The sequence below is a fragment of the Homo sapiens genome, chromosome 7 (assembly GCF_000001405.40).
Source record: "Homo sapiens chromosome 7, GRCh38.p14 Primary Assembly".
Classification (NCBI taxonomy): domain Eukaryota; kingdom Metazoa; phylum Chordata; class Mammalia; order Primates; family Hominidae; genus Homo; species Homo sapiens.
This window is the reverse complement of record NC_000007.14, coordinates 74021628-74146704: the sequence shown is the minus strand read 5'-3', so window position 1 is coordinate 74146704 and position 125077 is coordinate 74021628. Positions and strand designations below refer to the sequence as shown.

Here is a 125077-nt window from a genome sequence, read left to right as displayed (position 1 = left end):
CTTGAAGTCGAGGGTTCCAGACCAGCCTGGCCAACATGGTGGTGAAACCCCATCTCTACTAAAATACAAAAATTAGTTGGGTGTGGTGGCGGGCGCCTGTAATCCCAGCTACTCGGGAGGCTGAGGCAGGAGAATCGCTTGAACCTGGGAGGTAGAGGTTGCAGTGAGCCAAGATCATGCTACTGCACTCCAGCCTGAGTAATAGAGACAGACTCCATCTCAAAAAAAAAAGAAAAAAGAAAGAAATGTCAACGCCCTTGAGGAAATAATTTAACCTGTGTCCCAACCCCCCTCACAGGTCCTCTTGACCAAGGAAGGCTTAGTGTGTCAAGGTGTTTACGGAAACCTTCTGACCAAACAGTGGCTGGGCACTAAGCAATGCTGATTCAGAGATGGACCCCTAGGAAGCCAGTCTTGAAAATAAAAGCAAGAATCACAAAACAAAACAGAGGCTTCCTTTAGTGGCTTCAAGTTATTAAACAACCAAACAGACAACCAGCAAACAACAACAATGTCAAAATCTACAACAGCTACCACCAGGACATCAGAATTTAGAATTACAATACATGATTTAAAATGTCCAGTTTTTGCTGGGTGCCATGGCTCACACCTGTAATGCCAGCACTTTGTGGGGCCGAGTCAGGAGAACCACTTGAGCCCAGGAGTTCCAGACCATCCTAGGCAACATAGTGAGACTCTGTCTCTACAAAAAATAAAAATAAAAATAAATTAGCCAAGTGTGGTGGCTGGAGCCTATAGTCCCAGCTGCTCAGGAGGCTGAGACAGGAGGATCACTTGAGCCCAGGAGGTTAAGCTTTCAGGGAGCCAAGATTGCACCACTGCACTCTAGCCTGAGTGACAGAGTGAGTGAGACCTTGTCTCAAAAATAAGTAAAATAAGATAAAATAAAATGTCCAGTTTTCAACAAAAATTTGAGACATATCTCATTTAATCCTCCCAACAGAGGAGTTTCTACCTCTCATTTGGGGAAAATAAGGCTCAGGGAGGTAAAGTAGTGTAAACCAAAGAAAATGACTGGCTGGGCATGGTGGCTCATGCCTGCAATCCCAGCACTTTGGGAGGCTGAGGCAGGAGGAACACTTGAGCCTGGGAGGTGGGAGGTTGCAGTGAGCTGTGATTGTGAAGCAGGATGTTGCCTAAGAACTAGCCAGCTGCTTTGGTGCTGGTAGGGGTGAACTCCACTCACTCACTACTCCACCCCTCACAGGAGAGGGAGCACAGGTGAGCAGGTGCAGGAGACGGGGCGAGAGTTTTTAGGCGCCAGCAAGAGCCATCTCCATACCAGCCCCATGATAGTGTCTAGCGGAGGGTGCCGGAGACTATTGAAGCCCCAGAGGCAGTGTTAGAGTACTCTTTTAGCTCTGCTGTCTGTGAATGGCTTAAGTGTTAACAGCTTAGTGGAGGATCGGTGTGACAGCCTTTTGCATCCACACTCGTGGCACCCAAGTTCTTTTTCAGTGTCCAGGAGGAATTAGGTCACACAAATGAATTGAAGATGGTAAATGCAGGAGACTTTATTGCTGATGAAAGTGGCTCTAAGCGGGAAGGGGAGCTGAAAAGGGGACAGAGCAGGAAGGTAATCTTTCTCTGAAGTCCAGCTGTCCCTGGCCATACTCCTCCAAAGCTACTCCAGCAAACTGTCCCTCTGAAGTCAAGCCACTTCTCTCCAATGTTCAACCATGGTCTTTGACGTCCAGCTGCTTCTCCTCTCTCTGCTAGCTGGGCCTGGGGTTTTTATGGGCACAGGATTGGGGGCAGGGCAGGTCAAGGGTGGTTTTGGAAAAGGCAACATTCAAGCAGGAAAGCAGCGATGTTGGCTGGGCACGGTGGCTCATGCCTGTAATCCCAGCACTTTGGGAGGCAAGGAGGGTGGATCACGAAATCAGGAGTTCAACACCAGCCTGGCCAAGATAGTGAAACCCCTTCTCTAATAAAAATACAAAAATTAGCCGGGTGTGGTGGTGTGTGCCTGTAATCCCGGCTCGGATTACTCGGGAGGCTGAGGCAGGAGAATCACTTGAACCCGGGAGGTGGAGGTTGCAGTGAGCCAAAATCGCACCATTGTACTCCAGCCTGGGTGACAGAAGGGGAGACTCCATCTCAAAAAAAAACCAAAAAACAAAAAACAGGGATGTCAGTTCTCACTTTGGGCTGCAGTTCCAGGTTTTTCAGCTTGAGGGCAATGCCCTCTCTGGGGACCCACCCTCTTCTGCCCAGAATTTCCCTGCCTCTTGTCCCTATCATTTGCACCACTGTACCCTGGCCTGGATGACAGAGTGAGACCCTGTCTCAAAGAAAGGGGAAGGGAAGGGAAGGGAAGAGGAGGGGAGGGGAGAGGAGGGGACTCAATGAATTTAGAGGTTTATTTTGCTAAGGTTGAGGACATGCCCAGGAAAAAGAGACCCAAGCCAAAGAAAAATCTGTGACCCATGGCTTTTCCAGAGAGTTTTGAGGACTTCAATATTTAAAGGAGAAAGAGTGGGCAGGAGGGGAAGGAGGAAAGAAATGAAAAAGGAGGGAAGGTGGCCGGGTGCGGTGGCTCACGCCTGTAATCCCAGCACATTGGGAGGCCGAGGTGGGCAGATCACGAGGTCAGGAGATCGAGACCATCCTGGCTAACACGGAGTGAAACCCCGTCTGTACTAAAAATACAAAAAAATTAGCCAGGCGTGGTCACGGACGCCTGTAGTCCCAGCTACTCAGGAGGCTGAGGCAGGAGAATGGCGTGAACCCGGGAGGCGGAGCTTGCAGTGAGCCAAGATCGCTTCACTGCACTCCAGCCTGGATGATATAGTGAGACTCCATCTCAAAAAACAAAACAAAACAAAACAAACAACAACAACAAAAACACTAGGGAAGGTAGTGAAATAAGTGGTCACTTTCTGTGAGGCTTTCATTCATGATCACTGAATCCACATCTTACATACGTTAATCAAGTTTAGCCTAAAGCTGCTTCTTTACATATTTCAATTTGGCCTAAAGGTTTTTCTGTACATTGTGAACTGTAACAAGCGGAGGTATAACTCGGCCATAGCCCACACCCTGTGCCAATCACTGAGTTTTGGCCAGTCAGATGTAGCCAACTGTTTGAGCCATATTCAAATAAGGCAAATGCCGACCTGTAGCCAATCCAGTTGTTTTTGTACCTCACTGACTTCTGTATGTCATTTCCCTTTGTCTATAAATCTTCTTCCATCACATGGCTGCACTGGAGTCTGTCTGAATCGGCTGTGATTCTGGGGGCTGCCCGATTCACAAATTGTTCATTGCTCAATTAAACTCCCTTAAATTTAATTTGGCTGAAGTTTTTCTTTTAACACATGTGAAAGGAGGGAAAAAGGAACAGTCAATTATGAATTCATCTTGTGCTAAATATATCTGTATTTTACACAAGATAAAGTAAACACAGAGTAGAGGAAGAAGTCAATTATGCTTTTGTCTTAGGGTGGGGGTAAGTATGATTTATTATTATTATTTTTTTCTGAGACAGAGTCTCACTTTGTCCCCCAGGCAGGAGTGCAGTAGTGTGATCTCAGCTCACTGCAACCTCCGCCTCCCGGGCTCAAGCAATTCTCCTGCCTCAGCCTCCTGAGTAGCTAGCATTACAGGTGTGTGCCACCACGCCCAGCTAATTTTTGTAGTTTTTAGTACAGACAGGGTTTCACCATGTTAGCCAGGCTGGTCTCGAACTCCTGACCTTGTGATCTGCCTACCTCAGCCTCCTAAAGTGCTGGGATTACAGGTGTGAGCCACCGCACCTGGCCTGGAAGTATGATTTAAAAAAAAGAAAAATATTGGCCGGACGCGGTGGCTCACACCTGTAATCCCAGCACTTTGGGAGGCCTAGGCGGACGGATGATGAGATCAGGAGATTGAGACCATCCTGGCTAACATGGTGAAACCCTGTCTCTACTAAAAATACAAAACATTTAGCCGGGCGTGGTGGCAGGCGCCTGTAGTCCCAGCTACTCGGGAGGCTGGGGCAGGAGAATGGCGTGAACCCGGGAGGCGGAGCTTGCAGTGAGCCAAGGTCGTGCCACTGCATTCCAGCCTGGGTGACAGGGCAAGACTCCACCTCAAAAAAAAAAAAAAATTATTGTTATTTTTTTGAGACAGAGTTTCACTCTTGTGGCCCAGGCTGGAATGCAATGGTGCAATCTTGGCTCACTGCAACCTCTGCCGCCTCAGCTCAAGTGATTCTCTTGCCTCAGCTTCCCAAGTAGCTGGAATTACAGGCATGTGCCACCATGCCTGTCTAATTTTTTGTCTATAGTAGAGACGGGGTTTCACCATGTTGGTCAGGCTGGTCACGAACTCGTGACCTCAGGTGATCCCTTGGCCTCTCAAAGTGTTGGGATTACAGCCGTAAGCCACCACGCCCGGCCATGATTTTTTTTTTTTTTTTTTTTTTTGAGACAGGGTCTTATTCTGTTGCTCAGGTTGGAGTGCAGCGGTGCGATCACACCTCACTAGAGCCTCGACCTCCTGAGCTTAAGCAATACTCCCAATGCAGCCTCCTGAGTAGCTGGTACTACAGGTGTGCACTACCACACCAGGCTAATTTAAAATCTTTTCCGTAGAGACAGCCTCTCACTGGGTTGCCCAGGGTGATCTCCAACCCCTGAGCTCCAGCAATTCTCTCACCCCAGCCTCCCAAAGTGTTGGAATTACAGGTGTGAGCCCCCATGCCTGGCCAGATTTCTATTTTTTTATTTGTCCTGTACCTGTGAAGGTAAGCTGAATTTACATGGTCAGGGTGAGGGAAGCCACCTGTGGAGATACGTGGCATTCAATCTTGCAGCTATCTGGTTAGGAACAAAAGAAAATGCAGTTTCCTGTATGACTCAGTTCCTAAGCTTAGCTTTTTGCCCTTTGACATAGTGAGTTTGGGGTCTGGTGATTTTATTTTTCTTTCACACTGTTACTGGAAAGGAGTCCCAATCAAGACCCCAAGAGAGGGTTCTTTTTTAATCTTTTTTTTTTTTTTTTTTTTTTGAGACAGGGTCTCACTCTATTGCCCAAGCTGGACTGCAGTGGCGCCCTCTGCCTCCCGGGTTCAAGTGATTCTCCTGCCTCAGCCTCCTGAGTAGCTGGGATTACAGGCACGTGCCACCACGCCCGGCTAATTTTCTTGTATTTTTAGTAGAGACAGGGTTTCCCCATGTTGGTCAGGCTGGTCTCAAACTCCTGACCTCATGATCCACCTGCCTCGGCCTCCCAAAGTGCTGGGATTACAGGCGTGAGCCACCACACCCAGCCAAGAGAGAGTTCTTGAATCTCACGCAAGAAACAATTCCAGGCGAGTCCATGGAGTAAAGTGGAAGCAAGTATATTAAGAAAGTAAAGGAATAGGCTGGGCACAGTGGCTCACACCTGTAATCCCAGCACTTTGATAGGCCAAGGTGGGCGGATCATTTGAGATTGGGAGTTCAAGACCAGACTAGCCAACATGGTGAAACCCTGTCTCCACTAAAAAATACAAAAACTAGCTGGGCGTGGTGACATACGCCTGTAATCCCAGCTACTTGGGAGGCTGAGGCAGGAGAATCGCTTGAGCTGGGGAGGTAGAGGTTGCAGTGAGCCAAGATTGCACCACTGCACTCCAGCCTGGATGACAAAGTGAGACTCCATCTCACAAAAAAAAAAAAAAAAAAGAAAGTAAAGGAACAAAGAATGTCTACTCCATAGGCAGAGCATCCCCTAAGGTTGCTGGCTGGATATTTTTTATAGTTATCTCTTGATTACATGCCCAACAAGGGTGGATTATTCATGAATTTTCTGGGAAAGGCACGGGCAATTCCTGGAACTGAGGGTTCCTCCCCACTTTTTTTTGAGACAGAGTCTTGCTCTGCCACCCAGGCTGGAGTGCAATGGTGCAATCTCAGCTCACTGCTACCTCTGCCTCCTGGGTCCAAGCAATTCTCCTGCCTCAGCCTCTGGAGTAGCTGGGATTACAGGCGCCCGCCACCATGCCCAGCTAATTTTTGTATTTTTAGTAGAGACAGGGTTTCACATCTTGGCCAGGCTGGTCTTGAACTCTTGACCTTGCAATCCACCTGCCTTGGCCTCCCAAAGTGCTGGGATTACAGGCATGAGCCACTGCGCCCGGCCGGTTCCTCCCCTTTTTAGACAATATAGGGTAACTTCCTGATGTTGCCACGGCATTTCTAAACTGTCATGGCACTGATGGGAGTGTCTTTAGCATGCTAATATATTATAATTAGCACATAATGAGCAGTGAGGACGACCAGAGGTCACTTTCTTTCTATTTTTTGAGATGGAGTTTCACTCTTGTCATCCAGGCTAGAATGCAATGGCACGATCTTGGCTCACTGCAACCTCCGCCTCCCGGGTTCAAGCAATTCTCCTGCCTCAGCCTCCTGAGTAGCTGGGATTACAAGCATGTGCCACCACGCCCAGCTAATTTTTTGTATTTTTAGTAGAGACGGAGTTTCTCCATGTTGGTCAGGCTGGTCTCAAACTCCTGGCCTCAGGTGATCCGCCCGCCTGGGCCTCCCAAAGTGCTGGGATTATAGGCGTTGAGCCACCGCACCCAGCCTACCAGAGGTCACTTTCATCGCCACCTTGGTTTTGGTGGGTTTTGGCCGGCTTCTTTGCTGCAACCTGTTTTATCAGCAAGGTTTTTTGTCACCTATGTCTTGTGCCACCCTCCTGTGTCATCCTGTGACTGGGAATGCCTCACCTCCTGGGAAAGTAGCTCAGTGGTGATGCAGGGTTTTTCTAGGCACCTTCGCTGGACTCATGGAAGGGATGCCCCATCTACTCAGCCCCCTGTGCTCAACCCCTTGCAGGAGGGAGCACACAAGTGACTAAGTGTGGGATCTGGCCAGCTGGCTTCTCCAGGCACCAACACAGGAGCAAGCTGTATGCAGGGCCCATGGCCAGAGCAGGCATGTCACCTTGAGGGGAAAGCAGCAGCACCTAGGTGAGGGTGCCCGTGTCCCCGAAGCTGCAGAGGGGGTGTTATTACAGTGCTCCTTTAGTTCTGCTGTCCACAGATGGTGACATGTCAGCAGATCAGCTGGCCCCTTGCCTCATCACATGGGGACAGCTGCCCTTCACAGGCGAGGGCAAAGGCCCAGTGTGACAGCCTTTCTGGGTATCCTCACTCACTGGGTCCCAAGCTCTTGTCCAGCATCCAGGAAGAATGAAGTTACACGGACGATTGAAGGATGATGAAGGTGGAGAATTTTATTGAGCAATGAAAGCGACTCTCAGTGGAGAGGGGAGCTGGAGAGGGGATGGGAAGTGCAGGCTGCCTTCCCCGAAGTCAGGTCGTCTTTTCCCCTGCTGACTGAGTCTGGAGCCTTTATAGGCACAGGGTGGGGAGTGTGTGCTGATTGGCTTGTGAGTATGCAAAAAGGAGTAGTCCCAGCTATTCAGGAGGCTGAGGCTTGCTTGAGGGATCCCTTAAGTCCAGGAGTTGGAGGAATGTCTTTTGTTATTTATAATGAGTCCTTTTGATCACACTGGAGTTTATGCTAATGAGGTGAGTTAAAGCAAAGACACTACTCAAAGGTGGTCATGAAAGAGTAGAAAACCGCCGGGCACGGTGGCTCATGCCTGTAATGCCAGCACTTTGGGAGGCCAAGGCGGGCAGATCACAAGGTCAGGAGATTGAGGCCATCCTGGCTAACACGGTGAAACCTCATCTCTACTAAAAAATACAAAAAATTAGCCGGGCGTGGTAGCAGGCGCCTGTAGTCCCAGCTACTGGGGAGGCTGAGGCAGGAGAATGACATGAACCCGGGGGGTGGAGATTGCAGTGAGCCGAGATTGCACCACTGCACTCCAGCCTGGGTGACAGAGCGAGACTCTGTCAAAAAAAAAAAGAAAGAGTAGAAAACCAATTAGGAAAGGGTGGGTATATGTAAAATAGGCGAAGGGTGGGGATCAATCAGAGGAAAGCGCGACAAACAGGAAGGTAAGCTCTCAATCCGGTCTAAGGTTTAAACTTGTACCTTCAGTTTCAGGCTTTAAACCGTCTTCGGGTTGGAGGTGGGGTTTCACCGCGGACCCGCCCCTATTGGCCTAGGCAATTGGCTGCCTCCTGTCAATATCAGCAGGTCTCAGCCTCATTTTACCCACCCCCTATTCAAGATGGAATCACTGTGGTTCAAACTCCTCTGACAACAGTAGCTTGCTCCAGATCACACAGCTAATACAAATTGACTCACAAACTCTGGTCTACCCATCATTCAAAGAGGCAGGAAGGTATAGGCCAAACACAGGAAAAGCAGCAGTAACGATAAACTGTGTCTAAAAGACCGTCTTTTCCCCCACAGCACAGGATGAAGTTGAAGTTACTTTCTCTGCCTAAGATCCAGACATCCCCCCTCAACAAGGAAAACAATTGTTTTTTTTTCTTCTCCTTTCTATAAAATCAAGAATGGAACCACACCTGAACAGACTCTTCCGCAAGATAATGTCTCCCTCAGGCTCATTGAAATTCCAAAGAGAATTATGTACAAGTTAATCTCTGTTCCTAAATCCATTCATTCTCCCCAGCAATGTTTATTTTTATTTTTATTTTTATTTTTATTGAGATGGAGTCTCACTCTGTCACCCAGGCTGGAGTGCAGTGATGCCATCTCAGCTCACTGCAACTTCCTCCTCCTGGGTTCAAGTGATTCTCCTGCCTCAGCCTCCTGAGTAGCTGGGATTTCAGCTATGTGCCACCATGACTGGCTAATTTTTGTGTTTTGAGTAGAGACAGGGTTTCGCCATGTTGGCCAGGCTGGTCTCGAACTCCTGACCTCAAGTGATCTGCCCACCTTGGCCTCCCAAAGTGCTAGGATTACAGGCATGAGCCACTCTGCCTAGCCCCCAGTAATCTTTTATGTCCCCTCAATAGAATTCCTCTTTCTTCCCCCTGCCATAACCTGTTTTACCAGGATCCAAACCCCTATTCTTTCTGTATCTGCAAGATAGTATATCTATATCTATAGATATCGATATCTATAGATATATATACACATGTCTATATATATAGATATGTATACATATAGATATAGATATATAGATATCTATAGATATAGATATGTATACATATCTATATATATGTATATAGTGCCAGGCACAGTGGCTCATGGCGGTAATCCCAGCGCCACTTTGGGAGGCCAAGAGGGGAAGATCACTTGAGTGCAGGAGTTCAAGACCAGCCTGGCAACATGGCGAAAACCCAGTCTCTACTTAAAAAAAAAAAGAAGATGGTATATAAGCGTCTGAACGCCTTTGGGGTGGTGGGTAATCACGCTGTGGTGTGGTTCTCCCCAGATACGTGTGAATGCAATTTGTATCCCCCTTTTTCTAATTAATCTGCCTTTTGTGAGCTGATTTATCAGCAAACCTTCAGAAGGTGAAGCAGAAGTTTTTTCCTTGGTTCCTACAATCTCACTTCTATGCACATAACAAAATTTCACATGCACCCTATAAATATGGACAGCTACGATGTATTAATAATATTAGGCTGGGCATGTTTGCTCACACCTGTAATCCCAGCACTTTGGGAAGCTGAGGCAGGAGGATGGATCACTTGAGCCCAGGAGTTCAAGACGAGCCTGGGCAACATAATGAGACCCTCATCTCTACAAAACATAAAAACATTAGCTGGGCATGGTGGTGCACTCCTGTAGTCCTAGCTACTCAGGAGGCTGAGGTGGGAGGATTTATTGAGGCCAAGAGTTTGAGACCAGCTTGGGTAATATTATGGGACTCCTCTCTATAGAAAATAAAATTAAAGGCTGGGTGTGGTGGCTCACACCTGTAATTCCAGCACTTTGGGAGGCCAAGGCGGGTGGATCACCTGAGGTCAGGAGCTGAAGACCAGCCTGACCAACATGGTGAAACCCTGTCTCTACTAAAATACAAAATTAACCAGGCGTGGTGGCAGGTGCCTGTAGTCCCAGCTACTCGGGAGGCTGAGGCAGGAGAATCGCTTGAACCCAGGAGGCAGAGATTGCAGTGAGCTGAGACCACGCCATTGCACTCCAGCCTGGGCGACAAGAGTGAAACTTCGTCTCAAAAAAAAAAAAAAAGGAAAATTAAAAACTTAGCTGCATGTGGTGGTGTGCACCTGTAGTTCGAGCTACTACAGAGGGTGAGGCTGAGGTGAGAGAATCACTTGAGCCCAGGAATTCAAGACCAGCCTGGGCAAGATAGCAAGATTCCATCCCTATTTTAAAAATTAAGTAAAAAAGGCCAGGTGTGGTGGCTCATGCCTGTAATCCCAGCACTTTGGGAGGCCCAGGTGGGCGGATCATGGAATTGGGAGATTGAGACCATCCTGGCTAACACAGTGAAACTCCGTCTCTACTGAAAATACAAAAAATTAGCCGGGCGTGGTGGCACGCGCCTGCAGTCCCAGCCACTCGGGAGGGTGAGGCAGGAGAATGGCATGAACCTTGGAGGCGGAGGTTGCAGTGAGCCGAGATTGTATCACTGTACTCCAGCCTGGGGGACGGAGCGAGACTCCGTCTCAAAAAAAAAAAAAAAAAAAAATTTAAGTAAAAAAATTTGAATATAATAAACTAGTTGCAGCGGGTGCAGTGGCTCATGCCTGTAATCAGTCCCAGCACTTTGAGAGGCTGAGGCGAGTGATCACAAGGTCAAGAGATCGAGACCATCCTGGCCAACACGGTGAAACCCTGTCTCTACTAAAAATACAAAAATTAGCTGGACGTGGTGGCCTGCGCCTGTAGTCCCAGCTACTCAGGAGGCTGAGGCAGGAGAATCGCTTGATCCCAGGAAGTGGAGGTTGCAGTGAGCTGGGATTGCGCCACTGTACTCCAGCCTGGCGACAGAGTGAGTCTCAAAAAATAAAAAATAAAAAAAAAATTACTTAACATAAGTAAAGTATTTCCCTGAGCTCTGTGAGCCATTCTAGAAAATTATCTAACTCCAGGAGAGGGTTTTTGGAAACCCCAGCTTTTAAAAAAATTATTTCTTGGGGCCGGGTGCAGTGGCTCACGCCTGTAATCCCAGCACTTTGGGAGGCCAAGGTGGGCGGATCACGAGGTCAGGAGATGGAAACTATCATGGTTAACACGGTGAAACCTTGTCTCCACTAAAAATACAAAAAATTAGCCGGGCGTGGTGGCGGGCGCCTGTAGTCCCAGCTGCTCGGGAGGCTGAGGCAGGAGAATAGTGTGAACCCGGGAGGCGGAGCTTGCAGTGAGCCAAGATCGCGCCATTGCACTCCAGCCTGGGCGACAGAGCGGGACTCCATCTCAAAATATAATAAAATAAATAAATAAAAATTATTTCTTTATATTTATTTATTTATTTTTGTTTCAACAGGTTTTTGGGGAACAGGTGAACAGGTGGTATTTGGTTACATAAATAAGTTCTTTTTTTTATTTTGTATTTTTTTTTTAGACAGAGTCTCGCTCTGTCACCCAGGCTCGAGTGCAGTGGCTTGATCTCAGCTCATTGCAAGCTCTGCCTCCCAGGTTCAAGTGACTGTCCTGCCTCAGCCTCCTGAGTAGCTGGGATTACAGGCATGTGTTACCATTCCTGGCTAATTTTTGTATTTTTTTAGTAGAGGCAGGTTTTCGTCATGTTGGCCAAGTTTTTTTTGTTTTTGTTTTTTTTTTAATAGAAATATGGTCTCACTATGTTGCGCTGGTTGGTCTTGAATTTCTGGGCTCAAGCAGTCCTGCCACTTAGGCCTCCCAAAGTGCTGGGATTACACATGTGAACCATCACACCCGACCTGAAAGCAAGCTTATCAGGAAAATAAAGGAATAGCCGGGCGCAGTGGCTCACGTCTGTAATTCCAGCACTTTGGGAGGCTGAGGCAGGTGGATCACCTGAGGTCAGGAGTTCGAGACCAGCCTGGCCAACCTGGTGAAACTCCATCTCTATTAAAAATACAAAAATTAGCTGGGTGTGGTGGTGCATACCTGTAATTCCAGCTACTCGGAAGGCTGAGGCAGGAGAATTGCTTGAACCTGGGAGGCAGAGGTTGCAGTGAGTCAAGATTGTGCCACTGCACTCCAGCCTGGGCAACAGAGCGGGACTCTGTCTCGAAAAAGAAAAAAAAAAAAAGAATAGGAAAGGAATAAAGAGTGACTCCTCCATAGGCAGAGCAGTGGCATGGGCTGCTTGACTGAGTATACTTACAGTTATTTCTTCATTCTATGCTAAACGAAGTATGGGTTATTCATGAGTTTTCCAGGAAAGGGCAGGGATTTCCCAGAACTGAGGGTTCTTCCTTCTTTTAGACCATATAGGGTAACTTCCGGGTGTTGCCGTGGCACTTGTAAACTGTCATAGTCCTGGTGGGAGTGTCTTTTAGCATGGTAATGTATTATAATTAGTGTATAATGAGCAGTGAGGATGACCAGAGGTCAGTTTCATCACTGTTGGTGGGTTTTGGGGCTGGCTTCTTTACTGCGTCCTGTTTTTGTTTTCTTTTTTTTTTTTTTTTTTGGGATGGAGTCTCGCTCTGTTGCCCCGTCTGGAGTGCAGTGGTGCGATCCTGGCTCACTGCAACTTCTGCCTCCCGAGTTCAAGCAATTCTCTTGCCTCAGCCTCCTGAGTAGCTGGGAGTACAGGTGCCTGCCACCATGTCTGGGTAATTTTTGTATTTTTGGTAGAGACAGGGTTTCACCATGTTGGCCAGGCTGGTCTTGATCTCCTGGCATCAAGTGATTTGCCCGCCTCAGCCTCCCAGAATGCTGGGATTACAGGAGTGAGCCACTGTGCCCTGTCAGCATCCTGTTTTATCAGCAGGGTCTTTGTGACCCGTATCTTGTGATACCAGTCCTGCCAACCTTCTGTCTCATCCTGTGAATAAGAATGTCTCACCTACTGGGAATGCAGCCCAGCAGGTCTCAGCCTCATCTTACCCAGCCCCTATTCAAGATAGAGTCACTCTTTTTCAAATGCTTCCTTCCAAAAACAAAGGATAACAGGCTGGGCGCAGTGGCTCATGTCTGTAATCCCAGCAGTTTGGGAGGCTGAGGTGGGCAGATCACTTGAGGTCAAGAGTTTGAAACCAGCCTGGCCAACATGGTGAAACCCCGTCTCTACTAAAAATACAAAAATTAGCTAGGGGTGGTGGCACATGCCGATAATCCCAGCTACTCGGGAGGCTGAAGCAGGAGAATCACTTGAGCCCAGGAGGCGGAGGTTGCAGCGAGCCGAGATGCCATCACTCTACTGCAGCCTGTCCAGCAGAGTGAGACTCTGTCTCAAACACACACACACACACACACACACACACACACACACACACACACACACACCACAAAGGATAACAGGAGACAGGAAAATTAGAGGACCATCTGAATCTTAATGTTTTCAAGGTGATTGCAAAAAAAAAGGGGAGAGACAAAGAAGATATGAAGTATTCTGTAAAATGTAAAAAAAAAAAGTCTAAGACCTCAGTAGAGAAAATTATGAAATATTTGTTCACAAAACTTATGCATTTTTTTTTTTGAGACGTAGTTTCGCTCTTGTTGCCCAGGCTGGAATGCAATGGCACAATCTCATCTCTCTGCAACTTTCGCCTCCCGGGTTCATTGATTCTCCTGCCTCAGCCTCCTGAGTAGCTGGGATTACAGGCATGCACTACCACACCCGTCTAATTTTGTATTTTTAGTAGAGATGGGGTTTCACCATGTTGGCCAGGCTGGTCTCGAACTTCTGACCTCAGGTGATCCACCAGCCTCGGCCTCTCAAAGTGCTGGGATTACAGGTGTGAGCCACTGTGCCTGGCCTTCCCGTCTCTCTTTTTTAGTATATCTGCTGCCAAAGGGAGCACCCGTCTCTCTTTTTAAAAAAAAAGAAGGAAGGGGCCGGGCGCGGTGGCTCACGCTCACGCCTGTAATCCCAGCACTTTGGGAGGCCGAGGTGGGCGGATCATGAGGTCAGGAGATCGAGACCATCCTGGCTAACACGGTGAAACCCTGTCTCTACTGAAAATACAAAAAATTAGCTGGGCGTGGTGGCGGGCGCCTGTAGTCCCAGCTACTCAGGAGGCTGAGGCCGGATAATCGATTTAACTTGGGAGGTGGAGCTTGTAGTGAGCTGAGGTCCCGCCACTGCACTCCAGCCTGGGCGACAGAGCAAGACTCCGTCTCAAAAAAAAAAAAAAAAAAAAAAAAAAGGAAGGGAGGGCGGGAAGGAGGAAGGGAGGAAGGGAGGGAGGAAGGGAGGGAGGAAGGCAGGCAGAAGATCTGAAGAAACATGAGTGGCCACTAAACACGTAAAGATGCTCAACTATAGAGGAAATCAGGGAAACTCAAATTAGTACCACAGTAAGATACTGTATTGTACCTGTTAGTCTGTAAAAAATTAAAAAGATCTGGACAACGAAGAATCTGATATACTGCAAGTGAGACCATAAATCACTAGAACTGCTTTGAGAAACAATTTGGCACTTTTCTTCCTTTCTTTTCTTTTCTTTTTTTTTTTTTTTTTTTTTTTTTTCATGAGACAGGGTCTGGCTCTGTCACCCAGGCTGCAGCACAGTGGTGCAATCATAGCTTACTAGCTTACTGTAGCCTTGAACTCCTGGGCTCAAGCAATCCTCCTGCCTCAGCTTCCCAAAGTACTGGGATTACAGATGTAAGTCACCTTACCTGGCCTTTTTCTTTTTTCTTTGTTTTTGAGCTGGAGTCTTGCTCTGTTGCCCAGGCTGGAGTGCAGTGGAGCAATCTTGGTTCACTGCAACCTCCGACTCCTGGGTTCAAGTGATCCTCCTGCCTCAGGCTCCTGAGTAGCTGGAATTACAGTGATCCGTCCCAAAGTGCTGGGATTACGGGCATGAACCTCCGCACCTGGCCTTTTTTTTTTTTTAAATTTATAGAGGAAAAGGCTGGTCGAGGTGGTGTGGTGGCTCACTCCTGTAATCCCAGTACTTTGGGAGGCCGAAGCAGGCAGATCACTTGAGGCCAGGAGTTTGAGACCAGCCTGGCCAACATGGTGAAACCCCGTCTCTACAAAAAATACAAAAATTAGCCAGGTGGTGGCTGGTGCCTGTAATCCTAGCTACTCGGGAGGCTGAGGCAGGAGAATCGCTTGAACTCAGGAGGTGGAGGTTGCAGTGAGCTAAGATTGTACCACTGCACTCCAGACTGGGTGACAGAGTGAAACTCTGTCTCAAAAAAATAAAAAATAGTATAATTTAAATCCCCAAATAGGATAATTGACTTTTTTTTTTCTGTGCCACCACGCCTGTCTAATTTTTGTATTTTTAGTACAGACGGGGGTTTCACTATGTTGGCCAGGCTGGTCTCGAACTTCTGACCTCAGGTGATCCACCTGCCTTGGCCTCCTAAAGTGCTGGGATTACAGGCGTGAAGCACCAAGCCCAGCTGAGTTTGGAGCTTTAAACAAAAGAGATCCACCAGCATAAGCCCTAGTCGAATGATCTATTGATCATTAAGTGTTGCCCTGTTTATGGAAGATTTACCAATACTTGAAAAACGACTTTAATTTGGTATTGGAGCTTCTTTTTTTTTTTTTTTTCCTGAGACAGAGTCTCGCTCTGTCGCCTGGGCTGGAGTGCAGTAGCGCGATCTTGGCTTACTGCAACCTCCGCCTCCCAGGTTCAAGTGACTCTCCTGCCTCAGCCTCCCGAGTACCTGGGATTACAGGCGCACGCCTCTATGCTGAGCTAATTTTTATTGTATTTTTAGTAGAGACGGGGTTTCACCATGTTGGCCAGGCTGGTCTCGAACTCCTGACCTTGTGATTCGCCTGCCTCGGCCTCCCAAAGTGCTGGGATTACAGGCGTGAGCCACCGTGCCCGGCCTGGAACTTCTTAAAGTAGAGTTTTGAAGTTTTTTGTGAGCAGTTTTGGACCAATCCCAGAAGGAAACGTAGCATATTTTATATGCACATGATTTCTCTACTGTGTTAACTCTGCAGCTTTTAAAACATTTTTATTTTTAGAGACAGGGTCTTGCCATGTTGTCCATGCTGGTCTCAAACTCCTGAGCTCAGCAATTTGCTGGTCTCAGCCCCACAAAGTGCTGGGATTACAGTCATGAGCCAGTGTGCCCGGCCAAGAAATTATATAATTTTTTAAAAGCCATATTAATTTGTGTAAAACAACTGACTCTGTTATAAACTGTCATGAAAAGCCTTCATAATTGATTTAGTATTTAGGTGGTGCTTTTGCAGTGGAAATTATGATTAAAGTCATATATGACTCCAACAAAAACATAGTTTTATTGTATTACAAAGTACTGTATTGATTTGCCAAAATTTTATAATTTGGAAAAGGTATTACCTTCTTTAGATCCGTATTTCTAAAACACTGTATGATTTACAATGCTATATTCTAGGCTGATTATATTAACTGAAAAATATTACCTAAATATTGCTGCACTCTAAATTTAAACAGAGGAACCATTGTTCACCTCTTTTATAGCGTTTTTTATTTGCTAACCTCATAAAATTTCTATGTGTCAAAATCACACTTCTATAATTGCCAAAGCATGAGCTATTAGATTATTTGAATGTAATTGGGTTTTGAAGTAATTGTGACCACAAAACATTCTTATAAAAGGAGCTTTGTACATTATGTAACTTATAAATCAACTACAGCATGAATTCCAGGTGCTTAATGCTTTTAATAATATGATGTCACAGCCAGGGGAAAAACTCTATGTACACTAATCACTAAAAGCACTGCAGTGGTTTTTATTTATAGGAAATCATTATTTCCGATTACTGAAGGTCAGGTGCTATCTTAAAAACAATGTAGTAAATGAATTTTGTTTCACATTTCAGGGCAAGTAATTGTCAGCCATTAAATGGTACTTTTGAAGCCGGGCGCAGTGGCTCACACGCCTGTAATTGCGGCACTTGGGAGGCTGAGGTGGGTTGATCACCTGAGGTCAGGGGTTCGAGACCAGCCTGGCCAACATGATGAAACCGCGTCTCTACTAAAAATATAAAAATTAGCTGGGCGTGGTGTGCACATCTCAATTCCAGCTACTCAGGAGGCTGAGGCATGAGAATCGCTTGAACCCAGGAGGTGGTTGTTGCAGTGAGCCAAGATTGTGCCACTGCACTCCAGCCTGGGAAACAGAGCAAGATCCTTTCTCAAAAAAAAAATTACCCAGTTTCAGGTATTTCTTCTTCTTCCTCCTTCCTCCTTCCTTCCCCTTCTCCTTCTCCCCCTCCTCCTCCTCCTTCTTCCTTTTTTTTTTTTTTTTTTTTGAGACAGAGCCTTGCTCTTTCACCCAGGCTGGAGTGCAGTGGTGCAATCTAGGCTCACTGCCACCTCTGCCTACCAGGTTCAAGTGATCCTCTTGCCTCGGCCTCCCAAGTAGCTGGAACTACAGGCACACACCACCACACCTGGCTAATTTTTGTATTTTTAGCAGAGGCGGGGTTTCGCCATGTTGGCCAGGCTGGTCTTGAACTCCTGACCTCAATTGATCCACCTGCCTCGAGCTCCCAAAGTGCTGGGATTACAGGTGTGAGCCACCATGCCTGGCCTGAGAGACTTAATATTATTACGATGTCAATATTCCAATACTCCCCAGTTCACATATAGACATAAACCAATCCCTGTCAAAATCCTCAGCTGGACCGGGAACAGTGACTCATGCCTGTAATTCCAGTGCTGTGGGAGGCTGAGGCAGGAGGATCACTTGAGGCCAGGAGTTCGAGACCAGCCTGGCCAACATGGTGAAACCCCATCTCTACTAAAAATATGAAAAATTAGCCGGGCATGGTGGCAGGCGCCCATGCCCACCAGCTACTCGGGAGGCTGAGGGAGGAGAATCGCTTGAACCCAGGAGGCAGAGGTTGCAGTGAGGCGAGGTTGCGCCACTGCACTCCAGCCTGGGCGACAGAGTGAGAGTCCATCTCAAAAAAAAAAAGAGATCAGCCTGGTTGGGCAGGAGTTTGAGACCATGTCGCTACAAAAATTAAAAAATTAGCAGGGCATGGTGGCATGTGTCTGTATTCCCTGGTACTCAGGAGGCTGAGATGAGAGGATCACTTGAGCCTAGGGGTTCCAGGCTGCAGTGAGCTAGGAGTTGTGCCACTGCACTCCAGTCTGGGTGACAGAATGACATCTTGTGTCTAAACAAACAAATCCCCAGCTGGCTTGTTTTCAGAAATTGACAAGCTCATCCTAAAAATTCATGTGGAGGCTGGGCATGGTGGCTCACATCTATAATCCCAGCACTTTGGGAGCCTGAGGTGGGTGGATCACTTGAGGCAAGGAGTTTGAGACCAGCCTGGACAACATGGTGAAACCCCATCTCTACTAAAAACACAAAAATTAGCATGGTGGTGCATGCCTCTAGTCCCAGCTACTTGGGAGGCTAAGTTGGGAGAATTGCTTGAACCTGGGAGGCAGAGGTTGCAGTGAGCTGAGATCTTGGCACTTAAAAAAAAAAAATTCTTGTGGAAATTCAAGGGACTTCAAATAGCCAAAACAGTCTAGAAAAAGAAAAACAAAGTTGGAAGGCTCACATTTCTCAACTTCAAAAGTTACAACAAAGCTACAATAATGAAGACAATTAGTACCGATACAGGCATATAGCTAAGCCCCCAAATTGTGGATTAGCCTGGGAGGGTTTTTGGTTTCACTCAAAGAATTCAAGGGTAAGCTGGTGGTGTTACACAGCAATCTTTTATTGAACCAGAGCTGCTCCTTGCAAAGCAGGAGTTAATTCATAAGCAATGCACCCAGAGCTGCGCTTGTGGTAATTTTTTTCTTTTTTTTTGAGACGGAGTCTCGCTCTGTCGCTCAGGCTGGAGTGCAATAGCGCAGTCTCGGCTCACTGTAACCTCTGCCTCCCAGGTTCAAGTGATTCTCCCGCCTCAGCCTCCCAAGTAGGTGGGATTACAGGAGTGGGCCACCACGCCCAGCTTATTTTTGTATTTTTTGGTAAAGACAGGGTTTTGCCAAGTTGGCCAGGCTGGTCTCAAACTCCTGGCCTCAAGGGATCCTGTCTTGGCCTCCCACAATGTTGGGATTACAGGTGTGATCCACTGCACCTGGCCTCTTTTCTTTTTTTGAGATGGCGTCTTACTCTGTTGCCCAGGCTGGAGTGCAATGGTACAATCTGGCTCATTGTAGCCTTGACCTTCTGGGCTCAACCAATCCTCCTGCCTTGGCCTCCCAAATAGCTGGGACCACAGGTGTGTGCCACCATACCCAGCTAATTTCTTTCTTTCTTTTTTTTTTTTTTTTTTTTGAGATGGAGTCTTGCTTTGTCACCCAGGCTGGAGTACAGTGGCACGATCTTGGCTCACTGCAACCTCCGCCTCCCAGGTTGAAGCAATTCTCCTGCCTCAGCCTCCTGAGTAGCTGGGATTACAGGCGCCCGCCACCGTGCCTGGCTAATTTTTGTATTTTTAGTAGAGACAGGGTTTCACCATCTTGGCCAGGCTGGTCTCGAACTCCTGACCTCGTGATCCGCCTGCCTCAGCCTCCCAAAGTGCTGGGATTACAGGCGTGAGCCACCACGCCCGGCCTAAATTCTTCTTCTTTTTTTTTTTTTTTTTTAGTAGAGATGGCGTCTCCCTACATTGCCCAGGCTGGCTTGAACTTCTGGGCTCAAGGGATCCTCCTGCCTCAGACTTCCAAAGTGCTGGGATTACAGGCGTGAGCCACCACACCCGGCCCCTAGTGGCACTTTTCTTTTCTTTCTTGGGATATTCATTCTGGAGGCTGCTGTGGGGACTCTGAAGTAGCCCTATGGAGAGGCCCATGGGATAAACTGAGGCCTCCTACCAGTGAAACCGTGCCCCAAAGAGTTAAAGAAACCAGTGACTAGCAGAAATTTTCCAGTTTGCAGGATGGCAGATAAAAAAAGAAACGACTTGCAGAAATGCTGAAATTCATCTGCTGGTGGGATTAACACGCTGGCTGAAATAGATTGGGACCAATATGGCCAACTGCAGTTTGCACAGAACAAGCTTGCTGATGTCACAGCCCGAATTTCCAGTGCATGTTACATACTAACCACCCCCGGAATTTGCACATGCCCCCCATGAGATAACATGAAGAGGGAACTGCGCATGCCTGAGCACTTTCCAGGCCTCCCCTTTGCTTCCGCCAATCACCTAATATCAGAATCCACCCCCTAAACCTTTCCTAATAAAATTACCGCCTTAAAGCCAGCACAGGGGGACAGATTTGAGCTAGACTTCTGTCTCCTTACTGGTTGACTTGCAATAAAGCTATTCTTTTCTGAAAAGCCTGGCGTCAGCTGGGCATGGTGGCTCATGACTGTAAGCCTAGCACTTTGGGAGGTCGAGGCAGGAGGATCACTTGAGCCTTGGAGTTCAAGACCAGCCGGGACAACATAGTGAGACCCCAACTTTAAAAACAAAAAAAACGGCCAGTCATGGTTGCCTGCACCTGTAATCCCAGCACTTTGAGAGGCTGAGGCAGGTGGATCACTTGAGGTCGGGAGTTTGAGACCAGTCTGGCCAACATAGTGAAACCCTGTCTCTACTAAAGGTACAAAAATTAGCCAGGCATGGTGGTGCACGCCTGTAGTCCCAGCTACTAGGGAGGCTGAGGCACGAGAATCCCTTTAACCTGGGAGGTGGAGCTTGCAGTGAGCCGAGATTGTGCCACTGCACTGCAGCCAGGGTGATAGAATGAGATTCTGTCTCAAAAAAAAAAAAAATACATACATAAATCATAAAAACAAAAAACCAAAAGCCTGGTGTCATAGTATTGGCTTGTAGCACATTGGCTCAAGCCCGTTTTTCTCTGTAGAATCAACTGCTAGCACCAAATTGCCCGCCATGTGAGTGAGCCACATATGAGGGTTCTTGGAAGGGAACTTCAGCCCCAGTTACACCCTCAAAGGACTGCAGCCCCAGGAGAGACCCCCACATACAAATTCCCCACCAAAATGACTCCCAAATTCTTGACAAACAGAAATCAAGCTGGGCGCGGTGGCTCACGCCTGTAATCTCAACACTTTGGGAGGCCAAGGCGGGCGGATCATGAGGTCAGGAGTTCGAGACCATCCTGGCTAACACGGTGAAACCCTGTATCTACTAAAAATACAAAAAATTAGCCAGGTGTGGTGGCGGGCGCCTGTAGTCCTAGCTACTTGGGAGGCTGAGGCAGGAGAATGGCTTGCAGTGAGCCAAGATTGTGCCACTGCACTCCAGCCTGGGCGACAGAGCGAGACTCCGTCTCAAAAAAAAAAAAAAAAAACAGAAATCATGAGCAATGAGTGATCCCTGTTACTTTAAGCAACCAAGTTGAGAGGTGACTTCCCTATGCAACATTAGATAACTCAAGTGATCACCTCTCCCCTTCAATCCCCCCACCGAGGGTGGTAGCTCTCTCCTGCAATCATCTCTGGGTTACCTAAGTGTCCACTTTTGGCCTTTCCTCTGTCTTTCAACAGCCATGTAAAAATTTCCTTGTATTGGCTGGGTGTAGTGGCTCACGCCTGTAATCCCAGCACTTTGGGAAGCCGAGATGGGTGGATCATGAGGTCAGGAGATCGAGACTATCCTGGTTCACATGGTGAAACCCCGTCTCTACTAAAAATAGAAAAAAATTAGCCGGTCATGGTGGCGGGCGCCTGTAGTCCCAGCTACTCGGGAGGCTGAGGCAGGAGAATGGTGTGAACCCGGAAGGCAGAGCTTACAGTGAGCGGAGATCGTGCCACTGAGCTCTAGCCTGGGTGACAGTGCGAGACTCCATCTCAAAAAAAAAAACCAAAAAAACAAAACAAAAAAATTCTCGTATTAAATGTGGCTGAGCATGGAGTCTCATGCCTGTAATCCCAGCACTTTGGGAGGCCCAGGAGACTGCTTGAGCCCAGGAGTTTGAGGCCAGCCTAGAGAAGAAAGTGAGACCTTGCCTCTAAACTTTTATTTGAGAGGCAGTTTCACTCTTGTCACCCAGGCTGGAGTGCAATGGCGTGATCTCGGCTAACTGCAACCTCCGCCTCCCAGGTTCAAATGATTCTTCTGTCACAGCCTCCCGAGTAGCTGGGATTACAGGTGCCTGCCACCACACCTGGCTAATTTTTGTATTTTTAGTAGAGATGGGGTTTCACCATGTTGGCCAGGCTGGTCTTGAACTCCTGACCTCAGGTGATCCGCCTGCCTCGGCCTCCCAAAGTGTCAGGATTACAGGCGTGAGCCACTGCGCCTGGCCTCTCACATTTTTTTTCTTTAAATTAACTTGGTGTAGTGGCGTGTATCTATAGTCAGCTACCTGAGAAGCTGAGGTGGGAGGATTACTCAACCCTGGGATGTTGAGGCTGCAGTGAGCCATGACTGTGCCACTGCTGTCCAGCCTGGGTGACAGAGTGAGACCTGTCTCAAAACAACAACAAAACAGAAACAAAAAACCAAATTAAATGCCCTGTATTTGCAATACCTAGTGTGTTTTTAAAATGTTTTATTTATTTTTGAGACAAGGTCTTGCTGTGTCACCCAGGCTGGAGTGCAGTGGCACGATCACAGCTCACTGCAGCCTTGACCTCCCAGGCTCAAGCGGTCCTCCTGCCTCAGCCTCTCAGTAGCTGGTACTACAGGCACACACCACAGCATCTGGGTAATTTTTTTATTTTTTGGGTAAAAACAGGGTCTTGCTATGTTGCCCAGGCAGATCTTGAACTCCTGGCCTCAAGTGATCCTTCCACCTCGGCCTCCTGAAGCGCTGGGAGTCTAGGTGTGAGCCATCACGTGCAGCCCATCTTCTCGATAGAACCCTTTAGTTTAGTTTAGTTTAGTTTTGTTTGAGATGGAGTTTTGCTCTTGTTGCCCAGGCTGAAGTGTAATGGCACGATCTCAGCTCACCACAACTTCCGCCTCCCAGGTTCAAGCAATTCTCCTACCTCAGCCTCCCGAGTAGCTGGGATTACAGGCATGTGTCACCACACCTGGCTAATTTTTTGTATTTTTAGTAGACGGGGTTTCTCCATGTTGGTCAGGTTGGTCTTGAACCCCCGACCTCAGATGATCCGCCCACCTTGGCCTCCCAAAGTGCTGGGATTACAGGTGTGAGTTTTACAAGAAAACATTTAAGTATGAAAGCAGTACCTCCGGAATATGCACGGCCCTCCAAACCCAGCCTCTGAAGACTCTTCACTTGTCCTGGCTGGGCCACCACCTCAGCTCCACCTAAAACTGGGCTGTGTTCTCTTCCCCCCTCCATCCCTGCCTTTTTTTTTTTTTTTTTTTTTTTGAGACAGAGTCTTGTTTTGTTGCCCAGGCTGGAGTGCAGTGGTGCAAACATGGCTCACTGCAGCCTTGATCTCTTGGGCTCAAAGGATCCTCCCACCTCAGCCTCCTGAGTAGCTGGGACTATAGGTGCATGCCACCATGCCCAACTAATTTTTTTTTTTTTTTTTGAGATGGAGTTTCGCTCTTGTTGCCCAGGCTGGGGTGCAATGGTGCAATCTCGGCTCACTGCAACCTCTGCCTCCTGGGTTCAAGCAATTCTCCTGCCTCAACCCCCCAAGTAGCTGGGATTTCAGGCATGTGCCATCACACCTGGCTAATTTTGTATTGTTAGTAGAGATGGGGTTTCACTATGTCAGTCAGGCTGTTCTCAAACTCCTGACCTCAGGAGATCCTCCTGCCTCGGCCTCCCAGAGGGCTGGGATTACAGGTGTGAGCCACTGTGCCTGGCCTGCCAATTTTTTTTTTTTTTTTTTTTGGAGACAAAGTCTCGCTCTTTCCCAGGCTGGAGTGGAATGGCACCACCTCGGCTCACTGCAACCTCTGCCTTTCGGGTTCAAGCGATTCTCCTGCCTCAGTCTCCCAAGTAGCTAGGACTACAGGCATGTGCCACCACGCCCGGCTAATTTTTGTATTTTTAGTAGAGACGAGTTTTCACCATGTTGGCCAGACTGGTCTTGAACTCCTAACTTCAGGTGATCCACCCGCCTCTGCCTCCCAAAGTGCTGGGATTACAGGCATGAGCCACCACACCTGGCCTCTGCCCAACTAATTAAAAAAAAATTTTTGTAGAGACAGGATCTCACTATGTTGTCCAGACTGGTCTTGAACTCCTGGGCTTAAGGGATCGTCCTGTCTCAGCCTCCCAGAGTGCTGGGATCACAGGCATGAGCCACCACACTCATCCTTGTCTTCTGGTCAGGGAAGACTAACTCCTCTTACCTTGACTATTTCCCCAGGGCCCCAGACACACATCGCCACGCAGGACCTGGGTGGGGAGTACGGAATTTATTTTATTGTTCTGCGTCTGGGTTTGGTTCCTTGGACGTCACGGTTCCTGGATGGGGGTGGGTGGGTCCCACCTCCCTAAGTCATGGTCCCACGGGCCTGTTGGGATTGTTTTCCAGGTTCAAAGTGCACTGAGAAAGCTTCACAGTTTTAATACTTCCTAGATGCTCAACTGAGGCAAAGTGACAAAATGGCCCTCCCACCCCCGCCCGCCACAAAAATAAAATCCCAAGCCCCTGGCAGCTGCTGCTGCAGCCGTATGAAAAAATAATACAAACTCTTCTTAAAAAATAGATTACACAGAAAAAACGCAGAGGACAGAGGGGCATGAGGAGGGGCAGGGAGCCTTGGGGGAGAGGCCCGGGAAGGGGCTCTGAGATGACTGCAGGGGCTGAGCTGCTGGTGGACACCTGCCCGGTCCACTGTGCCTATCCTCTCACTGCCGGAGCCGGCTCCTCCCCATCGCCGGCCAGGGCACCGCAGCTCCACGCTCCCTCAAGGGACCCCCTTCACCCTGAGGCTTGGTACCTGCTTCTCACTAAAGTGGCTTTAAGAAAGAAACAAAAAAAAGACCCAAAGCGAGAGAAGGGGCTGTTTGCTCAGCCACTGGGGACCTCCGCCCCATGGGATCAGCCCTCTCTCTGCTTTGGGGGTTTGGAGAGTCCTCGATACCTGTTGCTACCTAGACACCCCCTGGGGGGAAAACGGGCCCCAGACTCCCCATTTGGTTCCTGGGAACACAGACACCTGGAACTTGGCCTCTGCCCTGATGTGCGCCCTCCCACGCACCCAAGCGTTATATGGGGCATGGTTCGGAGGCTGCCTCCTGGCCCAGCCTCCAGGGAGCTATGGACCAGACAGGTGGAGCGTGAACAGGGTTGCTGGGGCAGCGGCGTGTGGAAAGGGGCGTAACTCACACAGGCCCTCCAGCTCATGCAAGGAGAAGCAAGAGGGGACAGCCCTGCCAAGACAGAGGTTACAGCAGGGCGAGAGCATGGTGTGTGTGTGCAGCTGGGCCGGCTCTGGGCCACGGCAGAGAGAAGGCAGGGGAAGCGGTCCACGGGGTGGGAGAAGGCAAGTCAGGGCCTGGCTCTGAGGAGAAGCCTGGGTCCCCACTGTCCCAGCTGAGGGCCACCTCCCGCGGAGGAATCTGGTGGGGGTGGATTCTCCAGAGGTGGGGACAGGGGCAGCTGAGTGGCCCTGGCTCAGTCGGGGACCTCAGGGTGGGCAGGCAGTCCGCTCTCGCCGCGCCGGTAGGTCTCCCAGAAACCTCTGTCCAGCTGCTCCAGCTGTGGGCCCAGTGGCAGGTGGCCGGCCAGGTGCATGCGGAGGGTCTCCAGCCAGTGTTCCAGCTTCACAAAGGATGGCCTGGGTGACAGGTGGGTGGGGAACGGTGGGTCTGGCTGTCCCGGGAATCGGCCCCACCGTCTCCCAGGCCAGGGCCCCACCCCACTCACCTCTTCTCGGGGTCCAGATCGCAACAGCGCACGGTGATGGGGAAGAAGCTCGGGGGGCAGTTTGGGGGGCAGTAGCGGTCCAGGAATCCTCGCACGTTGAGGCCAAAGTCCATGGTGCGGGGCAGGTAGTCAGGGTCTGCGTTCACCCGCCCGATGATCTGTCCAGTACAAGGCCCGGCAGTTACTCCAGGGGGCCCTCAGCCTGGGCATCTGGGTGCCATCCAGGTGGTTTGAGGGCAGGTGGCACTGGGCCTGGCTGCAGCCTGACTGCAGTACCCCATGGGGGCCAGCCCATGCCTTGCTGTGGGCAGGCTTCCTGGCATGAGGCCCCTGCAGATGCTGAGCCTGCAGCCTGGGTGAGTGGGGAGGAGCCCAGGCCTCAACACCGCTGCTACCCAACCCTGGACCTACCTCGCACAGGACGATCCCAAAGGAGAACACATCCACCTTCTCATCATAGCTGCGGCCTGGATAAAGAGACCGACTGTCAGCAGATGAACACATGGGGGTGCCAGGGATGCCAAAAGGCAGGGGACCAGGCCAGCTGGGAGGATGCCCCGGCCGGGAGGTCCAGGCCCAGGAGGCAGATGCCGGCAACCTCTATGGGAACCCAGGCTTAGGCTCTTTCCCCCAACCCCACCAGGTCTGAGCAAGCCTTTGGGAGCTCTGAGGAGCAAGGGGCAGAGCCCTGGACAAGGAGTTCGAGGCACCGATCAGCTGCGTGACTTTGCACAAGTCATGAACTCTGTGCTGGTCCCAAAAGGGAACCATGTCAGGTCTCTGGAATCTGTGAATGTTACTGGGTCAGAAAAAGGGTCTTTTGCAGATGGGATTAAGTTAAGGATCTGGAGATGAGATGATGCTGGATGATCTGGGTGGGCCCCAAATGCCACTGCAAATGCCCTCTTGAGAGAGACACAGAGAAGACACAGCAGAAGAGGAGGAGGTGGCCCTGTGAAGACAGGGGTGGAGACTGGAGTGATGCGGCCACAAGCCCAGGAATGCAAAACAACCAGAAGGTGGAAGAGGCAAGGAATGCATTCTCCCCTAGATCGCCCTGGAGGGAGCGCAGCCCTGTTGGATTTCAACCTTCTGGCTTCCAAAACTAAGAGGGAATAAATTTCTGCTGTTTATTTTATCTTGAGATGGAGTCTTGCTTTGTTGTCCAGGCAAGAGTGCAGTGGTACGATTGTGGCTCACTGCAACCTCTGCCTCCTGGGTTCAAGCGATTCTCCTGCCTCAATTTCCCGAGTAGCTGGGATTACAGGCGCCTGCCACCATGCCCAGCTAATTTTTGTACTTTTAGTAGAGATGGTGTTTCACCATGTTGGCCAGGCTGGTCTCGAACTCCTGACCTCCAGTGATCTGCCCGCCTCGGCCTCCCAAAGTGCTGGGATTACAGGTGTGAGCCACTGTGCCTGACCATTTTCTGCTGTTTTAAATAATCAAGTTTCTAACAATTTATTACAGCAACCTCAGGAAACTGACACAGACTCTCTGAGCCTCAGTTTCCTTATTGTAAAATGGGAATGATACCAGCTACTTAATGATGTTAAAAATAATCGGTACATGGCCGGGCACAGTGGTTCACACCTGTAATCCCAGCACTTTGGGAGGCCGAGGCGGGTGGATCACCTGAGGTCAGGAGTTCAAGATCAGCCTGGCCAACATGGTGAAACCCCATCTCTACTAAAAATAGAAAAATTAGCCAGGCATGGTGGCAGGTGCCTGTAATCCCAGCTACTAGGGAAACTGAGGCAGGAGAATCACTTGAACCCAGGAGGTGGAGGTTGCAGTGAGCCGAGATCACGCCACTGTACTCCAGCCTGGGTGACAATGCAAGACTCCATCTCAAAAACAAAAAACTGGCCGGGCACGGTGGCTCACACCTGTAATCCCAGCACTTTGGGAGGCTGAGGCGGGTGGATCACGAGGTCAGGAGATCGAGATCATGGTGAAACCCCGTCTCTACTAAAAATACAAAAAATTAGCCAGGCGTGGTGGCGGGCGCCTGTAGTCCCAGCTACGTGGGAGGCTGAGGCAGGAGAATGGTGTGAACCCGGGAGGCGGAGCTTGCAGTGAGCCGAGATCGCACCATGCATTCTAGCCTGGATGACAGAGCAAGACTCGGTCTCAGAAAAAACAAAAAACAAAAAACAAAAAACAAAATACCCGAAACAATTAGTACTAAATGTCAATTCTCATTTACTGAATGCCAACTAGGTGGAAATGAGTTTACAACCTTTAATCCTCACACTAATCCCTAAACATAGGAAACACTAAGACTTTTTTGTTTTTTGAGACAGAGTCTTGCTCTGTCGCCCACTGCAACCTCTGCCTCCTGGGTTCAAGCAACTCTCCTGCCTCTGCCTCCTGGGTTCAAGCAACTCTCCTGCCTCAGCCTCCTGAGTAGCTGGGATTACGGGCGCCCGAAACCATGTCCAGCTAATTTTTGTATTTTTAGTAGAGATGGGGTTTCACTGTGTTGGCCAGGCTGGTCTCAAACTCCTGACCTCATGATCCACCTGCCTCGGCCTCCCAAAGTGCTGGGATTACAAGCGTGAACCACTGCGCCCGGCCACTAAGACTGTTTTATAGTCTTCTTTGCGGGCTATGTTAACTCTGTGTGTGTGTGTGTGTGTGTGTGTGTGTGTGTGTGTGTGTGTGTGTGTTTGACACAGAGTCCCACTCTGTCGTCAGGCTGGAGTACAGTGGTGCGATCTCGGCTCACTGCAAGCTCCGCCTCCTGGGTTCACATCATTCTCCTGCCTCAGCCTCCCGGGTAGCTGGGACTACAGACGCGTGCAACCACGCCCAGCTAATTTTTTTGTATTTTTAGTAGAGATGGGGTTTCATCATGTTGACCAGGATGGTCTCAATCTCTTGACCTCGTGATCCGCCCACCTCAGCCTCCCAAAGTGCTGGGATTACAGGAAGGTTTTTTTTTTTTTCTTTTTGAGACACAGTCTTCCTCTGTTGCCCAGGCTGGAGTGCAGTGGTGCAATCTTGGCCCAATGTAACCTCTGCTCCTGGGTTCAAGTGATTCTCCTGCCTCAGCCTCCCTAGTAGCTGTGCCACCACACCCGGGTAATTTTTGTATTTTCAGTAGAGACAGCGTTTCACCATGTTGGCCAGGCTGGTCTCGAACTCCTGGCCTCAAGCAATCCGCCTGCTTCAGCCTCCCAAAGTGCTGGAATTACAGGTGTGAGCCACTGTGCCTGGCCTATTTTTTGTTTTCTTGAGACAGGGTCTCACTCCGTTGCCCAGGCTAGAAGGCAGTGGTATGATCATAGCTCACTGCAGCCTTGATCTCCTTGGCTCAAGTAAATCTCCCGCTTTGGCTTCCTGAGTAGCTGGGACCACAGGCATTAGGCACCACGCCACATGCCAGGCTAATTTAACTAGGTTAACTATGATGAGGTGATGGCTGGGGTCTGCCTGCCCTGAACCTGTGTTCATGTGTCACCTGCTTGTAGAAGGACTTTATAACCTATAATCTGGGCATATATAGGACCATTGACAGCAAAGAAATGGACTGAGGGAAGCAGACCCTGTGGGAGGCAGAACTATGATCCCCAAAGATGACTGCGTCCTGATCCCTGGGACTTGTATACGTCCCACCTTCCATCGGACTCTGCAGATGGGATTAAGTTGAGGGTCTTGAGATGGAGGGCTGCTTTTGGATTATCCAGGTGGGCCCAATGTCACCGTAAGGGTCCCTATCAGAAGGATGGAGGGCCATGGTGGCTCATGCCTGGAATCCCAGCACTTTGAAAGGTCAAGGCAGGAGGATCGCCTGAAGCCAGGAGTTTGAGACCAGCCTGGGCAACATAGTGATACCCCCGTCTCTATTAAAAATTTAAAAAATTGGCCAGGCGCGGTGGCTCACGCCTGTAATCCCAGCACTTTGGGAGGCCGAGACGGGCGGATCACGAGGTCAGGAGATCGACACCATCTTGGCTAACACGGTGAAACCCCGTTTCTACTAAAAATACAAAAAATTAGCCAGGCGTGTTGGCGGGCGCCTGTAGTCCCAGCTACTCGGGAGGCTGAGGCAGGAGAATGGCGTGAACCCAGGAGGCGGAGCTTGCAGTGAGCTGAGATCACGCCACTGCACTCTAGCCTGGGAGACACAGCGAGACTCTGTCTCAAAAAAAAATAAAAAATAAAAAATAAAAAAATTAGCTGGGTGTGGTGTTGCATGCCTGTGGTCCCAGCTATTCAGGAGGCTGGGGTGGGATGACAGTTTGAGCCCAGAAGGTTGAGGCTGCAGTGAGCTATGGTGGCACCACTGCACTCCAGCCTGAGTAACAGAGCGAGACCCTCTTTAAAAAAGAAAAAAAAAAGGAGGAAGGTTAGAGCCAGGGAAAGAGATGCGGGGATGGATGCAGAGATCAGAGAAGAGAAGATGCTTTGCAGCCAGCCCTGAAGACAGAGGAGGGGGCAGCAACAGGAGGAATGAGGAAGCCTCCACGAGCCAGAAAAGGTCAGGAAACAGGTGCCCCGGAGCCTGCAGAAGGAGCTCACCCTACCGGCGTCTTGATTTCAGCCCGGTGAGGCTGACGCTGGACTTCAGACTCCAGAACTGTATGATCATTTATTTAAGCCACTAAGTGTCTTCTATTTATTTATTTTTTGAGATGGAGTTTCGCTCGTCACCCAGGCTGGAGTGCAATGGCGCGATCTCGGCTCACTGCAACCTCTGCCTCCCAGGTTCAAGCGATTCTCCTGCCTCAGCTTCCCTAGTAGCTGGGATTACAGTACTACAGTACTGGGATTACACCCACCACCATGCCCAGCTAATTTTTGTATTTTTAGTAAAGAATGGGGGTTTCACCATGTTGGCTAGGCTGGTCTCCAACTACTGACCTCAGGTGATCCACTCACCTCAGCCTCCCAAAGTGCTGGGATTACAGGCGTGAGCCACCGTGCCTGGCTGCCACTAAGTGTGTTATAGGAGCAACAGGACCCACAGGGTAACTGAAGAGCCAAGGAGGCTGGGAGGGGCCAGGGGCTTGGGAGGTTACAGCTCTCCTGGGCTCCCCCATGGCTTCCCGTGAGGGCCATGATGGGCAGGGCTGAACCACTCACCGTTGATCATCTCAGGTGCCATCCAGTAGGGGTTGCCCACCACGGTGTAGCGCTTCTTGCGGTCTGGCTTCTTGAGGCTCCGCAGGCCCTCAGGCTGAGTCTTCTCGTCCACCATGAGACGCGCCAGCCCGAAGTCAGCCACCACCACATTCTTGTTCTGGGAAGGTGAAGCCGGGTCATGCTGGGACCCGATCCTAGTACTGCCCGCTTGGCCTGCCCCTCCCCAGGACCCCAAGCCAACCTGTAGACAGCCCAGAGAACATACCTCTGATACGCTGTATTGGCACAGGGTGGGGACCCCTTCCTTCCCCAAACCCATCCGCTCTTTGCAAATGGAGCTGCGGGAAGCACCTGAAGATAGCAGTGTGGCTTCCTCCCTCCCACCACACGCTGCACCCTCTGCCCCCTCCCCACCTGCTCCCCAGACCGTCGTGGCGGACCCACTGCTCCCTCCTGCAAGCGCTCCCTCCCACCTGCGGGGGCACTGATGCTGCTTTGTTTCGGAGAGAAGACAGGAATTCTTTTGTTTTTTTTTTCAGACGGAGTCTTGCTCTGTCACCCAGGCTGGAGCGCAGTGGCGCGATCTCGGCTCACTGCAACCTCCGCCTCCCAGGTTCAAGCGATTCTCCTGCCTCACCCTCCCGAGTAGCTGGGATTACAGGCGCCTGCCACCATGCCTGGCTAATTTTTGTATTTTTAGTAAAGACGGGTTTCACCATACTTGGCTAGGCAGGTTTCGAACTCCTGATCTCAGGTGATCCACCCACTGTGGCCTACCAAAGTGCTGGGATTACAGGTGTGAGCCACTGTGCCCATCAAGACAGGAATTTTGATTATAGACCCAGGTCCTGTGCTTGGCATGCCACCAGATTTACTATTTATTTAGGTTGATTGACTGATTGAGATAGGGTCTTGCTATGTTGCCCAGACTGGTCTTCAACTTCTGGCCTCAAGTGGTCCACCTGCCTCAGCCTTTCAAAGTGCTGGGATTACAGGAGTAAGCCACCATACCTGGCCCAATTTTATCTTTTTTTTTTTTTTTTTGAGTTGGAGTCTTGCTCTATTGCCCAGGTTGAAGTGCAGTGGCACGATCTCAGCTCACTGCAAGCTCTGCCTCCCAGGTTCACGCCATTCTCCTGCCTCAGCCTCCCAAGTAGCTGGGACTACAGGCGCCTGCCACCATGCCCAGCTAATTTTTTGTATTTTTAGTAGAGACGGGGTTTCACCGTGTTAGCCAGGATGGTCTCGATCTCCTGACCTCGTGATCCGCCCACGTCGGCCTCCCAAAGTGCTGGGATTACAGGCGTGAGCCACCGTGCCTGGCCTAATTTTATCTTGAATATTCCCAATAAGCAGGTGAGGTCTATGTTTTTTGCTTTTCGGGTTTGATTTTTTTTTTTTTTTTTTGAGGCAGAGTCTCCCTCCCGTGGCCCAGGCTGGAGTGCAGTGGCACGAACACAGCTCATTGCAGCCTCAACTTCCCAGGCTCAAGCGATCCTCCCACCTCCACCTCCTGAGTAGCTGGTACTATAGATACTCACCACCATGCCAGCTAATTTTTTAATTTTTTTGTAGAGACAAATTTTTTTATTTTTTTGCCATGTTGCCTGGCTGGTCTCAAACTCCTGGGCTCAAGCAATCTGCCCATCTTGGACTCCCAAAGTGCTGGGATTACAGGTGTAAGCCAACACAGATCTCTGTTATTTTTTATTTTTTTTGAGATGGAGTCCCACTCTGTTGCTGGAGTGCAGTGACGTGATCTCGGCTCACAGCAACCTCCACCTCCCGGGTTCAAGCAATTCTGCCTCAGTCTCATGAGTAGCTGAGACTACAGGCACCCACCACCACGCCCAGCTAATTTTTGTATTTTTAGTAGAGAGGGGTCTCACTGTGTTGGTGAGGCTGGTCTTGAACTCCTGACCTCAAGTGATCTGCCTGCCTCAGTCTCCCAAAGTGTTGGGATTACAGGCGTGAGCCACTGTGCCTGGCTTGTTGCTGTTTTAAAAACAGGGGCTCGCTCTGTTGCCCAGGCTGGAGTGCAGTGACACAATCAGAGCTCACTGTAACATTTACCTCCTGGACTCAAGGGATCCTCCCACCTAGCCTTCCAACTAGCTGGGACTACAGGCCCATGTCACCATGCCTGGCCTGACTCTAACGGTATTAAGAGGCAGGGCCTGTAAGAGGTGATTGGGTCATGAGGGCTCTGTATGAATTAACAGATTAATGGGTTATTGAGGGACCAGGTTAGTTATCACAAGAGTGGGTCTGTATAATGGTCAGTTTGGGGGTCTCTTGTCAGCCCCTCTTGCCATGTGATGCTTTTTTTTTTTTGAGACGGTGTCTGACTCTATCACCCAGGCTGGAGTGCAGTGGCATAATCTCAGCTCACTACAACCTCTGCCTCCTGGGTTCAAGCAATTCTCCTGCCTCAGCCTCCCGAGTAGCTGGGATTACAGGCATGCGCCACCATGCCTGCTAATTTTTGAATTTTTAGTAGAAACAGGGTTTTGCCATGTTGGCCAGGCTGGTCTTGAACTCCTGGCTTCAAGTGATCCACCCACTTCGGCCTCCCAAAGTGCTGGGATTACAGGCGTGAGCCACAGTGCCTGACCTTGTTTTGTTTTGTTTTTTTGAGACAGGGTCTGGCTCTGTCTCCCAGGCTGGAGTAGAGTAGCACAATCTTGGCTCACTGCAACCTCTACCTCCCAGGCTCAAGTGATCCTCCCACCTCAGCCTCCCAGGTAGTTGGGACCATAGGCTTATGCCACCACGGCTGGCTATTCCGTTTTGTATTTTTGGCAGAGATGGGCTTTCGTAATGTTGCCCAGGCTGGTCTCAAACTCCTGAGCTCAAGCAATCCACCTGCCTTGGCCTCCCAAATTGCTGGGATTTTAGGTGTGAGCCACTGTGCCCAGCACATTTCTGTTGTTTTGAGCCATCTGGTTCACAGTACTTCATGATGGCAGCCCCAGGACACGAATACACCACCTCTCCAGATGGGCATGGTTACTCGCTCCTGTGCTTTTGGTGGAGAACCGGGCTCTCCTCCCTTGACAATCCTTAGACACTGGGCTCTTTGCCTGCCCGTCCCCTGCTTAAATATCCACCTAAAGCCTCCTCTTTTTTTTTTTGAGATGGAGTCTCGCTCTGTCACCCAGGCTGGAGTGCGGTGGCGCGATCTTGGCTCACTGCAAGTTCCGCCTCCCGGGTTCACACCATTCTCCTGCTTCAGCCTCCCAAGTAGTTGGGACTACAGGCACCTGCCACCACGCCCGGCTAATTTTTTATATTTTTAGTAGAGATGGGGTTTCACCGTGTTAGCCATGTTGGCCAGGCTGGTCTTGAACTCCTGGCTTCAAGTGATCCACCCACCTCGGCCTCCCAAAGTGTTGGGATTGTAGGTGTGAGCCACAGTGCCCATGTTAGCCAGGACGGTCTCGATCTCCTGACCTCGTGATCCGCCTGCCTCGGCCTCCCAAAGTGCTGGGATTACAGGTGTGAGCCACTGTGTCTGGCCAAGCCTCCTCTTTCAGGAAGCCTGCCCTGACCACTCCAGCCCATACGCCTATGCCCCCACTCTGTGGCCCCCAGATGCTGGTGCTGTCTGGTGTAGCCCATGGCCACTCTGCCATGGGCTGTGCTCTATGAAGACCACGGTCCTGGTCCTTTGTAGCTTACATGTCACTTTCTCCTTCATTGATTTATGAGACCCTCCTACCAGCCTGGGACTCTGATGGTCCACCATGAGTCAGTGGCAGAGACAGGACTCAAACCCAGGTCTGTCTGCCTCCTGACCCTGCGCTCTTCCCCACGGGCTGCTGCCCCCCACCCCCACCTCAAATTGAAGTCATGGAGGCAACATGGAGGGGCCTCCAGTTCTGGGAAGGCCCTGAGGCTGGGGTTGGATGGGCTCCTGCTGTCTCCTGACACCCAGCCACGTGGGGCCCTGGTACTCACCTCGCGGACCAGGCAGTTGTGGGAGTTGAGGTCTCGGTGGATGATGTTCATGGAGTGGAGGTAGGCCTAGGGACGGGGACACGGGAGTCAGGGGGCAGCTGTGCAGAGGGACCCCAGCCCATCCTGGCTCCCCAGGAACTCCCTCTGCTCCCACCCCAATCAGGCCAGTCGGGACGATTCTTCCCACTCTCCCATCGACCCCCTCTGCCCTCTTTCAAAGCTTCTTTGTGGGTTCTGTTTGCAAATTCCTGGTGGGATTATGAATGGAGCTAGAGCACCCGGCTCACTCACCATCCCTGATGCGATGTCCTTGGCAAAGCTCACTCTCTGGCTCCATGGGTACTGGCTGTCCTGGGATGGAGAAAGAATGGCCAGGGTGGGGCCGGTGGGGGCCCCGATGGCAGGGATGGTTGCATGAGACAGAGGCAGGAAGAGGCAAGCGTCCTAGAGGGTCCCTGGGCTCCCCAACACCCCGATTTCTTCGGGCACCCACAACTGTCTGCTTCTAAGGAGTATGAGTCAACACAGCTCACAGACATTATTTCCTTTTTTTTTTTTCTTTAGATGGAGTCTCACTCTGTCACCCAGGGTGGAGTGCAGTGGTACCATCTCAGCTCCCTACAACCTTCGCCTCCGGGGCTCAAGTGATTCTTGTGTCTCAGCCTCCTGAGTAGCTGGGACTATGGGCATGCGCCACCACACCCAGCTAATTTTTTGTATTTTTAGTAGAGACGGGGTTTCACCATGTTGGTCAGGCTGGTCTTGAACTCCTTACCTCAGGTGATCTGCCCACCTTGGCCTCCCAGTGTTGGGATTACAGGCATGAGCCACTGCACCCGGCCTCAAGCAATTCTCTCGCCTCAGCCTCCCAAGTAGCTGGGATTACAGGTGTCCACCACCAAACCCAGCTAATTTTTGTAGTTTTAGTAGAGACAGGGTTTCACCATGTTGGCCAGGCTGTTCTCAAACTCCTAACCTCAAGTGATCCACCTGCCTCAGCCTCCCAAAGTGCTGGCATTACAGGCGTGAGCCACCGCACCCGGCCCCTACAAACATTATTTCCTAACAGAACTGATTTCAAACTCTAAGCAGGGATATTCCTCTATAGCTCCCAATCTGCCTCCTCTGAGAAAACAAGCTATATTTATTTTCTATAAAATCTCATCTTTCTGTCAGGTGTGGTGGCTCACGCCTGTAATCCCAACACTTTGGGAGGTCAGAGTGGTTGGATCACGAGGTCAGGAGTTTGAGACCAGCCTGACCAACATGGTGAAACCCTGTCTCTACTAAAAACGCAAAAATTAGCCGGGTGTGGTGGTGGGCTCCTGTAATCCCAGCTACTCGGGAGGCTGAGGCAGAATCGATTGAACCTGGGAGGTGGAGGTTGCAGTGAGCCGAGATCACGCCATTGCACTTCAGGCTGGACAATAAGAGCAAAACTCCATCTCGGGAAAAACAAAAACAAAAACAAAAAACTCATCTTTCTAGGTTTTTAAAAAATTAGAACCTACTTTCACAGACAGGTAAGAGGTAGAAGGGCCCAGCAAGGTCACCTGCGCAGTGGCAGCACTGAGCCATGCCAGGAGAACGGGGCTTTGGGCTCAAATCATTTGGGGGAGACGCCTCATTCTCAAACCTCATCCCCTTGGAGATCTTTATTTTTTATTGAGACAGGGTCTCACTCTATCACCCAGGCTGGAGTGCAGCCTCGACCTCCTGTGCTCAAGTGATCCTTCTGCCTCAGCCTCCTGTGGAGCTGGAACCACAGGCATGTGTCACCACATTTGGCTAATTTTTTAATTTTTTTTGTAGAGATGGGATTGGGATCTCATTATGTTGTCCAAGCTGGTCTTGACCTCCTGACCTCTAGTGACCCTCCTGCCTCGGCCTTCCAAAGTTTGGGAATTCAGGTGTGAGCCACTGCGCTTGGCCTAGCCCAGAGTTTCTAAATTGCACCTGACAACGGAACCCGTTGTGTCAAGTTACACCTAGCAGGAGCCCATAGGGTCCACACCTTGGATACAAGGTAATCCAACCTGAGGAAGATCCCATGGTCTCAGGGTGGTACAGAAATGGGGCTGGAGGCCAGGACTGGATCCCCAGGGTGTGGTCCAGCACAGGGCTCTGTGAGGCTTCCTCCAAGTGCTTTTTTTTTGAGAAGGAATCTCGCTGTCACCCAGGCTAGAGTGCAGTGGTGCGATCTTGGCTCACTGCAGGCTCTGCCCCCTGGGTTCAACGCCATTCTCCTGCTTCAGTCTCCCGAGTAGCTGGGACTACAGGCACCTGCCACCTTGCCCGGCTAATTTTTTGTATTTTTAGTAGAGACGGGTTACCAGGATGGTCTCGAACTCCTGACCTCAGGTGATCTGCCAACCTCAGTCTCCCAAAGTGCTGGGATTACAGGTGCCTGCCACCAGGCCCAGCTAATTTTTGTATTTTTAGTAGAGACGGGGTTTCACCATGTTGGCCAGGCTGGTCTTGGACTCCTGACCTCAGGTGATCTGCTGGCCTCAGCCTCTGAAAGTGCTGAGATTATAGGCATGAGCCACTGCACCTGGCCTGAGCACTTTATTTCTAAAGATGGATTTGTAATTTTATTCAAATCCTTAAGGAAAGCTCTGAATTTTATTTTAGTTTTTGAGACAGGGTCTTGCTGTGTGGTCCAGGCTGGAGTGCAGTGGTGAGATCACAGCTCACTGCAGCCTTGAATTCCTGGCCTCGAGTGATCCTCTTGCCTTGGGCTCCCAAAGTGCCAGAATAACAGGTGTGCACCATTGTACCTGGCCTTTCCTAGCTTTAGATGGAGTCAGTCGCTCCCCTTTTTGATTAGGAATCAGGGTTCAGAGGGCCTTTGAGACCCCTGTGGCTTCCCCCCATTGAAGAGATGAGACTGAGGCTCACAGAGGGAGCTGCTTTGCCCGGGGCCGCACAGCGGGGGTGGCTGGCTCTGCCCAGGACTCACCATGCTCTTGATGATGCCCCGGAGCGTGCCGCCCTTGATGTACTCAGTGATGAAGTTGAGCCTCTTGTCCTTGTAGAGCACCCCGATGAACTTGAGCACGTTGGGGTGTTCCAGGCATCGCATGACCTTCACCTGGCGGGGCACAAACAGGCTGGGCCCGGGCTCTGTGTGGTCCCAGCTGTGCTTGGGTCTGCTTCTCCCTTTTCCATCCCACCAGGGGCTGTAGGCGGTCTCAAAGATACGGAACCCCCAGCTCCCCTCTCCTGCCTCTGCCACACCCTCTGGCGTCCTGTGCCCTCTGCTTGAGCTGCCCCCACCCCCAGCGATGCTCTTTTTCCCAGTCCCCTGCCTGCAGTTACTTTCTTTTTTCTTTTCTTTTTTTTTTTTTTGAGAAGGAGTCTCACTCTGTCGCCCAGGCTGGAGGGCAGCGGCACGATCTTGGCTCACTGCAACCTCCGCCTCCTGAGTTCAAGAAATTCTCCTGCCTCAGCCTCCTGAGTAGCCTGGATGACAGGCACTCACCACCATCATGCTGGGCTAATTTTTGTATTTTTAGTAGAGACGGGGTTTTGCCATGTTGGCCAGGGTAGTCTCGAACTCCTGACCTCAGGTGATCCGCCCGGCTCAGCCTCCCAAAGTGCTGGGATTACAGGCGTGAGCCACTATGCCCGACCAATGCAGTTACTTTTATTTTTTTTGGACACAGGGTCTTGCCTTGTTCCCCAGGCTGGAGTGCAGTGGTGCGATCATGGCTCATTGCAGCCTCCAACTCCTGGGCTCAAGCGAGCCTCCCACCTCAGCCCCCCGAGTAGCTGGGATGACAGGTGCACATTGCCAAGCTCGGTTAATTTAAAATTTTTTTGTAGAGACGGGGTCTTGCTATGTTGCCCAGGTTGGTCTCAAAGTATCCTCTCTCCTTAACCTCCCAAAGTGTTGGGATTACAGGCGTGAGCCACTATGCCTGGCCTGCTCGCTCTTCTTTCAATGGTTCCCAGAGCCCTTTTCCGACCTGTGTTGATGGGGCAGGGGTGAGCACCTGGAAGTCCCTCTGGAGGGAAGAGGGCATTCCGCTCACTGACCTCCTTGAGGAACGTCCTCTGGGTCTCCTCGTCGAACCGGATCAGCTCCTTCATCACCATCACCTCACCTGTCTCACGGTGTGTCACCTGCGTGTGGGACACAGAGGTGTGAAGACAGAAGCTCTGCTGTAAGCCCGCCTTCTAGGAAGCCCCATCTCCACCCCAGGACTGCCAGGGAGATGTGCAGATGGCTTCATACTCTAGGCTGTGCATGGGATGTTCCCAAATACCCAAGTGGATGGGATGTATTAATCCCTTGTCTTTTTTTTTTTTTTTTTGAGATGGGGTCTTGCTCTATTGCCCAGGCTGGAGTGCTGTGGCATGATCATAGCTCACTGCAGCCTTGAACTCCTGGCTCACAATCCTCCTGCCTAAGCCTCCCAAGTAGCTGGGACCACAGGCATGCACCACTATACCCAATTAATTTTTAAATTTTTTGTAGAGATGATGTCAAGGCTGGTCTTGAATTCCTGGGCTCAAGCGATCCTACAGCCTTAGCCTCTCATGGTGCTGGGATTACAGGGATAAACTACTGTGCCTGGCTAGGAGCCACCTTTCAATGACCTCCCGCACATAAGGTCTCAGTCTACCTGTAGGAGGTCCCCTGTTCCTAATTAGCTCCAGGAGGCCAAGGGAGGAGAGGGCACTGGCCAGGGAGTCTGGAAGCCAGATACCCCTTCCACTGTGTTTCCATAGACTGGGAAGGAAGGAGGATGGAGGGGTCCCACCCAGACTGTCCCCTGAGACCCTGGCATGCTCTGTACCTTGATAGCCTGGCCGAAGCAGCCCTTGCCCAGCACCTCCCCGTGGATGAGGTCCGACGGCCGGAAGATGCGGTGTGGCCGGCAGACTACGCGGAGGGACTCAGAGCGACCCAGGTCCTTGCGCTGGGAGGCCGGGGAGCCCAGTGAGCCAGCGCCCGGAGACCTGTCGATGCTGCAGCTCCTCCTGGGGGGCACACATGGTGCCAAGTGCCACCGGGGGACAGGTAGCACCCGGCCAAGGCCCTGCCCCTTCCTCCTCCTGCCTGCATGCCCCTGTCCATGCCAGTCTATGCAATCACCCCCTGCTTTGGGAGGGCCCGCCTGGGACAGTCCAAAGGCTGCCCATCCCAGTGTCTCGGCCTATCCTGGCTCTAGTGGCAGCCCCCAGCTCCCCTCAACCCCTCAGATCCTGCTCTGTCATCCTCTTTTTTTTTGAGACAGAGTCTCACACTGTTGCCCAGGCTGGAGTATAGTGGCGTGACCTTGGCTCACTGCAACCTCCATCTCCTGGGTTCAAGTGATTCATCTGCCTCAGCCTCCTGAGTAGCTGGGACTACAGGCACCTGCCACCAAGCCCGGCTAATTTTTGTATTTTCAGTAAAGATGAGGTTTCCCATGTTGGCCAGGCTGGTCTTGAACTCCTGACCTCAGGTGATCCACCTGCCTCGGCCTCCCAAAGTGCTGGGATTACAGGCATGAGCCACCACGCCTGGCCCCGTCCCCGGCTTTTTAAAAAATGTGTGTTTCCTCTTTTTTTTTGAGAGTGGGTCTTGTTTTGTCACCCAAGCTGGAGAGCAGTGGTGTGATGACAGCTTACTGCAGCCTCCACCTCCCTGGCTCAAGCCTGGGCTGCATTTGTGCAGGGCTGGCTCCCCGACCTAGGTCCCACAGCCCCTGAGCCCCAGCAGGAGTGAAAGCACCCAGCTGAACCGAGGAGCAGGCTGACTTACAAGACAGGTTTCTGCCGGGCAGAGCTGCCCGCCTCCCCGCTGGGAGTATAAGCCGGAGAGCTCAGGGGGCTGGTCTCAGGCCCCAGCCCGTGGCCCAGTGTATCGTGAGGGTCATGCTCGAGGGTCAGCTGGAGCAGGCGGCTGGTTTCCTGAATCAGCAGGTCAATCTGGGGACAGCAGGCATGTGAATGGGGGTGGAGTGGGGAGGGGGCTAGGCATGAAGGCACTACCTCCCGTCCTGCCCCACAGACTCAGGACCGTACCTCGTCCAGGGGCACATTTCGGATGGGCGTGCCATTGATTTCCAAGATCCGGTCTCCGACGTGGATGGAATTCTTCACATCTGGGCTCATGCAGCCCGGATCCACTCTGTGGGTAAGGCAGGGGTCAGGCCAGTGCCCACCTGTCCCTCAGAGCCCCAACAGGAAACCAAGGCGAAGGGCACCAGATCCAGGGTGAGCAGGTGGAGGATTCTACTTCGTGTGACTGGGAAGTAGCAGATGGCCAGAACACCGAGTTCTGGTTTCAGGGGAGGAATTCTGTAATCAATTACTGATGTCTGCCACAGGTGTGAGCTGGAGAAAGGTGGCACGCTTGTAGGCACTGGCCACCCACACAAGATGCTCAGCTGTTCCCATTCAATGGACCATTGTCTCCACCCTGGGGGAACAGATCTATCCTTCCAAATCCCAGGTATGTTTGGTCTCGAATTTTTTTTTTTTTTTTTTTTGGAGACAGAATCTCACTCTGTTACCCAGGCTGGAGTGCAATGGCACAATCTCAGCTCACTGCAGCCTCTGCCTCCTGAGTTCAAGCGATTCTCGTACCTCAGCCTCCTGAGTAGCTGGGATTACAGGTGCACACCACCACACCCAGCTAATTTTTTTTGTATTTTTAGTAGAGACGGGGTTACACCACATTTCCCAGGCTGGTCTCGAACTCCTGAGCTCATGCAATCCGCCCGCCTTAGCCTCCCAAAGGGCTAGGACTGGCCGGGCGCAGTGGCTCACACCTGTAATCCCAACAGTTGGGGAGGCCAAGGTGGATGGATTACTTGAAGTCAGGAGTTTGAGACCAGCCTGGCCAACATGGTGAAACGCCGTCTCTACTGAAAATACAAAAATTAGCCGAGCGTGGCAGTGGGCGCCTGTAGTCCTAGCTACTTGGGAGGCTGAGGCAGGAATTGCTTGAACCTGGGAGGTGGAGGTTGCAGTGAGTCAAGATTCTGCCACTGCACTCCAGCCTGGGTGGACAGAGCGAGACTCCGTCGCAAAAACAAAGTGCTAGGATTACAGACATGAGTCATTGCACCTGGCCTGCCTGGTATGCTTGGGGCAGATGAGTGCCTTGGGTCCCAAAAAGGTCCCGGATTAGTGGCTTCATATCTGACTCCCAAACTCGCCCTGCAAGAGGAGGCCAAGCTCTATTGCTCCTGCATTGGCAGGAGGGAGCTGGCAGCTTGCCCTGAGCCACAATTGCAGGGTGAAGACGGGAAAGAGACCCTCGATCAGTTGCCTATAAGCTAACTCACAAAAAGACCAATTTGCCAAATTTACTTATTTCTTTTAACTCTTCGGTGTTAGGGACCTGGTTTTCTTTTCTTTTCTTTTTTTTTTTTGAGACAGAGTTTTGCTCTTGTTGCCCAGGCTGGAGTGCAATGGAGTGATCTCGGCTCATTGCAACTTCCGCCTCCCAGGTTCAAGTGATTCTCTTGCCTCAGGCTCCTGAGTAGCTGGGATTACAGGCATGTGCCACCATGCCTGGCTAATTTTGTATTTTTAGTACAGATGGGGTTTCTCTATGTTGGTCAGGCTGGTCTTGAACTCCTGACCTCAGGTAATCCACCCACCTTGGCCTCCCAAAGTGCTGGGATTATAGGCGTGAGCTGGTTTTCATTTTGCCTCATAAAAGCTTTTTAGGGAATGCTCACTTTGTCTCTGCCCTAGGTCCTGGAGATGGAAAAGGGGATGGGGGTAAGGCAGAGAGGAGACTGAGAACTTTAAGAAAAACAGGGCCAGGTGTGGTGGCTCATGCCTGGAATCCCAGCACTTTGGGAGGCCAAGGTGGGAGGATTGCTTGAGACTAGGGGTTTGAGACCAGCCTGGGCAGCATAGCAAGACCCCATCTCTATGACATTTTTTACAGAAAATTAGCTGAGCATGGTGGCACACTCCTGTAATCCCAGCTATTTGGGAGGCTGAGGTGGGAAGATCACTTGAGGTCAGGAGTTCGAGACCAGCCTGAGCAAAATAGTGAGACCTCACCATTACAAAAAATAAAAAATTAGCCAGGCATGGTGGTGCTGCCTGTAGTCCCAGCTACTCGAGAGGCTGAGGCAGGAGGATCGCTTGAGCCCATGAGGTCGAGGCTGCAGTGAGCTATGATCATGTCACTGCACTCCAGCCTGGGCAACAGAGTGAGACCCTATCTCAAAAAAACAACCAAGCAAACAAAAAGACTATTCTCGTATGGGGGAGAAGCTCTTCCTTACAGTAACAAATGCAGAAGGAAGAACAGAGTTAGAAATTCAGCATTTGGTAGCCACCCTAGTAATAATCGCTACAGGCAAGAATCATCAATAGATGCTCAAATCATTTGGGGAAGGGTTTTTGGGAACAGGATATTTACAGACTCAAATCTCACAAATGGTTTATTGATGACAAAGGGAAAAAAATCCTTACAGTACAGAAAAAACAAGTAATCAAAGTGAACATCCTCAGCAAAGGGCACACTGACATCATATGTCTCCTGGCAAGATCCACTCGGAAGGACAGAGGATCACTTATGCAGTATCAGGCCAAACCTGCAGAGCCTGTCTCCCTAAGAGGAAACATCAGTCAAACCCAAATGCGAGGGCAGGTACGATGGCTCACGCCTGTAATCCCAGCACTTTGGGAAGCTGAGGCGGGAGGATCACTTGAGCCTAGGAGTCTGAGACCAGCCTGGGCAACACAGTGAGACCCTGTCTCTTTTTAAAAAAAAAAAAAAAAAAAAGGAAAAACATTTTACTTTAATGACTGGCCTGTACACTTCAAAAATGTCAAGATCATGAAGGGCAATGAAAGGCTGAGGAAATGGCCAGACGCAGTGGCTCATGCCTGTAAACCCAGCATTTTGGGAGGCTGAGGTGGGTGGATCATTTGAGGTCAGGAGTTCAAGACCAGCCAGGGCAACATGGTAAAACCCCGTCTCTAATAAAAATACAAAAATTAGGCATGCATAATGGTGCACGCCTGTAATCTCAGCTACTTAGGAGGCTGAGGCAGGAGAATCACTTAAGCCCAAAGGCGGAGGTTGCAATAAGCCAAGATTGCGCCATTGCGCTCCAACCTGGGCAACAAGAGCAAAATTCCGTCTCAAAAAAAAAAAAAAAAAAGATACTGATGACACATGACGATTAAATGCAATGTTGATCATGGACTGGACTGTGGATGAGGGGGAGATTGCTATAAAGGACAGCTCAGTAGTTCAGTATAGAGACAATAGGCAAAATTTGAATATGGTCTGTGTATTAGATAATGGTATCAATGTTACATTTCCAAAATGTGATCACTGAACTATAAGATACAATTGATAATTACATAACAGAATGCCTAGCCAGGCGTGGTGGCCCGTGCCTGTAGTCCCAGCTACTTGGGAGGCAGAGGTGGGAGGATCACTTGAGCCTGGGAGGTTGAGGCTGCAGTGAGCTGTGATCGCATCACTGCACTCCAGCCTCAATGACAGTGATACCCTGTCTCCAAAAAAAAAAAAAAAAAAGAGAAGGTCCTTCTTTTGAGAATATCTAGCATAATTGTGGGGGAGTCAATGATCCCTGCAACTTACTCCCAAACGATCAATAAATAACAACATGTACATGTATGTACAAATATAAACAAGTCACTAAACATGTATATGTATCTGTATCCATATATGTATATATAGAGAGACACACATATAACTCCCAAATATGGCAGTTACGAATTGGTGAACCTTGGTGAAGGGTGTGTATGTATTCAATGGACTTATTATTTTAGCAAATTTTCTATAAATCTGCAAAATGCGAAGATGAAAAGTTGAAAAAAACCAAAGAAAATATTTTCATTGATACAGGCTTTGCATGCATATAACCTTAAAAATAAGCCAGGCATAGTGGCTCACGCTTGTAATCCTAGCACTTTGGGAAGCCAATGTGGGAGGATTGCTTGAGCCCAGGAGTTCAAGACTAGCCTGGGCGACACAGCAAGACTCAGTCTCTACAAAAAATTAAAAAATTAGCTGGGTGTGGTGGTGTGTGCCTGTAGTCTCACTACTCAGGAGGCCGAGGTGAGTGGATTGCTTGAGCACAGGCATCTGAGGCTATAGTGAGCTATGATTGTGCCACTGCACTCCAGCCTGTATGACAGAGCAAGACCCTGTCTCAAAAAAAAATTGTGTGTCTATATATATATATATATATATATGACATACATATGTAAATTCCTTAGAATCTCACATCCTCTCCCTTGGTTTGCTAAAGCAGCAGGTGGCCTGGATAAATTAGACCTTCCTTAAAACGCTGCTATACACAAAATGAAAAGCGGTCAACTAAAACCAGTTTAAAACAAATAAGTAAATCTTTGGCAAGTTGGGCTCTTTCTGGGAAGGGTGTGGCTCTTTGCAGAACTGGGATGTTCCAGATGTTGGCTGGGCGAATGCTTACCCAGTGAGGCAGACAGGGAGGAGACGTCATTAACTGTCTTCTTCATTTTTATTTTAGAGATAGGGTCTCGCTCTGTCGCCCAAGCTGGAATGCATGGTGTCATCATAGCTTGCTGCAGCCTCCACCTCCTGGGCTCAAGCAATCCTCTCACCTCAGCCCTCCGAAGTGGCTGAGATAACAGGCATGAGCCGCTGCACCCAGCTGACTGTCTTCATTTCTAAAATTCTGCCTGGATTTCAGGGACCAGCTGCAGCCTCTGACTCTGTGGGGACCTCCCTTGGCCCTCTGGTAAGAGCCGTTGGTCTGGGAGTTTCCTCATCTCTTTCAAGCAGCTGTCTGCTCATCATGTATGTAAAGCAGCTGCTGGCTTGGCTGATGTCAAGGGATGGAGACACACAGTCAAGCCCAGTATAATTTTCTGTCCCCAGGGCCACCTTCACATCTCAACAGTGCCTATGCAGTGCCAGGCACCTGCCAGGTGTACAAGAAACATTCACTGCGTCAAATGAAAGCTAGCACTTGGTAGGGCCGGGCGTGGTGGCTCATGCCTGTAATCGCAGCACTTTGGGAGGCCGAGACGGGCGGATCACGAGGTCAGGAGATCGAGACCATCCTGCCTAATATGGTGAAACCCTGTCTCTACTAAATATAAAAAAAAAATTAGCCGGGCATGGTGGCAGGTGCCTGTAGTCCCAGCTACTCGGGAGGCTGAGGCAGGAGAATGGCGTGAACCCAGGAGGCGGGGCTTGCAGTGAGCCGAGACCACACCACTGCACTCCAGCCTGGGCGACAGAGCGAGACTCCGTCTCGAAAAAAAAAAAAAGAGAGAGAGAAAGCTAGCACTTGGGCCGGGCACGGTGGCTCACACCTGTAATCCCGGCACTTTGGGAGGCCGAGAAGGGAGGATCACTTGAGCCCAGGAGTTTGAAACGAGCCTGGCCAACATGGTGAAACCCTGTCTTTACTAAAAATACAAAAATTAGCCACATGTGGTCACCTGTAGTCCCAGCTACTCAGGGGGCTGAGGTGCAAGAATTGCTTGAACCTTGTGGGTGGAGGTTGCAGTGAGCTGGTATCACACCACTGCACCCCAGACTGGGCGACAGAGTGAGACTGTCTCAAAAAAAAAGAAGTGACCAATTGCCCAAAAGTAGAAACACTGCATGCTACTTCTCAAGGTGTCAATAAAGGCGCCACAGAAATCTTAGAAAGCTCCAAGGTATCCAACTCCCTCATTGTTCAAACAGACCCCCAAAGCCTAGAGAGAAAGCAGCTGCTCAAAGTCACACAGTAATCTAATCTTTATCAGCCCTGCCCCATTTTTTTGAGACAGGGTTTTGCTCCATTGCCCAGCCTAGAGTGCAGTCGTGCAATTATAGCTCACTGTAGCCACTTCCTGGGCTCAAGAGATCCTTCTGCCTCAGCCTCCCAAGTAGCTGTGACTACAATGTTTCCCAGGCTGGTTTCGAACTCCTGGCCTCAAGTGATCCTCCCATCTCAGCCTCCCAAAGTGTTTCGATTATAAGTGTGAGCAACCATGCCCAGCCTTTATGTGTTCAGTGATTTCACCATGCCTGGCTAATTTTTAATTTTTTTTTTTTTTTTGTAGACATGCAGGTCTCGCTATGTTGCCCAAGCTGGTCTCAAACTTCTGGCCTTAAGTGATCCTCTCACTTTGGCCTCCCAAAGTGCTGAGATTACAGGTGTGAGTTACTGCGCCCAGCTTCTTCACTCATTCTTGACTTGGTTCCTCCTCTTTCTTGTTGGATCAGACATGGACTAAAGAAAATGTCTTTTTATTTTTTGAGTGTGTTTTTTTTATTTTTATTTTTTTGATACAGAGTTACACTCTTGTTGCCCAGCCTGGAGTGCAATGGCAGTCGGGGCTCACTGAAACCTCCACCTCCTGGGTTCAAGTGATTCTCCTGCCTCAGCCTCCCAAGCAGCTGGCACTATAGGCACACACTACCATGCCTGGCTACGTTTGTATTTTTAGTAGAGACGGGGTTTCACCACATTGCCCAGGCTGGTCTCGAACTCCTGACCTCAGGTGATCCACCCACTTCGGCCTCCCGAAGTGCTGAGATTACAGGTGTGGGCCACCATGCCCGGTTGAAAATGTCTTTTTATTGTATCTGGCATTTGTAATGGTATTCAGAGGAATGACTGGGCCAGAAATCTGGCAAACCAGGTTGTCAGAACTGGGCCCCATCTGTACCCAAACACTCGCCCATTCATTTTCAGGGCCCCCAGTGCCAGACTCTGCCACCCACATCAACAGCCATAGCCACACCGACGGCAGCCTCGGCAGGCCGGCCACTCACCCCTGGACGCGGACGGTGTGTGAGTGCTCGGTGCCACAGCCCGGTGGGCCGTGCGGGGGGTCAATGGAGACTGAAAGTCCACGCTTGCCATGAGATGAGGCTGGGATGGACACCAGGGTGACGGTGTGGGGCAGGTGGGAGCCAGGGGAGTCAGGCAGGATCTGCTCGATGACGGGGGTCACCACAGTCTGGTAGTAGCAGTGCCCGCTGCAAGAGCCGCCGGGGTGGGAAGAAAAGAGTGTCAAGGGCGTCATCAATTTCAGCATCTCTGCAGCCCCCAGCCCCAGGCTCTTCCCCCAATCCCTTCCTTTTTTTTTTTTTTTTTTGAGATGGAGTCTCACTCTGTTGATTACAACACTGCACCCCAGCCTGGGTGACAAAGCAAGACTCTGTCTCAAAAGAAAAGGAAAGCTAGCAATTGTCCAAAAGTGCAGTGGTGTGATCTTGGCTCACTGTAACCTCCGCCTCCTGGGTTCAAGCGATTCTCCTGCCTCAGCCTCCTGAGTAGCTGGGATTACGGGCACGCACCACCATGCCTGGCTAATTTCTTATTTTTAGTAGAGACGGTTTCACCATGTTGGCCAGGCTGGCCTCAAACTCCAGACCTCAGGTGATCTGCCTGCCTTGGCCTCCCAAAGTGCTGGGATTATAGGGGTGAGCCACTGCACCTGGCCAGCTTTCTTTTCTTTCACTCTTCCTATGGAACTGGGAGCAGGAACTGTGCGTGCCCAGCCAGCCCTCGTCCCTCTGAGTCATTCGGGTCTGTCTACTCGCTGTGATCCTGTAAGGCGGCCAGGACAAGGCCTGAGGATAAATCCAGTTCAGGAGGAAGTCATTAAAAGCCCATCTGGGATCAAGCCACGTTGTCCTCTAATCCAGCTTGATCAGTGTTGTATAAGAAAGAATCTGTCTGGGTTTTGTCCTGATTCCTGGGAGGGAGACTCTAAGTCCTTGGAATGGGGTATCTTTGTTATTCATGAGCCCCTCAGACTATTCCTGAGTTGATACTAATGAGATGACTCAGCCCCGCAAAGATACATCATGTGATTTGAAGAGGGTTGCAGCTTTCATCCAGCCTGACCTCCAAGAACGGGGGCTAGAGACTAAGCTTGATCATACGGCCAATGACTCAATCAGTCATGACGATGTAATGAAATCCCAATAAAAACTCTGGCTGCTGAAGCTCAGTGAAGCTTCCTGGTTGGTGATCACATTGATGTGCTAGGGGAGGGAGGGGAGATGCTTCTTCATTTGGTCGGACCTGAGCTGTGTCCTTCATAATAAAACTGGGATAAAAATGGAGGATTTCCTGAGTTCTGTGAGTCTGTTAGCAAACGATCAAACTTGGCAGGGTCTTGGGAGTCCCTGAATTTGTAGCCAGTCGGTCAGAAGTGTGAGTGGGTTGGGGACCCCTGAACTTGTGGCTGGTGTCTAAAGAGGGAGCAGTTATGCTGGGGATGGTGTCCTTAACTTGTGGCATCCACCCCACCTCTGGTGGTTTGTGCCAGCACCATGCTGCAGTCATGGCCAGTAAGAAAGCTGACGTCTGAGGTTTTCTGTTTTGAGACAGAGTCTTGCTCTGTTGCCTAGGCTGGAGGGCAGTGGTGCAATCTTGGCTCACTGCAACTTCCACCTCCCAGGTTCAAGAGAGTCTCCTGCCTCAGCCTCCTGAGTAGCTGGGATTACAGGCACCCGCCACCACACCTGGTTAATTTTTGTATTTTTAATAGAGATGGGGTTCCACCATGTTGGCCAGGCTGGTCTTGAACTCCTAGCCTCAAGGGATCCACCCACCTCGGAATCCCAAAGTGCTGGGTTTACAGGCGTGAGCCAGCATGCCTGGCCGTCTGAGGCTTTTTCACACTGACTTCTGTGTGTTATTTCTCACTTGTTTCCATGCCGGGATGGGAAAGGAGATATGAACATTTGCCCCAACAAACCTCACCCCATGGGAAAGGGCAGGAGGCCCGGGTGTGGGAGAGTCAGCACCCTTGCAGATCTGTGACACAGGTGGGCCTCCTAGGCTCAGGGAGGGGCCAAGGCACTCACCAGTACAGCTTGGAGTGCTCCACCAGCGTGTAGGTGTCCCCGTCACCGATAAAGGTCCCACACGTGAGGCAGATGAAACACTCGGGGTGGTACTTCAGCTCCCCAGCCACCTGGTGCGGGGGTGAGGAGGGAACAGCCCAGCTCAGCAGACCCAACAACCCCCACAGATCCTCCCCTAGGCCTCTTCCAAGGGTGTCACCAAAAAAACAACTGCAGGGACCCGGCTGGCCAGCTGCTGAGCTCCTGGACAGAGCTGGCTCCATAGATGGGGGCGCTGAGGGATACAGACAGACAGTCAGGCTCAGAAAGCAGCTCCAAAGACCAGCAAAAAGGAGACCAGGAGAGACAATGATGGGAGAGAGACCTGGAGCATGGGGTCTGCTTGGATACCCCCACCCCAGGTGAGTGTGCAAGGCAGGGGGCGCTCACCATAACCAGTCCCTTGGTGATTTGCTCAGAGCACCCATGGCAGGACTCGCCATAGCGGGCCCAGTAGTCCTTCTTGCAGAAGAGCTGCCCATCCTTCTCATAGTACTGGTGCGACAGGGAGGCACTGCAGTCACAACACCTGCAGGAGAGGGGCCGGGCTGAGACGTCCACTCCCGCCCTCCTCCACCTCACCTGGGCCCCTGCCTCGGCTACAGGCACCTTTGTAAGAATTAGAACAAGTTTTCTTTTTGTTTGTTTTTTGAGACGGAGTCTTGCTCTGTCGCCAGGCTGCAGTGCAGTGGCTCGATCTCGGCTCACTGCAACCTCTGCCTTCCAGGTTCAAGTGATCCTCCTGCCTCAGCCTCCTGAGTAGCTGGGACTACAGGCACACACCACCATGCCCAGCTAATTTTTTGTATTTTTAGTAGAGATGGGGTTTCACCATCTTGGCCAGGATGGTCTTGAGCTCTTGACCTCGTGATCCGCCCACCTCGGCCTCCCAAAGCGGTGGCTCACACCTGTAATCCCAGCACTTTGGGAGGCCGAGGTGGGCAGATCACTTGGGGTCAGGAGTCTGAGACCAGCCTGGCCAACATGGCAAAACCCAGTCTCCACTAAAAATACAAAAACTAGCCAGGCATGGTGGTGGGCACCTGTAATCCCAGCTACTCGGGAGGCTGAGGCAGAAGAATCGCTTGAACCTGGGAGGCAGAGGTTGCAGTGAGCCAAAATTGTGCCACTGCACTCCAGCCTGGCGACAGAGTGAGACTCTGTCTCCAAAAAAAAAAAAAAGAAAAAGAAAAATAGAGGAGAATCCCCAGGTGTGCAGGGTCATCAAAGCCACGGTTCGCCTGTTTCCTCACTAGAGGCTACCAAGGAGGCCTGGTTGGTGGGGCCTTGAAGGGCAGATGGGGAGGAATGCCAGGCTGTAGGTGCCACAACACAGGCCAGGGTTAGACCTACATTCCCGGCTTTTTCCCAGCCAAGCATCCCGGTGGGGTGGGGACCAGCAGCCCTGCCCAGCCAGGATGAACAAATATAGAAATGTCAGTCTGGGATGGGCATGGTGGCTCATGCCTGTAATCTCAGCACTTCAGGAGGCGAAGGTGGGAGGATCACTTGAGGCCAGAGGTTTGAGGCCAGCCTGGGCAACACAGTAAGACCCCATCTCTTAAAAAATTATTAAAAAATTAGCCAGGATACAGTGGGTCCTGTACTCCCAGCTACTAGGGAGGCTGGGGAGGGAGGATCGCTTGAGCCCAGGAGTTGAAGGCTGCAGTGTGCTATGATTACACCACTGCACTCCAGCTGGGTGACACAGCAAGACCCTCTCTCTAAAAAATAAAATAAACCAAATGCGGGTGCCCCAGTGAACCCGCAGGCACACATGTGCCCCCCTGGGTCCTGCTGTGGGGGGGCATGTCTGGGTCAGGGTACAGACCCACACAGAGAACAGGCTAGGGGGTCCGTCCCGCTCTGCCACTGTTTGGGTGCTATGTGTCGGTCACACAGGGACAGAAGAACCAGGCTCCAAAGGGCCACAATCTAGGAGAGAGGCAGGTAGGAAAGACTGGGACCTGGATGAGATGAGGGACCTTAAGGGCTGTTTCCTACCCAGGAAACTCTCCACAGCCTGGGGCCTGCATGGGTATCACTCATGGGCTGTCTGCTAATGCTAATTAACTGTAACTAGGGAACTGGGGTTGAGGAGGGGAGTTCAGCAGTAAGCTGGTGGGACACTGTCCCTTTAAGAGGATCCAGCCACTTCCCCTTTGTCTGGGAGCCTAGGGGAAGGGGTGGGAGTAAAGGGGGAGCAGAAAATGCCAGGGTTTGGAAGCATGTGGGTGAGGGGTGCATCCAGGAAGGGAGGCCTGGTGCATTCCTCCATGGGGGTGGGGAATGCGGAGGCTGGGCCACCGGAGGTGGTGGCGGTGGCAGGGGCGGCAGGAGACGCCACGTCAGGGTCACTGCCCCACTCGGTGCACAGCAGGGGGCCGGCAGTTCACCGGATCACCGCGGGGGTGGGGCGGAGGACGGAAGTTGGTGAGGGGGGTGGTCTACAGGGCACCTCCCGTCCCAGGGCTCTAACCTAATTCGAAAGGGAAAGGAGTGCTGCAGCCGGGAGGCCAGGCCGACTTTGGGTCCTGCCCTCGCAGAAGCCCCCACGCCTGGTGCAGACCAATGACTCGCTTCCTGCCCTTACACCGATCACACATGACCTCGGTCACAGGGGTGCCACATCACAGGAGTGCCCCTCACTCCTGCCTGCAGGAAGCAGGGCCCCCGCATACCTCTGCAGTGGGCGGTGGGTGGGTGGGGGATTAGGAATTGCTGTAACCAAGTGTCCCCATCCCGGGGAGGGAACGCTCTTCCACAACCTGGAAACTGCTACTGGTCCATTCACTCGCTCACGCAGAAACTCACAAACCTTCATCACTGTTGCTCACTTTCAGCAGCTGTGAAAGACCCGGCGGTGATGACTCACCCGAGGGTTTGAGTGCACTTGGCTTCCCTCCGGTCACCACTTCCTTGATGCCTGTTCTACCAGACACTAGGTCTGCCCACCAGTGTCTGCCACTGACCTGCCAGCTCCCCGCGGCCCCAGGCTGGGCATCCACAAAGCTTGGCCCAGGAGAGAGCATAAGTGATTCCTGCCGGCGAGGCCCCCGCTGTGCACCCAGCATCCTCAGAACTGCCCCGAGACCCCGTCTCTGCCTCCATTGCAGACAGGGCACCCAGGCCTGGCCCAGGCTGACTTGGTGGCTCAGTGGCTGGGGCTCGGGGCCTCAGTGAACCTTTGCGGATGGAGAGCACGCCGGAGTTCCTGTCCCTGCCCCTGCCCCGCCCCTCACCCCTCAGGCCTGCATTCTGGCAGGAGCTAGAGGCTGACGGGCCTGGCTCTCTTGAGTGCCCCACACAGAGTGCCTGACTGTCCCTAAGAAGGATGTCAAGGGAGGTGCGCCAGGTACTGAGGCTGTGCAGAGCTGCCCTGGGGACAGCCAGAGAGGAACTCCCTCGGGGGAGAGCCATGCCCTGGCCCCACTCCAGGGTACCCCTCCCTGAGAGCAGGGTAGGACAAAGCCAGGCTGGGGCAGGAGAAGGGGGAGGCACCCGGAGGGCATGAAAGGGGTGCTCTGCAGCCCAGGTGGCTGGCTGGGCTGGGAGACAGCGGTGGCTTCCATAATGACAGGAGTGGAGAATCATCGTTCTACCCAGGGCCACATCCCTGGCCACCAGGTGTGAAGAAACAGCAGGTGGAGGACCGGCCTCATGGGGAGACTGTCCTGGAAGGACCCACAGCTTTGGCAGTGGCCTGCTCCCAGGCTGCAGCCGACAGTAACCAAGGAGTTTCAGTTCTGCCCCAGAGCCTGGACCTAGGTGGGTCGGCTTCCAGCCCCAGGCCTTACACCAGGGGCCCTGCCTGGAGCCCAGGACAAGTAGGGAGGGGGATTCCCACTTACTTAGCCCTCTGGAGGAAGCGGCGTCTTCTTGGGGCTGAAGCCAACAGCATCCTCTGTGGCTACACTGGGGGCTCTGGAGGTCTAAGGGAGGGCAGGGGTGGCCAGACCAGCTGCTTCCCCATCCTCCCTCAGGGGCTCAGGATTGGAGGCTGCAGAGGGTGGGGCCAGCGTGGCTGCAGCGCACAGGAGGAGGCTGCAGCCGCGTGGGTGCCAGGGGACTTGGTCTGAGCCTGCAACAGGAAGTGGCTGAAGCACCCTTTGCCTGGGCTTTGGTGCGGGTGGGGAGCGAGCGATCTAGGCTTGGACCCCAGGCAGGGAGCCTGTGGCCCGTCCCTGGCCCTCAGTCCTGAACACACGCTGTAGGCTCCTCAGCCTCGGCCCTGGCAACGGCACTGAAGGCCTCAGGCTTCTCTGGGGACAGGGACAAGCTCAAAAGCAGCTGCCTCTTCCACTGCTGCCCCCAAGGGAACAGAGGTCGACTTCCTATGGACAGTTTGTCTTCGCCAAAAAGGTCCCCTGAAGAAAGGGAGGTTGCATCCCGCCGCTGCTCCAACCCCACAGGCCAGCAGCATGCTCAGCCCTCCTTGCCCAGGGCCAGCCCACCCAGCTGCCAAGGAGATGCTACCAGGGATGCGGCAGCCCTGGGGGTTGTGCACAGGAGGCTTCCTGGAGGGGACCTCGCAGAGGCAGTATGTGAGCCAAAGGGAAGCCTGGACCAGTCCAAGCCTGGTCATAACCTTCCGGGAGGCAGGGCCTGCAAGGGGCTGGGAGGTCAGAACACAGAAAGGGGCAGGCCCCGGAGTGACAACCCTCAGGGCTAATACCAGAGGTCCCATGGGCCTGCAGCAATTGTCCCACTCTACAAAGAGGGGCAGCATCTGGTCCCGGCTGAGCCCTCCAGCAGCCTGCAGGCCCCCATCACAGCACTTATGACCCTGTCTGTCCTATCAGCGTGGGACTTCCTCAAGAGCAGGGGCCAGGGGACAGGAGCAGCTCTCAGATGCTCAGGTTATGACATTCAAAGATGCACAGCTGCCTGTGCGCAGTGGCTCATGCCTGTAACCCCAGCACTTTGGGAGGCTGAGGTAGACAGATCGCTTGAGGTCAGGAGTTTGAGGCCAGCCTGGCTAACATGGTGAAACCCCGTCTCTATTAAAAACACAAAAATTAGCCAGGTGTGGTGGTGGGCGCCTGTAGTCCCAGCTACCAGGAAGCTGAGGCAGGAGAATCGCTTGAACCCGGGAGGCGGAGGTTGCAGTGAGCTGAGATCACGCCACTGCACTCCAGCCTGGGCAACAAAAGCGAGACTCTGTCTCAAAAAAAAAAAAAAAAAAAAAAAAAAAAAGCTGTACAGCCAACGGCACCTTCCACGGGGCCCACAAGGCTCTATGCACCCCTGGCCACTGACTGCACTCCCGCACGCTGGCTTTGTGGTCCTCAGTTGTGCCAAGCACATTCCCACCCCAAGGCCTTTGCACATGCACCGGCCCTACCCCCGACATCCTCTAAACACTGCTCCCTTCAATTCTGTCCCTTAAACATCACTTCCTGAGAGTGCTGTCCCCCAATACCTGACACTACATTTGTTCACTGAGTGTCTTGCCCACTAGAAGGCAGGGACCCTGTTGGTCTGGGAGGTGTGGGACTAAGCTGTGGTTACACTGTAGGCTCTGAAGCCAGGCTGCCTCGGTTCGAGTCCTGATTCTACTCCTCACGCGCTGTGAGACTTTTGGCAAGTGACTGAACTCTGCACCTCATTTGTAAAATCGCTTTTTAAAAATTTGAGACAGTGTCTCGCTCTGTTGCCCAGGCCAGAGTGCAGTGGCGTGATCACAGCTCACTGCAGCTTCGACATCCTGGGTTCAAATGATCCTCCCATCTCAGCCTCCTGAGTAGCTGGGACTACAGGTACGCACCACCACGCCTGGCTAATTTTTTTGTAGAGATGGAGTCTCACTATGTTGCCTAGGTTGATCTCAAACTCCTGGCCTCAAGCAGTCCTCCTGCCTCAGCCTCCCAAAGTGCTGGGATTACAGGCGTGAGTTACCAGCCTTGGCCTTAAAATCGCTTTAATATTGCCGGGCACGGTGGCTCACGCCTGTAATCCCAGCACTTTGGGAGGCTGAGGTGGGCGGATCACGAGGTCAGGAGATCGAGACCATCCTGGCTCACACAGCGAAACCTCGTCTGTACTAAAAATACAAACAAACAAAAAAAAATTAGCCGGGTGTGGTGGTGGGCGCCTGTAGTCCCAGCTACTTGGGAGGCTGAGGCAGGAGAATGGTGTGAACCCGGGAGGCAGAGCTTGCAGTAAGCCGAGATTGCGCCACCGCACTCCAGCCTGGGCGACAGAGCGAGACTCAAAAAAAAAATCGCTTTAATAAATAAATAGCACCCCCTTACTGGGTTGTTGTGAGAGGGGCCTAATGCAGAGTGGGCACGCCATAATTATTTGCAAGTGACTGACTCAGGGACCCTAGGAAGTTCCACTGGGAGGGGCATGCAGAGGGGCCAGGAAAGTGGAAATCACTGGCCACCTCCCCAGTGGGGCTGGAGGCTGCAGACCCCTCATGGCCTTATCACATTGCCCCTGCCCGAACACCTTCAGAGGGGTGAGGGGCCCTGGAACAAAGGTCTCAGTGCATGAAATGAGGTCTGGGCCGGGCCCAATGCCTCAAGCCCAGGGCCCGAGGGAGACTAAGCAGAGTCTAGCACCTTGGGCATCCCACTGAGAGCCAGCCTGGCTGTGGTCAGCCATGCACCCAGGTGAGCAGTGACCCCCTCTGAGCTGCTCTGCTCACTGTCACGCGGTGAGGACCACCAGCTTTGGGGACTGTTGGGAGTATCACACCCACAAGCCACGAGGTAGAAGCCATGGCTCTTACTTCTAGTGGATCTTTCCCCATATTGAGACTTTTTTTTTTCGAGATGGAGTCTTGCTCTGTCACCCAGGCTAGAGTGCAGTGGCGCGATCTTGACTCACTGCAATCACTGCCTCTCGGGTTCAAGCGATTCTTCTGCCTCAGCCTCCTGAGTAGCTGGGATTACAGGCGCCCACCAACAGGCCCGGCTAATTTTTGTATTTTTAGTAGAGATGGGGTTTCACCATGTTGGCCAGACTGGTCTCAAACTCCCGACCTCAGGTGATCTGCCTGCCTTGGCCTCCCAAAGTGCTGGGATTACAGGCGTGAGCCACTGCACCTGGCTTCCTTCTTGAGTTTCACTACACCAGGGACAGCACAAACATGCCTCCTCTTTACTGCCCTGACCTGGGGACTCACCCCTCTCCTGGTGAGTGATTTGGGACAGGCCACTCCAAAGCCAGGTACACCCATCCTGTAACACGGCTTCCCTCCTGTGGCTTCTGTGGCTCTACTCCTGACCCTCTCTCCATCACCCAAGGCTCCATCTCCCCCCTCACCGCAGACACAGGGGTCCCCAAAGTTCTTCCCTTCATTCGTCTTGGCCCTATCACAAATCCCACTCACCATCTCAGGGCCAGCTCCGAGGCGGCCGTTTTTTCTGACTTTCCTACCTCCAACTGGACTCAGGCTCCCATGGCTAGCTCTGGGCAGGACACAGCCACCATGGATAGCCCATGTCCCCTCCAGCTCAACACAGATGAGCATGTCTCCTCCCCAACATGACCCCCAATTCCATCAGAGTCAACAAACCACCAACTCCCCAGTGCCCAGGTTAGAAAACCAGATGGCTTCAGGTTCCACCCTGCCATTCGCCAGTGCCCATGCCCTCCCCGAAGCCCCTGTCTTTTTCTTTCTTCCTTTCTTTCTTTTTTTTGAGATGGGATTTCACTCTGTCACCCAGGCTGGCTTGCAGTGGTGTGATCATAGCTCACTGCAACCTCCACCTCCCAGGCTCAAGCAACCCTCCCATGTCAGCGCCCTTGAGTAGCTGGGACTACAGGCACCACCACCATGCTCAGCTAATTTTTTTGTAGAGACAAGGTTTCACTATGTTGCCCACACTGGTCTCAAACTCCTGGGCTCAAGAGATCCACCTGCCTCCGCCTCCCAAAGGGCTGGGATTATAGGCATGTGCCACCGCCAGCCCCTGCCTTTCCTACTCTGTGGCGATGTGGAGTGAGAAGGTTTTAGTCCCAGCTCTAGATGTTACAACCTTCAGCGAGGCACTTGATTGCATGGAATCTCTGTTTCTCCCATGCAAACTGGGCACATACAGTCCCTCATAGAGTTATGATGAAGATTTAACAAATTAGCATGAAGAGTGCTCAATGCATGGTAGCCAATATGACAAATACTCACCAAAAACTGTCCCTTCTGCCTGAAATTCTCTCCATCCTCAGTCACTGTCCCAGGTCAGGTCCTATGAGCTCAGACCCTTGAGTTACTGGGACAGTCCCTTCCCTGCCTAGATACCACCACCGGCCCACTGGGATGGCATTCTTCAACAGCATGTCACCCCAGCCCCTCCCTGGCTTTCTGCCGACTCCCTTCTATTTTTTTTTTTTTTTTTTTTTGAGATGGAGTCTCGCTCTGTCTCCCAGGCTGGAGTGCAGTGACGTGATCTCAGCTCACTGCAGCCTCCGCCTCCCAGGTTCAAGTGATTCTCCTTCCTTAGCCTCCCGAGTAGCTTGGATTACAGTCATGTGCCACCATGCCTGGCTAATTTTTGAATATTTAGTAGAGACGGGGGTTTCACCACGTTGGCCAGGCTGGTCTCAAGCTCCTGGGGTCAAGTGATCTGCCTGCCTCGGCCTCCCAAAGTGCTGGGATTACGGGGATGAGCCACCACCCCCATCCTGACTTCTGAAACTCCTTATCTTGGCATTCAAGGCCCTTCACGAATCGGTCTCAACTTTGTTTCTTGTTGGATCCCTCAGCTTATTCTGTTCCTTCCAAGGGAACTGTTCCTGTTCCCTCAGCAGTCCGCACCATCCCACCGCTGTGCAGATGGTTTCCTCTGCCTGTTGAGAGCCCTCTTGCCCCCCGAAGGCCTCTTTCTGAGCACCTGATGCAGAATCCCAGGGCATGCTGTCTGTCTCCTTTCAGCCACACTGAGTGTGTTCATTTCACTCACTGGCTGTGTGACTTTCATCAAGAGAATTAACCTCTCTGTGTCCCAATTTTCTCTCTGGCAAAACAAAGACAGCACTAATATCTAACTATGCAAAGTACTTAGAACAGGGGTTGTCCCTTACTGAATGTTAGAAAACGTTAGACGTTATTCCTAAAAAAGAAAAAACAGGCTGGGCATGGTGGCTTATGCTTGTAATCCCAGCACTTTGGGAGGCTGAGTCAGAAGGATCGCTTGAACCAGTTGGAGCTGGAGGCTACAGTGGGCTATGATCTCACCACTGCACGCCAGCCTGGGTGACACAGCAAGACCCTGTGTAAAAAAAAAGAAAAGAAGAAACAAAAAAACAAACCGAGGCCAGGTGCAGTGGCTCATGCCTGTAATTCCAGCATTTTGGGAGGCTGAGGCGGGCAGATCACTTGAGGTCAGGAGTTCGAGACCAGCCTGGCCAACATGGCAAAACCCTATCTCTACTGAAAATACAAAACTTAGCCGGGCGTGGTGGTGCACACCTGTAATCCCAGCTACTTGGGAGGCTGAAGCAGGAGAATCGCTTGAACCTGGGAGGCGGAGGTTGCAGTGAGGAGGGATCGCGCCACTGCTCCCCAGCCTGGGCGACACAACAAGACTGTCTCAAAAAAACCAAAAACCAAAAAATAAACCAAGGCAGAAGCCTAAAATAAAGTCCTAGTGGTGGATGTCTTGACCCCTGCTGGGCATCCCAGAAGCTTCACCTTCTACCCTTTTATGGAGTTTTCTCCCCTGAACCTTGCTGTTTGGTGACTATGCCTGTAATTCTCTCCCACACCATTTGTTTTTCTTTCTTTCTTTTTTAAAAATTGAGACTGGGTCTCGCTCTATTGCCCAGGCTAGAGTGCAGTGGTGCGATCATAGCTCACTGCAGCCTCCACCTCCCAGGCTCAAGTAACCCTGCCACCTCAGCCTCTTGAGTAGCTGGGACTACAGGCATGCGCCACCACGCCCGGCTAATTTTTTGTATTTTCAGTGGAGACAGGGTGTTGCCATATTGCCCAGGCTTGTCTCGAACTCCTGAACTCAAGTGATCTGCCCACCTCAGCCCCAAAAAGTGATGGGATTATAGGTGTGAGCCACCACGCCCCACCTCCACTCTACTTTTCTACCCAGGAAATCTCACATCCTTTGAGACCCCTGCTCTGGCCCTGCTCTGGCTCAAGGCAGGTAGACCCCTGCTCCTGGCTTCTCAGGATGGTCCTACTGGGTGACCTTCAGGTCCTCATGTACTCTTTATCCTCCGCCACAACCCTGACCCTACTTTCTTCCTACCTGTGGGTGTGTGTCTGGACACTGGGGCTGGTGTGACTGGGTTATGCATGTTCGCAAGCAGCCTGGAAGACACTGAGGGTGGCCTGGTTTCCCTTAAGGCCTGGTTTGTCTTCCCTCCCTGCAAGAGCATGAACACCCAGAAGGCAGGAGGGACATTCCTTCCAACTCTTCCCCCTGTCTGGGTGCCAGCAGGGGGCTGAATTGCAGGCACTGGCTCAATTGGAGGTCTCTCCCATCCTCTCTAAGATTTAGATCTCAGAGATCTAGGATGACAACAGAGGCCAAGGCGTTAGCTCACGCCTGTAAGCCTAGCACTTTCGGAGGCCAAGGCAGGAGGATTGCTTGAGGTCACAAGTTCAAGACCAGCCTGGGTCTCAATAGTGAGACCCTGTCTTTACACAAAATTTAAAAAATTAGCTGAGCATTGTGGTGTATACCTATAATCCCAGCTACTCGGGAGGCTGAAGTAGGAGGATCACTTTAGCCCGGGAGATGGAGGTTGCAATGAGCCGAGATGGCACCACTGCACTCCAGCCTGGGCAACAGAGCAAGACCATTTCGAAAAAAGAAAAATACATAAAAGAAAATAAAATGAGGCCAGGAGCGGTGGTTTATGTCTGTCATCCCAGCACTTTGGGAGGCTGAGGTGGGAAGATCACTTGAGGTCAGAAGTTTCAGACCAGCCTGGCTAACATGGCAAAACCCGTCTCTACTAAAAATACAAAAATTAGCTGGGCGTGGTGGTGCACGCCTGTAATCCCAGCTACTCCAGAGGCTGACACAGGAGAACTGCGTGAGCCCAGGAGGAAGAGGTTGCAATGAGCCAAGATCGCACCACTGTACTCCAGCCTGGGTGACAGAGCGAGACTCCGTCTCAAAAAGAAAAAAAAATAGATAAATAAAATGACAACAGGAAGGCCTGTAGGGATTTTCTAGTCAAAACACCTCATGTCATAAATGGTAAATTAAGGCCACGAAGTCACAATAGGGGACGGCACCAGGAGGCATATCCCGGCCTCCCCCATTCCTTGACCAGCCTGTCCTCTCTGGCAGGCCTTGTTTAGGGCAACACAGGCCCTGGGCACCCCACCCTACCTGAAGCAGTCTGCGTGCCAGTCCGCGTTCAGGGCCTGGAGGTACTGGCCATCATAGATCCTCTGGCCGCAGCTTGCACACACGGGCAACTCGCTTCCTGCAGGGTGGGAAGGGAGTTGGGAAGCATTCTCAGGAAGTGTGATCTGGTGCAGGCCCAGCTTGCCCTGCCCACCCCACATATACCTACACCTGCACCAATCCTCGCACACTGCACATGTGCAGCGCCCAGGCAGGGCAGTCGCTGTGCCAAATAGGAGAAGAAAGGGCGCTGGCCTGAGTCTTGCTGAGATACTGACTAGGTTGCCAAGCTTCTCTGGCCCTGTTTCCCTATGTATCAGCTTAGGAGGAGGATCAGGTCCATCCTCCCGCTATAGCATTGGATCTGGCAAGGTAAATGAGGAGAAAGGAAGCAGTGGCTTTAGGGATAAGGCAGTGGGTGACATTCCTATCACAGCCTCCTTTCTTCCCTCTCCTGCCCAGGAAGAAGTACTAAGAGGGCCCTTCAAAGGCAGGGACTGGACAGGGCTGGATTAGTGCATCCTGGGCTGAAGCCAGCTGGGAGGTCAAGGGCAGGAAGCCTGGAGGTGCCGGCCCTAACAGATCCTTGGCAATGAATGCCCTGGCTTGGCAAGGGGAGGGGGCTGCAGACCTGGGTACTCCCAGACACCTGTCCCAGGGAGGCCTGGCACCTCCTCTAGCCAGCCACAGGCATGCTTAGTCATCCTTGGGGCCTGGCACCCTTGGAGCTGGTGGGCCCTGGAAAATGCCCCAGACCTGCCCCTCTCCACTGTACAGAAGGGGAGACTGAGCCCCAGAGATGGCATGGCTTGCCCAGTCACATAGCTAGGTCCCAAGGCCACAACAGCCTGACCCTCTGTGAAGACGCAGGTACCTTAGGTAGGCAGGGGCTACAGGAAGGTGGGCCCCTACCCCAATCAGGTTTTCATGGGCCTGGGAAGAGTTGGTGGCAGGGGGAGGTGTGGAGTCAGGCCCTGCCTTGGGGCCAGGTGGATCTAAGTGACAGGTCAGCGAAGGAGATCCAAGGAGGGGCCCCCAGACCCTGTCCTAGGCTGGGGGAGTCCTTGAACCCTAACTGCAGTGCAGTACTGCGCCTTGGGCCCCAGTGAGGGAGAAGGGGCTAAAGAGGAGGTTAGGATGAGTCATGCTCCCAGCCAAGACTGAGGGCAGGCACCGGGTTTGGGGCACGGACAGGGAGAGTGGATGAGGCTCCCGCAGTACACGGCCTCCGGCTTCCTGGACGCCTATCTCCGCTCTACCCATCTGGCCCCCAATCACCGACACCGGGGGGGCAACTACCCAGTTTCCAAATGTACAGAAGGGGAAACTGAGGACCAGGAAGTCAGCGCCTGGCTCAAGGTCACAGAGCCGGGCAGGCGCCCGGCGGCCACTGGGACCCGGGGCTGCGGCTTCCCCAGCCGCTCTTTCTTCCGAGACTGGATAAAGGGTGGCCCCAGGGCGAGGCCCGGGTGGTGGACAGAGCACGCGGATGGAGGCCGACGCGGGGTGGGCAGTGTCTGGGAGTCCTTCGCGGGGGGACGTGGGAGGAGGAAAAAGGGTCCAGGGGCCCCCAGACCCGCAGGAGGGCAGCTCGCCGGGGGCCGGGGAGGGGGATCCCGGGCGGGAGGGGGACAGGGAGGGGCCTGCGGGCTTCGTAAGGACGAGCTCATCCCGGAGGAGGCAGGGGCGCGGCCTCCTGGCAGACCCGGCCCCCTCCCGTGCCCCACGCTGCCCCGGGCACCCCCTCCAGGCCCTCGCCCCACACCCCGCGGCCCGCGCACCTTCCTCTCCCATACGTTCTTCCCTCCAGGTGCAACAAAGTAGCGTCAACCTCATGCACTCGACGGGGGGCGGGGCCCGGCGGGGCTGGGGCTGGGGGCGGCCGGGCCCGCGAGCTCGCCCACCGCCGCCGGCCCGGGGAGGCGGGGGCGGAGGGCGCGGGCCGGGCCGGGCCGGGCCGGGGGCGCCTCTCGGACACCGGCGGGGAAACCGGCTCGGCGCCGCGGCGGCTTGGGGAGCGAGCGGAGGGGCGGACCGAGGCGGGGCCTGTGAGCTGCGGCACGGGGGCGGGGCGCGGGCGGCCGGCGGCGGGAACGGCCCTGCGCGGCCCCGCCCCCACCAGAAAACCCCGCCCCCACGCCCAAGGCCACGCCTCTAGAGGCCACGCCCCGCTGCGGCCCGGCCTGGGGGCGCCGCGAGCTGGCGCGGCGCGCCCCGCCCCTCCCCGCCCCTTCCGCCCTTCATTCATTCTTCTTTCTCCCAGCGACAGGCCTCGGCTGGGAGCTGCGAGGCCCAGCTGTCTCGGAGGGCCGCTAGCTCTGCTGGGGCAGGCCAGGAGGATGTAGGAGCCTAGAGAAGGGGCCTCCGCTTCCCTGCGCGAGGCCCCCACAGACCCAAACCAGCTGCAGCCGGGAACTCGGATCAGAGCTGGAGAGGCCCTGTGGACCCCCAGGACACTGGTGGTCGCCTTGGGGAGGGGAGGGAGGCGGGCCGGGTTTTGTCCCTCTCTCTGAGGCCTGCATTGAGGCCAGGCTGGGCCCGGGGAAGGTGACGGTCCGCGTCTCAGGCCTCGCGAATGAGCAGCACCAGAGAAAGGAGCGAGCCCCTGCCAGGCGGTGACAGGTGTACTCTTCTCAGTGCCGATTACCTGGAGCTGGGGCTGCCCTGCCCAGGGTCCTGGAGGGAGCACGGGTTTGGGCTGAGTCAAGCGTCCAAAGGAATTGGGTGGTCCAGTCCAGCACTGATGGTGGAACGCCCTGCCTAGATGTGGACAATTCTAGAATGCTGGACATGGGCAGGAAGCAACCCTGTCCCCCCTAGGTCTACCTTCCACGTCATCCCTCTGCCCAGGAAGCAGTGACCGGAGTGGAGCCACGTGCCCACGTGAACCCAGTGAACAAGAGGCAGCGCTAGCCCAGCTCCAACTCTAGTCATCATGTTTGTGGGGAGAGGTCTAGGCACGTCTGCAAAGTGGGGGGCACTCACCCCTGGGTGCAAAACAATTACGTGGGGTGGGAAGAAAATACTAGATTTTTTTTTTCTTTTTTTAGATTCGGTCTCGCTCTGTTGCCTAGGCTGGAGTGCAGTGGCGGGATCTCGGCTCACCGCAGTCTCCACCTCCCAGGTTCAAGCAATTCTCCCACCTTAGCCTCCCGAGTAGCTGATATTACAGGCGTGCACCACCATGACCGACTAATTTTTGTATTTTTAGTAGAGATGAGGTTTCACCATGTTGACCAGGCTGGTCCTGAACTCCTGACCTCAGGTGATCCACCCTCCTCGGCTTCCCAAAGTGCTGGGATTACAGGTGTGAGCCACCACGCCTGGCCAGAATTTTTAATTTCTCATGAGAAAGAAGGCTGGGCACAGTGGCTCACACCTATAATCCCAGCACTTTGGGAGGCCAAGGTGGGAGCATCACGTGGGGCCAGGAATTGGAGATCAGCTTAAGCAATGAAGTGAAACCCTGTCTCTTCTAACTTTTTTTTTTTTTGAAATGGAGTTTCACTCTTGTTGCCCAGGCTGGAGTGCAATGGTGCGATCTCAGCTCACAGCAACCTCCACCTCCCGGGTTCAAGCCATTCTCCTGCCTCAGCCTCTGGAATAGCTGGGATTATAGGCATGCACCACCATACCTGGCTAATTTTGTATTTTTAATAGAGACGGGGTTTCTCCATGTTGGTCAGGCTGGTCTCGAATTCTGGACCTCAGGTGATCCACCCACCTTGGCCTCCCAAAGTGCTGGGATTACAGGCGTGAGCCACCGCGCCCAGACTTTTTTTTTTTTTTTTAATTAGCCAGGCATGGTGGCTCATGCCTGTAGTTAGTTACTTGGGAGGCTGAGGTGGGAGGATACTTGACCTCAGGAGGTTGAGGCTGCAGTGAGCTATGATTGCACCATTGCACTCTAGCCTGGGTGACAGAGACCCTGTCAAAAAAGATAGGGAGGGAAAAAAAGGGGAAGGAAAGAGAGGGGAATGAGAGCCTTGTAACTTGGCTGTAGGGCATATACCAGGCAGGACCCTGGCTGGAAACAGAAAGTGCCACTTAGTGGGGCTAACTGGGGAGAGTTTGATAAAGGGGATGTTTGCAATGCACTGGGGAGGGGGGATTAAAGGAGATCAGTAAGGACTGGCACAGTTGGAGGGGTGGCAGCAGTTACCAGCCCAGGGTAAGGGGGCATAGAGGGGGTCCCTGGAGGAGAGGCCTGCCTGAGAGGAGCTGTGCAAGAGGGGTCCCCAGTTCTGGGGGACTCATGGGGAAGAGGGCCCAGAAGGGCTATTCTGATCTGACTCCCCTGCTCTTCTTATTCTTCCATTGCCTCCCGTTAACCAATCCCGTCTGGATGCAGCGGGCAGGGCCATGTTGATGCTGTGCCCACAGTGCAGGGCAGAGAAGTGCATAGTGGCCTGGAGGGGCTGTGAGCCTGAGCCAGCTTGGTTGAGTGATGTTATCCAGTTTTGACTAAATTAACCCTCACAGAATGGACTCATAGTTGAAAACAATTCCTGCAAAGAAAGCACAGATTGGGCCTGGCGTGGTGGCTCACACCTGTAATCCCAGCACTTTGAGAGGCTGAGGCGGGTGGATCGTGAGGTCAGGAGATCGAGACCATCCTGGCCAACATGGTGAAACCCCGTCTCTACTAAAAATACAAAAATTAGCTGGGCATGGTGGTACGTGCCTGCAATCCCAGCTACTTGGGAGGCTGAGGCAGGAAAATCGCTTGAACCAGGGAGTTGGAGGTTGCGGTGAGCCGAGATTGCGCCACTGCACCCCAGCCTGGTGACAGAGCAAGACTCCATCTCAAAAAAAAAAAAAGAAAGCACAGATTGAAGATGATGCAGACTGGGTGCAGTGGCTTATACCTGTAATCCCAGCACTTTGGGAGGCTGAACTGGGAGGATCGCTTGAGGTCAGGAGTTCAAGACCAGCCTGGGCAACATAGTGAGACCCCCTCACATCTCTTCGGAAAAAAAAAAATTATCTGGGAGTGGTGGTGTGCACCTGTAGTCACAGCTACTCAGGAGGCTGAGACGGGAGGATCGCTTGAGTCCAGGATTTGGAGGCTCTAGTGAGCTCTGATCATGCCATTGTACAGCCTGTCTCAAACAAATAAACAAAAAAAAAAAAAAAGAAGATGCTAACACACCCAGATGAGCGAAAAGATGGAGCTGGCACTTCCACACCTTGTAGGAGCTCCTTGTCAGCCACAGTTCCAGGTGAAACATCAGATCTGACATATTCAGTTACATTGCTCATGCAAGATTTTTTTTGCTGAAAGCAAAAAGGATTTTTGCTTTTTATTTATATTTATTTATTTATTTATTTATTTTGAGATGGAGGTTTGCTCTTCTTTCCCAGGCTGGAGTGCAGTGGCACGATCCCAGCTCATTGCAATCTCCACCTCCTGGGTTCAAGCAATTCTCCTGCCTCAGCCTCCCAAGTAGCTGGGATTACAGGTGTGCACCACCATGCCTGGCTAATTTTTTGTATTTTTAGTAGAGATGGGGTTTCACCAGGTTGGCCAGACTGGTCTCGAACTCCTGACCTCAGGCGATTCGCCCACCTAGGCCTCCCAAAGTGCTGGGATTATAGATGTGAGCCATCTCGCCTGGCTGCAAAAAGGATTTTTGGACTTTTTTTTTTTTTTTTTTTTAAGAGAGACAGGGTCTCACTCTGTCACACAGGGTGGAATGCAGTGGCACGATCGTAGCTCACTGCAGCCTCAAACTCCTGAGCTCAAGTGATCCTCCCACCTCAGACTTCTAGGTAGGTGGACCCACAGGCACACACGCCACGTCTGGCTAATTTTTATCTTTTGTAGAGATGGGGGGGGGTCTTACCATGTTGCCCAGGCTAGTCTCGAACTCCTGTGCTCAATTGATCCTTTCCACTTTGTGTTCCCAAAGTGCTGGGATTATAGGCATGAGCCACTGAGTCCGGCCTGATAAAAGTTTTTTGTTTTGTTTTTGTTTTTTTGAGATGGAGTCTCGCCCTGTTGCCCAAGCTGGACTGCAGTGGCGCTAACTCGGCTCACTGCAACCTCTGCCTCCTGGATTCAAGTGATTCTCCTGCCTCAGCCTCCCGAGTAGCTGGGATTACAGGTGCCTGCCACCACGCCTGGCTAATTTTTGTATTTTTAGTAGAGATAGGGTTTCACCATGTTGGCCAGGCTGGTCTTGAACTCCTGACCTCAAGTGATCATCCCACCTCGGCCTCTTAAAGTGCTGGGATTACAGTGTGAGTCACCACTCCCGGCCAATAAAAGTTTTTTCTATGAGGAGTTGAGCGCCCCATGGGAATGGCTTACTCACTCTAGAGGTTAGAATTGCCCAGTTGCAAATTTGTGCCTGGCTGGACACAAGCCAGTGACAAGCAGGAGGCTCCTTGGGGATGCTGCTGTAACGTGAGCCCAAGGCTGTTGTTGAAGGCAGGGCCAGAGCCTGAGCTGTCCTAGCATGCAAAGCAGGCTGGCGTCATGGGATCCCTGCTGTCAGACCCTGCCTGCTCACATCTCGCCCACTCTGCGTGAGCTCACTCAGATGCATGGCTTGGTGACTCCTCTGACCTCTCCTCGAACTGCAGACACAAGAACCCGAATGTCTATTTGGGATCTCCACTTGGATGGCAAATGGGACCTCATACTTAATGTGTCCAGGTCAGAGCTCATAATTTGTGCCCGGATAGTTCCTCCCCAGGTGTTTCTTATCTCAGTAAATGACACCACCATCATCCAGTAATTTAGTTTAAACTCACAGACATTTTTTTTTTTTGAGACAAGATCTTCCTCTATCACCCAGGCTGGTGGGCAGTGGCACGATCAAAGCTCACTGCAGCCTTGACCTCCCAGGCTCAAGCGATCCTCCCATCTCAGCCTCCCTAGCTGCTGGAACTACAGGTGTACTATATGGCATGACTGCTCCCATTCCCTCTCTTGACTCCCTGCCTCTGATCCATTGGCAAATCCTATTGGCTCTATATGTAAAATACATCCAGAATTCCAGCACTTCTCCCTCCTTCTTGGCCTAGTTAGGTATTTAGAGCAACAGCCTCCCAAGTCATGTCCCTATGCCCTGTCATCCTGCAGAGCCTCTGAACATGTGTGACATTCCTTTGCTTTCTAACCCTAAGGTCCCTGCTTCTGCGCTTATGGGACCTAGCCTCTGGCTACTACTTTGCCCTTATTTTTATTCTCCTGTCAGTTTTGTTAAAATCATGATGGTCAGTCATGGTAGCTCACACCTGTAATCCCAGCCATTTGAGAGGCCAAGGCAGGAGGATCCCTTGAGGCCAGAAATTTGAAACCAGCCTGGGCAACATAGCGAGACCTCATCTCTAAAAAAAAAAAAAATTAGCCAGGTATGGTGGCACGTGACTGTAGTCCTAGCTACTTGGGAGGCTGAGGCAGGAGGATTGCTTGAGACCAAGTCTTGCTCTGTCGCCCAGGCTGGAGAGCAATGGTGCAATCTCGGCTCACTCCAACTTCTGCCTCCTGGGTTCAAGCAATTCTCCTGCCTCAGCCTCCTGAGTAGCTGGGATTACAGGCGCATGCTATCACACCCGGCTAATTTTTGTATTTTTAGTAGAAACGGGGTTTCACCATATTGGCCAGGTTGGTCTTGAACTCCTGACCTCAGGTGATCCACCCGCCTCGGCCTTCCAAAGTGCTGGGATTACAGGCGTGAGCCACCGCGCCTGGCCCCTTTCTCTAATTAAAAAGAAGAAAAATCGTGGTGCACCTCTCTGCTGTTCTAACTTCCCAAGTACGTGGTTGTTACAGGGCTTTTGACTTGAGGCCAGGTCCATTAACCATCCTAAGTTAGGGTGATAACATTCCTTGTAACTCTCCTCCCGGGCTTTTTATCTTCATAGCACCGATTTACCTGGCATTAGAGTTATTACTTATTCACTGTACTATATCAGTTTCCCCTGGCTGCTATGACAAATTACCAGAAACTTGGTGGCTGAAAACAAGACATTTATTTTCTCACAGTTCTGGAGGCCAGAAGTCTGAAATCAGATTGTTGGAAATCAATCCTGAAATCAATCTGCTGTGTCTTCTTTCAGGCATTTTATAGTTTTGGGTCTTACATTTAGTTATTTAATCTGAGTTATTTTTTGTATATGGTGTAAGATAAGGATCGAACTTTTTTTTTTTTTTTTGAGACAGGGTCTTGCTCTGTTGCCCATGGAGTGCAGTGGCATGATCTCAGCTCACCACAACCTCCGCCTCCCAGGTTCGAGCAATTCTCCTGCCTCAGCCTCCCAAGTAGCTAGGCTTACAGGTGCATGCCACCAGGCCCGGCTAATTTTTGTATTTTTAGTAGAGACGGGGTTTCACCATGTTGGACAGGCTGGTCTCAAACTTGTGATCTCAGGTGATCCACCCGCCTCAGCCTCCCAAAATGCTGGGATTACAGGTGTGATCCACCGTGCCCGGCCCCCAGACTTTATTCTGAGACAGGGTCTCGCTCTGTCACCCAGGCTGGAGGGCAGTGGCATGATCTCAGCTCACTGCAACCTCTGCCTCCCTGGTTCAAGTGATTCTCCTGCCTCAGCCTCCTGAGTAGCTGGGATTACAGGCACCCACCACCATGCCCAGCTAATTTTTGTGTTTTTAGTAGAGATGGGGTTTCACCATATTGGCCAGGCTGGTTTCGAATTCCTGATCTTGTGATTTGCCTGCCTCGGCCTCCCAAAGTGCTGGGATTACAGGCATGAGCCACCGTGCCCGGCCACTTTATTCTTTTGTATGTGGATATCCAGTTTTCCCAATAAAATTTGGCTTTTTTGTTATGTTTTTTGTTTTTTTAAAGAGAGATGGGATCTGTCTATGTTGCTCAGGGCGGTCTCGAACTCCTGGGCTCAAACAATCCTCCCACTTTGGCCTCCCAGAAGTGTGAGGATTACAGGCATGAGCCACTGTGTCTGGCCACTAACATTGCTTGTTGAAGAGACTATTCTTTCCCCACCGAATGGTCTTAGCATCTTGTCAAATATCATTTAATCATATACACGAGGCTTTATTAATATTTCTGAGCCATTATAAATATTCTGTTCTGTTGGTCTGTTTGTCTGTCATTATGCCAGTATCACACTGTTTGGGTTACTGTAACTTTGTAATACGTTTTGGCATCACAAAGTGTGAGTCCTCCAACTTTGTTCTTCTTTCTCAAAATTGTTTTGGCTATTTGGAGTCCCTTGAGATTTCACATGAGGTTTAAGATGAAATTTTCTGTTTCTGCAAAAAATACCATTGGGACTTTGATGGCAATTGTGTTGAAACCGTAGATTGTTTTGAGTACTACAGGCCTCTTAACAATTAAGTCTTACCATCCATGAACATGGATGTAAATTTTTATATTTACCTGTGTCTTCTTTAATTTAATTCAGCAGTGTTTTACAGTTTTCAGTGTACAAATCTTTCACTTCCTTGGTTAGGTTTATTTCTAGTATTTTATTCTTTTTGATGCTATTATAAATGGAATTGTTTCCTTTTTTTCTTTTGAGTCTTGCTCTGTCCCCCAGGCTGGAGTGCAGTGGCACGATCTTGGCTCACTGCAAGCTCCGCCTCCCGGGTTCACGCCATTCTCCTGCCTCAGCCTCACGAGTAGCTGGGACTACAGGTGCCCGCCACCACGCCCGGCTAATTTTTTTTGTATTTTTAGTAGAGATGGGTTTTCACCGTGTTAGCCAGGATGGTCTCAATCTCCTGACCTCGTGATCCGCCCGCCTCGGCCTCCCAAAGTGCTGGGATTACAGGCGTGAGCCACCGCGCCCGGCCTGGAATTGTTTTCTTAATTTCCTTTTTAGATTGTTCATTGTGAGGATGTGGAAACACAACTAATTTTGTGGGCATGTTCGATCTTTAGGAGTTTTTACATATAAGAGTCTGTTATTTGTGAACAGAGATAATTTTACTTCTTTCTTCTCAATTTGGATATCTTTAATTTCTTTTTTTTTTTTTTTTTTTGCCTAGTTGTTCTGACTAGGACTTCCAATACTATGCTGAATAGAAGTGATAGGAGTAGGCATCCTTGTCTTATTCCTAATCTTAGAGGAAAAGCTTTAAGTCCTTTTTATTTTTTTCGAGACAGGGTGTCACTCTGTTTTCCAGGCTAGAGTGCAGTGGCATGATCATGGCTCACTGCAGCCTCAACCTCCCAGTCTCAAGCAATTCTCCTGCCTCAGCCTCCTGAACAGCTGGGACTACAGGCATGTGCCACTATGCCCGGCTTATTTTTATATTTTCTTGTAGAGACAGGGCTTCGCTATGTTGCCCAGGCTGGTCTCGAACTTCTGGGCTCAAGAGATCTGCCTGCCTCAGCCTCCCAAAGTGCTGGGATTACAGGTGTGAGCCACCACTCAAGCCCAGTCTTTCACCATTAAGTATGATGTTAGCTGTGGGCTTTCATCTGTAGCCTTTATTAGGTTGAAGTGGTTTGCTTCTATTCCTAGTCTGTTGAATGTTTTTATCATGAAAGTTTATTGGATCTTGCTGCTTTTTCTGCTGCAATTGAGATGATCATGTAATTGTCTTTCATTCTGTTTATATGTTATATTTCACTGATTGATTTTCATATGTTGAAACATCCTAACATTTCAGGAAAAATTCCACTTGGTTATGGTGTATAATCCTTTTAATCTGCTATTGAATTTGGTTCGCTTGTATTTTGTTGAAGATTTTTGCATCAATGTTCATAAAGGATATTGGCCTATAGTTTGCTTTTCTTGTGTCTTTGGTATTAGAATAATGCTGGCCTCTTAGAAGGAGATTGGAAGTGTTCCCTCTACTTCAGTTTTCTGGAAGAGTTTCAGGAGGATTGGTGTTAATTTTTTAAATGTTTGTTAGAATTCTCCAGTGAAGCCATCTGGTCCTGGGTTTTTCTCTGTTGGGAGACTTTTTATTACTGATTTAATCTCCTTACTCACTATTGGTCTATGCTGATTTTCTATTTCTTCATGATTCAGTCTTGGCAGGCTGTGGCTTTCTAGGAACTTATCCATTTTATCTAGATTTTCCAATTTTTTTTTTCCTCAGATAGGGTCTTACTCTGTCACCCAGATTGGAGTGCAGTGGCACAATCATAGCTCACTGCAGCCTTGACCTCCTGGCTTAAGTGATCCTCCTGCTTTGGCCTCCCAAAGTGTTGGGATGATAGGTGTGAGCCATTGTGCCCAGCCCCAGCTTCTCATAAGAATACCTATGTAGCATTTAGGGCCCAGCAGGATAATCTCCCTATCTCTCAAGATCCTTGACTTAATCACAACTACAAAGACCCTTTTTCCATGAGGTAACTCTTAGGGGTGGAACTGTGTCTCCTCAAAATTTATATCTTGAAGCATTTACTCCAATACTGCAGAATATGACTGTATTTGGAGATAGGGTCTTTAAAAAAATTTTTTTTCTGTTTTTTGAGACAGTCTTGCTCTGTTGCCCAGGCTGGAGTGCAGTGGCGCAATCTTGGCTCACTGCAACCTCTGCCTCCTGGGTTCAAGCGATTCACCTGCCTCAGTCCCCAGAGTAGCTGGGATTACAAGCATGCACCACCACACCCAGCTAATTTTTGTTGTTGTTGTTGGGGTTTTGCCATGTTAGCCAGGCTGGTCTTGAACTCCTGACCTCAAGTGATCTGCCTGCCTCGGCCTCCCAAAGTGCTGGGATTACAAGCATGAGCCACTGTGTCCAGGCTGTGTTATTCTTAAAGCAGTGCCCATCTTAGAGTTTACAGTCTGGTGTAGAGAGACAGAAAACAAAGAAGTAAAATATATTTTGTTTATGGTGACAGGTGCTCTGGAGTCAAAGAAGGCAGAGACAGGCTGGGCGCGGTGGTTCATGCCTGTAATCCCAGCACTTTGGGAGGCCAAGGAGGGTGGATCACCTGAGGTCAGGAGTTCAAGACCAGCCTGGCCAACATGGTCAAACCCTGTCTGTATAAAAATACAAAAAATATTTGCCAGGCATGATGGCGGGTGCCTGTAATCCGAGCTACTCAGGAGGCTGAGGTGGGAGAATTGCTTGAACCCGGGAAGTAGAGGTTGCAGTGAGGTGAGATTTTGCCATTGCACTCCAGCCTGGGCGACAGAGTGAGACTCCATCTCAAAAAACAAAACAAAACACAAAACGGAGGTAGAGCCAGGTGAGGGAGTAATGAGCAGAGGAGGAGGGTGCAGCTTGCAATTTTATTTATGTTTTAAATAGAGATGGAGTCTCGCTATGTTGCCCAGGCTGGTCTTGAACTCCTGGCCTCAAGTGATCCTCCCACCTCAGCCTCCCAAAGTGCTGGGATTATAGGCACAGGCCACCGCATCCAGCCCAATTTGCAATTTTAGAAAGGTGTCAGTGTAGGACACTCTGAGAAGGTGACACCTGAGTCAAGACCTGAAGCAGCTGAGTGAGCCAGAAACACAGATAGCTGATGAAAGGGCGTTTTGGGCAGAAGAGATAGCAGATGCCAAGGCTGGCAGTGGGTGACCTGTTGCACTCAAGGAAAAGTAAGATGGCCAGGGCGACCGCATGGCTCGAATAGCAGAATGTGAGGTCAGGAGAGCTGCTGCCATGCAAGTAGGGGCTTCTTGGCCATAGAAAGGCCTCTGGCTTTGTCTCTGAGTGAGACAGGAACCACTGCAGGACTTGGAGTAGATGCATGACCCGAGTTGACTTATGCTTTGAAAGAATTGCTTTGGGCCAGATGTGGTGGCTCATACCTGTAATCCCAGCACTTTGGGAGGCAGAGGCAGGAGGATCGCTTGAGGCCAGGAGTTCAAAACCAGCCCGGCCAACATGGTGAAACCTTGTCTCTACTAAAAACACAAAAATTAGCCAGGCATGGTGGCACATGCCAGTAGTCCCAGCTACGCAGGAGGCTGAGGCAGGAGAATCTCTTGAACCCGGGAGGCAGAGGTTGAGTGAGCTGAGATCACGCCAATGTACTCCAGCCTGGGCAACAGAGTGAAACTCCATCTCAAAAAAAAAAAAAAAAAAAAAAAAAAAGATTGCTTTGGTTGCTGAGTGGAGAGAAGGCCGAAGGGGAGCCAGGGGAGAACTAAGGGGTTCAGGGAGCTATTTCAGTAATTCAGGCAAGAGATACTGGGGATTGTGGCTTAGCCCTGAGACGTGGTAGGACTCTGGATATATTCTTTTTTTTTTAGACAGAGTTTCGCTCTTGTTGCCCAGGCTATAGCGCAATGGTGTGACCTCGGCTCACCGCAACCTCTGCCTCCCGTGTCCAAGTGATTCTCCTGCCTCAGCCTCCTGAGCAGCTAGGATTACAGGCATGCACCACCATGCCTGGCTAATTTTTTTGTATTTTTAGTAGAGACGGGGTTTCTCCATGTTGGTCAGGCTGGTCTCGAACTCCCGACCTCAGGTAATCTGCCCACTTCGGCCTCCCAAAGTGCTGGGATTACAGGTGTGAGTCAGTGTGCCTGGCCAACTCTGGATATATTCTGAAGGTGGTGCCGTATTATTTGCTGGTGAATCTGCTGTGGGGAGTGAGGGAAGAGCAGAGTCAGAGATGGTTACAGAGTTGCAGGCCGGAACCTCTGGAAGAGTAGGGCTGCCCTTTACTGAGATGGGAAAGGCAGGGAGGGAAAACCACGCTACCTAGGCCATGTCTATGAGATTTCTAGGTAGAGATGTTAGAATTGGCCTTGGATGTGCAAGTCCTGGGCTCAGGGGAGCGGTCATGCTGGAGATGTCAATTGGAGAGTCACCAATGAATAGGTCGTATTAAATATTTAAAGCCACGAGCAACCAGCTGAGGTGGCTCACACCTGTAACCCCAACACTTTGGGAGGCCGAGGCCAGGAGTTTGAGAGCAGCCTGGGCAACATAGCAAGATTCTTTGTTTTTTTTTTGAGACAGAGTCTCGCTCTGTCGCCAGGCTGGAGTGCAATGGTACGGTCTCGGCTCACTGCAACCTCCGCCTCCTGGGTTCAAGTGATTCTCCTGCCTTGGCCTCCCAAGTAGATGGGATTACAGGCATGCACCACCACACCCGGCTAATTTTTATATTTTTAGTAGAGATGAGGTTTCACCATGTTGGCCAGGCTGGTCTTGAACTCCTGACCTCATGATCCGCCTGCCTCGGCCTCCCAAAGTGCTGGGATTACAGGTATGAGCCACCACGCCTGGCTGCAACATGGCAAGATTCTATCTCTATAAAAAAATTTAAAAATTAGCTGGGTATGGTGGTATGTGCCTGTAGTTGGGAGGATTGCTCCAGCCTGGGAGTTTAAGGCTGCAGTGAGCTGTGATAGCACCACTGCACTCCAGCCTGGGCGAAAGACTGAGGCCCTGTCTCTGATAAATAAATAAAACCGCAAGCTATGAGAAACCAAGACAGGGAGTCCACAGGCCTGAATGCTGGGGCTTACTGACTTTTAGAGGCCGGAGACCTGAGGAAAAACCAGCAATGGATATTTTTGTCGAGTGAAGTAATGAATGGATGGATGGACTGGTGGGTGGATGGATGGGTGGATAGATGGATGGATGGATGGGTGGGTGGATAGATGGGTGGGTGGGTGGATGGGTGGAAGGAGACATGGATGGATGGAAGAATGGTTGGGTGGGTGGGTGGATGGGTGGGTTGATGGGTGGGTAGGTGGACAGATGGGTGGGTGGATGGGTGGATGGATGGATGGATGGATCTACTTTGTCACCACTCTAGGGCAGGCTGTGTCACCCCTCCCTGGATTATTACAGCAACCCTCTTGTGCATCTCCTTGAACCACGCCGCTCACCCCCTCCTGATCATCCTCCATAAGTCCTCAGCACTGCCCTCTCCTACCAGACATCTAGTTGTCCTGTCCTCTGCCTGAAAGGCCTGACCCTCCTCTCTGTTCTATTCTTTGCCTGGTAAAATGTTTTTTGCCCTTTACTGTCCTCTGGGAAGCTCTCTCTGAGCATACCCTCCACCAGCTTTCTCTTTCCCTCCCAGCTCCTTCTGGGATCGCAAGGATCCTCGTATGCAAACCCACATATGCTCCAGTCTGCATGGTGAGCCCCACCCACACTCCCCACGAACAGCTCTGTTGCCACATTTCTGGCTTAGAGGTGTGCACACTCAGCACGGGGCCCGCTCTCAGGAGGGTGGCACAGGCCTGAGGCTGAGTGAGCCCTGGAAGTGGGCTTGGTGGTTGGGGAAGGGAATTCCAGTATCTGGTATCCAGAGCGTGGTCTAGAGGTAGGGATGTGGGCTGCAGGTGAACACATTCCCGGGCCCCACGGATTTCTGGCCTCAAGGGGAGGAGGAAGGGCCAGAATGGGAATGGGTGCATCTGAGTAAGGGTGGAGCTGAACCTGCTGCTGGGTATCACTTCTTAAACTTCTCAAGCCAAATGGCCTTACATGGCCACGCATGAGAGTGGGTCTTCCTCAGAGGGGACTGTTTCGGAGGAAAATGGTTACCTTTGACTGTCTTCTGCATTTTCTTAGGTCAGCCATCTTTCCTCTCTGTCTCTTTCTGTTTCTCTCTCTCTCTCTCTCGAGACAGGATCTTGCTGTCTCACCCAGGCTGGAGTGCAGTGGCGCAATCATAGCTCACTGCAGCCTCGAAATCCTGGGCTCAAGCGATCCTCCCACCTCAGCCTCCTGAGTAGCTGGGACCACAGGCATGCACCACCACCAATCTTGGGTAATTTTTTTTTTTTTTGTAGCTATATGGTACAAAGTGATTCTCCACTGGACAGCTATGTTGTCCAGGTGGGTCTCAAACTCCTGGCCTCATTGTTAAAGTACAAGCCAAACTTGGAGAAAGATCGATGCCCCAGAAGCCAGCAGCAGGGGCTTTTGGTTGGGCAACCTCTCAAATACACTGTGGGTGGTGGAGGTTCCCTGAAGCAGAGCCCTTATCCCCATCCAGGCCAGCGAGTTGAAGGCAGATTAAATCATACGAAGGAAGCTAAGACACAGTTTCCTTTAAAGGTTTTTCATTTATTAGTCATTTCTGAAGCAGTTAATTCTCTTTTCTTATTAAAAAAAAAGGTGTGTTTCATCCAGAGTTATATTAGAGTGATTAAAATGTTTTTTCTACTGGGGATACAGCTCCCCGGATCAGAAAAAAAAATTATCTTTTTTTTTCAATGAACCACAACAATAAAACCAAAAGAGAATATCAACAATCAAAAATAATCCCCAAATATCCAGGACAAAAAATAAAATATTTATTGATCTATCACAGCGAGACACAAAAAGATGGGCGGGGCAGGAATGGGAACTGCTCTGAAGTTCAGTGGACCGAGGGAGGGATGGGGGGTATACAGTACTGCATGTGGGGACACCCCGGGTGGGGAGGAGATGCCTGGCACCCCAGTCTGCACAGCCCCGCACGCCCTGGGGGAGTGTAGGATGGGGGTGGAGGCAGGGCACAGGCGGCCATGACAGGTCAACCAGGTTGATGGTGGGTGCACCCAGCCAGCTAGTGGTGCCGGGCGGTCAACTGGGGACATGGATGGACGGACCGATGGATGAATGGACGGATGGGCGGATGGATTCTACAAGGGCAAGGTGGCTATTCCCAGTGTGGGGTGGTTTTCCAACCCAAAAGCGCCCCAGATGTGGGGAACAGCGATCGGTGGGGAGGAGACGGCCAAGTGGACCCAGGAGAGGAGGGATGCTAGAGCGAATCCAGCTTTGAGGCTTCAGGTGCTTGGGTACCAACTGGATGGCAGCCAACGGTGGGTCCTGGTGGGCAGGGGGAGCTGGGACTGCCCAGGAAGTGTCTGCACCATCTTTAGAGGAGCCCCAGGTAGGGGGTTCCCCGAGGGGCCACCCTTCCCTCCTCCCTCCCCCCAGGAAGATAAGAGCACCAGCGTGTAGCACCAAGTTCCCCTGGAGATGGAGGCTGTGTGGAGGGGGAGCTCCTAGGTGGGAAGGGATGGGGTGGGGGGCCAGGACCACATGGCCCTTGCCTCTGAAGTAGGGGGCCTCCTGGTCGGGGCACTTGGCCGCTCCCCTCTTGTTTCCTTGCCCTGTGGATCTGCAAGGCCGCCCGGCCTGCCCGTTCCCTCCTGGGGTGGGGAGTCGGAGGGGCATGGGATGGGGTTACAAAGGGTTTACATTCTCCACCAAGCAGTAGCACCAACGTTGATGAGGTCGTGAGTCAGGGGTCCTAGGAAGCTCATTTTCTCTTCCGGCCACAAGCTTTCCCCAGGCAGGCCCCACCTGGACGGGAGGAGGTGCACATCACTGTGAGTCCGGCCCCTCTCAGTTTCGGCTCTAATCCCCGCCTGCTCTGACCCACTCGAATGGAGGCTCCAAGAAGCCAAGAGAAGCCAAGTCATGGCCCCAGGCCAAACTCAGACCTGATCCATGCCATCAACTTCCACTGGACAGATGGGGCGGGAGAAGCCCCCAAGATATTACTTGGATGAAACCAACGCTCGCAGAAAAGGGGGCAGGTCATGGGGCCTGGCTGGGGAAGGACGGGGCCTGGCACTGGCTCCTGGCTCCACTGCTCCAAGAAGCCTTTCGGGGAAAGGCTAAGAGCAGCTCCATCAAGGAACATGGGATGAAGGGAGAGTCAGTGTCTGCAGGAGACGGCCCTCTCAGGGAGTGGGGTGGACCCATACATCTGAGAGGGCATCAGATAAGTAAATCAAGGCCCAGTAGAGGGAGAGAGGGTCTTATCCACATAGTGTCTGAGCTGGGACTCAAACCCAGGATTCCTACCCCCTCCTGGGAATAGTCTGATGGGTGAACCCTGTTTCAAGGCATCAGTCTGTATTAGGTAAGGCACCATTGTCTAGTAGCGCGGCCCGGAGCAGTTCCTAACCCTGCTTGAGCCAGATATGGCTCCTTACCGCCACCTGGTGGCAGTGAGCAGAGAGTGGGGCAGGAACAGACATCTGCCTCTGAAGGTTTTTTTTTTTTTTTTTTTTTTTTTTTGAGACGCAATCGTCTTGCCCTGTCATCACCCAGGCTAGAGGGCAGTGGTGTAGTCTCAGCTCACTGCAACCTCCGCCTCCTGGGTTCAAGCAATTCTCCTGTCTCAGCCTCCAGAGTAGCTGGGATTACAGGCGTGCACCACCACACCTGGCTAATTTTTTTTTTTTTTTTGAGACGGAGTCTTGCTGTGCCGCCCAGGCTGGAGTGCAGTGGCGCAATCTCGGCTCACTGCAAGCTCCGCCTCCCGGGTTCACACCATGCTCCGCCTCCCGGGTTCACACCATTCTCCTGCGTGAGCCTCCCGAGTAGCTGAGACTACAGGTGCCCGCCACCATGCCCGGCTAATTTTTTGTATTTTTAGTAGAGACGGCCGGACGTGGTGGCTCACTCCTGTAATCCCAGCACTTTGGGAGGCCGAGGCGGGCGGATCACGAGGTCAGGAGTTCGAGACCAGCCTGGCCAATATGGTGAAACCCCGTCTCTACTAAAAATACAAAAATTAGCTGGGCGTAGTGGTGTATGCCTGTAGTCCCAGCTACTTGGGAGGCTGAGGCAGAAGAATCGCTTGAACCTAGGAGGCAGAGGTTGCAGTGAGCCAAGATCGTGCCACTGCACTCCAGCCTGGGCAACAGAGCAAGACTCCATCTCAAAAAAAAAAAGAAGACTATAGTATTTTTAGTAGAGACGGGGTTTCACCGTTTCAGCCAGGATGGTTTCCATCTCCTGACCTCGTGATCCACCTGCCTTGGCCTCCCAAAGGGCTGGGATTACAGGCGTGAGCCACCACACCCGGCTAATTTTAGTATTTTTAATAGAGACAGGGTTTCGCCATGTTGGCCAGGCTGGTCTTGAACTCCTGACCTCAGGTGATCTGCCCTCCTCAGCCTCCCAAAGTGCTGGGATTACAGGTGTGAGCCATCACACCTGGCCATGAACTGTGTTTTTAAAAAGCAAATGTTCCCTGTGTTTATAAGAGGTCAGCAAGAAGGAGGGGAGGCTCTACATTCAGCTCGGGGTCCAGCCTCGTGTGACCTGAGGCTGTGGGGTCCACCCCTGGGTGCTGGCTCAGCCCTTCTGAGCAGGAGATGGCACAGGAGAGGAGGGAGGAGGTGGCTGCAGCTCCAGGGCAGGGCCCAGGGGCAGGGAGCCTGGCATACCTGGGAAAATGGGAGACAATCCGAAGCCAGGTCTTGCTGCCACTCCTGCAGGAGAGATTTCAGGTTGGTGGGTTGGTAGGGGTGGAAACTGACTCCAGCCTCATCACTTTCTGCCTGCACTGGCTCACCCAAGACCTCTGTCTGGGATCACCTCCTCTCCATCCCCCCCACTATATAATTTTTTATATTTTATTTTATTATTATTTTTTTGAGATGGGGTCTTGCTCTGTCACCCAGGCTGGAGTGCAGTGGTGCGATCTTGGCTCACTGCAACCTCCGCTTCCCAGGCTCCAGTGATTCTCCCGCCTCAGCCTCCCGAGTAGCTGGGATTACAGGCGTCCACCACGTTTGGCTAATTTTTGCATTTTTTTTAGTAGAGACAGGGTTTCACCATGTTGACCAGACTGGTCTCGAACTCCTGACCTCAAGTGATCCACCCACCTAGGCCTCCCAAAGTGCTGGGATTACAGGCGTGAGCCACCACGCCCAGCCAATCCCCCTCACTACAGCCAGAGTGGCTTTCTCAACACAACATGCCGCCACCTAGCAACCAGGTGTGGCACCTCATGGCCTCAACCCTGAGCTCAGCCTGGCACTGTCCCCAACCTTATAGCTTGCCCGTTTGCCCAGTACATCTGCAATCCTAAAGTGCCCTCACCAGCCCCAGTCTCCTGTCCTTGTGTGGACATGGGCTCTGGGAGTCCCCACTGCTAGATGGACAGGCCCCCTCTAGATCGGGACAGAGCTGAGGACTACGTAGCAGAGCTGGCCACCCCTACCTCCAAGTGGGAACTGCCCGGCACCCCCTAGGACACCTCCAAGGCCAGCAGCACCTGAGAAGAGGCAGGTGGGGTCAGGATAAGACACCCCCATCGGGAAGAGGCCCTGATATCCCTGCTGGGTTCTGGGTTAAGGAATGTCCCAGACAAGATCTTCAGGGGTAGGGGGAGCCAGAGGGAGGCCTGAGCTGGGCTGGGGGAGGGTGGCGATGGGCATGGCAGGGGGTGCAGGCCACTGGCAGGAAGGCATCAGAGGGGAACTCACCGTATTTAGCTGCTTTAGCGGCTGCAGCTGGAGGTATACCTGGGGAGATGAGGCACATGACGGCTCAGGAATGCCAATGCCACCTGTCAGGCCCTGTCTTTTTTTTTTTTTTTTTTCTTGAGGCAGAGTCTCACTCCTTCGCCTGGGCTGGAGTGCAGTGGCGCGATCCCGGCTCACTGCAACCTCCATCTCCTGGGTTCAAGCGGTTCTCCTGCCTCAGCCTCCTGAGCAGCTGGGATTACAGGCACCCACCACCACGCCTGGCTAATTTTTGTATTTTTAGTAGAGACAGGTTTCACCATGTTGGCCAGGCTGGTCGCGAACTCCTGACCTCAGGTGATCCACCTGCCTCGGCCTCCCAAAGTGCTGACATTACAGGTGTGAGCCACTGCACCTGGCTAGGCCCTGTCTTCTGACCTACTCACCCTTTACCGTCTGCCCATGGACTCATCCTCCCAGTCTATCCCCCCATCTCTCCTTCATCTATCCAGCTTCTTGCTCTGTTGCCCAGGCTGGAATGCAGTGGCTTGATCACAGCTCACTGCAGCCCTGAACTCCCGGGTTCAAGTGATCTTCCTGCCTCAGCCTCCCAAGTAGCTGAAACTACAGGCACACACCACGCCCAGCTAATTTTTAAATATTTCGTAGAGGTGGTGGTGGGGGGGGGTCTTGCTACATTGTCCAGGCTGGTCTTGAACTCCTGGCCTCAAGCAATCCACCTACCTAAGCCTCCCAAAGTGTTGGGATTACAGGCATGAGCCACCATGCCCGGCCCCAAAAGTCTTAATTGTTAAGCTCCTACTGTGTGTCTGGTCTTGTGGCACTCACAGGAAGAGCTGTGCAGGCTAGTTTACAGGGGGAGACACAATGACAGCCCAAGAAAGGGGGAAATGGCCACACAAGGTCGGCCACCATGGTGGAGACTTAGGGAAAGCAATTTCTCTCCAAGCTTTGATTTCTTTCTTGGAGAACTGGCATAACCATCATTCTCCTAATTTACTCCCACCGCAGTGGTCAGGTGGGTTGAAAGAGAGAGGAGAGGGGGAGGACTGGGACCCTGGCGGCAAGGGATAGCCCCAGCTCCCGTTTGCCACATTTCTTGTTTTTATTTTGTTTTGGGATGAGGTCTTGCTCTGTTGCTCAGGCTGGAGTGCAGCGGCGTGATCTTGGCTCACTGCAACTTCTGCCTCCTGGGTTCAAGTGATTCTCCTGTCTCAGGCTCCCGAGTAGCTGGGATTACAGGCGTGTGTCACCATGCCCAGCTAATTTATATACATACATACATACATATATATATATATATATATATTTTTTTTTTGAGACGGAGTCTCGCTCTGTCGCCCAGGCTGGAGTGCAGTGGCGCGATCTCGGCTCACTGCAAGCTCCGCCTCCCAGGTTCACGCCATTCTTCTGCCTCAGCCTCCTGAGTAGCTGGGACTACAGGCGTCTGCCACCACGCCCAGCTAATTTTTTGTATTTTTAGTAGAGACGGGGTTTCACTGTGTTAGCCAGGATGGTCTTGATCTGACCTCGTGATCTGCCCACCTCAGCCTCCCAAAGTGCTGGGATCACAGGCGTGAGCCACCATGCCTGGCCTCTTTTCTTTTCTTTCTTTCTTTTTTTTTTTTAGATGACAGGGTCTCACTCTGCTGCCCAAGCTGGAATGCAGTGGTACCATCTCAGCTCACTGCAGCCTCTGCCTCCTGGGCTCAAGCGATCCTCTGGCCTCAGCCTCTCAAGTAGCTGGAAATACAGGTGCCCACCACCACGCCCGGCTTATTTTTGTATTTTTGGTAGAGATGAGGTTTCGCCATGTCACCCAGGCTGGTCTCAAACTCCTCACCTCTAGTGATCCGCCCACCTTGGCCTACTAGAGTGCTGGGATTGCAGGCGTGAGCCACCGCACCTGGCCAAGAGGACATCTTGAGCAAAGACGTGCCAGGGGTGGGAACGAAAGTCTCTGTCTCTGTCTCTGTCTCCATCTCTGTCTCGCATACACACACCACACACACTCACTGATTTCAGAACAACTCTCACCTCCAAGGCCCCCAACACCTGGAACTCCAAGCCCTCCGACTCCGAGTCCTCCGAGCCCAGCGGCTCCCACTAGGCCTGTGGAGACAGCTGAGCATTAGACTCCGCTGGTCAGAAAGGTGGGACTGAAGCCTCGGCCTGTGGAGGGCGGAGGTGTCCTCTGGGGACACAGGTGGAGCCTGAGGTCTCCCCTGGCCTTCGATGGCACAGTGGAGCCAGGAGGTGTCTGGGGCAGGGACTCTGAGTCTACAGTGCCTGGTCAGAAGCTCCTCCCACACCCTGGGGGCCTGGGGGCCTGGCGGCAGCTCCCACCTCCACCCAGTGCTCACCAAACTGGGCGGCTTTGGCAGCAGCTTTGGCTGCGGCAGCGGCGGCGGCGGGTCCGGCTCCTGGGAACACAGACCGAGTTCAGGGAGGCACTCTGTACTGGTTAGATTCCCTCCCCACCCTGCCCCTCCTGGGGTTTCAACTCACCCACCACACCGCCTGGGATGCCTACTCCACCGAGAGCCCCGAGCCCTCCAAGGACCCCAGGCACTGCTGCTCCTGCGGGGAGAGGAGGGAAAATGAGTGTTCCATTTCTGAACGATGGGTCTCCCTGCCCCAGGGACACAAGGCAAGCAGACAGGTGGCAGGGGCCATGTGACACTGTGGAGGAGCAGTGGACAGGAAGTCCAGTCCATATTTTGTTTCATTTTGAGATGGGGTTTTGCTCTGTCACCCCGGCTGGAGTGCAGTGGTACAATCATAGTTCACTGCAGCCTCCAACTCCTGGGCTCATGCGATCCTCCTGCCTTAGCCTCCCGAAGGTGTGAACCACTGTGCCTGGCCTTAAAAGTTCTTTTGTAAGCCGGGTGCGGTGGCTCACACCTGTAATCCCAGCACTTTGGGAGGCTGAGGCTAGTGGATCACCTGAGGTCAGGAGTTTGAGACCAGCCTGGCCAACACGGTGAAACCCTGTTTCTACGAAAAATACAAAAATTAGCCAGGCGTGGTGGCGGGCGCCTGTAATCCCAGCTACTTGGAAGGCTGAGGCAGGAGAATCACTTGAACCCGGGAGATGGAGGCTGCAGGGAGCCAAGATCGTACCACTGCATTCCAGCCTGGGCGACAGAGCAAGACTCTGTCAAAACAAACAAACAAACAAACAAACAACGGTAATAGTATCTACAGCAGGCACTTAACATTTTGAGTGCTTCACACTTAGCAGCCCATTTTTTATGCATTGCAGCAGGAAAGGTAGGCACTATTGTCATTCCCATTTTGCAGATGAGAACGCTGAGGCAGAGCAGAGGTTAAGCAGTGTGCTCAGGGCTTCAGGGACGGGAAGTGGCTGGGGAGCCTGCGCCCTTCGCGGCTCCACCACATGACGTCACTCTGTTTCCCTGGCAATGTCTGTTGACTCAGGCCTGCCAAGCAGTCAGCAGTGAGCAGGGGAGGAGGCCAGGGCTGCTGGGGGTCGGCGCTGAGGAAGCCAGGATTTTCCGAGGTAGAAACTGGCCCCAAGTGGACCTGCCCGGCTGGTTGGTGGATCCCTGGGGGAGTCTTCCACCTCCCACCAACGCTGCTCACAGGAGGCCAGGAATTCAGGGGCTACAGACAGCGTGGGTCTGGCCAGGCAGGGCTGCCAGAGCGCCAAGTGCAGAGGCTGTGGGACTGCCACGTCCTCTGGGCTGGCTCGTGGTGGGAGCGGTCCTGCTGGCAGGACAGGAAGGCGGGCGGGGGCCCGGGGTGCCCAGATGAGGAATACCAGCTCCTTTGCTCGGGCCAGAGAGCTGGGGTGGAGGCAGAGACTGCCCAGACTCCTCATACCCACAGCAGGCCCAGTCCCTTCCTGGACACAGGGACCATGTAACTGTCAGGGTCAGGGCAAGCTTAGGGATGGTGGAATTGCCTCCTGGGGGGCAACTGGGATTTCAAGGGTGTTTTTGGTGGTCACAGGGGTTGAAGGCACCATAAGCATTTAGTGGGCAGGGGCCAGGTTTTTAAACTGTCATAAACGTGTCCTAGAAACTGCCTTTTTCTTTTTCTTTTCTTTTCTTTTTTTGAGATACAGTCTCGCTCTGTCGTCCAGGCCGGAGTGCAGTGGCGTGATCTCGGCTCACTGCAACCTCCATCTCCTGGGTTCAAGCGATTCTCCTGCCTCAGCCTCCCGAGTAGCTGGGATTACAGGTGCCCGCCACCACACCTGGCTAATTTTTGTGTTTTTAGTAGAGATGGGGTTTCACCATATTGGTCAGGCTGGTCTGGAACCCCCGACCTCAGTTGATCTGCCCACCTCGGCCTCCCAAAGTGCTGGGATTACAGGTGCCCGCCACCACGCCTGGCTAATTTTTGAATTTTTAGTAGAGATGGGGTTTAACCATATTGTTCAGGCTGGTCTGGAACTCCTGACCTCAGGTGATCTGCCTGCCTCGGCCTCCCAAAGTGCTGGGATTACAGGTGTGAGCCACCACGCCCGGCCGAAACTGCCTTTTTCTATTGTGACCACCCCAGTCCTGTGCTGTCAGGGATGGTGTGGTGGCAAGGGAGCCACAAGTGGTTGTGGGGTGCACTCACCATATTTGGCTGCTTTAGCGGCAGCCAGGGCTCCAGGTACTGGGGAGAAAGAAAAGTTGGGGAGTGGTCAGGAGCCGAGCTCTGTGCCTGGGAGTTCTGCCGCCTCCTCTAGAGAGCCCTCCCTGACTTCCTTGGCCTCTATTGCTTCCTCAAAGCCCTGAAGCTGTACAGGCACAGAGCTTTAGGGCTGAACAGTGCCTCCACCTTCCGTCTGCCCCTTCCTTCTCTCCCCAGGCCTAGCATGGACTGCCTGAGGCTGGGCACAGAGTGGGGCTCAGTCACCAGCTGGTGAAGAACTGGAGTTCCTAGTGGTCCCCTGGCCACAGAGCACTGCTGAAGGGGAGCCAGGCTGATCTACCTGCTCCTTCCCTGGTTGGAGGGCAGGCTTTTTCTCAGTCTGGAGCCCTGCCACCCCTCTACTGAGGAGGCAGATACTCTGCAATTGGGCAGCCTGGGGTCCCTTGGCCTGGTCTGCCCTCCTCCCGCTATCTGTTACCCCCAGATGCTTAGGAGAACCTAACAAGGATTTTACTATGCACCCCTGGGTGATGAGGGGGTGCTGGGGAGGTGCTGAGAGGAGGAGGGATCTCCTTCCCTGAGCTCAGGGGACAGGCTCCGCCTAACTCCCTCATCTGCACCTGCCCCGAAGCCAGGAACACCAGCACCAACTCCAAGTCCAGGAACACCAGCACCAACTCCAAGTCCAGGGACGCCGACACCAACTCCAAGTCCAGGGATGCCAGCACCAAGCCCAGCTGCAGCTCCTGCAGACAGAGGGCAGTGGTGGCGACAGCAGGCAGGGAGCATGCCCCTAAGGAGGTGTCCTGCCCAGGGAGCTGAGCCTAGTCCCAGAGGAAGGGGCCCAGATCCAAGCAGCGGCCTCCTCCCTGGCTGTTGCCCCTAACCAGCTCTGAGATCGTTGGGGAGAGGAGAGAAAGGTGGGCGAGGCACTCACGGAGCTGGGCTTTGGCAGCCACCTTGGCAGCGGATTTTGCTGCAGCTGAGGGAGGGAGAGAGAGGGGGATTAGAGATGGAGGCGGGGCCCATGGAGGCTTCGGGGGCCCCTCAGGCTCATTGACTCATGAAACTCACCTGCAACTCCACCAGGGCCAATGCCGGGAGCCACGCCAACGCCAGGAGCCACACCAACTCCAGGAGCCACGCCAACTCCAGGAGCCAAGCCAACTCCAGGAGCCACACCGACACCAGGAGCCACGCCAACTCCAGGAGCCACGCCGACACCAGGAACTAACCCTGCAAGATTGAGAAGAGCTGATCATTAACCAAGACCTGATCAAAGAGGACAGAAGCTTATGGAAAGAGGGCTGGAGCCTCGGCCCTGGCATAGATTTGCTGTGTGACCCTGGATCAGTTACTTTCCCTTGCTGGGCCTCAGCTTCCTCCTCCCTAATATGAAGTGTGTGCAGGCTCAGGAGTTCATAACTTTGTTTTTTTGGAGACAGAGTCTCACTCTATCGCCCAGGCTGGAGTGCAATGGCGTGATCTCGACTCACTGCAACCACCACCTCCCGAGTTCAAGTGAGTCTCCTGCCTCAGCCTCCTGAGTAGCTGGGACTACAGGTGCGCACCACCATGCCCGGCTAATTTTTTTGTATTTTTAGTAGAGACAGGGTTTCACCATGTTGGCCAGGCTGGTCTTAAACTCCTGACCTTGGGTGATCCACCCGACTTGGCCTCCCAAAGTTCTGGGATTATAGTTGTGAGCTGCTGCATTTGGCCAGGAGTTCTTAACCTTTTCAGTGACAAGGACCCCTTGGAGATTTGAGGCTGATGGAGGCAGATTTACATTATATAAGGGACTTTGTAAGACAGAAAGGCTTTGGGTTCAAATCTCAGCTCAGCCACCATTTAGCTGTGCAACTGTAGGCAAGTTACTTAAGCTCTGGGAACCTCAGTTTCCACATCTGTAAAATGGGAAAAATAAAATCAACTCTGTAAGATTTTTGTAGGCCAGACACGTTGGCTCATGCCTGTCATCCCAGCACTTTGAGAGGCCAATGTGGGAGGATCGCATACAATTTTTTTTTTTTTTAAACTGGGCATGGTGGCATGTGACTGTAGCCCCAGCTACTAGGGATACTAAGGGGGAATAATGGCTTAAGCTAGGAGTTTGAGGCCTGCGGCGAGCTGACGGCATCACTGCACTCCAACCTGGGCGACAATGTGAGACCCCGTCTCAAATAAATAAATAATAAAGATTGCTGTGTGTGAGAATATGGGGCTCAGCAGACCTGCAGTCGAAATGCTCTCTGGCCTATTCAGTCCTAGAGATTCTGATCTGAACCTTTCAGCCCACAGGTCCCTAGGGCCAAGGCCTACAGACCCCATGCCCAGGGCCTGACATACAGTTGAGCTCTACAATTGGTGCTGCCACGATTTGCCATGTTCAGAAAAGTGTGGGCACCTGGGGCTGCCAGGGTGGCCCTCAAATGTAGCAAGAGATGGGGAACAAGAAGTACTGCAGGCCGGGTGTGGTGGCTCACGCCTGTAATCCCAGGACTTTGGGAGGCAGAGGCAGGAGGATCGCTTTAGCCTAGGAGTTTGAGACCAGCCTGAGCAACATAGTGAGACCGCTGTCGCTACAAAAAAATTAAAAAATTAGCCAGGCATGGTGGTGGGCACCTGTGGTCTCAGCTCTTGGGGGGCGGAAGCAGGCAGACTGCTTGAGACTGGGAGGTTGAGGCTGTAGTGAGCTATGATTGTGGCACTGTACCCCATCCTGGGTGACAGAGCTAGACCCTATCTCAAGAAAAAAGGAGAAGGAGAAGAAAGAAGAAGGAGGAAAAGGAGGAGAAGAAAGACGGAAGAGAAGAGAAGAAGGAGGAGAAAGAAGCAGAGGAAGAAGAAGAAGAAGGAGAAAGAAGAAGAAAGAAGGAGAAAAAGAGGAAGAAGAAGAAGAAAGAAGAAGAAGGAGAAGAAAGGAGAAGCAGGAGGAGGAGGAAGAGGGAGGAGAAGGAAAAGAAGCAGGAGGAGAAGAAGAGGAAGGAGAAGAAGAAGAATGAGAAGGAGGAGGAGGGAGAAGGAGAAGGAGGAGGAGGAGAAGAAAGAAGAAGAAGAAGAAGGAAGAGGAGCACAAGAAGAAGAAGGAGAAGGAGAAAGAGAAGGAGAAGGGGGAGAACTGGAGTCCCTCAAGGGGAGCTGGAGCTCAGCATGAGGTCAGGTCCCCAATAGCCTGGGAGGCACCAGGGGCTTTAGGAACAGGGAGGCTCACACTGCTCACCCTGCTCCCCTAATCAGAAACATCACCCACACTCCTAGAGGTCATTCATCAGTGGGCCAAAAGGTCTAAGGAGGGCCCACCCCAGAATGTGACAGCTTAAGTGGGGTGGAAAGGAACAGGAAGCTGGGCGGTCAGACCCCAGAGCAGGGCACAGGAGAAAGCAGTTCTCCGTGAGCCAGTGGCGGGGGTGAGGGGGACTTACCAAACTGGGCGGCTTTGGCGGCTGCTTTAGCAGCTGCAGCTGCTGGGGTCCCCACTCCTGGAGGTGTGAAGAGAAGGGGTGAGAGAGTAATCTCTCACACCCCTCCCTGCTTCCCATCTCTAGGCTCAGTCTTCCCATTTGTAAAATGGTGCAGTCGACCTTGGTCAACTCCAGGGACCCTTCCATGAGACAAACCAAACCCATCTCTGGGCTGGAGACACAGCTCACCTGGCACTCCTCCCGTGCCCGGCACACCTGGGACTGCGCCTGGGGCACCTGGCACTAGCCCACCCAGCACTCCTGCTCCTGCAGCACCTCGGGGAGTGGAGAACTTTCAGCCTTGCCCCTCCCAGTACTCACTTTTTGGGGGAGCAAGGGTGGGTGGGAGAATCGGAGGAAGAAGAGAATGGCTTCCTGGCACCTTCAATTCTTTTTCTTTTTCTTTTTTTTTTATTTTTAGAGTTGGAGTCTTGCTCTGTCACCCAGGCTGGAGTGCAATGGTATAATCTCTGCTCACTGCAGCCTCTACCTCCCGGGTTCAAGCCATTCTCCTGCCTCAGCCTCCCAAGTAGCTGGGACTATAGGTGCCCGCCACCATGCCCAGCTAATTTTTGTATTTTTAGTACAGACAGCATTTCACCATATTGGCCAGGCTGGTCTCGAACTCCTGGCCTCAAGGGATCCACCTGCCTTGGCCTCCCAAAGTGCTGGGATTACAGGCATCAGCCACCCAACCCTGCCAGACACCTTCAATTCTGGGGGTGGGGGGTGGGGTGATGAGCCAGTGACCAACAGTCCTAACAGGGGGCATCTGAAAAGGACAGTAAGAGTGGAGTGTGGCTTTGGAAGATGGGGCAGGGGCCTCGTGACCTTGGTCCAGGCCATTTCAGTCCTGGAGGCCTGGGAGCCAGTTTGCCCTGAGGTTGGACCCTGAGCCCCGCGGGAGAGCAGGACTTGGGGACAGGCAGGGCAGGGGCACTTACCGTACTTGGCAGCCTTGGCGGCAGCTGCTGCCTGAGCTTCGGCTACAAGGAAACGAGAAAGAAAGAGACCCTCAGAAGCCGTGCCTGGGTCTCCTCCGAGCCGTGTTTAAAGCTCTTCTGCCCTGTAAGGCATGGATACGACCTCCCTTCTTCTCCCCCAACTCCTCCCTGAGCACATTCAAGCCCGATCTACAGTCCCCACTGCCCCTGCAGAGCCGAGCAGACAAGAAGCCCCCATCCCTTCTCAACCCATGTCCCCAGGTGTGACTAAGGCTCACGGGAAATGCCAACTCCCGGGACACCTCCGACTCCGGGAACACCTCCGACACCAGGGACACCTGCGACTCCAGGGATACCTCCGACTCCGACACCAAAGCCGGGAAAGCCCCCAGCTCCAACCCCGTAAGTAGGAATGCCTCCAACTCCGACTCCGGGCCTGGCCCCTGCAGAGGGAAGGGAGCCAAGTAGAAAAGAAGCTCAGTGAGAGAGGCTGGGCGGGCTCTGAGGGATGCTGATGGATTGGGAAAGAGGATGTAAATTTCCCCCAGGCCTTGTCCATAAAAGACAGAAAACTGGGATGCCTGGGTCCCCAGCACCTCCACCATGAAGCCTTTAAAAAAAATGTGGGGCCGGGTGCAGTGGCTCATGCCTGTAATCCTAGCACTTTGGGAGGCTGAGGCAGGTGGATCACCTGAGGTCAGGAGTTCGAGACCAGCCTGGCCAATATGGTGAAACCCCATCTCTACTAAAAATACAAAAATTAGCCGGGCGTGGTGGCGGGCACCTGTAATCCCAGTTATATGGGAGGCTGAGGTAGGAGAATCACTTGAACCCAGAAGGTGGAGCTTGCAGTGAGCGGAGATCACGCCACTGCACTCCAGCCTGGGTGACAGAGCAAGACTCCGTCTCAAAAAAAAAAAATTTCTTTTTTTTGGCCGGGTGCAGTGGCTCATGCCCATAATCCCAGCACTTTGGGATCCACGAGGCAGGTGGATCATTTGAGTCCAGGAGTTCGAGACCAGCCTGGCCAACAAGGCAAAACCCTGTCTCTACTGAAAATACAAAAATTAGCCAGGCATGGTGGTGCATGTCTGTAATCCCAGCTTCTTGGGAGGCTGATGCATGAGAATTGCTTGAACCTGGGATGCAGAGATTGCAGTGAGCCAAAATCATGCCACTGCACTCCAGCCTGGGCGACAGAGTGAGACTCTATCTCAGAAAAAAAGAAAAAGAAAAAGAAAAAAAAATTAAAATTTTTCATTTATTTTTTATTTATTTTATTTTTTATTTTTATTTTTATTTTATTTATGGGGTCTTGCTATGTTGCCCAGGCTGGTCTCAAACTCCTGGCCTCAAGCAATCCTCCTGCCTTGACCTCCCAAGTAGCTGGAACAAACAAGCACATGCCACTATGCCCAGCTAATTTTTGCATTTTATGTAGAGACAGGGTCTTGCTATTTTGCCCATGCTGGTCTCTAATTCCTGGCCTCAAGCAATCCTCCTACCTTGGTCTCCCAAATTGCTGGGATTACAGGTGTAAGCCACTGCACCCAGCCCTTTACTGACACTCTTCAGTCCTCCTCTGGCCCCTCTCCTCTCTGAGCACTTCGGGAAGACCCCCTTTGTTGGATGCAGAGAGACTATTGGCAGAATCCACATCCCCAGGCAGTTTTGGGCTCCTCTGAGAGGGCCTTGGCCAGAGCAGGGAAGCTCAGGGTCACTGTCCCCACTGGGAATGCCATCCTGGGACTTTCCCGCCACTCAGCCCCATGGCCCTGTGGTGGGAGACAAATGGGGGAGACATTGTCCTGAGGCCTGCTGGTGACTTGCTCGGTGACCTTGGGCAAGTCACTTCCCTTCTCTGGGCAAGTAGAGGAGGGTCCTTTAGTTCTGGCAAGTAAAGGCCAGGACAGGGTGGGGCAGAGCTGTCAGCATAGCACTCACCGTATTTGGCTGCCTTTGCAGCTGCCTTAGCAGCTGCTTCTGGTGACACAACCCCTGGAGAGACCAAAAGGGACACAAATGCTCAGGAGAGATTGGAGGAGAGCTGTGTAGTATGTATCCCTCTGTCTACCCATCTGTGTGTTGGGCCATCTCCTTTCATGCCAACATAGAGTTGGCTACACATCCATTTATGCACTGATGTCCACCCACCTGCCCATCTGTATACCCAGCCACCCCCATCATCCATCTACCTAATGACCCACCTCTATACCTGTCCATTTGTCTTTTTTTTTTTTTTTGAGATGGAGTCTCAATCTTGTCACCCAGGCTGGAGTGCAATAGCGCGATCTCAGCTCACTGCAATCTCCGCCTCCCCGGTTCAAGCACTTCTCCTGCCTCAGCCTCCCAAGTAGCTAGGATTACAGGCACCCACCACCATGCCTGGCTAATTTTTTTCTATTTTTAGTGGAGATGGGATTTCACCATATTGGCCAGGCTGGTCTCGAACTCCTCACCTCAGGTGATCCGCCCACCTTGGCCTCCCAAAGTGCTGAGATTATAGGCGTGAGCCACTGCTCCCGGCTGTCCATTTGTCTATCCTTGGATATCAATCCACCCACCCAACCACCTAACTCTCTGTCCACTCATCTATCTGCCAACTTATCCCATCTGCCTATCTATCCATTCATCTAACCATCTAGCCAACCATCCATTTTGCATTTGCTTGCCCACCATTCCACCCACCCGTCTATTCATCTGCCCCTCCAACCATGTGCTCATTCATCCACCCATCTACCCATTCATCCACCCGTTCTTTCATTCAGCCTCCCATCCATCCATCCCTCATCCATCTACCCATTCATCCATTCTTCCATCCATCCTCCCATCCATCCATGCCCCCATCCATCCACTCACCTATCCATCCCACACCCATCCACCCACACATCCACTCACCTACCCATCTATCCACCCATTCATCCATCCACTTATTCATCCATCCATCCATCCATCCACCCACCCATCCACCCATCCATCCATCCACCCACCCATCCACCCATCCATCCATCCACCCACCCATCTATCCATCCATTCATTCATCCACCCACCCATTCATCCACTTATCCATCTATCCACCCACTTACCGTTTTATCCACCATAAACTGAACACCTACTCAGCTAAGGGCTAGGAACATGGAGTTGAAAAAGACACGGTTCCTGCCCCCCAGAGAACACTGATAGCCAGAAGGTCAATTGGAAAATATGATACTGATTAGAAGCTAATAAGGAGATTGGTATAGCCCAAGGAAGAGAAGATGAGGGGATGAGACGTGGTCAAGGGTATGGGCAGATGGTTATGGTGTTAGGGAGAATGCAAAAATTTTGGCAATAGTCTCAATATTTCTCTCTAATACACACACACACACACACACACACACACACACACACACAGCCCAGCTCACCTGGAACCGCAGCACCTGGGATCCCAGCACCTGGGACAACTGGAATCCCAGCTCCTGGGACACCAACACCTGGAACGCCAGCTCCTGGGACACCAACTACTCCCGGGCCAAAGCCTGGCCCACCAGGCACTAAGCCTGCAGCAGCTCCTGTGGAAGAAAAAGCATTGTTCCCCTAACCTATGGGAACCTCAGAGGGGCTAGAAGGGTGGTTAGTAGAGTATGGAAGTGACAGTTGGTCCTGAATGCAGGATTGCAGGTGGGTTGACATTTCCTCTGCATGGATCCTACTCATCAGAGAGATGTGGAGAGACTAAGAGGGTCCCTAAAGAGCTCTAGGATTTGAATCAGTGAGCTGGAGGAATGTGATCTCTTTCTTTTTCTTTTCTTTTCTTTCCTTCCTTTCTCTTTCTTTCTTTCTTTCTCTCTCTCTCTCTCTCTTTCTTTCTTTCTCTCTCCCTCCCTCTCTCTCTCTCCCTCCCTCCCTCTTTTCTTTTTCCTTCCTTCCTTCCTTTCCCTTTCTTTCTTTCTCTTTCTCTCTTTTGTTTCTTCCTTTCTTTCCTTCCTGCCTCTCTCTCTCCCTCCCTCCCTTCCTTCATTTCCTTCCTTCCCTCCCTCCCTCCCTTCCTTCCTTCCTTCCTTCCTTCCGTCTTTCCTTCCTTCCTTCCTTCTTTCCTTCCTTCCTTCCTTCCTTCCTGTCTCTCTCTTTCTGTCTCTCTTTCCTTTTTTTTTGAACCAAATTCTCACTTACCCAGGCTGGAGTGCAGTGGCATGATCATAGCTCACTGCAGCCTTGAACTACTAGGCTCAAGCAATCCTCTCACCTCAGCCTTGCAGGTGGCTGGGACCACAGGCATGTGCCACCATGCCTAGATAATTTTTAAATACTTTTTGGAAAGATGGGGTCTCAGTATGTTGCTCAGGCTGGTCTCAAACTCCTGGTTTTAGCCTCCCAAATTGTTGGGATTACAGGCGTGAGCCACTGTGCATAGCTAGAATGTGATCTATTCCTAAAGCACAGTCAGAATTCTCACCACTGGGCACCCATTTAGTTGATGCAGCAGACACCTGTGGGCTGGCCCTGGAGGGGATGGAGTGGGAGGAGCCATGTCCCCTCTGCAGGGTCCCCTCCCTCTGCTGAGTTAATCAGGGCAAAACAATAGAGATGGCATCTCAGGTAGAGTGATCAGAAGGGGCAAAGGTAAGGAGGCATGAACAATGCATATTTGGGAAGGAACAAAGGCCAAGTCCATCTGGCTTTGCGGCTAGGGTCTCCGAGGTCTATGCAGGGGCCCGAGCCGTGGACTTGCCACCCCGGGAGGCACTCACCATACTTGGCTGCCTTAGCGGCTGCTGCTGCAGCTGCAGCTGCAGCTGGAGTCCCAACGCCTGAAAACACAGCCACAGAGGGTGAGGTCCTTGCCCTGTGGCCATCTCAAGGACACACCCGCCCCCTGCTGGGACAGATGTTACCTGCGATGCCTCCAATTCCAGGAATTGCCCCAGGCACGCCAGGAACACCAGCCCCTCCAACACCAGGGAGGACTCCGGCTGCTCCAGCACCTGTTGAGATGGGGACAGTGCAATGTAGTTTCCCAAGGACCCTCCTGAGGACAGGCAGGATGGCCACTTAGACGCCGGCGTTTTCACCAGTGTGATCTTATCCAGGAATGGGGCCCGGGTGTCTCCAGATGGGCCTGTCTGGGGAGGCCCCCACCCCACTCCACTGTTCCTTGACTCTCCCCCAAAGTGTCCATTTCAACACACTCATTAAGGGACTTGTATGTTTTCAGACAAATCCCATTCTAATCACTGCCACATACTGAGAAACCACAAGTGGCCGCTCCCTGGGCCAGAGGGTCCCCTGCAGGAATGTTCAAGACTTCCTCTCCCTGTGTTCCGAAGATGCAGCCAAGTTTGTAATCCAAGCGCCTGGCTGCTTGGCTCTGGCAGCCCCTCACAGCCCTGCTCTCCCGCTCCCACATTGCAGCCGTCCCCACCAGCCGCTGGGGCCAAGGAGCCTCGGGTGCTGGGAGGGGGGCCTGCGGGGCCTCCACTGGGAGGCCCAGCTTCAGGCTTCTCCCCACATTCTCGCTCTCTCGGGCTGGTGGGGAGATAAGGAAAGGGCTTCCCTGGGGCTGAGGATGAAGGAGGACTTCAGCCCTAGTGGTCTGACCCTGAGGTGGGCACTACCTGGGGCAGGGGACAGATGCCCACTCCACCCACTGCACGGGCACAGGAATACCACGTTCCATCTGCAGCCATGCTAGCCAAGAACTCACTGACCTGAGCAGTGAGTTAACATTTTTATAGTACACATTAAATTGATACATAACTATTAAATATTTTAAATGCTTATATATGCACCACCTAAAATTATCTTTCTAACCACCGTGGTACCCATTCCCTCTGCTTGGCCTCCTCTTTCCTGTTTTAACCACATGGTAAGCTCCATCTTTATTTTTAAGGCCTAAATCACATGTCACTTTCTCTGGGAAGCCTTTCTAACTTTCCTCAGGTAGAAAAAAATGCCTCCCGTTTCTTGACTCCCACAACAGTGGCTATATTCTCTAAGAGAACTCTTGTTTGTCCCTGATCTCTGATATGGATGGGTGGGAGGAGGCAGTGAGGGAGGGAAGGAAGGAGGCATGGATGAATGCATGGAGGAAAGAATGAATGAATGAATGAATGAATGAATGAATGAATGCATGGGTGAATGGATGGATGGGTGCATGGATGCATGGAGGAATGGATGGATGGATGGATGCATGCATGGAGAAATGGATGGATGGGTGCATGGAGGAATGGATGGAGGGATGCACGGAAGAATGGGCAGATGGATGGATGGATGGATGGAAGAATCAATGGAGGGAGTGATGGATAGATGGATTGATGGATGGATGGATGGATGGATGGATGGACGAGTGGATGGATGGGTAAATGGATGGATGGATGAGTGGATGGATGAATGGATGGATGGATAGATGGATGCATGGAGGAATGGATGCATGGAGGAATGGATGGATGAGTGGATGGATAGAGGGAAGAATGGATGAATGAGTGGATGGATAGAGGGAAGAATGGATGGAAGGAAGAATTGATGGGTAGATGGATGGATGGATGGATAGATGGGTGAGTGGATGGATGGATGGATGGATGGATGGATGGATGGAAGGATGCATGGAGAAATGGATGGATGGGTGGATGGATGCATGGAGGAATAGATGGATGGATGGATGGATGGATGAATGGATGGAAGGATGGATGCATGCATGGAGAAATGGATGGGTGGGTGCATGGAGGAATGGATGGAGGGATGCATGGAAGAATGGGCAGATGGATGGATGGAAGAATCGATGGAGGGAGTGATGGATGGGTGGATTGATGTATGGATTGATGTATGGATGGATGGATGGATGGATTGAGTGGATGGATGGGTAAATGGATGGATGGATGAGTGGATGGATGAATGGATGGATGGATAGATGGATGCATGGAGGAATGGATGCATGGAGGAATGGATGGATGAGTGGACGGATAGAGGGAAGAATGGATGGATGAGTGGATGGATAGAGGGAAGAATGGATGGAGGGAAGAATTGATGGGTGGATGGATGGATGGAAGGATGAATGCATGGAGGAATGGATGGATGGATGAATGGATGCATGGAGGAATAGATGGTGGATGGATGGATGGAAGGATGGATGGAAGGATGGATGCATGCATGGAGAAATGGATGGATGGGTGCCTAGAGGAATGGATGGAGGGATAGATGGATGCATGGAGGAATGGTTGGATGGATGAATGGGTATATGGGGGAATAGATGGATAGATGGTGGATGGATGAATGGAGCGAGGGAGTGATGGATGGATAAATGGATGGATGGATGAGGGGATGGATGGATGGGTGCATAGATGGATGGATGCATGGAGGAATGGATGGATGCGTGGATGGATGGATGGAAGAATGGATGGAGGGAGGGATTGATGGATGGAAGAATGGATGGAGGGAGGGATTGATGGATGGATGAATGGGTGGATAAGTGGATGGATGGATGGATAGATGGCTGCATGGAGGAATGGAGGATGGATGAATGGAGGGAGGTAGTGATGGATGGGTGGATGAATGGATAGATGGATGAGTGGGTGGATGGATAAATGGATGGATGGATGTGTGGACAGATGGATGGATAGATGGATCCATGGAGAAATGGATGGATGGATGGATGGATGGATGGATGGATAGATGGATGGATGAATGGATGGAGGGAGAGATGGATGGATGAATGAGTGGATGGATGAGTGGATGGATGGATGGATGCATGGATGTGTAAATAAGTAGATGAATGGATAGATAAGTGGATGGATGGATAGATGGATGCATGGAGGAATGGATGGATGGATGGATGAATGGATGGAGGGAGAGATGGATGGATGAATGAATGGACGGATGAGTGGATGGATGCATGGATGGGCAGATGAGTACATGAATGGATGGATGGATAGATGGATGCATGGAGGAATGGGAATGGATGGAGGGAGGGATGGAGAAAGTAATAGATTGATGGAAGGATGAATGGATACATGGATGCATGGAAGAATGGTTGGAGGGAGGGATAGATAGATGGGTGATGTTGAAAATTTTGAGTAAATGGGGGTATGTAGGGGCCACTTTGGAGGCAGGCTGTCAATAGTAATGGGAATGGAGAGGCTAGGGGCCTGGAGGCCACCAGGTGGGGACTCCAGGGGCACTCACCGAACTTTGCTGCTGCTTTAGCTGCCGCTGCTGCTGCTGCCTGGGGGCCAACCCCTGGGGGAAGGAAGCAGAGGGGAGAGACCTTGAAACAGTGCTCCTGTATCTCCAGAGCCCACTTGTTCCCAGCCCCAAGAGAGCCAATCCACTGACATGTGGGTATACATGGGAGCTTCAGAGTAGGCAGAGGCTGATGGAGCTGCCCCACTCCTCCCCCAGGATCCTGCTCCAGGTTTGGACCAGGGTCTGGATGCAGGGTGGGCTGCTGCTTTCAGGAGGGAACCTCACCCACCCCAGGGCTCTGGAGCCTGGAAGATCAGTGCTCCCTTGGCTGGAAGTGACGTGAGGCTTTCCTTACCTGTCCCTGTTGGGTAACCAGCCTTGCCCGCTGCACCAGCCACTCCTCCGGGCCCATAGCCTGCAAAACAGAGAGGCTTGATGGTCATCTGTGCAGACATCACCACTGCTGCCCTCCCCCTCCCCCTGCTCTGCCCTCGGGGCCCAAGCTGTCCTGAGTCTGCACCTGTCACCCCCAGCCAGAGTGAAAACAAATACAAACACATGTATGGAGTTGTTATGTCCATTTTACAGATGAGAACACAGAGGCTCAAAGAAGCAACACAGCTCACTTAAGGTCTCATTATTGATAGGTGGGAGGGCAGGGATGGAGACCCATGCTGAGTCCAAATTCCATGCCCTTTCCTTCTGAGATTCCCACTCCAAGACCCCAACCCTGCCCCAGCGAGGTGCTCTCCTGGCCCAGGGCTGGAAGCACAGCACCCTTGCTAGGACCCTGGAGAGGGAAAGAGCTGGAAGCCCACAGTCTAGAAGGGTCTCACTCACCATAGGGCAGTTTCCCTGTGGTGTAGGGCAGTCCATAGCCACCTGGAGAGAGGACAGAGCAAACTCAGGGGCTGCCCCATGCCTTGCTGGGCTCCCACCAACCTGGGTGGACAGATCTACCCCCACAGGTGCTAAAGCTTGAGACCTCCCACATCAGGGTCCTGAGCTGCTCCCAGGAGAGCAAAGGCGCTGGGTGAAGGAGGGAGAGGACACCTCTGCCCCCGAGGCCCATGGAACACCCATCCCCCTACAAATTCAAGCCCCATCATGGCCCTGGAGTCTGAGTATTTTCCTTACACCCCCTCCTCAGTGGAAAGCATCTTATTGTCTAAGCTGATTGCAGAGGTAGGGGCGGGAGCACGAGTGGGTGGATGTTAGAGGGATCTTTCCAATGAACCGTGTTCCTTTCCACCAGCCTAATAGCTTCAGATCGGGACTATGGGTCTCTGTGCATGAGCGTGTGTGTGTGAGTTCAATACCTGCAGATGACTTTCCCATGCTCTCCTTGGCTGGTGACCATACAGGGGCTTCAACACCCCTTCCCTGCCACCAGAGACACCTGTACCCAGGCTGACTTCTGTGCAGGGAGGTGCAGTGAGTGGTACATTTTTTTTTTCTTCTTTTTCTTTTTTTGGAGGAGAGTCTCACTCTGTTACCCAGGCTGGAGTGCAGTAGCGCGATCTCAGTTCACTGCAACCTCTGCCTTCTGGGTTCAAGAGATTCTCCTGCCTCAGCCTCCCCAGTAGCTGGGATTATAGGCCTATGCCACCACACCTGGCTAATTTTTGTATCTTTAGTAGGGACGGGGTTTTGCCATGTTGGCCAGGCTAGTCTTGAACTCCTGACCTCAAGTGATCTGCCCGCCTTAGCCTCCCAAAGTGCTGGGATTACAGGTGTGAACCACCACACCCGGCCGAGTGGTGCATCTTGAACCGTCCCTCTGACTTACCAGGCAGCTTGGGGGCCTTGATGGGATACCCCAGTGGGACTCCAGGTTGCGGTCCCCCAAAGGGTCCAACTCCTGTGGGAATAAAGAGAGCAAGTTCAGGTCCCAGCACCCCCTTCCAAACCCTCCGCCACCCACTCCACTTTCTGCTCAGACAGAAGGAGCTTGCTACAGCATCCAGAAACCATCCTGCTTCGAGGGACTCCCTGAATCTCCATCATGGGTCAGTTGAGAAATTCCCAGTGACAGGCCACTTCCTCCAGGAAGCTACGGGATTCTCTCCCTCCTGGGGCCTGGGCCCCAGTTTGGGCCTGCAGCCCTTGGCACAGGCTGGAGGGTTTTCTGGACTCCTTTGAATTTTGGGCTGCTATGCCAGTGGGGGGAGCAGGCCTGGGATGGGTGCCACTTTGTGCTACAGCCACTGCAAGACCTGGCTCTGCAGGCGTGGGAGAAATTGGGCAGGCTTGGATGGGATCTTGGGTGCCCAACCCCTCCCAACGCCAGAGCCTCTGCCTGGCTGGCCACCCTGCTTCTCCCACCAGCCTTGCCTCACCTGGGATTCCAGCAAAAGCTCCACCTACACCTGTAATGATAAAAAGCTGTCACTACAGCCCTGGAACTGTGGACACTGGGCCAGACAGCACCAAGGGGCCAGGAGGCCCAAGGAATGGCCAGTTCTTCCCAGACCAGTCATCGCATGCTGCGCTCACATGAACTCTGGGGTTTCTTTTTTCGGAGATGGAGTTTCGCTCTTGTCGCCCAGGCTGGGGTGGAATGGGGTGATCTCAACTCACCGCAACCTCTGCCTCCCAGGTTCTGGCGATTCTCCCGCCTCAGCCTCCCAAGTAGCTGGGATTACAGGTGCAGGCCACCACGCCCAGCTAATTTTTGTATTATTAGTAGAGACAGGGCTTCACCGTGTTGGTCAGGCTGACCTCAGGTGATCCGCCCACCTCGGCCTCCCAAAGTGCTGGGATTACAGGCATGAGCCACTGCATCTGGCCCTCTTTTCTTTCTTTCTTATTTTGCGGGGGAACGGGGTCTCTGTTGCCCAGGCTGGAGTGCAGTGGTGTGATCATAGCTCACGACAACCTTGATCTCCTGGGCTCAAGAGATCCTCCTGTCTTAGCCTCCTGAATAGTTGGGATCATAGGTGTGTGTGACCATGTCCGGCTAATTTTTTAATCATGTTTTTGTAGAGATAAGGTCTTGCTATGTTGCCCAGGCTGGTCTTTAACTCCTGGGCTCAAGCGATCCTCCCAGCTCACCCTCCCAAAATACTGGGATTACAGGTGTGAGCCAGTGTGCCCAGCCACACTCTGAGGTTTTTCAGCACCAGGCTGCCCAGGGCTGGAACATAAAAAGTGTCACCCAGAGGGCCCTGAGCCAGTCCAGGATCCCACCCCATTTCACACCCGGGGCCAGAAGGTGGTTGGAGAGTCCCTGCCATCAGCCCTCTGTCCAGACAGCTGCATACCTGGAGCCTTGGGCTTAACTCCTGCTCCAGTGGGAACTCCAGGGAGCACCCCCACACCGGGGAACCGAGCTCCTGCCGGGGGACAAAGCAGTGAGTGTAGGAAGGCAGGCCTTGCAGGCCCTGCTGGGAACCCCTCCCCTCCTCGGGTCCCCCAGCTGACCTCCCTTGGGACTGACTGTCAGTGACAGGCACGGCTCACGGGGTGGGTGGAGAAAGGACCTGTTTAGTGCTGACTTTCCTTCCCTGTCTGGCTCAAGGTCAGAAGATCTGAGTTTTAATCCTATTTCCCAGCCATGTGAGCTGGTGCCTCAGTCAGCCTCATCTCTATGCTGGAGTTAATCACAAAAGCCGTCTCGACCACCCTCCGCAGAAAAGGTAAAGAGAGGGACAGCTGCTGCGCGGTGCCACTCGCCCGTAGACCAGGGAGGCCCATGCTCTCTGGGGCTCTCGCTCACAACCCAGACCCCCAAAGCAGCCATCCAGCTACAGCTGGGACCATGCCAGCGTCTTCCACCTCTCCTGTCTCCCCTGGGGCTGGGCAGCCTTGGCTTTCAGCGTAGTGGGGGAGAGAGGGAGGAAGGGCCACTCCATCAGCAAATCCCACATAACAGCCTAAATCTGGGCTTTTGGGGGAATTCAGGAGGTCACATGTTGGGTGGGGTGGTCAGGCCCTGGCAGGGGAAAGGAGGGTGAGGGGCAGCTCTTTAGGGTCTCCTGCAGGGCAGACTCATTGGGTGGCCCCTTGGTGACTCACAGCTTTTGGGAAATAGCTGGTCACACTGGGATCTGTCCTCGGGGGCCCGCCTCGGGCTGTGATGATGGTCTGTGCCTGGGATCAGGGCTTGGGTGGGGTGCAGGAAGGCTGGTTGACCTTCAGGGGATGGACGGACTGCCAGGGACCTTATGTCTGTTAGCCTGAGCTTTGGAGTTTGGGGAAATGGCTCAGGTCAGGACCCAGGGCTTCTGGTGGCCTCTGCTTTTCGGGGAGGCGAGGGGGGTACTAGGGAGGCTGAGGGGGCTGCTTTTCTTTTCCTTTTTCTTTTTCTTTGTTTTGAGACAGGGTCTTGCTCTGTCACCCAGGCTGCTGTGCAGTGGCACCATCGTAGCTCACTGCAGCCTGGACCTTCTGGGCTCAAGCAATCCTCCCACCTCAGCCTCCCGAGTAGCTGGGACTACAGGTGCACACCACCATGCCTGGCTAAATTTTTTTGTAGAGACGAGGGCCTTACTATGATGCCCAGGCTGGTCTCAAACTCCTGGCCTCAAGCCATCCTCCTGCCTCAGTCTCCCAAAGCAATGGGATTATAGGCATGAGCCACTGCGTCCTGGCTGCTTTCTTCCTATAGAGTCCCTGTTTCCCTCCTTGCTCTCACCTGGGAGCACGCCACCTGGGTATACACCTGGCAGCCCCACACCTGTGGCCAAAAGAAAGCAAAGTTACTAGCAGCAGCTCAGCCTCCAGGGACCCCTCCCCAGCCCTTCCCACCCAGGCAGCTCCAAGGCCCTCAAACCCACAGCCTCTGTGCCCGACAGGGGCAGCCAGGGACAGACGTGGGGTGGCCACAACCCTCCTCCCACGAGTTTCGGAAGTCATCTGCAAACTCTTCGGTGTGTGGATTTATCTCCGTCTCCTGGAGCCTGTTTACATGGCTGGGCCAGCCCACCTCTGGCTAACAGCTTCCAGATGTCCCTCCCTGCTGCGTAGACTCAGGCAGTCTTTTGTTTAACCTGAAGTCACTTCCTAAAGGGCTTGGTGGGGCAGAACGAGTACCAGATGGGGAGTCAGAGGACACGGGGCTCCCCCAGCTCTGCCGGGACTCGCTGCAGGCCCTTCCACACTGACTCGCCTCTTTGAGCCTCAGTTTCCCCATCTGTCGCCCGACAGCCTGCCACAGAGCCCGTCTCTTTCTACCCCAAGATCCCGGGAGAAGGGCCCGGGAAGTGGGCCAGGCCCCTCCTCCCCATTTCACAGACGCAGGCACCAGCCTGGCTAGTTTCTCTGCCCGACTGAAGCCAGGCCCTGCCCTTCCTCCCCAAGTGCAGTGGCATGGAGAGGGCTCTGTTCCTCCCTGCCCTCTGCCCCTCCCTGCCCTCTGTCCTCCAGCCCCAGGGATTCCGCACTGACCCGGCACTTTCCCAGGCTTCACTCCGGCTCCAGGCTGAGGAACCACCGCACCTGGCACAGAAGGGGCTGCATCAGAGTTGGCTCCACCCAGGCCTGCAACTTTGACCCAGGGAGTTCGGGGATAGCCATCGTACCTGCAGACACTCCTAAGCCACCAACTCCTGGGACACCACCAAGCCCAGCGCCTGCAGAGCCAGGACAGGTGAGGCATTGCGTAAGGAACAGTGGGGAGGCAGAAGGGCCCGGGGCTGCATGCTGAGGGCCCAGCATTGAGGTCTGGCCCCGTTACTAACTCACCTTCAGACTGGGCACAGCTAGCTGCCTCCCTGAGCCCCAGTAGATTGCAACTGACAATCCCACCCACCCGGCTCCCAAGCCTGAGTTGAGGGAAGGTTCTTTGCAAAGCGGAGGGCCCCACGGAAGCCAGAGGGCTTGTGGCATGTCCCAAAGAGCACCACTCACCAGCCTTAGCAGCTTTATAGGCTGCAGCAGCGTCAGCCACTCCACCAGGCACCAGAGCCCCCGGAAAGGTAACTGCGGGGAAGGCGCCGAGCCCTGCGGAGGGGAGGATGGGGTGAGGTCCTGAGCTACCACACCTATGAAGACTCCTACGCTCTGGCCCTGCCTGGCTGTGCCCCACTCAGGAAGCACATTGGAGGCTCTTCCGCTCTCTGCCAGACATCAATGCCTGCAGGACATCCATGTGAGCACTGCTCACCGGTAATGGATTTTTTTTTTTTTGACACAAGGTCTCACTCTGTCACCCAGGCTGGAGTGCAGTGGTGCGATCTTGGCTCACTGCAGCCTCAACCACCCAGGCTCAAGCAATCCTCCCGCCTCAGCCTTCCAAGTAGGTGGAACTACAGGTGCATGCCACTGTGCCCGGCAAATTTTTTTTTTTTTGTATTTTTTGTAGTGACAAGATTTTACCATGTTGCCCAGGCTGGTCTCGAACTCCTGGGCTCAAGCCATCTGCCCGTCTCAGCCTCCCAAAGTGCTAGGATTACAGGCGTGAGCCACCGCGCCTAAGTACCAGAACTAGATTGTGTGCCGAGGTTAATGTGTTAGACAGCTCTGACAAAACTGCATGGCTCTTTTTTTTTTTTTCCCTTTAGAGATGGGGTCTTGTGGCTGGGCACGGTGGCTTGAGCCTGTCATCCCAGCACTTTGGGAGGCCGAGGTGAGTGGATCACTTGAGGCCAGGAGTTCGAGACCAGCCTGGCCAACATGGTGAAACCCCGTCTCTACTAAGAATACAAAAATTAGCCGAGCGTGGTGGTGCACACTGGTAATTCCAGCTATTTGGGAGGCTGAGACACAAGAATCACTTGAACCGGGGAGGTGGAGGTTGTGGTGAGCTGAGATCAACTGCACCAGGTGCGGGGAGCTGAGACTGAGCCACTGCACTCCAGCCTGGGTGACAGAGTGGGACTCTGTCTCAACAACAACAAGAACAACAAAAGAGATGAGGTCTTTCTCTGTCGCCCAGGCTGGAGTGCAGTGACATGATCATAGCTCTCTGAAGCCTCAGCCTCCTGGGCTCAAGGGATCCTCTCACTTCAGCCTTCCTGAAAACTGCATGGATCTTTTGGGGTCAAATTTCCCCACCCACCTCCTCTAGAATGCCTTCCTGAACCCCTGCTGAGTTAAGCGACTCCCTTGGGCTTCCTTGGTCCATGGGGCTTCCTCCATGCAGCCTTCACTACTATGTTATAAAGGAACCCAGGTACTCAGCTGTGATTTCCTCATGTCCTGGGCAGCTGCTTGGGGCAGTTGGTATCAGCATCAGTCCCCGTCAGTGCCCAGGACGGAACCTGGCCTGCACCCTTGTTCCATGACCGTGCTGCATACCAGCCCTGGGTTGAGCTCAGGGGCTGGTCCCCACAGGGGATATCTTTCTTGGGTGTCAGCACTCACCTGCCCCAAGGCCAGCACCCGCAAGCCCTCCGGGAACTGTGGATAAGAAACAGAGACAGGAGTGTAGGCAGTGTTCCTAGGCCCAGAGTGGGAAATGTCTCCTGGAGTTAGGGCAGTGCTGTGATCAGCCACTCAGGTCCCTAGGCTGGTCCCTAAGCCTGTGATGCTCAGGGTCGATCCTGATAAAATAGCATCCACCAGTAGTTTAGTGAGCGACTACTATGTGCAGTGCAGGTGTCATTGCACCGATCCCTAACAAGCCTGGGCCAGGCCTGTGCTTCTCCTAGAAGCCCTGCTGGCTAACAAGATTCAGCAGGGCTTTCAGCAAGGGCTGGGACAGAGCAGAGTCCGTGAGCGAGACCTCACCCCAGGCCAGTGAGGTCTCTCTTCTGCTTCCTTGCAGATATCTCTTGACTCAGTCCCCTCCCCTTCACCTGCATCGGGGAACTCCTGTGTCCCCACTACCCATCTGTCCTTCCATCCAGCCTGCCCTGCAGCCCAGGAGCCTCCTACTAAGATGTTTATGAGACGCCAAATGGGTCCCTCTGGCTCTCTCCTCCCCACATCTGGGCCCAATCGCTTCGTCTCCCACTGCGGGAGACATTCCACTGCCTTGGCCAGGACCAATGGGCCATCAGGTCAGAGTTCACAACCATGCCAGGTTTGTTTCTAATTATGTGACGATCTCTCCTACAAGTGCTAGTCCTGAGCCTCAGGGGTGAGTCCTCTCCAGGGATGGATCCCAAACATGGAGCCTGCTGTACCCTGGAGAGGTCCCCCCTGGCTTTCCCTGGGTGTGGTCTCCGTTACTAACCACTCCTCGTCCCTCATTTCCTACTAGTGGGAGCTGGACCCCTCTGAAACTCAGCCAGCCTCATGTAAGAAGCATCTTTGCCTCCGGGCGGGAGTGCCTGGCGATCAGGCAGGAGTCACTTCCCAGCACCCGGGCCAGACCCACCTGCGCTGGCAGTCGCTTCTCTCAAGCCAGGCATGTTTCCTGAGCTCTGAGAGGGCAAGGGACATGCTCAGACCTTTCCTGTCCACAGAGGGGCTGGGAGGGGAAGCTGAGGACTGCACAGGAAGTGAGAAGAGGCTGGGGCTGCAGTGGGGGGCAGGCAGCTTCTCTGGGGCCATCTTCCTTTTTCCCATGATCCCAGCCTGAGCATCCTGTCATGTGGCCTGACCACTTCTGTCTCTGCCTGCCCTCCTTCCTTTGCACTCACCTGCCCCAAATGCCCCAAGGATTCTAGCATCTGGAAAGGAGGAGAAAGCGGGGAGGGGCTGACCACAGCTGGGAGTCCAGGGACCTGGCCAGCTCCATCCTCCTTCTTTCTAGAGTCAGAGAGTTCTAGATTCAGACCCTGCTGCTGCTACCCAGCCTCCATGAGCACAAGCAGGTCAATTTGCCTCTCCGATGAGGCTTAGTTTTTGCCATCTACAAAATGGCCATTATATCACCTGCCTTGCTGGGACCAGTGAGCATGTGTGCAGAAAGCACCTAGTTGTGCAACCTACCCAGGGCACACAGTGGGTGCTCCCAGTTCCTTCTTGTCCATGCCCGTGCCCCTCTCAGTGGGCGGCTGGCCTCTGGCTAGTGCTCAGGGTGTTGGGTGTGCAGGCTTCCAGCTGCCTGGTCCCCCGCTGAGAGCTGAGGCAGGGCAGGGCCAGCTTGGACCTGTGGTGGCGCCCACGTGGAAAAGCAGCTGCCAGGCCACCCACCCTCTGTCACCAAGGGATTAATTGTTCCCAAGCATGACACGCGCTGCCTGTGCTCCATTCCATCCTGCCTGGGCAGGCCCAGACGTCCTGGCAGCCCGGATGTGGGGGCCTCCCTGGGGGTGCCATGGGGGCTCTGCCGACCCTTCTGTAGCCCTGAGTCTTCGGGGAGGTCATGGAATCCAGCCCCTTGCCTGGAAACACTGCCCTTTTTATCAGAAGGAGATGCTCTGACTTTCCTTTGGATTGACTCCTTCACCCTGAGCTGGAAGTTCTTTCAGAAGTCTAACCTAAATCTTTCATTAACAAAAGCTTCACTTTTGCAACTACACATCCTGGAACTTCGTAGGGAGTTGTCTGTCTTTCCTCTGGTGTTTAACCACAACCTGCTATGTGTCTCTTGCTCCTAGTGGGATCAATGAATGTACCCTCCAGCTTTGCAGGCACAACCTCCTCAATTTGGGTCTTCTAGGCCAAGCACAGACCTACCTCCACACCTCTGCACCACTATCATCTCCCCTGTCCTCTCTTCACCGTCAAAGACCCTGCTAAGAACCCTCACCTGCTCCAGGAAGACAGGGTATAGGTGCTGGCGGGGATAAGTGGCAAGCTCCCAGGGTCTCCTGGCCTTGCAGAGCCCTGTAGACCCCAGGCACCCCGTTCTCCCGCCTCTCCTGGCTCCAGCCCTGGTGTTTCACAACCCAGATGGACTTTTAGCGCAGGGGAATCTGGGTCTTGAAGATTCATTTGCACTTGGATTATCAACTATCAGGATTTCATAAGAGCTCTTGGACATCTAAACTGTGTCCTGGAGACTTGGGCTTCTGAGCCAGGGCAACACAGCTCAGGGTGTGGGGCGGCCAAAGTCACATGTGGAGCGTCTCATGCCGAGGGACCATCAATCTGGACAGAGACGCTGTTTCCTCCACCTGCTCCTTATCCGCCAGTATTTCCCGGAGGGACCTGCCCCACCTTCCTTCCTGGGGGTGCATTCCCCAGAGCTGAGAGTGGACCCTCGTGGCAGATCCCAGCCCCTTGGGCGAGGCCAGGATAGATCCGGCCACACCTTCTTACTGGAAAACTCCGTGGTCTGGACACAGCTGGAAAGGGCCTGAGATTAGGAGGGGAGCTTATCCGGGGCCATGGTCGGTGCTCAGCTTGGGCTTGGGGTCAGGGCTTGGCCTAAGGCCAGGATTGGGGGTCCTGTGGGACCAGGGTCAGCAGGGTCAGGGTTCAGCCTGGGATTAGGCTCAGGGCTTGGGCTGGGGTTAAGCTTTGGCTTGAGACCAGTGCTCCATCTGGAGTCAGGAGAAGGGCTCAGAATGGCATCAAGGTCAGGGTGATCTGGGGTATTGGTCTGGGGTCAAGGGCTAGGGGACCACTCAGGGGAAGTCTGGGGCTGAGGATCTGTGTCTGAGCTCCCGAGGGTCATGTAAGGCTTGGAGGCCACTGGAACCGGAGCAATCCCTGATGTTGCCTCTAACAGCCTCTCCTTTGCAGAGAGGAGTCTCTGGACAGCTGGGTGAACACACATGCACATGTAGGGTAGATGCTAGACGCCCTCACACAGGGAGGACATGGAGCTGCTTCCAGCCTCTTGTTCCTGGAAGCCCTGGGACCTGGCCCCGGCCTACTCATCCTTGGGAGGCTAATCGGTGTCCACACCTCCCTCCTTCCTCCTGCCCGTTGGCTTCCTTGTCCTGTTCCTAGTTTCCTTGTCCCATTCCCAGCTGGGTAGGCTCCTCCCTCCCCAGCTCCCTCGCTGTCTCTCAATGCTCCGAGGCCTTGGGTCTTACCTGGCTTAAGAGGTTTGCCTCCAGGCCCCAGCGCTGCAGAGGGAAGAGAAGATAGTGAATGGGGTGGCCCAGCTTATCCATCTACTACTTATCCAACCCCCAACCCGGGCAAAGTGTGGGCAGTGTGGAATCACACACCCCAGGTCCTCCCGCTCAGACTTGGAGCCCCTGGGAACCTAGCTCTACTTCTAACTCGTGGTTTATACTCTCTGAGTCCCAGAGTCTCAGCCTCAAAAGGGGATGATGGGCTGGGGGTGGTGGCTCACGCCTGTAATCCTAGCACTTTGGGAAGCTGAGGCAGGCGGATCATCTGAGGTCAGGAGTTTGAGACCAGCCTGGCAAACATGGTGAAACCCTGTCTCTACTAAAAATACAAAAATTAGCCAGGCGTGGTGGCATGTGCCTGTAATCCCAGCTACTCAGGAGGCTGAGGCAGGAGAATCACCTGAACCTGGGAGGTGGAGGTTACAGTGAGCTGAGATCGCGCCACTGCACTCCAGCCTGGGTGACAAGAGCAAGACTTTGTCTCAAAAAAAAAAAAAAGAAGATGGTGCCTGCTCAGCCGGCTTGGCAGGGAGGTTTTTGAGGATAAAAAGAAATAGGAAGGGGCCGGGCAAGGGGCCGGGCAAGGTGGCTCACGCCTGTAATCCCAGCACTTTGAGAGGCCGAGTCAGGCAGATCACTTGAAGTTGGGAGTTCGAGACCAGCCTGGCCAACATGATGAAACCCTGTCTCTAGAAAAAATACAAAAATAAGCTGGGCGTGGTGGCACGCGCCTGTAGTCCTCGCTAATTGGGAGGCTGAGGGAGGAGCATCACTTGAACCTGGGAGGCAGATGCTGCAGTGAGCTGAGATCACGCCACTGCACTCCAGCCTGGGCGACAGAACGAGACTCTGTCCCCCCGTCCTCCCCCACCAAAAAAAAGAAGAAATAGGAAGGCAGAGGGCACCAGACATAAAGTCTAGGGGAGGGACTGGGAAGGCCAATGGGTTCTGGTTCTCAAAGAAGCCTCCTCCCACCGCCTGGATGCTGTCTGTGAAATGAGGGAGTCCTTGATGCTCGGGTCTCCCAGGGTTCTCAGGTCTGAGGATGCATGTGGCTCGGGTGAAACCCAGGCCCTTTCAGTGATGAACAAGTGTGGTTTCTGAGCTCACCTCCTCCTCCAAGGGCTCCGAGACCAGCCCCTGTGGGGGGAGAGAAAGAGAAAGAGAGATCATCGGTACTTCTGCCAGGCAAGCCCGCTGCCACCCCCAGCTATGGCTGAATCCACCTCTGCCTAACTACGTGACCTTGGGCAAGACCTGCTCTCTGCAAGCCTCGGTTTTCTCTTCTGCTTGGCCAGTAGTCCAGTGTCAGTATGTATCTGGGGGAGTGCTGGCGTCTCTCCCCACTTCCAGGTCACTTCTGTACACTCAAATGCTTTTTTTAATTTTTTAATTTTTTTTTATACGGAGTCTCCCTCTGTCGCCCAGGCTGGAGTGCAGTGGCGCGATCTCGGCTCACTGTAAGCTCCGCCTCCTGGGTTCAATCACATCATTCTCCTGCCTTAGCCTCCCGAGTAGCTGGGACTAGAGGCTCTCGCCACCACACCTGGTTAATTTTTTGTATTTTTAGTAGAGACAGGGTTTCACCGTGTTAGCCAGGATGGTCTTGATCTCCTGACCTTGTGATCCGCCTGCCTCAGCCTCCCAAAGTGCTGGGATTACAGGCTTGAGCCACCGTGCCTGGCCTCAAATACTTTTTAAGTATTGAAAGTATTACTTTTGATTTTTCTTTTCTTTTTTTCCCCTTTTCTTTTTAGAGACAGGGTTTTACTCTGTCACCCAGACTTCAGTGCAGTGGTGCTATTATAGCTCACTGCAGCCTTGAACTCCTAAGCTCAAGTGATCCTCCTGCCTCAGCCTCCCCAGTAGCTAGGACTACAGGCGTGCACCACTATGCCCAGCTAATTTTTTTTTAATTTCTATACTTCATTTTCATTTTTCTCAATGCAGAACATGGCTAATTTTAAATTTGTGTGTGTGTGTGTGTGTAGAGAGGGGGATCTCACTATGTTGTCCAGGCTGGTCTGAAACTCCTGGCCTCAAGCAATCCTTGTTTCTCTGCCTCCCAGAGTGTTGAGATTACAGGCATAAGCCACCATGTCCAGCCTGTATGCTCTTAATAGCTGTAAATCAATGTCTTGTTAATTGCATTTTTAAGTGGGTGTGACTTCTGGTAGGCGTGTCAATGTTCCTACCTTCTGTAGTGTCAAAATGTGCATCTATTATGGACATCAGCATCATCCGCATGACCTGGGTGTGTGGAAGTTTCATGTACGTTACCTGGATAAAAGACTCCTCCAGGAACTCCACCAGGAATGGCCCCAGGGACCCCTGAAAGGAAACAGGTAGAGTCAGTCCTCCAGGAGCCAGAACTATTAGGCTGGTGCAAAAGTAACTGCGATTTTTGCCATTACTTTCAATGGCAAAACCCACAATTACATGGAAACAAGAATAATGCTGATGGCAATAATGACATTGCTTGTCTCCAGAGCAGTTTCTGTTTACAAAGTGTGTTCTCATTCTTGCTCTTTGAAATCGGCCTGTGAAGTTGGAAGGGCAGGGCTTACTATCATCATTTTGTTTTGTTTGAGACTGAGACGGAGTCTTGGCCTTTCACCCAGGCTGGAGTGCAGTGGTGGGATCTCAGCTCACTGCAACCTCCGTCTGCCTGGGTCAAGCGATTCTGCTGCCTCAGCCTCCTGAGTAGCTGGGATTACAGGTGCATGCCACCAAGCACGGCTAATTTCTGTATTTTTAGTGGAGACAGGGTTTCACTATGTTGGGCAGGCTGGTCTTGAACCCCTGACCTCAAGTGATCTGCCTGCCTCGGCCTCCCAAAGTGCTGGGATTACAGGTGTGAGCCACCGCTCCCAGAGACTATCATCTTAAGACATGAAATCAGGCTCAGAGAGGTTAAGGGACATGCCTGGGGCCACACAGCTGGAAAGAGACGGGGCCTGGATTGAAGCTCAGGCCAGTGCTTTATTTTTGAGACAGAGTCTTGCTCTGTCACCCAGGCTGGAGTGCAGTAGCAAGATCTCAGCTCACTGCAACTTCTGCCTCCTAGGTTCAAGCGATTCTCCTGCCTCAGTCTCCCAAGTAGCTGGGACTACAGGCGTGCACCTCCACATCTGGCTAATTGATTTTTTTGTAAAGATGGGGTGTCAGTATGTTCCCCAGGCTGGTCTGGAACTCCTGGAAGCGATCCTCCTGCCTTGGCCTCCTAAAGTGCTAGGATGACAGGCCCCTGCGCCCTGCTGCCAGTCCTTAGAGTATGATTGTTCTTGCTGTGTTACCTGGTTCTCCCTGGAGTCAGGGAGAGGGCCTGGGGTGGAAGACACTGGGTCTGAGCACCTCTCACCAGGCAGCCCACTCCCTTCCCGAGCTGAGCTGCCGGGTAGAGGCCAGAGCTTTGGGAAGGGCAGGCTGGGCTGCTACAGCGAGCATTAAGGAGGTGCAGCTGCCAGCACAAATGCAGCCATTCCCACACTGATAGGACGGCGTGAGGTCAGCGTCCTCAGCCACTGGGCAGCCGAGCTTGGGTGGGGCTCTGGCCGTCTGACACGGGCTGTCTTAGGAGGCGCCGGGGCCGCAGGGGGACGCCATGAATGAGCACAGTGAATAGTTTCCTAAGGAAAAGCGAATTCACCGGCCAGACAGGATCACGAGTTCAGTCCCCATGGACCAGTGAAGCTCTCACTGGGGAACGCTGTGATGCTGGATCCAGACCCTGCCTGAGCCATCGCCATGGCAACAGACAGGGTCCCAAACCGGGGGCCCTGCCTCCACCTCAGAAGGCCCCCCTCTGAGCTTGACAAGCCACCTTGCCAACGCCCCAGCCCAGCCCTCCCTTACTGCTTTTGCTGAAAGGGGCCGGGAGCCCCGTGGGGCATGGGCGGGGCTGGGGGAACGGGTGTCTCTGCAATGTGTCCAGGGAGGCCTCGCGGCCAGACGTCTGGCCTCTGAGGCCTGGCGACGCTGCACAGCTGGGCTTGCTGGCCCCAGGGCCCTGTCAGCCTCAGCTGCAGCCCAGCAGGGTCAGGGCTGTGGAGCTGTCACAGCCACCGGAGCCAAGACCCCGGCGCCACCCCCTCCCAGGGCTTGTGGCTCCTCAGGCACTGCAGTCCAGGCCTGAAGTGTGCAAGTAATCTGGTCAGAACCTCAAGGCTCGGAGTGGTGGCCCCAGGGGGGCTGGGCCTGCTGAGAAGGAGCACTTGGGCCCTGTCATCCGCTGCCAAGCACACACATGGCCCGCCTCGGGCCTCTGATGCCTTCCCTGGCTCCGGCCTCCAGCTCTCAACAGTCTCTTATGCGTCTTTCTCTGCCTCGGCCTCTCTCCTTCCTCCTCTTTCTCCCCCTCTCCCTCATTCTTCACGTGCCTCTCTCCCTTCCTCTCTACTCTCTGGCTCCAGAGCAGACTGCAGGGAACAGTGTGGTGGAGGTGGGGGGAAGAGCAAAGTGCTCAGAACAGACCCCTCTGGCTTCTAATTCTGCCTTCGCTGCTTCTTACCATCTGTGCGACCTTGGGAAAGTCACTCAACCTCTCTGAACATCGGTTTCCTTTTTTGTGACATGGGGCAGATAATCACTTGGTTGTTGCAAGGTTGCAAGGTTGCTGCAAGGTTGCAAGGTTGCTGCAAGTTGTAAAAGGGTTCAAGTAATAGGCTATGTCCTCTTCTGGACCTGGCAGACAGTAATTGCTCAAAAATAAAAAGACAGTGGCACTTACGTTTCATTTTTTCCCATTTCACTGCACAGTCCGTGGCCCAGGGCCAGGTATGCAGTAGTTACTCAATACATGATGGGTGAATTAAGTAGAGGGGTGGCAGGGTGGTTGTCTGTGAATCCAGCTCTAACCTGTTTCATCCCCATCTGCCCTGGGAGTCCCCCTGCCTTGGGCTTGTTGAGCCCCTGGGCCTGGCTGAACCCTGACTTCCTTTCTCCTGGGGTTCTGCCCTCCTGCACCCCAGGCACTTTCTGGGGGGAAGACTTAGCTTCCCCTCCCCCAGATCTCCTCTGTCCCCACTCTCCACCCCCACCGTTCAGACCCTGATGATGGTGGCATTTGCCAAACTTCATGCCTGAACCTGACGGCCTGGGGAGCCCGAGGTTTTAATCCCCACTTTGCAATGAGGAAATGGAGAAGGTTTAGGGGCTACGAAGGATTCCTGCCTCTCTGCAAGTGAGAGAGGTGAGAATAAAATGACAGCAGCTGGAAATTGGAAAGGACTTTGAAAAGGTAACAGCTGCTTCCCCAGGCCCCGTGGCGATCCTCACTTCTCCCTCCACTCCTTGGCACAAGCCGTTTCTCCTGCCAGGAATGTCCTTGCCTCTGTCCAAGTCCTACCCCCGCACCAGGGCTGAGCTCAGACTCTCCCGCCTGCCTTTCCCGAGCCCACGGCTCTCCCTGACTGTGCTGCTCAGCTGGCCCTAAGCAGTTGGCCTGGAGAACACTTGTCTTGTTTTATGTGGTTTTGGCATGTTTCACCGACTAGCCCAGGGTGGAACTTGTCTCTTGCATCTTAGAATCACGATCCTAGACTCTCAGGGATCATAATAGTCTTCTGGCCTGGGCTGGACCTCCTTCCACAAACATCCTTCGTGTTCTGCTTGCATACCTCCCATGATGGGAAAATCACCACCTCCAAATGCTGTCAGCACTAACTGCAGACAGGGCTTCCTCCAATCGAGAATCTGCTCTTCTGTCTCTTCAGTTCTGCCTGCCAGGGCCTGTAGTCTGGGGACTTACCCCTCATCCACAGACAGGTCCTCCAACATTTTCCTTCCTTCCTTCCTTCCTTCCTTCCTTCCTTCCTTCCTTCCTTCCTTCCTTCTTTCCTTCCTTCCTTTCTTTCTTTCTGTCTCTCTCTCTCTCCTTTCTCTCTCTCTCTCTCTCTTTCTTTCTTTTTCTTTCTTTTTAAATATTCATTTATTTTTTAAATAGAGACGGGGGCCTTCCTATGTTGCCCAGGCTGGTCTCAAACTCCTGGGCTCAAGCAATCTGCCCATGTGGGCCTCCCAAAGTGCTAGGATTACAGGCATGAGTCACTGCACCTGGCCCCATTTACTTTTCTCTTTAGGTTTAACTCAAATGTCACTTCTGCTGGGAAGCCTTCCTGGATTTCTCAAGGCTCCTTCTGGCCACCCCCAACCGAGTCCTGTCTGCTTCTTTCATCATTGCACATCTATTTACACATTAGCTGCCCCTCCACTAGACAAAACATGGTGTAAGTAGTGAGAGGGAGTATTAAACCTTAGCAATGTGCACTAATTACAAGGATCCATGAGCCCAAATTAGCAGACTCTGAATAAGAGAATAGATTATTTTAAAAATGCCCATTCCCACGGTCCTTTTATTTGATGCTTTTTTTCCCCCCAGATATTACATTGCTAGAAGCTCTCACTGGCCCTAGGAGGTACTTCAGGCAGGGCTGTTTCTCCCCATTTTGCAGCCAGGGAAATGGAGAACCAGTGAGCTGAAGAGCCTGGTCTGGGACCCCCAGCTGACCCCAAGTCACATGTAGGGCCATTTGCCTGGGCCCTGGGCTCCAGGTTCAAAGAGCTGGAAGCAGCCTGTTTGGGAGCGAGCCTGGGGCCAGCCGATCTTGGCAGGGGGCTTTGCCAAACCAAAGTCCAGGGGGCTGGCTTGGGGAGCAGATAAGACCACACGAAGCTGTTTGTTGTTTGCATGCAGAAGGCTGCCAAGGGTTTTCAAAAACAAGCTGTCCTCCACTGGGTGACTGTGTCCCCTCCCACACAGGGCACATTTGCCCTCATGCCGGGGCCTCGGCAGACACACAGAGCGGGATCGACCTCTAAACCAGTGCTTCTTGGCCCTGGCGACCCCACCGTCACCTGGGAAGCCTGAAAAGTCTGTGTCCAGGTCCCTCTCCAACCAAAGCAAGCAGGGATTCTTGGGTGGGAAGTCTAATAGATAGCCAGGTTGAAAACCCCTGTTCCTACTTAAGGACGGAAAACAATAATTAAAAAAATATTTAAAAAGAGGCAGTGGCTCATGCCTGTAATCCAAGCACTTTGGGAGGCGGAGGTGGGAGGATCACTTGAGCCCAGGAATTCAGACCAGCCTGGACAACACAGCGAGACCCTGTCTCAATTTAAAAAAAATAAAAAAGGTAAAAAAATAAAAATAAAAAAGGAAAATAAAAGAAAAGGAAACCTCTGTTCCAAACCATCTTCAGTTCTGAAATCAGGAAAAAAAAAAAAAAAAATCCCTGATACTATTTCTGGGGGATGGGGAAGAATTATCCCTGGGTTAATTTCTCATGCTCACTTTTGAAACAGCCTGGGAGCTGTGCGGCTTGTCCCCTCCTCCTGCTCCCCCACCCCCGCAACAGGGTTCCTTCCTTGGAGCCGCTGAACTTGCATAAGTGACACCCTCCTCCTTGAGGGAGAAGCCAGGCTCCCCCAGGACAGCCAGGTGAGTGGCAGTGAGCATGTGACTGAGCGCTCCACTCCCTGTGTTGGCTCCCCGACCTCTGCAGACTTCAGTAGCACTTCTGTGCAAAACCCCACACGAGCTCATCAGTTCACACACCCCTTATTTGGACCTAGCAAGTCCAGCCACCTGGGACAGAGCTGAGATTGATCTCTGCAAAGTGTGAGGCCAGCTGGGCGTTTAGCGGTGTCACTGAGGACACAAGGAGAGAGCTGATTCTGCCTAGGGCATGCCTGCTTTAAGGACTCAGCCCCAAGCCTTCCCCTCCCCAAATGTTGCCTGCTAGCTCACTCCTAACCCCCTTGCCCCTTGACCTGGGGCAGAGAGCTGGCTGATACTAACCCCCGGGGACTGCCTTAGCCTGCCGGAGCCTCAGCTTCCTTGTTTGTCAAGTGATGATAATAATTTCTAATTCTCAAGGTTCCTTGATGATGAACTGCCACCCTATAGGTGGTGGCCCCATCTGGGAAGAAGGGTGGCTGGGTGTTTGGGGGCTACACCTGGGGAGGAGGCTGAGACGGACCCGGGGCTGCTGCTTTCAGGCCCTGGCTCGTTGCCCCTGCTGGGGCCCGCCTGTGGGTACCCATGTCCCTTGGCCTCATCCAGGTCCAGCAGCGGACCCTGCACAGGAAGCTGTTCAATCTCACGGAAACAGCTGCAGCTCCTGCCCAGGCCCTTGACTCCACCCCGTGGCCCTCCCGCCCCCCACTCAGCGTTTGGTTCTCATGGCAAGGAGGACTCCCGAGGAAACCAGACTCCACCCAGACCCCCCTACCAAATGCCCTCCTTTTTCCCATGCCCGGGAGCCTCTTCTGTCCTCCCCCGTTGGCCGCGGCATAGCAGCCCCACAGGGCACACCCTCAAACCCCATAACCAACTGTGCCTGGGTTGGGGCACATAGCAGATGGCCCAGCAGTGCCCCAGGATCCACTCCAGCCTCTGTCTCAGCCACACTGCCTCTGCCAGGAGACAGACACCTTCTCCAGCCCGCCTTTCCATGCTTGCGTGCCACATCGCACACACATTCACACACACAGATGTACACACTCCATAACACACACAGTGACAGTCCACACCAGTGTCACACCTGGATGCCAGATCGCCCATGTCTACATGTGTACATGTCTACATGTCTGTCAGGTGGCAGACTTTTGCACACACTAAGGAGCAGCTTCATATACCTCCTCCAAACATACGCATACACCTGCCTAAGGATGAACCTGTGAGCAGACATATGTACCCCTCCAGAAATCCCTTTCCCTGTTCAGTGACACAGCCGGGCATCTGAACACATGCACACCTGTGCATGCACACATACACACACGAGCACACAGCACGCTCATTCCTGTGTGCATGCACACACACACACACACACAAATGCATACCAGGAGTCCCTGCCTGCCTCAGCAGGGAGAACACAGCAGCAGCTTCCCAACCTGCAAACCCATCCTCAGCGGAGCCCTGACCTTCCTGACGGGGGGATCCCGGCTTCCCAGGGGTCAAGGAACCTGCTGAGGTCACACAGCTCACTGCGGTTGAGCTGGTATCAAGCCCAGGTTCCCTGTCCCCAGGGCTGGTGTGCACCCCAGCTGTGTCCACAGGTGTGCAGACTGTGGTGTCTCCAGACCCAGGGGTTCCCGCTGGGCCCTCCCCCAGGATGCTCTGATCCCCCTACAGGGCGGGCACCCGGGCACCTGAGCAGGGGCCCCCTCAGCCCTCGCAGGGCAGCAAAGCCTGGATGCTGGGCTGGGACTATTCTGAGTCGAGGGTGTCTCTTTGACAGGTTCCTCCTGGGCACGGGGCTGGCTCCTGGGAGGGGCAGTTCCGAGGACCCAGTGGCTGAGGGGCTCCCACCTGGGACCCCTTGCAGTTCCCAGGGACGAAGGTCTCCCCCTTGAGCGTCTAGTCACCTGGCCCAAAGGGCCCGCAGCTGTGGGCAGCGCTGGGGACAGGGGCGAGGGGTCCTTACCTCCAGGCCGAGAGGGGTGGAGGATGGACAGCAGGAGCAGGAGGACTCCGGGCCGCGGGGCCGCCGCCGTCAGACCCGCCATCTCGGGGAGAAATGCCCCAGCCCGCTCTCCGCACCTCGTTTTATCCCCAAAGCCTAATTGTTGCCTCGTCGGCTGTGAGGGAAAGAGGGAGGGAGAGAGGGCGGGCGGGAGGGCGGGAGAGGGGGGAGGCCTGGGGGAGGGGGCCGCGGGGAGGGGACAATTACGAAAGGCCCGGCTCACAAGCCTCCCAGGCCCGGGCTGCTGGACTGCGAGCTTTTTTCCTTGACACACACACGCACACACATGCACACAAGCACACACTCACACACACACACTTTCCCCCATCTCTTTCCCGCTTTCCCTCTGCGACTGTTCTTTCGCTGCTGGCCCTGTTCCCGCCAGAAAGAGCGAGGGGGGCCTCTGCCAGGACAGCCCTCGGGAGAGGAAGCAGAAGGGAGGGCCTGGCGGCCAGGCCAAAAATCCCAGCCCCAGCCAAGGCCCGAGTGGCCAGGCCCCCGCCCCTCCGGCTGGGCCCCGGGCCCAGTGTGAGGATACGGGCCAGCTGTCCCGCGCCTCAGCCCCCACCCCGGCCCTCCAGACTCCCCAACACCCCCAGGTCTGGCTAGAGACAGGTTCTGCCCAAAGCTGGGGAGGGGAGGCATTGGGCAGGTCTGGGGGTTTGGGGGGTGCGATGTCTACAGAGGCCGGGGGGCTGCAGGTTGAATGGCCTGGAAGGTAGGCCCGGGTTGGTATTGCTCTGGGAGGGATCTGGGGGGAAGGTAGGGGACCCTGGACAGGGCTGCATTCTGCAGGGGCCAAGGTCTCTGCCTAGCGCCTGAAGCTGGGGAGGAGGTGTTGGGTGGGTCTGGGGTGGATGCCTGCAGATGCCAGGGGGTTAGAGGCAGGGGAATGGCTTGGGAGTTAAGGCCATGTTGGTGCTGTCCCCAGGGGCATCTGGAGCACATGGAGGATCCCGACACACAGGGTTCTATTCTGCATGGGTCAAGGTCACAGCCCTATACCCAGCCCCATGCAGGCCGCAGGGTCTGGTAAAAATCAGGCTGGATCCCCAGGTGCCCTGTGGGGGAACAGGGAGGTGGGAGCCCCCCGCAGACTGACAGGCAGCCCAGCTTCCCATTATCACTGGGTCACCTCCCATCCCCACGCTGAGCACAGCTAGCGCCCACACCAGTCTGGGAGCTTCTCGACTGCTGTTCTCCCGGCCCCTCTGGGAAGGCTGACATTCCGCTGGTGGCCAGGAGGGGGCGGCCTGCACTGAAACAGCTGGGACCACGTTCCTGGAGAACTCTGCATTTCTGCCCCCAGGACTGAGCTGGACGGGGACCCTGGGGGATTTTGGGGGTTGGAGTGTGGGATGGAACAGGGGAGGGTCGTGTCCCCCACCCCTCACTTCCCACTACTGCTAGAGGAGAAGAAATGTGAGACCTAGAGAATAGGAGAGGGAAACTTGTTCCTTGTCCTAGGTCACAGCCAGTCAGGGAACAGCATGGAAGCCACACGCCCTGTGGGCTTTTCCCTGCACCACGATGGCTCCGAGGGATGAGTTAAAGACCCCTTGTGGAGGCAGGAGCACTGTGGCAGTCTGGAGTGCCAGCAGGGGTGGCTCAGCGTGGAAAGGTCAAATGCAGGCATTGGTCAAAGGCAGGTATTGGTGGACCTAGAAGTAAATTTCTGGCTCTAGCCTTTCTGGTAGGAAAACCTCTCCACAGAGCATCAGTTTCCTTATCTGTCTACAGGTGATCAGTATTCCTAGCTAAGAGATTATTGCAAAGACAAATACAACGTGGTCTTGTATTTCTGCTAGATCAAAAATGCTCTGTGTTCAGCTGGTGCTAGGACTGGTGTCAATACCACAGTTGCCGTCACTCGCTCTGCAAGTACTCTGCTTCTAGGACAGCTATCAGGCTTTGGTCTATACGGGGCCACCCCAGGACCCTGGACAAACCCTTCCTTTTCCCTGGGTCTTTGGAGGGAGCAGCTCTGGAATTTTGGAAGGTAGGGGCATGCTGGGAGAATTGTCTTGAAGATGTACGCACACAGCCAGTGTACAGCTCTTACTTACGGTGTGTGTTTATTTGGGGGTGCTTTGAGGGTAGCTGATGGAGATTATGCTGGGGTGAAAGCCCCCCCAAGCCACCCTTTGTTGGTGGGGTTAGGGGCTGCTCAGGGGCAGGGTCTGAAGCTCGATGCCCAGGATGTGCCTGCTGCAGGGGAGGGGAAGTCAATGGTATATCTGCGTGCCTCCGCCTGCCTGGGAAGGAGGAAGGCAGGGGCTACTGTGGGGAGCTGGACCCCTCTCTTCTCGAGGCAGTGACACGGGCAGGAACCAGCTTTCAGACTTGCAAACCGCAGTCTGCACAGAGTCTTTATTAATTCCAGGACGGGGAGAGAGTCCGGAGCCAGGGGGAGAGAGTTTGCAGTGGGGGGATCCAGGAGGGGTGTGGAGGGGCACTCACAGGAATAGACTTGAGGTGGCTGGAACAGACCTCTCCCCTGAGGCCGGGGGCCCTGTGTCCTGCCCCCAGCCTGTGCGCTGCTTCTGCTTAGCAGCCTCTGCTCATTGCAGGAGCTCCACGAACATAACATGCAACAAGATTGCAAAAGGGGGCCTCAATTCACAATCAAATCCATTGCACTGAATATCCATGCCGTGTAGTCTGATGCATAAGATACATAATGTAAGAACTAGAGATGACAGTCATCGGCCACCATCCATTCATTCATTCATTTACTTGTTCATTCAAGACCCCATCAGTACTCAAATGCTTAGTGTCACCTCCTTGCCTAGCTGTATGACTAAATAAGGTCATACATGCAGAATTGCCCACAGAGGGCTACCGGGTGCACCTGGCTGCCTGGTGATCGTTGGTCTTGCCGTTATCATTGACAAGCCTTTCCCGCTTGTTGCCTGGCTCAGTGCCACCAAGGGGCAACCAGATGAGTCACCCACAGGGCATCTCTATCTTCCAGCTCCTCTGGGTGCACCCATTTTGGTAGGACAGAGTTCCCAGTCTCTGGATGGCTCTGAGAACATCGTGCTTTGCTCAGACACCCTCCGTCGCTATCCAGACAAAGTTCAGATTTTTTTTTTGAGACGGAGTCTCGTTCTGTCACCCAGGCTGGAGTGCAGTGGCGTGATCTCCGCTCACTAAAATTTCTGCCTCCCAGGTTCAAGCAATTCTCCTGCCTCAGCCCCCGAGTAGCTGGGATTACAGGCATCCGCCACCACTGCCAGCTAATTTTTGTATTTTTAGTAAAGACCGGATTTCACCATGTTGGCCAGGCTGGTCTCAAACTCCTGAGCTCAGGTGATCCGCCCGCCTCGGCCTCCCAAAATGCTGGGATTACAGGTGTGAGCTACCGCATCCAGCCCCTCCTATGATCTTAAATTTACTAGTAGCCATATGAAATAAAAGAAAACATAAGTAAAACTATTCTTAGTAATATATTTAACACAACATATCTAAAGTATAATCCTTTCAACATCCAATCAAAATAAAAGTTATTGAGATATCTTGCATTCTTTTTTGTACCAGGTCTTAAAACTGGTGTGTATTTTGCATCGAGGGTACGTCTCAATCTGGACTTGTCACATTTCAAGTGCTCCATTAGCCACATGTGGCCAGCAGCTGCCACCGGGGACAGCACTGGTTTAGATCATAAAGGACTGGTGAGATGAGCTAGCCTTAGTTCTTTTTTGGTGGTTTGTTTTCTTTTTTGAGAGGGAGTCTTTCTCTGTCACCCAGGCTGGAGTGCAGTGGCACGATCTTGGCTCACTGCAACCTCCGCCTCCCGGGTTCAAGCAATTCTCCTGCCTCAGCCTCCTGAGTAGCTGGGATTACAGGCACGCGCCACCACGCCTGGCTAATTTTTGTATTTTTAGTAGAGACGGGGTTTCTCCGTTTTGGCCAGGCTGATCTTGAACTCCTGACCTCAGGTGATCCTCCCGCCTCGACTTCCCTAAGTGCTGGGATTACAGGCGTGAACCACCATGCCCAGCCAGAGCTAGCCTTAGTTCTGATGCGCTTGGAAGGGAATCTGAATCCTGCTATGCAGAGGTTCAAAATGGGACGGGGCTTGAGGACAGGGGAGAGGGACAGAGAAGGAAGGATGTCCTTGGAGGCTGGCAAAGGGCACCCGTGACAAGCAGCCCCAAAGGAGTGGCCCTGCCCTCGTGCTGGTGACTGAGCCAGAGAGGGCGGCTACCTCCTGTGGGGTGCCCGGCAGCATCGGCCCAGAGCCAGCACCTCAGCTGGAAAATGAAAGGGACTTCTGCAGTTCCTCTCTTCCCAGAGGCCACCAGGGACCCCTCGGATGGCCGGCCAGGAAAGGAAGGGGTCTGGCGCAGGCACAGGTGTCAGAGGTAAAGGGACTGCAACCGAAAATAGATCGAATGCCCATGGGTCTGGGCCATTTGCTGGGTGTCCCTTCATCACACAGAGCCAGCTCAAAAGAAGGACAGGCTGTGCTTCGAGGGGGTGCGTTGGACGTTGTGGGAGGGAGGCTGAAATTCTGGAACTCGGTGCTTCTGCAACCCCCCAGGCTGGGAGTGGGTTCGGAAGGGTCAGCAGTCGTTGTTGTGGTTGTGATGGGGACTGATGTTGATTAGTGTATGAGTTTGGCCAGATTATCTAATAATAATGAAGGATGGTGACATCAACAGTAATTGACCCCTAGAATCCCTGGTTTCGTCCTATGAAGACAGGATCTTCATAACCATTTAAGAGTACAAACATATCTGTAAGAATTTGGTATACAGCAAGTGCTCAAACATGGGAGGGGGTCCATGACACCATTTCAGGCCACTGATCATGGCTGGGTGGAGGGGTAGGCATAGCAGAAAGCCCCATCCCTGTGAGTGCTGCCCCCTGCAACCTCCGGGCCATGCCGTGTTTCCTCTTAGCCCCGGGCGTTTGTGTGTCTGAGTCATTTGTCAGTCTGGATCTTTGGCCAGTGTGAGCCGGGGGTGGGGAGGTGGGTGTCCCGGACGGGCTGTTCTGCCCTGTGCTGTTCCTACAGTGCCTCACGGGCTGTCTGTTGCCATCTAGAGGGGAACATCGTGAGCCGGCCCTCCTCTGTGCACCCCCTTCCCATGGGACCCGGGATGGAGGAGTCCAGAGCACGCCTCTTGTTTGTTTGACACTTGACCGTTTGCAAAGCACACTTCCATTTTCCAATGGGGATATTATTATGCCGGTTAACAAGCAGAAGGGTTAGGAGTCCTGTCTATAAACTCGGCCCCACCAGAAAGAGCATCTTGGTGTCTGCCTTAGATCTGTTTAATTTAATTTAAGCCAATGTCACACGGGTAGGTGGCAGTGAATTCCATCCCAGTTACTGGGTCTGTCTTCCTCCACTTCCACCCCCCACCAAAATCCAGGCATCTTAGATGGAGCCTGGAGATAGTAGGGGCCCTGACTCCCTGACTCCCTTGTTGGAGCCTGTGTGCTCGTGTGCACCCCAAGACTGTGCTGGAATCTGAGGCTGGGAAGCTCGGGGCTGGACCACCTCCAGAGGTGCTTCCAAGGGAGTGGCCTGCAGGACATTCTGTCATCTCCGGGCTGGCAGGAGATGCTTCCAGTCTAAGATACTCACTCTCATCTCAAAGATGACTTTCGGCGGCTTTTTGCTTGCAACGTGGAGAGCCGCTTGGAAAGTGGCAAGAGGGGAGGGTTATAGGGTGGATAAGAACAGATATTCATGACTCAATAAACTATCCTGCCACACAGGTGAGGAAACGGATCCTTGAGGAAACACATGACCAGCGGAAGGTCACCCAAAGGCACTGTGACCTGGAGCTCAAGCCTCTAGAGTATTTCACTCCTCCAGCCACACTGCTTTAGGGTGGAGCGATGATCTCTGTTCGGCTCCACACCTGGAAAGCAGAGCCTTCTCTTCCCTGGGCTGCACATGTTGTGGGACCCAGGGCCGAGCTGCCTGCTCCCCTGAGCTGGCTCTAGGAACCAGTGGGCAGAGCTGCTACAGCTCTTACCCCACCCAAGCGCCCTCCCTCGAGCCCTTATCTCCCTGGCCTCCCGCAGCCCTCCATGCTCAGGAGCCCTTCCAAGCGCCTGAGCCGGGAACACTGCCGGGTCGGGGGAGCTCTCTTCCTCCTGGTTTTGCCCGTCTCCGTCCCCACACCACGTTCGGCTGCTCCCCGCCCTGGGCAGAGCCCTCCACCCATGCCCGGAACCCTCAGCTGGCCTGATCCCTGTGGCGCCAGGCGGGTCCTGCAGGGCGGGCAGGGCAGCTGCCAGGATGCTGGGTGGGAGGCAGGCGAGGCTGGGCCAGGGGCTCCTGCTGGGCCTGGGGTGATCCACTTCCTTGTTCATTCTGTTCTCCACATTTCTGAGTGGCCTGCTCTGGCAGGCATTGGGTTTGGGGAGGGGAGACAGGCATAGAGGACAACAGCACCTGCAGTCCTGGGAACGGAGGGTCAGAGCCTGCAGGAGGGGAGGCAATCAGGAAGGCTTCCTGGAGGAGTCGATGCTGGAGCTGAATCCTGTTCCCGTCTCCCAAAGGGAGTTGCTTTCCGGTGGTGTACGCAAAAGCAGGAAGGCTGAAGGCAGCCCTGACCAGGCACCCAGCCTTTGTCCTCC

The 125077-nt window shown here is 52.8% G+C and overlaps 2 protein-coding genes and 1 long non-coding RNA gene across 58 annotated transcripts, besides 32 other annotated features; 1 reads left to right on the top strand and 2 right to left on the bottom strand.

The window, feature by feature from the left end:
- Window positions 7351-7880: an enhancer, noted in NCBI's record as "OCT4-NANOG-H3K27ac-H3K4me1 hESC enhancer chr7:73553155-73553684 (GRCh37/hg19 assembly coordinates)". NCBI's record gives its function as "activates a minimal SCP1, AML or CMV promoter by ChIP-STARR-seq in naive H9 embryonic stem cells {active_cell/tissue: H9 hESC(naive)}" and the evidence as "EXISTENCE:reporter gene assay evidence [ECO:0000049][PMID:30033119]".
- Window positions 12855-13642: an enhancer, noted in NCBI's record as "OCT4-NANOG-H3K27ac-H3K4me1 hESC enhancer chr7:73547393-73548180 (GRCh37/hg19 assembly coordinates)". NCBI's record gives its function as "activates a minimal SCP1, AML or CMV promoter by ChIP-STARR-seq in primed H9 embryonic stem cells {active_cell/tissue: H9 hESC(primed)}" and the evidence as "EXISTENCE:reporter gene assay evidence [ECO:0000049][PMID:30033119]".
- LIMK1 (LIM domain kinase 1) lies at window positions 24180-62901 on the bottom strand. 2 transcript variants are annotated; one of them, NM_002314.4, is made up of 16 exons: window positions 62660-62901; window positions 60861-60957; window positions 49945-50083; window positions 49516-49625; window positions 47467-47673; window positions 40725-40830; window positions 40462-40628; window positions 39512-39695; window positions 38748-38834; window positions 37669-37800; window positions 34998-35057; window positions 34707-34772; window positions 30747-30903; window positions 26067-26122; window positions 25656-25813; window positions 24180-25566 (listed from the first exon to the last, which is right to left on the bottom strand). In NM_002314.4, the coding sequence occupies exons 1-16, from the start codon at window positions 62712-62714 to the stop codon at window positions 25404-25406; spliced, it is 1944 nt and encodes a 647-aa protein (NP_002305.1). In that variant the 5' UTR covers window positions 62715-62901; the 3' UTR covers window positions 24180-25403. The 2 variants fall into 2 exon arrangements, with proteins under 2 accessions (NP_002305.1, NP_001191355.1); NM_001204426.2 differs by lacking the exons at window positions 60861-60957; window positions 62660-62901 and adding an exon at window positions 53406-53488.
- Window positions 30214-30848: an enhancer, noted in NCBI's record as "H3K27ac-H3K4me1 hESC enhancer chr7:73530187-73530821 (GRCh37/hg19 assembly coordinates)". NCBI's record gives its function as "activates a minimal SCP1, AML or CMV promoter by ChIP-STARR-seq in primed H9 embryonic stem cells {active_cell/tissue: H9 hESC(primed)}" and the evidence as "EXISTENCE:reporter gene assay evidence [ECO:0000049][PMID:30033119]".
- Window positions 30849-31484: an enhancer, noted in NCBI's record as "H3K27ac-H3K4me1 hESC enhancer chr7:73529551-73530186 (GRCh37/hg19 assembly coordinates)". NCBI's record gives its function as "activates a minimal SCP1, AML or CMV promoter by ChIP-STARR-seq in naive H9 embryonic stem cells {active_cell/tissue: H9 hESC(naive)}" and the evidence as "EXISTENCE:reporter gene assay evidence [ECO:0000049][PMID:30033119]".
- Window positions 40731-41231: an enhancer, noted in NCBI's record as "H3K4me1 hESC enhancer chr7:73519804-73520304 (GRCh37/hg19 assembly coordinates)". NCBI's record gives its function as "activates a minimal SCP1, AML or CMV promoter by ChIP-STARR-seq in primed H9 embryonic stem cells {active_cell/tissue: H9 hESC(primed)}" and the evidence as "EXISTENCE:reporter gene assay evidence [ECO:0000049][PMID:30033119]".
- Window positions 46023-46092: an enhancer, noted in NCBI's record as "active region_26139". NCBI's record gives its function as "activates an Ori minimal core promoter by ATAC-STARR-seq in GM12878 lymphoblastoid cells {active_cell/tissue: GM12878}" and the evidence as "EXISTENCE:reporter gene assay evidence [ECO:0000049][PMID:35858748]".
- Window positions 51750-52290: an enhancer, noted in NCBI's record as "H3K27ac-H3K4me1 hESC enhancer chr7:73508745-73509285 (GRCh37/hg19 assembly coordinates)". NCBI's record gives its function as "activates a minimal SCP1, AML or CMV promoter by ChIP-STARR-seq in naive H9 embryonic stem cells {active_cell/tissue: H9 hESC(naive)}" and the evidence as "EXISTENCE:reporter gene assay evidence [ECO:0000049][PMID:30033119]".
- Window positions 52470-52679: an enhancer, noted in NCBI's record as "active region_26138". NCBI's record gives its function as "activates an Ori minimal core promoter by ATAC-STARR-seq in GM12878 lymphoblastoid cells {active_cell/tissue: GM12878}" and the evidence as "EXISTENCE:reporter gene assay evidence [ECO:0000049][PMID:35858748]".
- Window positions 53340-53449: an enhancer, noted in NCBI's record as "active region_26137". NCBI's record gives its function as "activates an Ori minimal core promoter by ATAC-STARR-seq in GM12878 lymphoblastoid cells {active_cell/tissue: GM12878}" and the evidence as "EXISTENCE:reporter gene assay evidence [ECO:0000049][PMID:35858748]".
- Window positions 53340-53914: a biological region, named in NCBI's record as "H3K27ac-H3K4me1 hESC enhancer GRCh37_chr7:73507121-73507662".
- Window positions 53373-53914: an enhancer, noted in NCBI's record as "H3K27ac-H3K4me1 hESC enhancer chr7:73507121-73507662 (GRCh37/hg19 assembly coordinates)". NCBI's record gives its function as "activates a minimal SCP1, AML or CMV promoter by ChIP-STARR-seq in naive H9 embryonic stem cells {active_cell/tissue: H9 hESC(naive)}" and the evidence as "EXISTENCE:reporter gene assay evidence [ECO:0000049][PMID:30033119]".
- Window positions 55570-56070: an enhancer, noted in NCBI's record as "H3K4me1 hESC enhancer chr7:73504965-73505465 (GRCh37/hg19 assembly coordinates)". NCBI's record gives its function as "activates a minimal SCP1, AML or CMV promoter by ChIP-STARR-seq in naive H9 embryonic stem cells {active_cell/tissue: H9 hESC(naive)}" and the evidence as "EXISTENCE:reporter gene assay evidence [ECO:0000049][PMID:30033119]".
- Window positions 56071-56571: an enhancer, noted in NCBI's record as "H3K4me1 hESC enhancer chr7:73504464-73504964 (GRCh37/hg19 assembly coordinates)". NCBI's record gives its function as "activates a minimal SCP1, AML or CMV promoter by ChIP-STARR-seq in naive H9 embryonic stem cells {active_cell/tissue: H9 hESC(naive)}" and the evidence as "EXISTENCE:reporter gene assay evidence [ECO:0000049][PMID:30033119]".
- Window positions 60379-60976: an enhancer, noted in NCBI's record as "H3K27ac-H3K4me1 hESC enhancer chr7:73500059-73500656 (GRCh37/hg19 assembly coordinates)". NCBI's record gives its function as "activates a minimal SCP1, AML or CMV promoter by ChIP-STARR-seq in naive and primed H9 embryonic stem cells {active_cell/tissue: H9 hESC(naive and primed)}" and the evidence as "EXISTENCE:reporter gene assay evidence [ECO:0000049][PMID:30033119]".
- Window positions 60977-61576: an enhancer, noted in NCBI's record as "H3K27ac-H3K4me1 hESC enhancer chr7:73499459-73500058 (GRCh37/hg19 assembly coordinates)". NCBI's record gives its function as "activates a minimal SCP1, AML or CMV promoter by ChIP-STARR-seq in naive H9 embryonic stem cells {active_cell/tissue: H9 hESC(naive)}" and the evidence as "EXISTENCE:reporter gene assay evidence [ECO:0000049][PMID:30033119]".
- Window positions 62088-62357: an enhancer, noted in NCBI's record as "active region_26136". NCBI's record gives its function as "activates an Ori minimal core promoter by ATAC-STARR-seq in GM12878 lymphoblastoid cells {active_cell/tissue: GM12878}" and the evidence as "EXISTENCE:reporter gene assay evidence [ECO:0000049][PMID:35858748]".
- Window positions 62548-62597: a silencer, noted in NCBI's record as "silent region_18272". NCBI's record gives its function as "represses an Ori minimal core promoter by ATAC-STARR-seq in GM12878 lymphoblastoid cells {active_cell/tissue: GM12878}" and the evidence as "EXISTENCE:reporter gene assay evidence [ECO:0000049][PMID:35858748]".
- Window positions 62708-62757: a silencer, noted in NCBI's record as "silent region_18271". NCBI's record gives its function as "represses an Ori minimal core promoter by ATAC-STARR-seq in GM12878 lymphoblastoid cells {active_cell/tissue: GM12878}" and the evidence as "EXISTENCE:reporter gene assay evidence [ECO:0000049][PMID:35858748]".
- Window positions 62844-63522: an enhancer, noted in NCBI's record as "H3K4me1 hESC enhancer chr7:73497513-73498191 (GRCh37/hg19 assembly coordinates)". NCBI's record gives its function as "activates a minimal SCP1, AML or CMV promoter by ChIP-STARR-seq in naive and primed H9 embryonic stem cells {active_cell/tissue: H9 hESC(naive and primed)}" and the evidence as "EXISTENCE:reporter gene assay evidence [ECO:0000049][PMID:30033119]".
- Window positions 62844-63527: a biological region, named in NCBI's record as "H3K4me1 hESC enhancer GRCh37_chr7:73497513-73498191".
- Window positions 62878-63147: a silencer, noted in NCBI's record as "silent region_18270". NCBI's record gives its function as "represses an Ori minimal core promoter by ATAC-STARR-seq in GM12878 lymphoblastoid cells {active_cell/tissue: GM12878}" and the evidence as "EXISTENCE:reporter gene assay evidence [ECO:0000049][PMID:35858748]".
- Window positions 63418-63527: an enhancer, noted in NCBI's record as "active region_26135". NCBI's record gives its function as "activates an Ori minimal core promoter by ATAC-STARR-seq in GM12878 lymphoblastoid cells {active_cell/tissue: GM12878}" and the evidence as "EXISTENCE:reporter gene assay evidence [ECO:0000049][PMID:35858748]".
- Window positions 63523-64201: an enhancer, noted in NCBI's record as "H3K4me1 hESC enhancer chr7:73496834-73497512 (GRCh37/hg19 assembly coordinates)". NCBI's record gives its function as "activates a minimal SCP1, AML or CMV promoter by ChIP-STARR-seq in naive and primed H9 embryonic stem cells {active_cell/tissue: H9 hESC(naive and primed)}" and the evidence as "EXISTENCE:reporter gene assay evidence [ECO:0000049][PMID:30033119]".
- Window positions 76798-118532, bottom strand: ELN (elastin). 55 transcript variants are annotated; one of them, NM_001278939.2, is made up of 34 exons: window positions 118436-118532; window positions 111291-111341; window positions 110121-110150; window positions 108966-108998; window positions 105454-105489; window positions 103999-104091; window positions 103671-103721; window positions 103537-103587; window positions 102785-102826; window positions 101412-101483; window positions 100488-100517; window positions 99938-100009; window positions 98989-99030; window positions 98504-98563; window positions 98149-98202; window positions 94866-94955; window positions 94722-94781; window positions 93396-93542; window positions 91936-91989; window positions 90270-90434; window positions 89992-90033; window positions 89237-89323; window positions 89009-89065; window positions 86658-86819; window positions 86521-86565; window positions 86105-86329; window positions 85566-85604; window positions 83481-83552; window positions 83336-83395; window positions 83010-83084; window positions 80973-81011; window positions 80708-80761; window positions 79929-79973; window positions 76798-78048 (listed from the first exon to the last, which is right to left on the bottom strand). In NM_001278939.2, the coding sequence occupies exons 1-34, from the start codon at window positions 118515-118517 to the stop codon at window positions 78005-78007; spliced, it is 2361 nt and encodes a 786-aa protein (NP_001265868.1). In that variant the 5' UTR covers window positions 118518-118532; the 3' UTR covers window positions 76798-78004. The 55 variants fall into 55 exon arrangements, with proteins under 55 accessions (NP_001265868.1, XP_047275937.1, XP_011514170.1 ...); XM_047419981.1 differs by having other exon boundaries at window positions 86204-86329; XM_011515868.3 differs by lacking the exon at window positions 89237-89323 and having other exon boundaries at window positions 86204-86329; window positions 103537-103602.
- Window positions 84090-84590: an enhancer, noted in NCBI's record as "H3K4me1 hESC enhancer chr7:73476445-73476945 (GRCh37/hg19 assembly coordinates)". NCBI's record gives its function as "activates a minimal SCP1, AML or CMV promoter by ChIP-STARR-seq in primed H9 embryonic stem cells {active_cell/tissue: H9 hESC(primed)}" and the evidence as "EXISTENCE:reporter gene assay evidence [ECO:0000049][PMID:30033119]".
- Window positions 84252-84546: an enhancer, noted in NCBI's record as "tiled region #6518; HepG2 Activating DNase unmatched - State 4:PromP, and K562 Activating DNase unmatched - State 20:ReprD". NCBI's record gives its function as "activates a minimal TATA promoter and a strong SV40 promoter by Sharpr-MPRA in HepG2 and K562 cells {active_cell/tissue: HepG2 | K562}" and the evidence as "EXISTENCE:reporter gene assay evidence [ECO:0000049][PMID:27701403]".
- Window positions 84257-84449: a silencer, noted in NCBI's record as "fragment chr7:73476586-73476778 (GRCh37/hg19 assembly coordinates)". NCBI's record gives its function as "represses an EF-1alpha promoter that drives an FKBP-Casp9 reporter gene in an ReSE screen in K562 erythroleukemia cells {active_cell/tissue: K562}" and the evidence as "EXISTENCE:reporter gene assay evidence [ECO:0000049][PMID:32094911]".
- Window positions 84425-87800, top strand: ELN-AS1 (ELN antisense RNA 1). Its single transcript, NR_183555.1, has 2 exons — window positions 84425-84495; window positions 86673-87800. It is a non-coding gene; the product is annotated as an ELN antisense RNA 1 (long non-coding RNA).
- Window positions 84591-85091: an enhancer, noted in NCBI's record as "H3K4me1 hESC enhancer chr7:73475944-73476444 (GRCh37/hg19 assembly coordinates)". NCBI's record gives its function as "activates a minimal SCP1, AML or CMV promoter by ChIP-STARR-seq in primed H9 embryonic stem cells {active_cell/tissue: H9 hESC(primed)}" and the evidence as "EXISTENCE:reporter gene assay evidence [ECO:0000049][PMID:30033119]".
- Window positions 94228-95051: an enhancer, noted in NCBI's record as "H3K4me1 hESC enhancer chr7:73465984-73466807 (GRCh37/hg19 assembly coordinates)". NCBI's record gives its function as "activates a minimal SCP1, AML or CMV promoter by ChIP-STARR-seq in primed H9 embryonic stem cells {active_cell/tissue: H9 hESC(primed)}" and the evidence as "EXISTENCE:reporter gene assay evidence [ECO:0000049][PMID:30033119]".
- Window positions 112285-112912: an enhancer, noted in NCBI's record as "H3K27ac-H3K4me1 hESC enhancer chr7:73448123-73448750 (GRCh37/hg19 assembly coordinates)". NCBI's record gives its function as "activates a minimal SCP1, AML or CMV promoter by ChIP-STARR-seq in naive H9 embryonic stem cells {active_cell/tissue: H9 hESC(naive)}" and the evidence as "EXISTENCE:reporter gene assay evidence [ECO:0000049][PMID:30033119]".
- Window positions 112913-113540: an enhancer, noted in NCBI's record as "H3K27ac-H3K4me1 hESC enhancer chr7:73447495-73448122 (GRCh37/hg19 assembly coordinates)". NCBI's record gives its function as "activates a minimal SCP1, AML or CMV promoter by ChIP-STARR-seq in naive H9 embryonic stem cells {active_cell/tissue: H9 hESC(naive)}" and the evidence as "EXISTENCE:reporter gene assay evidence [ECO:0000049][PMID:30033119]".
- Window positions 117205-118176: an enhancer, noted in NCBI's record as "H3K27ac-H3K4me1 hESC enhancer chr7:73442859-73443830 (GRCh37/hg19 assembly coordinates)". NCBI's record gives its function as "activates a minimal SCP1, AML or CMV promoter by ChIP-STARR-seq in naive and primed H9 embryonic stem cells {active_cell/tissue: H9 hESC(naive and primed)}" and the evidence as "EXISTENCE:reporter gene assay evidence [ECO:0000049][PMID:30033119]".
- Window positions 119149-120121: an enhancer, noted in NCBI's record as "H3K4me1 hESC enhancer chr7:73440914-73441886 (GRCh37/hg19 assembly coordinates)". NCBI's record gives its function as "activates a minimal SCP1, AML or CMV promoter by ChIP-STARR-seq in naive H9 embryonic stem cells {active_cell/tissue: H9 hESC(naive)}" and the evidence as "EXISTENCE:reporter gene assay evidence [ECO:0000049][PMID:30033119]".

Excerpts from the sequence above, each read along its gene's own strand:
- LIMK1 (NM_002314.4), bottom strand. The coding sequence starts at position 62,714 with ATGAGGTTGACGCTACTTTGTTGCACCTGGAGGGAAGAACGTATGGGA. Across the intron at positions 37,801-38,747 it reads AGAGGACGTTCCTCAAGGAG|GTGAAGGTCATGCGATGCCT; the intron begins GTCAGTGAGCGG and ends GTGCCCCGCCAG. Across the intron at positions 30,904-34,706 it reads ACAACTGCCTGGTCCGCGAG|AACAAGAATGTGGTGGTGGC; the intron begins GTGAGTACCAGG and ends TCACCTTCCCAG.
- ELN (NM_001278939.2), bottom strand. The coding sequence starts at position 118,517 with ATGGCGGGTCTGACGGCGGCGGCCCCGCGGCCCGGAGTCCTCCTGCTC. Across the intron at positions 98,564-98,988 it reads CACAGGGAAACTGCCCTATG|GCTATGGGCCCGGAGGAGTG; the intron begins GTGAGTGAGACC and ends TCTGTTTTGCAG. Across the intron at positions 80,762-80,972 it reads CGCTAAAGCAGCTAAATACG|GTGCTGCTGGCCTTGGAGGT; the intron begins GTGAGTTCCCCT and ends GCCTCTTCTCAG.